This window comes from Neopelma chrysocephalum, unplaced genomic scaffold, assembly GCF_003984885.1.
Source record: "Neopelma chrysocephalum unplaced genomic scaffold, ASM398488v2 Primary Assembly neopelma1_43, whole genome shotgun sequence".
Lineage (NCBI taxonomy): Eukaryota > Metazoa > Chordata > Aves > Passeriformes > Pipridae > Neopelma > Neopelma chrysocephalum.
In genome coordinates, this window is record NW_020897702.1 from 8,933,885 (window position 1) to 9,078,063 (window position 144,179).

The 144,179-nt window shown below is 38.9% G+C and overlaps 1 protein-coding gene and 1 long non-coding RNA gene across 3 annotated transcripts; both read right to left on the reverse strand.

Annotated features, from left to right (window-relative positions):
• Positions 1 to 19,554: 19,554 nt before the first annotated feature.
• LOC113964907 lies at positions 19,555 to 20,161 on the reverse strand. The gene is made up of 3 exons (XR_003533340.1): positions 20,076 to 20,161; positions 19,787 to 19,882; positions 19,555 to 19,656 (listed from the first exon to the last, which is right to left on the reverse strand). It is a non-coding gene; the product is annotated as an uncharacterized LOC113964907 (long non-coding RNA).
• A 4,437-nt stretch (positions 20,162 to 24,598) lies between these two features.
• Positions 24,599 to 117,776, reverse strand: LOC113964700 (probable ATP-dependent RNA helicase DDX10). Of its 2 annotated transcripts, none has more exons than XM_027677266.1 (6): positions 117,751 to 117,776; positions 97,087 to 97,200; positions 94,696 to 94,857; positions 76,452 to 76,508; positions 37,572 to 37,705; positions 24,599 to 25,277 (listed from the first exon to the last, which is right to left on the reverse strand). In XM_027677266.1, the coding sequence occupies exons 2-6, from the start codon at positions 97,180 to 97,182 to the stop codon at positions 25,091 to 25,093; spliced, it is 636 nt and encodes a 211-aa protein (XP_027533067.1). In that variant the 5' UTR covers positions 97,183 to 97,200; positions 117,751 to 117,776; the 3' UTR covers positions 24,599 to 25,090. The 2 variants fall into 2 exon arrangements, with proteins under 2 accessions (XP_027533067.1, XP_027533066.1); XM_027677265.1 differs by lacking the exon at positions 117,751 to 117,776 and adding an exon at positions 100,071 to 100,205.
• Positions 117,777 to 144,179: the final 26,403 nt, after the last annotated feature.

Here is a 144,179-nt window from a genome sequence, read left to right on the forward strand (position 1 = left end):
AAAGAACTTCACTGGGCAAAAAACTCATTAGACAAATTCTAAATTCAGTTCACATAGCATCATTCCAACATTTGCGAGTTTATTTAGGACCTAACTGGGACAAAATGCACTCTTGCATTGACTGTGAATCTCCCAACTTCTTTAAGTTTATTTTTCTGCTAATCCTCTGAGGATCTCTGTTTCTGAGAGATTTCATGCTCTGTTTGTTCGCTTGCATTCAGAGGTGATCTCTGTTTTCTCTTCACCCTGCCTGATCTAGTTTATTCAATTCAGCTACAGTCAAGTGTCTACAGCTGAGTCCACTGCAGGCCTTGCTCAAGAGCTGCAGATGTTCTCTAGATCTTCCTAGAATATGGTGGTTGTACTGCCAGAAAATTCAGTAATGTCAGACTCAAACTGGACGATAGAATTGCCCCTGCCCTGGCACACCAGCCTCTGCCAATCCTGTGCAAAACTCTGCCACGAAGTAGCACTGACTCAACCCTGTTCAAAGAGCACAATATACTAGCACAATAATATAACCCAACACAGTAATATATCCCAGCCAAGCACAACAACATAATGGAACTGGTTGAAAAATTTGTTTGGGATTTTATGGCATTTTTTACTCATTTTATTTGTTCAGCCTGCTAGAAACTATTGGAAGCCTAAAGCAGCTAGAACAAGACGTTTAGAATGCAAGGTATAAGGCAGGAGAATACGAGCAATTCATTCCATATCCAAAACAGGACAAATAACTCCATGTAACATAGAGGAATAATGAGAGACACATTTATAAGGAACCTGGGGATCTCTTTTGAAAAGCACTTTCTGCCTTTGCTTTGCCTGCTACCAGCATATCACCCTTACCGAGGGGCAGCAGGATTTGTACTGCCGGTTTGAGTGCTCAGAGTGTTAAGCATTGTGGCTGACAGTCAGCTGGGGATGATCTCCCTTTATATTCGTATTTGACGTACCAGGCAGCTTCCCTGCAGCACCAGAGGTACAGGGGACGTTCGAGCAGAGTGCTTGGTCCCTGCAGCCACAGCAGAAACAGAGAGCACAGCCTGCAGGAGGCAGGAGAAGGCATGCCTGTATCCTCCCACACCGACTGAGGGCTCTGGTAAAGGTAATCACAGAAGCACATCTGATTTCACCAAAAGGGTGGAGTAGGAGAAATTGGGAGTGAGTTTATCTTGCACCCCCGCCCAGCACTTCAGGATAAGACCCTGAGCTTCACTTCACTCTTATGTCTGACTTAGAGGATTTGCCAACACACAAAACACATCACACCAGACAGGAGATATGCAGCAGGACTTAGAAAGCAGAAAGACTGGGTATAAAAACCAGTTGCTTGGAGGACTAGTCTGTCACTCCAAATTCCTCAACCATTTTAAAGTCTCAGTGCAACACTGGAACACACTCGAGACTCCTCAGGTTACAACTGCCTTCATCCTCTTTCGTAGGATTTCAATTAAATGGAGGTGTATTAAAGTAAAAGACAGTTTGACACAGTCTTCAAAGGGTCCCTAATCTCACAGGTGCTATTGAAATGAAAGGGATATTTTGAGTCATCCCTCCTTGTTTAACTGCCTCATCAGACAGATACTTTCATTGTCTGATTTGTGCCAACATTGAGATTGAACTCAAGATTCACATCTCATAGCTCCTAATTTTATCACATTAGGGCTCAAACAAATTACAGCAGCCCAGACTCTTTCCAAATGGTAGCCTGCAGGACTCCTTTATGAAGTGGGTTAAAAAAGACCTTTGGTACTTTCCTAATAGATAGCCTTCATTATTTACAGATTTTAGAACGATAAAAAGATTCACTGCAGAGCTAAAGCAAGCTGACAGGCTACATTCAAGTTGCACTAATAGATAAGGAGACGTTGCAGTACAATAGACTTTAAATATTTCTGCAGCTCTACTCTTCAACCTGTTTTTTAGTACATGCAGAATTTGCTGCCCTCCTCTGCTGGACTTCTGGTCGTAAGGAGGATATCTTCTGGGGCAATTCCTTTCCTGGAGTTTGTGTGCTCCAGACAGACTGTTTGAGATGTGACTTGGCTTAGTGTTGAGGTGTTCTAAAATAATTGAGAAAGGGAAAAAAGGCATTTTGTGAGAATTTATTTTCTTCTGACAGCTAATAAGGCAAGAACAAAGTGGACTTTGCAGGATTATTTTCTATTGAAACCTAGAGTGTGTCAAGTCCAGTCACAATCCATTGCTCTCTTGATATGATGCAATATGCTATCCAATGCATAGAGTAAGAGCAAATACTGGACCACAGGTTAGAGAAGAATATTTTTGCTACTTCTTTCTTTTTCCATCAGGAGCAAAATAAGCAAGGAAGCCAGTGGCTGATTGTGCACTACCAAGGGTTAACCATTTCTCTGGGCATTAGCTGTAATTAACTGTGTAGTTATGCATTTGCTGTTTTATGCTTCCCAGCAGGCTAACTTCATTTTATCTGGAGCAGAGGGTGCAATGTGGGGGATTTAATTGCTGGGCCTTTTCTCAAACAAGTGTCTTCTCTTCCATGTGCACAGTCTTAGGGATATAGTAAATCCAATTAAATGAACAAGTTTCCTCTCTATAGAAACCAAAGAATAAGAGACACCACTACCACCTCTTTTGGTGCTTATGTAGAAAAATTAGAGTGTGAGTTGATGACCAAAAGTTGAAGAGGGATCCTTACTACCTTAGCACCTGGAAACCTCAGACCAAGAGCATGTGCCTCTGAGCAAGGTCCTCATCAAACAAATAAGTAAAACCCAACATTAATCTTTAAGCATGCACAGCTTAGACAGCCTGGACAGGGAACAGAAGGTAAACTGGGACCAGAGAGAGAACTGCGACTACTCTGTATTTGGCTTATGTTTCCTTCCAACTCTACAAATGGTCCTATTGTATTGATTTCTCACTCATGAGATTTGAAGAATATCACTTTCAAACATATCCCTCTAGCTAAGGCTCTTGAGTCCCATTTACAAAGGTAATTTTTGAGATAGCTGTGGCAGACAGCTATTTGCCCAGGTCACTGAGACACTTCGGACATTTTCATCCAGATGCTTAATTAACCCAACAAGAGGTGCCACACTGACATTGCAGCCTTTCTACATTTCACCCTAGCACTGGCCCTCAGATTGTGCTCAGAGAAGACTAGCCTCAGGGGCACAATTCCACATCTACCACCAGAGAAGTCCAGGTTCATTCAGTGCTAACTACAGAGGGGACCACTCAAACCCAGCCTAGGGCCACAACAGTTGGTGGTAACCCGGGATGTAGAGGTCTACAGGAGAATCAGAAGCAATGCTCAGGCAGTCAGGTACTTGCTGATCTTTCCCTGGCTTGCTGGAGCAGGGCTTTTCTCAACAAGAGGCTCCTACCACCTGAGGAGAATACTGCTCCGACAGTATCTCTTCTGAAATAGTCTTTGACACTATTTTTCTTAAATGCCTGATTACTTCTGTTTAACCACCAACACAGTAAAGAGCTATATTAAGCCCCATTGTCTAAAGTACTTTTTTAGTGCAATATGCTTATAACCTTGCACCCTTCTACTCTCTTAATGCTCAAAGGACAGCAGGGCAGAGCACCAACACAAAACAAAAAGATCCTAGCAGGGCAAACAGAAGCTGACAAGACAAAACTGAACATCCCTGGAGTCTTTTCTCCTGCTTCTATAAGGGAAACCAAGTAAACTCTGCCTCATCCATCTCCTTTGGGCAGCTCATCAGAACAGGTCACATTTACACCATTGCAGTAACGCTCTAAAAACTTGGGCACCACTGTGTCCCAAAAGTGGGGAAAGAAATCTGTTAAGTCCTTGTGCGTAAAGTCAGCTATAGGATGAAATCGTTAAGTAAACTACAGTCATCCCGTCGACCATTTACATTAACCAGGATGTGTATCTGGTCATGGCAGCTCTGCTCTGAAAATGCAGAGTGGTGGTTAATGTCGCAAGCAGATGCAGTGGGAACATGCGGATGAAAGTACATGTAACCTTCAATTCCCTTTGCTCCCAATCCCCAGTTATCCTCAGAGAGTTGCCCTTCACTGTGCTTTGCAGGAATCAAAAAGCCATCTCGTTCTTAACCTACGTGCCACAGTTTGACTGTTGCATACATCACAGTGTTATCTGTCTCCTTGTAAAAGGACAGAGATAACATTCTCCTCCAGCTCATCAGCATCAGTGTGTCCCCAGATAAATTAACTACAGCAGCCACTTTTGGTTTTCTCAGACAAATTAAGATTTTGTTCTTAAATAAGGCTACAAGGAAAACATGTACAATATGGGGACAGAGAGATTATGGGCTTCATTCTCAGGTTGCTTATTGCTTCTCTGCTCCAATGTAATTTCAAAGGATTTACCATCAATTTCCAACAACATGACAATGATCAGAATCTCAATGTGCCCCAGTTCTCCTCCCGGAGAAGGTCAATGAGTTTCTGTCCTAACCTCTGCTACGCAAGAAAGAAGATGATGTTTCACTCCTGTGATAATAAATTGCTCCTACAGAGTCACTCAGGGTTTGATCCCTGGAGTCAGAGCTGGCGTTAATTTCATCAGATACAGAGTATGACCCTCACCCTCAGTTGCGCAAACTTGAGACCTCAATTTAGTAAAGACTACGCAGTGGTTAAATATTTGAAATTCACTTCTAAATAAGGCTGCCTAAAGCTCAAAAATTGCCATAGCTTCTTGTTAGTTCAATAGCATGTGGAAACACTCCTGGATGAAATTGAGTGTTCTGTGTCACTAGGAACAAGATCTGCAAAATATTTATGGTGACTATTATCCTGGAGTGCTGAGGTCACTGCCCAGTGCACCACTGGTCCTGTCCTGTTATTACAAGGTATTTCTCACCTCTCTATATGCATGCTTCTGCCTGCTGCCATTCCTGGAACAGGTTGCCCAGTGAGGCTGTGCAATCTCCATCCTTGGAGATGTTTGAAACTCAACTAGATTGAGCAACCTAATCTAACTGGAACCACTTCAAGAAGGGGATGGGTCTAGATGACCTCCAGAGGCCCCTTTTAACCTAAATTGTTCTGTGATTTTTTCACATGCATATGGAACAAGACTTGCCAGTTCTTTGATTTGTCAACACCTAGCTAATTGATCATTTATTGACCTCAAAGTCATGTGTGTAAGAAGAAAGAAAAGGTAAATCAAGAAGCTCTTTTGGGAAATAGTCGCTGTGTGCACATGAAGCAAACAATATATTTCAGTATTATTGTGCTGAAATTATAAAGAATAAGACTCTTAGAAGAAAGAAAATTATGGACTATAAAAATGGACTCCGTCTGCCAAATCCAATAATTTTCTCTAGCCATAGACACTGTTCCCAGTTTTGCCAGAAGGCAAAACTTTCACCTGAGCCAGAACACTGGGTCAGCACTGTAGAAAGTACCATGGGTATATCAGCAAATGGCAATCTTCCTCCATGTGAATGTTGAACTACAAATCCAAAGCTAAAAGTCCTGCATTATTCTTTGCACCTTTGCAGAGCCATCCTGTGCGTCCTTGACACTCACTCAGACTGATTCAGCTCAGCTAACTTCAGCTATCTAAATTTAGTCACCTGTTTGTCCTTGCTGTACTTGTAGCAAATGGAGAGTGAGACACCTCTAGATTCATATTTTGGACAGGTATCTCAGACTGGCTGAAGTTTCCCATTGGGGGTGCCTATCTCTCATTCTTCACTCTCATTTTTACACTGGGTAGGGAAGGTGTCTGCTTACTTTGCCCATGGTGTTTGCAGTCCTCTGTACTGGTCACTTCTTGTCCAGTTTCTGTCTGGCACACAAAGGAATATTTGTCCTTGGCTAGGGCATCAAGGTACTGTCACTAGACAAAGCAGGCAGAGAGCACTATCATGACCACGAGAAATGACCAAACCCACAGCACTATCAAGCAATGACACATAACCCCAGGAGAGGCATCAAGAGACCCAGCATGGGGAGGAGGCACACACCCAGCACCCTACAGCTGCTGGGTCTGCACCCTTATGCAATAGAAGTGAGAGCTAGCTAAAGTTTCGCCAGGCGAAAGGACTGGTCTAATTCTATTTTATTTTCAATTACCTTGGTTTAAAAAAAAAAAAAAGGAAACAGCTGGAGTAGAAGACATTTTGGTCTTCAATGAGGAATGGTGCTTTATTATAAATTCCCTGCACAGTACCAGAAATGTATGATCTGCACTTTGAATAAATATTTAACACCTAAAATGGAGACTCCAACTTTGATCAGGGACCACACTTGGGAATAAATTGTCATTGCTTTTAAATTGCTGCAGTTAAGCTATAGCAGGTTATATACAGCAGTTATATAAAGCTATATACAAGGAACAGTTTCTATGCCACCACACCAGGAGCAGAGTATGAGTTATACAACACTTAAACTGAGACATTCTGTCCAAGGGAAACCATATTGCTCACTCCAAGATTTCAAATTTGATATTTATACCCTGGGCAAGAAAATGGATGTTCATAGGAATACATATTTATTGTTCTTATTCAAACAGAACATTAAAAATGTGCAAGGTATTTTTAAATCCAAATTATAATTGAATTGCCTTAACTGTTCTCTTTCTCTGAACAAAACCATACCAATGATATTATGGGGTTTAAAATGTTCTAATTAATCAACCACTGTTAATTAAGAATATGCCAGAGTAGTCATGGTGTCTGTTGTCTAAAGAGCACTGGCAACTAGTAATCAATACCAACATCATTATCACTGACTCTGGGTCCTTTCCTGATAGTAAACCCCCCAAAATGCTACTTTCAAATTCAGTTAAATATGTGTAAAAATAATCAGTGTGAGGGAGAAAACAGGAAAAACTATGATGTTGCATCAAAACAACTACGTTCTGCATCACAGAACCATGTAACCATTTCCAAACCTCTGTCAGGAGCAGCAGATCCTTCATTTTTTAGACATTTTGTATTCTCGCAAAATAAAAGTCTTTCCCTCTCCAGAGCCTTAAGTCCCAAAGTGATGTATAGGAAACATTATTAAAAAAAGGAAAAAAAAAGAAAAGGAAAAAAAAAGAAAAGAAAAAAAGATAAATTGTCTGTGGTAGAAATATTTTCAATGGAGAACTAGCACAGTCAGTTGTTGTGTCACCAGGATGGTAGTGAGACTCTCCATGGTCTGGAGGGGAAAAACGCCATGATGTTACCTACTAAAGCAGTAAGTGAACGTTCTACAGCAAGATGATGTTCTCCAGATGTCTCTGAGGCCAGCTAAGTTGAGTTTTCAGGGTTGTATGGTAGCCCTGGTGCACCTGCCTGCATGGACCCCCAGCCCTCAGGCATGCAGCAGATCCGATGCGCTGCAGGTACAGTGACCCCTGGGCATGTCCTGCACAGCACATGGGCACACATGGTGCAGGAATTCCAGCCACAACCTCACAAACCCAGGACAAGGCAGGTCACCAGGTCAGGTGGGGGGCCCTGCAAAAACCGTTCACACTGCCCCGCAGCAGATGTCCTGTGACAGCTTTACATCCTCCTATCCTGGTCGTACTGGTCTGATATGATGTTTGATTTTGCTTTGTTTTCTTTCCACAGGACTGAGAAACTGTTATGTGTCTTGGCAGTTCTACTTACAAACCTGCCCCAGCACCATTTCTCCTGGAAAGCCTCAAGGAGGTAAGAAAGAAATGAGTGAACATGCTTCCCTCTCTCTCCTTACAGAAGATAGGTAGGGGCTCAACATGCCATTTCAAAGGGAAAAAAAATCATTTCCCAATGAAGTGTGTACCTGCAACTGCTCCTCCAAACCCCTTCTACCTCCTCCAACTCACAGCACTGCAGAGACCAAATGGAAAGAGCTTGCGATCCTGTCCATCACTCTCATGCCTTGAGCACAGCTAGTAAATGGAATTATCAAGGGTGATATCTTATCCTAATGAAGATGGCATATCCCAGGCCTTTATCAGATATGAGAAACACTTCCACTCATCCTGGTGAAGGAGGCAGGCCCAGATCCAGAAAGGATTTTAGCTCCTACCTCTCACCAGAACGACAACATGTATGTACCTGCATGCTCCTATGGTCCAGCAAGGCTCACGCTTTCTAAGTCACCTCACTGTAGCTCATTTGCCATTAAACCACAGCCCAGGTGAGGTGGAGAGCAGCACATTGAAACTCCACTGTCATTCACAGAAAGGCAGCTTGCAGATAACAGCTTTACTAAGCACAGTTACTTTATAATCTGTTTTACCTGTTGCAAGGTGAAGAATTTAAGTCTGGCTCTTCTGTGATACTTCTAACAGCCATTTCAGGTTGATGGTATCCCATTACCTAGTGCATGAAGCCAGCCTGGAGAGCATGAAGCAGGCTTGCAATCACATCACCAAACCTGCAGGCGTCACAGGATTTATTCTGGTGTCACCTGTCTGCCCCATCGTTCACTGCAAACAGGGTTTCACAAACATGTTTGCTTTACACCAGGCTCGGTGTATCTGTGGCTCATTGGTAGCCGTAGACATCCGATCCATTAAGCTTTACACTTCTGTGAGCAGATGCACAGCCCCTGGGTACTGCGCCTGGTGATGCCCAGGAGTTCTGGAGATGCAGAAATTCCTCAAGCCATTTCCAGCAAAGGAGATGGAGGCATGATTTTGTCTCACCTGCCCTTCCTCCAGGGCCAGAGCCCCATAGCACCGAAGGATACCTTGCCAGAACTGGCTAGGGGATCCTGTTCATCTCCAGGGCCTCCTCTAGCAGAGGCTTCCTGCAAGTCCTGTTGTCCAAGCAGGATGGAGCCATTTGGGAATGCCACTGGTAACATACTCCAGCTCAGGAACTACAGGTGTAAGAGGAGCCCCAGGTCTCAGAGGACTTTGGAAAGGCACTGAGTGCTGTCACCCCTGTGCTGGGGCTAAGAAGCATGATCATCTCCAGACTGAAAAGGAGGAAAATCCACAGGTTACTCAAACCAGGAACTTATCAAAGCTGGAGGTCACTTGCTATAAGTCTGTGCTCATGATAAAATGGGAAATCACTGGGAAAGGGTTGATAATATTGGCTTCATGAAGATTTATCAAAAGAGAGTATTTAAGGAGAAAACTAATTTAGTTTCACAAACAAATTCCTTACCCAGACTAGCAGAACCAAAATCTTTTCTTGGTGGTTTTTTGCAGTTGGGCAGAAACAGAAAACCTTTCTTTAAATGTTGAGGAAATTCTCTCTTGTCTTGCAGCTGCTCAATTGTCAAGGGTGATGAGATTACATATGAGAGGGAGAAGAGGTTAAGTATTAGCAGAAAGTAAGAAGCAATGTCTTGAGGGGATGCTGGAGCTCCCTGCCAGGCAGGGGACCAATGCCAGTGGTCAGTGATGTCCCCTGCAGGACAATGCTGCTCTTTCAGATTCCCTCTCTAACAGTAGCTCCTGGAGGCACAGCCAAAATTAAGAGGGCTACAGCAGAAACAACACTGAAATGAAGATAAGCTCAACTCCTAAGAAGGTAACCAAGCTTGCAGGAGCCAGCAAGCAATTTCTTTTGTGCCTGCTCGGCACCAGGGAGTGACCTTACCAGAGCAGTAAGAAATAGAGAACCCTGGGGAACTGCAGTTACCTGCTACAAATAAGCTGCAGATAAACTGACTGGAAACTGAGGAACTCATCCTGTCTCAGAGACACTTGCAAACACTTCAATCTGCCCTAAGCACACACATGCCATTTGCCTGCAGCACAGAGGCAAGGCACGATGCCATAAAATGAAATGACAAAATCCCAGCAAACGCCAGTGTGGTTCGCAGCACAAGTGGGTCACATGGGAGCAGAGGAAGCACGGGCAGTGGCCAGGATGCTGCAGGAAGGTGCTGGCATCTGGGCAGAGGCAGCTGATGCACAGGCAGAGCTCCAATGGCTGCAAACATTGATAAAGCACTGCAGAGCACAAAGGCAGGAGGAGAGAAATGAGAACAGGAATCAATTACAGAAAAACAGATAGAGCTCATACCTGACACAAATGAAAGAAAATTGAAAAACAGTCACAGCCTTCAATAGTAATAAAAAGAAAATGGTTTGGTCTGTGGATGAGACACTGAGAGCAGACCTCGCAGAAACACACAAGAAGAAGGCAGGGCTGCTCACCTTTGCTCTTTGCCAGAGAACGGACATGCTGTGGGTAAAGCTTTCCTGCAATTTTCAAAGAAATCTTTTAACCTTGTCATCATGACCACTTCCTCTCTAGAGAAATATAATAAAAACTCAAACATAAGAAACTGAAATACAGGGAATTCTTTGCCAGAGTCATTCAAATCACCAGAGGAAATCTGGAAAGACAATTCTTCATAGCAAATTGAGAGGCAGATATATAAAAGATCAGACAGCACAAAATTAGTGGTGGGATCCATCTGATAATATACAGATGGCTACACCTGAGCTAATCATCCCAGGCACTCTGTGTGCTCATTGGAGAGTTTTTGTGGCAACAGGGTCCCTTTGTCATTCTCTCTTTTTCTCCCCTGTGAGCAGTGCAAAGCATATGCACAGGAGATGGTACATATGAGTTATGGGAAAAAATTGATGTTTTATTTTATAAGGTGAGAAACATGATCATGTCAGAGAAGCTACACTGTAAGATACTATGACTGGAAGAGTTTAAGTTTCCTGATTCACCTGTACTTAGCTGTAGGATTTAATAACCCCTTCTGCAATAAGTTTCTAGACAAGACTGCACATGGCACATGCATGCACGCATGTCTGTGCTGGTTAGAGGGTGACTGACAGTGAATAATTAAAGTGCTGCAATCTTTGTCCAGATATGCCACTGACTGATGGATAGACAGAGATGGGTGTATATGTGACAGAGTACAAAGTGATTATACATATCTAGGTCTTCACTCTTTCTGGTCTCAGCTGCTTGGCAGTTTCCTCAAGTTGTCTATGTCGGTAGTCAAGTTTTAATCACTGTTAAATCACACCATATGACTTGTGCTTTGGAGCACTCTGTCAACATCAAAAATAAATATTATTCCCACAAGGAATCCAGCTGGCCTCTAATTAGCTTTCAGAATATATCAATTAAAGTGTTAATGTGCTGTCCAGTGATGAAAGCCTTCATCCCACCAGGTTCTAGAAGATCAATACAATTGTATGATATGAAATATCCACCAATTTATTTTCCTGGCAAATGAATCAATATGGCAATTTTAATGGGACCAGTCATTAAATAAATGTTATCAGTCCTGAAGAAGTCCCAAAACCAAACAGCACCAGTTGTACACATTCAAGCAACATTTTTCAACAGTTGCAAACTTCTTTCTGGTACTTACTATTGCAGAGAAATGACACTTGTATTAACAGCAGCAAAACCATTAATGTAGATAATCACTGTTCTGAGCTTCAAGCTATGCATTACATGGCAAAGCTGCCTATTTTTCTCAGGAGCTGTCTTCCAGCACTACCTTGGTGCCAAAGAGATCTGTATGCAATACCAGAAAAAAAACCAACAAAATGGCAAAAATTTGCATCTGCCCACAAGCCCTTGGCTATACCATATTTCTGATAAGAGAATGGCTATTAACATTCACTTCTTTAGAATTCCCATGTATTTCATGGCCATCTGAGCAGCATCTGAAACTGCTCGAAGCCAGGTTTGCTGCATTTATACTTCATTTTGAGACTCACTTCGGACTGTTATATAACTAGAAACACCTCAAGTTTTGCTACATGATGCTGGGGACACCTGGGAAGCAGGCATGAGCTCCAGCATAGAAGAGGCTTGCTCTCAGAGTGTTACCACCCAGGACACACAATTACGGATCAGACAAGGGGTTGTTGCTCCATAAAAATACCTACCCCTAAAGGAAAATCCTGGAAAAATCTCTCATCAGCCCTAAAAACGGATCACGAGTCAGCTCAGCTAAACTGACAGAGGTACAAAACACTACAAGAGCGTCTTGGCTGTGTCAGGGCCTGTTATCGCCTGCTACAAAACACTTGTCAAACCAGAAGAAAAGCTGAGACAACAGCAGATTTCTCGTGTTGCTGGTAAGAACACATTTGCATTACTGCTTGCTATAAACAATCATTAGTGTCAAGTGTTCCAACACATGCTGAGGAGCAGCACCAAGTGCACAGGCAGGGCAGTAACACCACAGATCACCAGGAACCAGAGGGCTTTGGAATATGCAAAGCCCAGCATTCACTACAGGGTGGCTTCCCCATCTCCTCCTGCTCCCCAGCAATGCCATTCTGGTTTGATTTCCAGTTCCTTCATTTCCCGCCCTGAAGACTCCAGGTTTTTGCTCATGTTTCAATTAATATATTGATATATTAATGTTCAATTAATATATTAATATATTTCAATTAATACATTGAGCAGAAAAACCCACAGTTGGTCTAAACTGACACAGGTCCATTGCAGTGATGCTGGTAGCCACAGCTATACTTCTGGGCAGAGAAGAAACAACGTAGAAGTCTCTTGGTCCAGGCAAGCAGGGTTTGTTCCCTTATAAATCTTTCCAAATGCTCTTCCTGCCAGGCTACTCCTCAGAGGCTGGAAATACCACTCCAGGGACATAGCCACTGGAAAGGCATGCCCTGTACCTTTCTTCTAGGTGGAGGATGGGCCCAGAAACAGCCTAACTGATCCATGTGTTCTGTTTGGCAGAGCCTCTCTTATGTTTAATAAATAAAACTTAAGACCAACACCGGAGTGGGGATTAGGATGGTTTTTTCACATCTGAGCTCAGGTTTTGCAAATGCAAAATCAATCTCTTGTCTCATTCCAAGAGTTTCTGCATCCTTGTCTTGCCAGGCACCAGCTTCAATGACAAACCTGTTGTTTGCTCCAGGAGAGAAAGCAAAATGAACTTGGAGTGAGCTCCAGGGCTACATTCCATGCTAATGGAGGCTGTTATCACCTACAGTAGCTCCAGAGAAAGGTCCTGTCATTAATATTTTCAGACCATGATCAAATCTGCTTCATAAACATAGGAACTTTCAGTTTTCTCTCCAAAATATAAGTCACCTTCGAATAGTTTCTCATTTTTAGCATTACAGTGTTATAACTCATTTATGACTCCATGTAATTACTTTTGCACTTGAATTGCATATGTGTCAAGTGCAAATTCCTGAAAGAATAACATACAGAAACTGCTCCTAAACAAAAGGTACAGGCTGGTAAACTTAACTAGTTACCTTTGCAGTTGCATTTTGACATGCACAGTTATGGTCAAAGTGTGCCAGAGAACAACCAAGTACTTTTCCCTACTTTAAAAACAATTTTTCCACCAAATTCAGAAAATACCTTTGACAGGTCACCAATAAATGATAAGAAAGCAATCCGTGGTGTCTCTGCTAATTTACAGATGTTTTTGGTTGATTGTTGTATCTTGCTGAATTCTTGCAATGCAATAAGAAACTTCAAAGCACACAGCTTGAGCTGAGCACACTTACCTCCTAATGCATCAATTTACACAGCAAATGGTTCCCTTTCCAATAGCTCTTGTACAGCCTATCACAACTTGGATGTTGCTGCTGCTCAGATCAATAAATTAAACTGAGAAGTGTTATTCAAGCAGAATTTGGTTTCTAAAATAATATTCTTATAATGAAAACTGAAATTCTGCTCTCCCCTCCATCTGTGCCTCCCCACCATTGCTGATACAACTGAAGCACTGCCAAGAAAACAAAAGTAGTTCCCTAAAGCCTCATTGGCTGTTTTTTCACAATGTTTTGGCTAAATATAGGTTTTTGAAGGCAGCTCCAACCACTAAGTGCTGCTCCACATGAGCACGGGTGACAGGTCACAAGCTGGGGGATCATTTCTATGGAGTTGGGGTCAAAAGTGAGGCTTTTTTTTCAGCAACATCAGCCCTGACGCCACCTCCACTCCTAACAAATCAGCAGGAATTTTATTGCTGAACTTGAGGCACAGAAAGTGCCGAATATTTCAAAGTCGACCCAGGGCCTTTCAGATGCTTCAAGTAGTAGTTTAAACACCATTTAAATACATACAGAGGTCCTCCTTCATCCTGCGGTTTTCAAACAAGGGTAATAGGCTGATGCCAGCACTGAGGTGCACAAGAGGGAATTACTAGCAGACTCTCCCAAGGCACACAACAAACCTGATGCCTTCTTTTGGAACAAAAGCCAGAGGTACCTGCAGGATGTGCACCCAAAAGGCCGTTGCATCAAAACCTATGTTCTCTTCCCGGCTCTGTTGCTAGCTTAGCATTCACTTGTGGTCAATAGCCCTGATCGTAGGATCCTTAAAACCCTCAGCAGAGATTGCGCACTTTCACCAGCCACAGCTGAATCCCAGATTGGCAAATAGCGGCTGAAACACCTATTTTTAATTGAAATGAGTCATGATAGACAGATTTTCATCAGTGTTCATATAATAATACCCTTCATAGGGTAATCATCCATTAATCTCTTCATGAACATGGTTTTCTTAATGATGTGGCAACTTGGTGCAATATATTCCATAAAATGAAAAATTTCTTTCTCCAAGTCAATCATTGCTCATTTCCATTCACTGTGATCTTTCTTATGCTGTGCATAACATCAGTCTCTTTAGAATGCATATAATTTTCTTGATGCTTGTCCAGAAGCCTCAGCGTCCATATGGGGCACTACTTGTCCAGAGAGAACCTGTTGCACCAGGGATGCACTCCTGAGTTGCAAAATAAAATCAGGACATTCTCACAGCAGTTCTCACAGTAAACCAGAGGTCACTCAAGGACAGTGGTCTTGCTGGAGGGGACACTGCATGTTAGGGAGCACATCTGCTCCTCTGCTCGTTAGCTGCTGCTTCACTGAATCTTACACACTTTTCAGATGACGTATAATGGGCAACAGTGAGAGCTGGCAGTGAAGAGGTGACATGTTTCTCACTTCAAACACACATGAACCATGATGAATCTGCGAAGTTTTATGTAGTTATAAGTAAACACATAGATAACCAAAGACACTCTTCATGGATAGCCAATTAACACTTTGCAGATCGACCATGAGCTGCTCCCTGGAGACCGATCCTGATGTTGAAGTATGCAGGGACTAAGGTGGGGGAAGCTTTGCCTCTGGTAAAAGGAGAACACAACCCTGACCTGGGAGTCAGCAACCCCACATTTCAGAAAAGGTCATCGTCACATGCGCACACACATACAGGAGCAATGCAGAGGTTTGCAGTGTCATCCTCGGCCCTAAATGGTCCCAGCCATCCTCAGAGGGAATCTCCACTTGGCTTTGAGGGTTGTGCTTGGAGGGGGACATGGTAGTTGCTCAGGGAACAAAACCAAAGAGCCAAGAAGAGTCAGGGCAGTAGTAAGTAGATGCTGGAGAGAGTGGACAGCCTGCCCATTTGGTCTGACTGCCCTGCTAGTCTGTGGAGGTTCTGCTGTAGGGAGGCTGTGGCAGAAGACGAGACATCTCGCAGGAGCAAAATGGTGTTATGGAGACTACTGCCAAATGTGGGGCAGAGCTTCGGCAGTCAGGGACTGATGGGACGACACAAGCTCCCTGTCAGCTCTTGGACCACCGCCAGCCCCTCAGCAGGGAGCACCTTAGGCATTTTGTTGGGCTGCTCCAGAGCAGGTGTTGCCTGTCAAATGGGCAGTAATGCTCAATAACACATAGCAGATTAGAAAACAGGGAGGTAGAGGGCTGAGAACAGGGAAGGGGGGTATTTTAGATAACTTACCATAGGGGATCAAACACTGAGCTTTGTATTTCCCTAATAAAACACTCAGCATGTGATTTTGTGATGTTACTTGTTCCTGCAGAAGCCAGTTAAAGCTGCAGCCACATACATTAGCTGAACACAGAATGAATGCTAACATCTCTGCAGAGCTAAATAGACAAGCTCATATTTCCACTTAGTGGAGAAAAACTGCCCCTCCTAATGCTTTACGACTTGACAGACAGAAAGAAAATTTGAATGTCTGTGCAGGCAGTCAGGAGTAGATGGGGAAAATGATGACTATTTACAATACAGGAGAATATTTAGGTGAGATATTGAATATTACCCAACAGAACTGTGAGTGAATTAGTTGTTAAATGTCTAAGATCTTATATTACCACAGAGAGAGTTCTATTTTGAACATTCAAAATAATTCTGAGTGGCTAATAGAAGCTGAGAGCTTCTATTAAGCTATCTTGCAAAATAGCGTAGTTGGCCAATCACACTTGTCAAATAGCCAGAGAGGATTTCATCATATTTCAGAAAAGACTAAATGACTGGATTGGCATTGGTCACCATGGCAGCCCTGTGGGACAACTCCCCCATGGCTGCACCTACAGCTACAGCCACTCCAGAACAGGCAATCAACTGACAGCCAGGAGAGGAATGTCCACATGGCCAAACCTACCCAAGCCATCTCTGAGGGGCTCAGTCAGGCTTTAGTAGGCAGGAGAAGACAGTGGCCACTTCCCACCCCAATGTCTCACCCCTTCCAGCTTCGATCTCCTTGGTGTTTTCTTACTCCTTGTTCTGCCAAGGGTCTCCCAGAACTTGTTATTTTCCTGTGCCATTTGTCTCTGTGCAGACCCCATACTGCTGCACACACCACTGGTATGACCTGGTGCCCTCCCTTGGCAGGGCAATGCTACTATCAAAGTCCCACCACGGTGGGATCATGGCAGCTGTTCAGCTGTTCAGCCCTGAGGAGAGAGTTTTTGCAGCAGGCTGAAGTTGGTCAAGATCTGCACTCCTGTCCTTTGCTTCCACATGAAATAGAGGACAGAAACTACAACCTCAGATGCTTGGCAAGAAAAAAAGAGTGCTGAATGGAGAATTTTACCCTCCCTTGATTTTATTTAGCAAGTTTATGGAGGAGAGCTGTTCTTTTAGTCAGGGAATTCTGCATCACTAACAGATTGGTATTGTTTATGCTGAAATTAGATGCTGAAGAAGCAAATAAGTTTGCAAAAAAATGTATCAGCATCTACAATGCAACAGAAAGAGTAAATGGGCTTCATTAGTCACTAGACAAGGAATCAGATTAGCGTGTTCTTACATATATTTAAGAAATGCAAGCACTTAATCCTACCCAGTGCACTTTATTTCTTATGCTGGAGAACTCATCTTTACAAAGACAACTATTTGAACAGCTGCATGGATCAAGGACCATCTATCCCAGTAGCCACAGCCACTGAGTAGATGCTGTACAAGAGCTTAGTCTGAGGGAAGGCAGCAGTGAAACTTTTCCCCTGTACACTGGGCTTCCCCTGCGTGTTGGTCCCTTGCAATCCACCTCACTGGGTTTCTGCTAGGCATAAGAATAGGAAAACAAATGTAGAGAGTTAAAAAAAATTGTAAGTGAGAGGCTTGAAAGAAAGTTCCTGGCCCAGCCCCTGACAGCTGACATCCTCACATCACCTCATCACTGCCTTATGCTGCAGCATGCAGGTTTGCCAAGGGACATCATCCCTGTGCTTCTGCCTGGTACTGTTTCTCCTCTGTGATAGGGGAGGGAAGGTTTTGGCAAGAGAGTGCCAAAGACAAGCTTATTAGCTCCCTACAATGTTCTATTGGACATTCTTATTTTCCTGATGTAGGATGGAGAGATTTATAAAGGAAAACTCTAAAAACAGTCAGATAAAGAGAAATATAATTCTTCATCTCTCGGAGGATGCAAAGGGCTCATGTGCAGTACTCTGTGCATTCCAGACAGAGTGAAACGGGATGCTTACAGCTCATCATATCCTCACTGCTTTATTTACTATTCTGTTTCTTAACCATGATCCAGGTCTCCGTCAAGCAACCACCCCCACTGGTCAGGACCACCAAGGCTTTGGGATTTGTGAGCAGGACATCTGGTTTCCCTTCAGGGAATAGCATCCATCTGCAAGCTGACTTGGAGTCATTTGAGTGTGTGGTATCGTGCGGGATGACATCAAACCATTTACATAATTCTAAGCATTTCTCTGCACCCACTAATGACCATTTTACCCAAACCCAATTAAGTTAAGTTTGCACAGACAGTCTGAATTTGTTTAAGAAAAAATACCCTAAATTATTGGGAAACTGGCACAGGGTAACACTCACATGGGGAATCAAATCTCCCAACTGGTTGATCATCTGCTTTCTGGCAGTAGCAAGAGTCTCCATTGCAGGGGTCCTTGTGGCAGCATATTCCCACCCGAGCTGCCGTTTTATAGACAAGTTAGAGCGCCAATTTAAACACGCTGGCAAGTTTCTGAGTGCAATTGGGAGTGTACTGGAACAGACTCACCTCATTGCTAGAGGAAATGATTCATATTAGTATCTGCTTTAACAAGGGAACACAAAGTTCTCTAAAAACCAAATTCCAGTGCTTTCCACAAAGGACCAGTAACATCTCCAAATAAATAAGAACTGTACTCAGGCATAAAAGGCCTGTAACCCGCTGAAGTGTGATTTGTTAAGACATTTGTGGTGACTAGCAAGCTTAAATTAGTTCTTAAGCCATATTCATTAGCTTTCACTGAGCTCACACAATAAAAACAAGTTGCATTTCAGTATTATCAAATGCAGTTGGTGTCACTAAGCAGGCAGATCAGAGGAACTGTTTGCTTCCTTAGGAAGTGCAGCACAATGTATGTATGATAGGCTAGCAAAAAAAATTAGCTAAATTCCATTTCACTTAAGTGTGATAAGCTCAAGCACATCAACACTGGTAACAGCAAGTTCAATTTACAGCCTATATTTACACATGGCTTTTTTGTAACAGTTTAAGTTTAGCATCAGAGGGACAAGCTGTGCATGACAGAGAAGACTTCTGTAGCCCCAGAGAGGCCATAGCTAGGAATATTATCTTCCTCCAGGATCCCATATGTGATTAGGAGAACAATGCTCATTAGTTTCCTCTCAATACAACTGAAATCTCAGCACAGCTACTTCTCAGCTCGAAAGGATTTCAAAAACTGCTCAACAAAACTAATTTAGTTTAATTAAACTTATCTATATTTTATAGACAAAGCACATCTCAGACAATGTGTAAAACTTACAGATAGCACTGACCCAAGAGATTTCACTCCTGGGTAAAGCCGCTAGCTGATAGCCCAGTGTAATTTAAGCAATCATTTTTACATGACTGAATCTGATGAATAGTTTTCTTTGTGAAAAATGGCTTCTGGCCAGACATGGACAAAAATAGGCAATGAACAAGGCATTCTTGGAACATATCAACTTCTCTCTACTGATTTAATCATAGCAATACCTCCTAACAGGCCCGAAAAGAATTTTCTTCTGCATTAGGCTTTCCAATTCCTTGATGTTCTTGACTGACTCATTTGCCCTTGAAATTTGGGGAGCATTTAATTATAAAAATGTTCACTACTTCATAATAAAATGCCCGCATGGTAGCAATTTTTATAATTTACAAAGACAACAGCAATGCATTTCTCTGGCATCTAGTTCCACCTTTTAAATATAAAACTTTCAGATCCTTCTGAGAATAAAACATTAATTTGAAAGGATGAGATTTAAATTAAGAGGATCTGCAAAAAACCAGAGAAGATAACAATATAACAAAGAAATCTAATGAAATGTGGTCTAAAAGTGAAGGTAATAGTCTTATCTTACTAAAACAATTTATTTGAAATTGTATGTCTCTTGGTGTTCAGATGTGTTCTGGATCTTCTAGCTTGAAGCACAGTGGGTGCAAGGTTTGGCTCTGTTCTGCTCAAGGTCCCCATCAAATTAACAACAAAAGTGGCTGCTGCACAAGAAAGTATTACTGTCCTTTAGCTGCCTGCCACCAGCCTTCTACCTGTGATGGACTGAATTGTTGTTAATGTCTTAAACATTGTTTAGAAGGACTTTTTATCAAACTGCAAGGAAGCAACTACCTGCCCGGGACTACTGAAGCACACCTCTTCTTCCTGATTGGACTTTGGACTGTGAGTGGGGACTTGAGATAAGACTATTGTCTAATCATCTCAGGTCTGAGGAGAAGTAAACAAGGCTCAGGGAAGAAGAATGTATCTGTGCTAAGAATCTGCCCTAGCTGTGCTCAGTGGGTGGCAGGGGAGAAGGAGTTTGGGTGTATGATGGCGGAATCTCTCAAAACGAAACCAAAGGAGTAAAACCCCTTCCCTCCCACCCCCCCCTTCCCTCCACTCTGGGAAGATCACATACCCATGGGACATTCACGTGAGACGCAGCTGAGAAGGGCTCATACACCATCAAAGACCCCCAAAGCACCCCTCCAATTCATTCCTGAGGCCTTCCATCACCAGAGGACTGCATAGGATCCAAGTGATGCAACAAATCCAGAGCCTGCCACAAGAGACTGCAAAGCTTCCCTCCCTTCCCCCCCACCCCCCGCAGCGGTGACTGGGCATCTCCTGAACATATATTGATCCATTGGACTCTATGTTTTACAGGATCCTCACCACCAAGAAGACCAGAAGAAGAGGACCAACAGGACGCTGCAGGTTCCACAGTGATGATACATCTTCTATTTTAATCTCTGTCACTCTCTTCCCCCCACCTCCTATTTCCTTCTCTCTCTCTTTCTCTGTCTTGCATTCACCATTAAATAAACCCCATACTATTGACTTTGGCATCTGGTCTCGTTTGCACCTTAATTCAGGCAGAGGCATTTCTAATAATTTTAATAACTGGATTCTAACACTGCCCAATTACCAAAACAGATGGCATAAGGAATCATCTGTTCCAGGACAGAACCAACCAGCTTAATTTAAACCTCAGGTTATTAGCCACAGGAAGGTTACGGCTGGGGGGCAGTTACCTCCTGCATAAAAGCAGCAACATCCTGAGCCACAGTGGCCATTTCTGCAGTAGCTGCAGCCTACCATAGCTCAGCATCCCTGCTGTAAGGCATATTCAATCTCTCACAGGATATAAGCATCAATCAGGTCAAACTAGAGAGCAGCGCAATAAAGAAAAATACCCATTAGCAACCTTTACTAAGAGACGTTTCCTTCTTGTATTTTATATCGGTTTTGTCATATGTATCCAGGATTATAGGAACCCATAGGGTCACTTCAGTATCTTCAGATCTCGTACTATTTTTTATAGCCTGAATTGAATGTTCTCTACCACAGTTCTCTGTTTTTTAATGTTTTGCTTCAGGCATATCTCTCTCTTTATAAGTATGGCCAGACAGCAGACACACTAGTCAATGCTCTAGCTGGACTCAGTCAGTTGCAGGAGAAATAAAAATTATTTTTTATTTATAGCCATATAACATTTAAAGAAAAATACCCATTAAAATGTTGAATGTTAATTTGCAACCCCTTATGTTAGAGCCTAAATTTCTTATACTCTTTACACAATTTAATGTGCTGCATCAGTAAGGTCTTCACAAAGAGAACACTGAACAGAAATTTCCATGATGCTGAGGCAGAACAGTATCTCTGCAATGACACGTTTTATATGCCTCCCGAAAATATTGCAAGTTGGACATCTTCAGTAACTAGCACACTTAGTGTAAGTCTATTTAACTCATCTAAAAAACCCCCAAACTCTTCAATGCTCTCATGACTTTTACCTGACTTCCAGTTTTCATCCAAAGAGGCTTCAAACAAATTGTAATAAATTATCCGGTAAACAAATGTCTCCATTATTTTGTACACAACAAAGAGAAAAACTGATTCTGGATAAAAGCCTGCTAAACTTTACCATTATATAAATGTCTAGTGTATAAATTGAAAATTAGCTAAATGTACTAGATTTACTCTTACCACTACACCTAGATATAAATAAACACACTAGAACTATTCTAGTAGCAGAAGGAAATCAACCACTATTAGTAAACAGTATAAATGCAAATTAATCTGAAAATTCATTATGTAAAACAACATTTCCTGCTTGGCAATTTAAGGATGTCTCCTGGTCAACAGCCTCGGAAAATACTCACTACCATACTCGGATCTTTCTTCCTCTCCTGAAGGAGTCTCCAAAGGGGAGTTTCTGTAGGCTGCAACCTACAGGGGTGAAGAAGCCTGAAACTCATCCCAGCAACACAACACCTGCACAGAAGGAGGTTCAGATGCCAAGTGGGAGGCTGCTCTTGCTAAACCACAAGTGACTTAGAAGTTGTGGATTCAACTACTTAAAGTCATCAATGAAGTCTTTGATTACAGGCAAGCCCAATCATTTCCATGCTCCCATTTCTCCTGTGTAAAGCTAGGACTATAATGCTTATAAAGTACAAACTTGTGAAAGTTTGGGATTTGTTCTGATGCTACAGTGGCACATGCTGTACCTGTGACACAGAGAAAAGGAGACAGGTGATGGATGGTATCCCAAGCTGGTCCTGCTCCACCTGCCTGTTAGCCCTGGACACACATGGCAGGTTGAGAGGTCCCTGGGTGTGAATAGAGACAAGTTCCCTGGAAAACACCCTTCAGTCAAGTCAGCTCTGAGACTGATATTTGTTTGGTGCGTTGGTGTATTTTTTCTTACACCAGAAAAGCACTGCTAGAAGCAGGGCTGGTGAGGAGCCTCTTAAAGCAGATCTACATCTGATGGGAATGATAACCCAGGATCACAGCACATGCAACAGTTGCTTGTTCTTAGATACATTCATGGCATGGAGAATCTGCCTTAAGTTTCATCCCTCTTCTTCTTCACATGGCTCCATTCTTGTGGGAGTCATGCTCTAGATACACACCATACCCTCAAGGGCAGTCACATTTGAACTGTGGGCAAATTTCATAAGGATTTGAGAAACAATTACTCTATATCAGACAACACAAATACATTAGAAACTTCATTATTTCAAAATACAAAAGCAAAAGCACCTGAAAAATTATTTTTATGCAGACAATGAAAATGACAGAAGATTAGAAGTGCAGCACAATCATTCCAATATACATAATTTAATTTTTAGTCTTATTGTTCAGTGGGTAAGAATATTTTTCTCACATCCCAGCATACAAATCTAGTAAGAAATAGGAAATCTTTGGGTTTTCACTTGCTTTCCCCAACAAACTCTGTTCACTCTTCTCAGAGCAAAGTTTTGAGTTGACAGACATGAGGTGATGTACAAGACAACCGACCACCACCAAGTACACCATGAATCTACTAATACCTCTAATATGTACACACGACCATCATCCATATCTAAATCATCTTTGAACAGCTTTCTGCTGGTGGTGCTCCTTGCACTGCAGTTTGCTGCCTTTCTCCATGACTGCAGGAGCAGGACCTCTGCTATCCCAGCACAGAGGCATTTGTTGACATTGCTCATCACATTCACTGCAGTGTTCACATCCTGGAGCACGGGACACGTGCACCAGTCACAATGGCACCACAGCGGATCCTTCTTCATTAACAGATTCATAGTGATGCTATTCCCAGATCACAATATTTTCCAGGCCCGCTGTGGCACTGTAGACTAAACAAACACTGCATCAGCTGCTAAGCAGGTCCAATCTTTCATGTTTAGCTGTTTGTGAAACTCAGTCATTTCTTCTTGTTCCACATTGTCAAGAAGGAGCAGATGGCAGATGTGCTCTGCCTATAATATTGTTTTTATGATACTCTGCCTGCTGGCAGAATGGTGGAAGCAACATTTGGAGACAAGAATTTGCAGTGTATTTTCAGTTTTAGATTTGAGCTAAAAGATAGCATAGGGTAGAGGGAGAGGAGGAAAGAATTCTACCAAGCTGGTTCTGACAGACTTCTTTGAGGTGCGGGGGAAGGAAAAAAAATGATACTAACAAAAAAGGAGCACTTAAAATGTTCATATGGGACCCCAAACAGATACAACTTTGAGACAATGCGTACTTTATGATTTGCTGAAGGGAAGCAAAAGAGCAAAGCCCTAATGCATTTGTACCTACTCAGTGTTTTACTCTCCATTCTCCCCGTGTAAGCTTCATTAAGACACAGGTCTGCTGAAAAGAGACAATCATCACTTTACATGCCTCTTTGCTGCCAAAAACTTATGACAGCAAACACTGGATTTTCCTGCTCTCCTTTGTTTTCTGACACAAGAGCCTTTCCTTTGCTAAGGTTGTTTCAGAGATGTGTAAAACTCTCCGCAGTTTTCAATTGTTCTACATATTGCCTGCAAGGTTTTTCCATCCTTTTTTTTCCTGAGCAATGTGCCAACCTTCTTGAGAGGGTAGTCAAGAATGCAAGCAAGAACACAAGAATTTGGCTCATTTGAGTGCAAGTAGTAGAAAAAAATCTACTTATATAACTAAAAATTTGGTAACATATTAATAATTTTTCTTCAGAGAGAATGCCTGCTTCTTCCCTTCCCCGTGCAGGGACTCCCACTGCATATGTCTTGTTGCTGTCCCTCGAGATGCAGCAGTTATGGGCAAGCATGTACAAAGTCTGCAGCAACCAACCAGAGTTTGACTGGAGAAACTTAAAAATATGCTGAACTATAAATCATTTTTCTTCACTATATTTGGTCATAACAAACAAAAGGTAGCTCACTTCCAGTCATAAGTGTGCCATAAAATCTACTTTGCAACCATTTCATCAGGCAGTGTTATGCTCTACCATTTTGTGGCATCACTGTGTTCTCATTCATACAGGATTCAAATGCAAGACTCAGTTTTAGCTTCTAAAAGTGTTTTTCTGAATTGCCTAACACCAGTGACAGAATCACAACAGAAATGATAACTGAAGGATAAATATACGCTTCATAACAAAGCTGAAAGAGACACTGTAAGTTTACATCAAGGCTCCAGAAATTTTTATTAAAATATTTTTTAAATATGTCCATGATACACTGAAAGAAGTATTTTTAAGTAATATGACTTGAGCTGCCAACAGAATTATTCTTTAATAATATTAGTACACATATATCTTCCAAAATAACAACAAACCTGACACAGTTAAGAAAGGAACATCCTGTTTTCATTTAAAGCAAGATTAAAAGAAAAGAAGATAATTGCTTCAAAACTTGGAGATTTTAAATTATTAATTTGTTACTGCAAAATGACATCTGGGGATTTAGGTTGAAAAGTTCATTTAGAAAGCCTTACAAATCAAACTAAATATTGTCAATAATCTGTGAGTCAATTTAAGGCAATCCCATTGCACGTGGAACTCATTTATCTACATCCACTGGTACCCAGCTGCCCAGATGCCAAATTCATTTTGTGTAAACTACTGACAAAATTGTAGAGATGTCCCAGGGAAGAAAGTGTGCAGAAAAATAATTAGCTGTGATTGTTGAGCAGATGCAGAACAAGCTCTTCATCCTCTGCCAGAGAAAGTCCAGTATCTAATGGCAAATAGGGGTCCTCCTCTTGGCTGAATTTTACCTTCTTTCTTTTCAGTGGCATTTCTTCTGCTGTGGTACTGTTGCTATAGCTTCTCTTCTTTCTTCCACCCTTCTCAAGTTCACTGCAGAAACAAATCAATTAGTCTTTTTAACAACTGTGGTAATCGATATCATCATGTAATCTAACAATTCCTTTTAAATAAGGCAAATTTATGTCAAGATAAGAGCAAACGAAATTATAATTCTGAAGGGTGAAGCAATGGAAGCTGATGAACTCTGAATGTCTAAACTGGAACTGCTCTCAGGACGAGGTGGCGGTGGATGTTTTGCTGTCTTAATTGATTACAGTGTATCAAGATATCACTATCAATGTTATCTAATATTTGCTGCCTAATACAGGAACAGACAACTTGACAAAACTGATTTAGCGATGTGTCAGTGGACCTTGACGTGCATTCAAGATCTTGTCTAAAATAAATACGCGACAAAAATAAAAATATGAGAACTATCACTTCATTGGCAGATCCTACATTTAATACAGTTTTGATTTGGAACCATCTCACTCAACCACTCTTTCCCCTCCTTTCAGAAGTTTTCCTTGGAAGCTATTAACCACTACTCTCTCATGAGAGGAAGAGGAAAAGCCCAAACACAGTAATTTTCCCTGATGAATTCCTATTTCTTCTGCTGCTTTTCTTAAGACTTGAATGAATTGCCTTTTGCAGCCTTTGATCTGGACAAAACAGTTTTAATACCCTGGATTCTACCACATGGCCATGTAACAACAACAGGAGGAAAGACTGAGCTTTCATGTATCTCCATGGGGTTTTTGTCCAAAACATAGGAAAACTGCTATAAATCATCTAAGAGTAAAGTAATCAAATCTAACGAAATCTATTCTAAGGTATAATATCTGTATACCAGGTTATAGAGAGCTGGTTGTCCTATGCTGCAGGGTATTCATACCCAAAAAAAGAAAAAATGCAACCAACTCCTCATACCCCAAACCATTCCCTCCAAACAAGGTAACCAAAACAAAGTGGCGATCTCATTTTTTCACATTTGTATTTTTTCTAATATACCAAATATAATAAATGCAACTTCAAAGACTGAGTTTAGGCTTTTCTAAAATAGTTGGGTAAATTCAGATTTTCAACTAAAATTTGGCAAATTTCTAGCCAGAAAATTTAGTTTACTTGAAAAAAAAAGTTTCAACAAGGATTTTCTTAATGTCCATAACTTTTACAATTGCTTAAGTGTCAATGCAATGCTTTGCTGACTTTGAGCTGTCATTTTCATGGGGGTAGCTTTTCAGGGCTTGCTACCAACATTTTATTCCTTTTCTGGGGAAAGGACTCTCATATTCTCTCTGTAGTGCTTAAGATACTCCATAAACGCTGAAACTATACTCACAGTATATGAAAATACACTAAAGCATTAAGAATTCTCACTTTTCCAAGTGGACAGTATGGATCTGGGCTAGAGTTTCATGGTGTTCACTTTGATCAGGACAGAATATAGGGGTTCACTTTAAAAGCATAAGGAAGGCCTCATTAAATAAGAGCATTTTATCTTGTTTGCAAAAGAGCCAATTACTTTCAGCCTTTGAAGGGACTCAGAAGTCCAGTTTGCATTCATAATTGACCAATGCTTCATCTAGGACATTAGTTCAAAACATCTGAGCAATTAAAACAATGCAGAAACCTCACAAGCTATGAAACAGCAGACTTTAATAACCAAAAATTATAATCACTTTTGGAGTTTCAGAGGCCCATAGGCCTAGACATCTGTAAGGTATAACGTTTAAATATAAAACACATTTAGAAAGAACTTAACTGTGAGTTTTCTCATTTTTTCCACAGACAAAAGCACATCAACACAATTATGACCAATTTTCATCATAAACTTTGTGGGATAATTATGCTGAGTCAAGCCGCTTCTTACTATTACTGAGGGATTGCAGTGCTCGATTTGTAGTACAAACTAAAGATGTATCTACATGTTAGCAGGAGTATTTTCACACTAATTTGACCCCTATTGGGCTGTGAGCTGGAGAGGTGAATAAAGAGGAATATTTAACACAGGAAGCAGCAGCAGTAGAGCCACCAAGCGATGAAGAGGGCTAAAGACTTGTGTTTTCATGATGCTCATAAATTAGAAGCAAAACAGTATTTAATAAAGGCAACTTAGGAAGGTAATGAGAATCACATGAAACATGTGAATAAGATGTTCCTAATTTTGAGACGCAGAGGGAAGACAGACTGTCTGTCCATAGAATGATTTCCATTGAAAGGGACCTCTGAAGATCAGCAAGTCCAACTGCATATCTTGTTCCTGCAGGATGGATTTTTACCAGCAGTGGTCTGAGTGGCATGGAGAGGGGGTGTACTACTCTGGAGGAGCAGTCAGAGATCTAGGTTTTACAAAAGGTGAAAGTGGCAATTTTAAAAGGAAGATGGAAAACGTGTTATTGTGATGCCCAGGGACATCCTGCACTCCATTGGTGTGCTTCTCCTTAGCTGTTTTGACAGAAACTCTTTGAAAGAGATGTAATAGGCGTAACTCTCAGGTCCGCATGTGAAAGGACTGAGTGTACAAAGGCAGCTATACAGGGATGACTTCTGCACTTACTGTCAAATGGATTCTTGCTCAGCCTCCATTAACTGAAGGCCTCTCAGCCCACTCTGCAGAGCCAATCTTTTCATTGTTGGTCACTTCTATGGACATAAATGGCCCCTTGTTCCTCACAAACACACAAACTGATGCACTACCAGCCGTTATCCACAAATAGTCAAAATAAAATAAAGTTATTTTAAGATGAACTATTTTCTAGCAGAACAAAGTTAGAAATCAACCCCACAATTCAGATTCAAACCAAAGCCAGTGGATCTTTTTGTCTTCTACTTATAACACTTTAAAAGTGGTATGTGCAGCTGGTTTACAATTCCTTCCTTTCACCATCTGGTGCAATTTAGCTTTTCAGCCACGTGAACGATCCATCTGAGGCTGCCTGATGGAAAGATTTACTTTCTGTTTACACAGGTGAGGAGGTACCGACAATCGACTTATCAACAGGCACAGTAATTTTCTGTGTGCACAGCTGTAACAACAAAGTAAGATGCTATCATTCAATAGGTAATGTTTATTACTCAAACACTAAAGCATGGTTTATGAATCCTGTCCCTTAAACCAGTGCCAGCATATATGAATGGTTATCTGGGAAACAGGGAATCTAACTACGACCCTGATAGCTATACACCAAGAAAGTCTTAATTTAACTACCAAAAAATAATTTCACAAGTGTGTTTTGAGGTAATACCAGGAAAAGACAGAAAGCTTTTAATTGTTAGTATTTAACTCACTTTTGGGCTTCAAGCTATATCTTGGCAAGCTGCAAAGTTTAGATTTTAAGTGCTTAAGAACCAGCCATTTGAAATGTGCAGCCACAGAGCCAAGTTGCTGTTGTTTAAACAATGGTACTGTGAGATGCCTAGACAGGCTCTGCCTCACTTAACATTTATCGGAGAATGCTTTGGAGCCTAGTTTTACCAGCACTGCTCTGGAAACAAACCGCCCTTGCCACTGAATTACAGGCCATGAGTCAAGTTTCCAGGCTGCAATAAAGCACACAAGCTCTTTCCCAAAGAAATGTGCAGGAATAATGAATGAATCTCGTAATAAAATACAGTTCAGTAAAAGTTAGGAATAATTTATCTCATAAATATTGGCATTTTGCTAATCAAACATGCTGTGCCCAAAACTTTTTCCATGTAATAAATTTTAATTCACACAGCCATGGCAGCAATTCCAATGAAGATTAATTACTGCAGTCCCTTCCATAAAGCCCAGTGCAGCTTCTTTCTTACTTGCTGTCAGAATGCTACAGCCCATAGAAACGGTAATGAAAATGTACTGTGCTGTGTTATTTTCTGGATCTGGACAGCTGGATCAATGGGCTGAGGTCACCTGTATAAGGTTCAACAAGGCCAAGTGTTGGGTCCTGCACTTGGGTCACAACAACCCCAGGCAGTGCTACAGGTGGGGGAAGACAGTCTGGAAAGCTGCCCAGAGGAAAAGGAGCTGGGGGTGCTGGTCAACAGCTGCTGAACATGAGCCAGTAGTGCCCAGGTGGCCAAGAAGGCCTGTATCAGCAATAGTGTGGCAGCAGGACCAGAGCAGTGATCATCCCCCTGTACTTGGCACTGGTGAGACCACACCTCGAATCCTGTGTTCAGTTTTGGGCCCTTCACTACAAGAAAGACATTGAGGAGCTGGAGTGTGTCCAGAGAAGGGCAGCAAAGCTGGTGAAGGGTCTGGAGCACAAGTCCTATGAGGAGCAGCTGAGGGAGCAGGGGTTGTTTCACCGGAAGGAAAGGAGGCTCAGGAGGGACCTTATCACTCTCTACAACTGCCTGAAAGGAGGTTGTAGCCAGGTGGGGGTTGGTCTCTTCTCCCAGGTATGAAGCAACAGGACAAGAGGAAGTGCCCTCAAGTTGCACCAGGGGAGATTTAGATTGAATATCAGGAAACATTTCTTGATTGAAAGGCTTGCTGTCAAGCATCGGAACAGGCTGTCCAGGGAGGTGGTGGAGTCCCCATCCCTAGAGGTGCAGATGTGGCATTCAGGGGCATGGTTTAGTGGTGGACTTGGAAGTGCTGGGTTAACAGTTGGACTCAATGATCTTAAAGGTCTTTTCCAACTTAAATGATTCTATGATTCCCTTACTCGCCATTCCACTGATATAAAGCAAAACACCCCTAAAATTAAATATATAAAGAACCACTGCAGTAAAAGGGGTGAATAATCTACTTGTAATGAAATACCACTGCAATACAACTAAAAGCAAAAGACAAATCTGTCTTGGAGCTGAAGTACTGGAAGAAGAATAACCTGTAAGAGGAAAAAAAAATTAAATGGAAACCAGACCAGCACGAGAGTATGTTTAGTGTTTTGTATTATTCTATGGGAAGTATGCATAAGATTTCATGGCAAAAAGCACTCAGCTCAACCATCAACATCTCACTTCTGTTCTGAGGTCACTTTTACTTTCTAAAGCTCTAGTGATGGTGGACTCAAATCAGATCTCTGAAGCTGTAATAGCACTTTTCTTCTCCGTTTCCATCACAGACATTGCTGGCCATAAAGCAGCAGTACCTGATTCAGTTCTGGAACACAGAAGTTTCTATTCAATGTATTTGGGCTAAGCAATTTTAGCTTATCTTGATACAACAGTGTGAAAATTAAAATCATTCAGGGGTTGATCATAGAATCATAGAATGTTTTGGTTGAAACGGACCTTAAAGATCATCGTGTTCCAACTCCCCTGCCACGGGCAAGAATACCTTCCATTAGACTAGGTTGCTCAAAGCCCCATCCAACCTGCCTTATATGGTTCTCATATGGATCTTGATCATCATATGGATCAAATATCACTGTTTCTGAGTTGAAAGTCTTCCAACTGGGGATGACCGTGGTTTTAATGAAACCACTTTGATTTGCTGTGTGTCTCTGTCAGAGGCTTAACCTTCTCTGAAATGTGCTGCTGCCTTTGGAGGTGCTGCTAACCACCTATCTAACTCTTGCACCTGTTCACTCCTCCTCAGCTTCAACTGAGGAACAGGGCACTGACATTCTTCAAACCTGTTCATCTCCTTTTCTTTTGTGGGACCACTATCATCCTCCAATTGTTGACAGCTAATTTCTGAACTGGAGAGTTTCAGTACTTACTCATTCCATTTCTCCTTCATTCATGTAGACACTTGCTGATGACATACTACATTTTTTAATTTTTTTTAAATTATTTTTTAAAGGTAATTTCTGTACCTGACAAGTTTACAAGAACAAAGGAAGGATACAGTCTGGCCTGCAGAGCACAGATTACCAAATTTCACTAAGAAATTCTACCACTAAGTCCATTTCATATAGTCAGCTAGAGTGTAACTGTGATAAAAACTTTTATAAAGACTTTCAGGGCATAAGAATGTCCCATCTCTATTAAGAGCAATTCAATATCACAATGTCCAATTTTGCAGCTAACCAGAATGATCAAGGCCTTAAACAGAGTCCTTTTATAACGTCTGTCCTATGGTGCTTTTCTGGCCATCACAAGAAGAACCACAACCTGATCTCCTTTTATGATCAGGTGACCCGCCTGGTGGATGAGGGGAAGGCTGTGGATATGTCTACCTGGACTTCAGCAAAGCCTTTGACACCATCTCCCACAGTATACGCCTGGAAAAGCTGGCAGCCCACGGCTTGGACAGGGGCCCTCTGTGCTGGGTTAGGAACTGGCTGGAGGGCCGGGCCCAGAGAGTGGTGGGGAACGGTGCTGCATCCAGTTGGAAGCCGGTCATTAGTGGTGCCCTACAGGGATCAGTGTTAGGCCCAGTTCTGTTTAATATCTTTATTGATGATTTAGATGAGAGGATTGAGTCCACCATCAGCAAATTTGCAAATGACACCGAGTTGGGGGGGAAGTGTCAATCTGCTGGAAGGCAGAAGGGCTCTGCAGAGGGACCTGGACAGGCTGGAGAGTTGGGCTGATTCCAACAGGATGAGGTTCAACAAGACCAAATGCTGGGTCCTCCACTTTGGCCACAACAACCCCATGCAGCGCTACAGGCTGGGGACAGAGTGGCTGGAGAGCAGCCAGTCACAAAAGGACCTGGGAGTCTGGACTGACAGGAAGCTGAACAGGAGCCAGCAGTGTGCCCAGGTGGCAAAGAAGGTCAATGGCATCCTGGCCTGGATCAGGAACAGTGTGGCCAGCAGGACCAGGGAAGTGATTCTTCCCCTGTACTCAGCACTGGTGAGGCCACACCTGGAGTACTGTGTCCACTTCTGGGCCCCTCAGTTCAGGAAGGATATTGAGGTGCTGGAGCAGGTCTAGGGAAGAGCAACAAGGTTGGTGAAGGGACTTGAGCACAAGTCCTATGAGGAGAGACTGAGGGAGCTGGGGTTGTTCAGCCTGGAGAAGAGGAGGCTCAGGGGAGACCTCATCACTCTCTACAACTACCTGAAAGGAGGTTGTAGCCAGGTGGGAGTTGGTCTCTTCTCTCAGGCAACCAGCAATAGGACAAGAGGGTCTTGTCCCTTAAGAGGGTCTTAAGCTGTGCCAGGAGAGGTTTAGGTTGGATATTAGGAAGAAATTCTTTACAGATAAGGTAATCAGGCATGGGAAGGGGTTGCCCAGGGAAGTGGTGGATTCTCTGTCCCTGGAGGTTTTTAAGATGAGACTGGATGTGGCACTTAGTGCCATGGTCTAGTAACCACGGCGGTAGCGGATCAAGGGTTGGACTTGATGACCTCAGAGGTCCCTTCCAACCCAGCTGATTCTATGATTCTATGATGATTCTATGAAGTTCTGACCTTCATAAAGTAACTGCTATGAACTGAATAATCCATGTTAGAAGGAGCACCATATATTTGCAGATGAATCATCTCAAAAAACAATGTAATGGCAAACTCATCAAGAATCATGTAAAACTTAGTAGGTCAACATCAGCATCCTGGTATAAAAAGGCACAAGAAACTGCAGTTTACCATAAATAAAGGCAGGCGCACAACCAAGCAGCACTGAATACTAGCTTGCACACCTGTCAGCTGGTGACTGTCCATAAACTCACAAACAAACCAGTACAAGAACTAAAACATTGTTCCTTTCCCCTCATGCCCAAGATCTTTTCCATGCTGGTCTAAGAGTTAATGTGATCAGTCACACCTATTAAAGATTTAAAGAAGGTAATGATGAGGGTCAGTCAGAACTTTGTTCTTCCTCACCATTTTTATTTAAAGAGGTTGAGGAATTAGAAATACCAGAAACTCAATTCAATTGCAAAATGAATATTTAAAGAATCCAGCTGCTTTTCTTTCACCCTGTTCTATATTCTTAAATTTTTCACCTCATTAATAATTTACACCGATAGCCTTAAACCAAATATGATGAATGTTGCTAGATATACAAAAATTAATCTCATATTACATGCTAGGAGTAATTAATTACTCTGCTCTTAGAGGTATGGCTGGAAGGGAATTTTACTCAAAGGCATATTTAACCCATGATTTGTATAGCTCCCCCAGTCAAAAAAAATGCTGGGGGAGGAGGGAGAAGAGATTAACAATGTCTTTGACTTTTTAAACCATGGACAGACGGTTTATTTTTAAAGACTCTTGTAGGAAGACACTCTAGGTCTCACATACTTGCTCTGAATTATCTCCTTTTTTTTTCTCCTTAAAGCAAGTAACAGCTAGTGTAGCCCAACATATTTCTAATTTTAATCCAACTCTTTGAGCAAAAGCTCTGGATTTTTGAAATATAAAATAGAGTTGTATTTTCTAATATGAAAGCTTAATTTCACCGTCTGCTACTCTTGGTTGAATTAGTTTTGTTAACATCAGTAGGTCAATATTTCCCAGCCTCAAGAGCAACTCATCATACAATTCAATGGCAGCTCTCAGAAAGGTGTACAAGGCATGAATGTTGTTTTAACAAAAATCCCTCCTTCCCACTGGCAGCAAGATTTCTTGCCTGCTCCCTTACTCATTCTTCTTAATCCATTATCCTCCCTCCTCCTTCCCTGCATACATCCCTTCCATCTCGTTCCTTCCCAATACAAAATCAAATAACATTTCTTCATGGCCTTATGCTCACCACCAGTCTCTTCGGCTACCACTTTCCTTTATCTATAAGTTTACTGGTTATTCAAATTCCCTTGGTTTTCTTTATTTCCATCTTTTCTTCCAGACCTAAATTAATCTCCTTCACTGTATCTTCCTCTTCCAGCTGCACCTCTGCTTTCTCAAAAGCCTTCTAAGGGGTGCTCAGAGCGCCTCGCAAGTCTCCAGACATACCTACACTGAGCATCAAAGCTGACTTCAGAGCAAGACCACTACATGCTCTGAAGAAATGTGGCTTCATCAACACCGCCGATTGAAAACAGTTCTTGGCCTTTTCTACCACATCAAAATACACTGAGACATGGCCCAGAAGAGCGTTAATTGGCACCACCCAAAGTCACAGCAGTTGTGGACAATCACATGCCAATAGTTATGCCAGTACCCTGGCCAAATCCATTTAGCCTGTAACAACATGACTGATGTTCCCTGGGCAGGCCATAGCCTGCACAGGATTAAGCTGCACTGCACATCGGAGCCATCAATGGCTCTGAATTCCAACACGCTCCATTCAGGCACTCCTAGAAATGTAATTTGATCCTGGAGCCTGACTTTTTCCAAATCTATCTATCTGCATGTTGTTGTGCACTGTTCCTGCCCTAATGAGCACCCCACAGTTTTTCCTTCTCTTCTTTTGCGTACCTGCCTTGGCTGTTCTCACCACTCACTTCAACTTAATGACTGTTCTTAGCAATGACTGACAAATCCAGTCCCAGCCTGTCCCTGGTTATAATATAATACAACACCAGTGTCTCTGTTTCTGGATATCACTGATAACAAACTCAAAGTTGTTGTCTTTGAAGTTGAAAGTTTATCTGTAGTACTTTTCCCATTGGAACAGTGCTTAAAGTGATGTGGCCTCTTCTAGAAAGTTCTGGATTTCAGGGCAAGCAAGGCTGTTTGCAACTGCTCTTTGGGTCCTTGTTAACTCCTGTTCAGCTTAAATGCTGAAGAACTTGAAGCAATTTTACTCACTTTCTAAATTTCTGTCCTCTTGCCTTCTTTAAAAGGCTAAAAACACCTGTTCTTCATTGCCCCAGTCCTCCAGCAAACACAGATAAAACTGAAAAGCAGGAAAGTATTCAGTCTGAGTGTATAAAGATGGAGAAATTAACAAAACCCTCTAAAACCTCCCTTGGAGGCAGTAAAGGACCTTTCCCATTATTAAAAAGTCAACCATAAGTCAGGGCAAACAACTGAGACCAGTACTGCGTCCTGAAGTTGACAATAGCTGGTTATGAAGCTTCAGGTGATGCCAGTTCTTGAGACATGTTGGCCAAATCTTGACCAAATCAGCCACTGATTAAAAAAAAAATCTGCATTTATTACCACTGCCAAAAATCTGTCCATCTCCGTCAACTTTTTTTCTTAGAGCTTAGCTCATCTTGAGTCTAGCTGATGTTCTGAGGAAGGGATCAATACCGAACATGACGTATGAATGCATACTCCCCCTTGCACCAAGAAGGAGCAATTTACTGCTGCTCAGAAAAACCAATGCATTTCCCCATCCTTGTCATTCTCTTGACCCACACTGGTGGGTCCACTGAATGAGCTCCAGAGGACACGACCACCAGTCCTTAAATCCATGTCCACACCCAGTTCTGCATACTGCCTCCAAAACATTAAGTGACGCATGGATAGGGACAATCTAGCCACTAGGACTTAGCCAATTCAGATGTGAAAAGCAAGAGCTTTATGAACTTAGGCATCTAGAATAGAGCAAAACAAAACTCTACACTCCCATTTAAGTCTCAAGACCACCTTTTTGAATCTCTTACACGATAAGCTGTTTGTCAGAAACACACAAACGGATTTCTTGCAGTATCCCTCCATCTTCCTGCAGTATATGCTTCAGAACTGCAATATGTTGTCATCAATTACAGAACCTCATCCCTACCCTGTGCTTTTCTGTTAAACTACAAGAAAAAAATCTTCTGATTTATATAATTAAAAACAGTTTTAAATTAAGAAGAAAAGTTTAACATTGTTAATTTTATTATATTTTTACTACTAACTCAGATTCCACTTCATGTGAATGCTGAAGAGTCTGAGCAACACTGAATCATAGAATTTATCAAGTTTCACCATGCACAAATTTATTTAATACAGGACAGGTGCAAAGCAGTCATTGAAATCCTCTAATGACTTCAATGTTTTTCCTTTCATACAGAGCCTGTAATGCGACAGTAGAAAAATGCATTTCTGAAACTGTATTGGCTTTGTATGGCAAGGTTTTGGTAGTGGGGGGCTACAGGGTTGGCTTCAGTGAGAAGCTGCCAGAAGCTTCCCCTATGTCCAACACTGTCAATGTCAGCAAGCTCCAGGACAGACATGCCACTGGCCAAGGCCAAACCCACCAGTGATGGAGGTAGTGCTTCTGAGATAACACAGTTAAGAAGGGGAGAAAAAACCTGCACAACAGCAACTGCAGACAGAGAGAGAAGTGAGAAAATGTGAGAGAAAAAGCCCTGCAGACATCAAGATCAGTGAAGAAGGAGGGGAAGGACGTGACCTAGGCACCAGAGCAAATATTCCCCTGCAGCCTGTGGTGAAGACCATTGTGAGGCAGCTGTGCCCCTGCAGCCCATGGAGGTCCACAGTGGGGCAGAGATCCACCTGAAGCCCGAAGTGGAGGACCCCAGGCCAGAGCAGATGGATGCCTGAAAGAGGCTGTGACCCTGTAGGAAGCCTGTGCTGGAGCAGATTCCTGGTAGGACCTCTGGCCTTGTGGAGAGAGAAGCCCACACTGGAGCAGGTTAGCAGGTTTGCTGGCAGGATTTGTGAGCTCACGCTGTAGCAGCCTGTTCCTGAAGGACTGCACCCCAAGGAAGGGACCCATGCTGAAACAGCTTGTAAAGAACTGCAGCCCACAGGGAGGAGCTGAAGAAACTGGTGGAGCCATGTCCCCTGTGGGAGGCATCCCCGCACTGGAGCAGGGGAAGGAGTGGCAGAAACAACATATGATGAACTGACTGTGACCCCCATTCCCCCTCCCCCTGCGCCACTGGAGATGAGGACATATGAGAAAAACAGGAGTAAAGGTAATCCTGGCAAGAAGAAAGGGGTGGGGGGAAGGTGTTTTAAGATTTAGTTTTATTTCTCATTACCCTACTGTGATGTGATTAGTAAAAAATTAAATTCATTTTTCCCCAAGTCAAGTCTGTTTCATCCATGACATTAAACAGTGAGAGATCTCTCCCTGGTGTTATCTCAACCCATGAGCCTTTCATTATACTTTCTCTGTCCTGTCCAGCTGAGGAGGGCAGTGATAGAGCAGTTTAGGTGGACACCAGGTGTCCAGACAGGGTCAACCCACCACAGAAACATACAAAACCTCCAGGGAATTAGTCAAGATTTTTGCAGGTGAAACAGTCTCACTGAGATCCCTTCAACACTGACTCAAAAATCTTTCTCATATAGCTTCATAAAAGAGAATAACACCCTTTGGCTCAGATTTCTGTTCTGCACCGAACACACAAACTAAAACTTAAATACTAAAAGGGAAAAGAGGATGATTCTAAGATGAGTTCATAGAATCACAGGATATTCTGAGTTGGAAGGGACCCATAAGGATCATTGAGTCCAACTCCTAAGCGAATGGTTCATACAGGGATTGAACCCACAACCTTGTTGTTGTTAGTACCACGCTCTAACTAAGCTAATCTCAGGGATCCTAATATCTAAACAAAACAGTGTATAAAAACATGAACATTTCAAAATGATCGTGGAAGACAGTACATACCTATAGCTGTCTTCACTTTCTGAATCTTGCTCTTCATTAGAATCTTTGTATTTATCAGGATCTGGAAGAGTACTTGGATCAAACTCTTCTTCACTTCCACTGTGAGCAAGAAAGGCCACTGTTTCCTCTTCAGCCTGTCAGGTGACAAATAGAAAGTTACAAGACAAGCAATCAAGTCCATGTTCCTTGCCACAACCCCATCAATAAACAGGGAGGGTGTAACAAAAACCATTGGCCTCAACCACAACCAAAGACCACCACTATTATAGGCAGGAAAACAGAATAATTTCTGCCATCATCAGTGCTCTCCTCCAAGGCTTTTTGTTAAAGGTTGAAAAAATATTATTAAAAAAGGAAGGACAAGAATTTACATTCAAATTCTACCCTCTAATATTGTCATGTTAAATCTACCAAATCTAGGAGAGATTTGTGCAGCAACTAATCAACAGCCATCTGAGAGCAAGTGTCGAAGTAATATGCAGCTTTACTGTCTCTCAGAAACACACTGGCAAAGAGATACTCACTTATGGAGACATTAATCACTGCTGTAAGGTGAATTTCATTAAATACTCTGATTTAAAACACATCAGGGTGTCCTTGCAGCTAAAAACCAAAATGCTGCTTAAGCTGAATTAACTGCTCTCAGGGAGTTTCAACCATCCTCCATACAAGATGCATGTTCTTCAGGCTTTCTCCCAGATCCCTCATCCCTCTCCTTGCGGCCCAGCTTCCCTCTGTCCCCAAAGCATGTCTTAGGATGGGTGGCTGGTGTTGGCAAGTTTCCCCAAGGTACGGTACTGCCTCACCAATTCTTTAACAAAGAGAGCACAGAAGATGCTGCTCCATAAAAGTATTGGATAATATAAAAAAAGCTGACTGATTTCGCAGATATAAGTTCTGCTCCACTCAGTTCTGAACTGATGGCACCACTTTTCTAAGTTTTTCCTAATAGGCATGAAAAAAACCAGACAGACTGGAGGGCATATGTAATTGTATATGCACACAGAAATGCAAAACAGAAAGCTCACGGGCATTTCTAAGCAGTGTGAACCCTAGATCCATGCATATTTATGACAAAAAGCACAAACAAAAGCAAAGAAACTATAATTAAAGACATTGCTACCTTTTGTTTATATATCTAATCAACATGCACATAGCTGAGTTTCCAAAACAGCACCCATTTAAATGACCTTTTGTTCTATGAATACCTCCACATCATTACATATTTAAAGTTAATTTTTGTTCTGATCTTTTACCATTTCTGTCAGCTGGTTTTAAAAGAACAGTGTTTATGTGCACCTACCTCCCCACAATAAAAAAATAGAAATAATAATTTTAAATAATCACAAAAAGCCAAAGAGGAACTATACCAATGGTCCCTTTTATATCTGCATATAGAGTGAGTGAAAGGCAATGAGCTGGTGAGAGGTAAGATTAGTCACCTCTGCAAGAGTCTATTCTTGCTTGACCAGTGACACTTCTGCAGTGCACCAAAAGCAAGCAGAAGATATGGCTAAAAGCCATATCTGTAATCAGAAGGTAGAGGAAAAACATACTAAACACACATTTTGTTCTTTATCACTCTGAAATACTAGTAAAAGTAATTATATAGCTGGGTGTATAAAAACACTAAAAGTATCATCAGACTGCAGCACTGTAAGCTTCCTAAGGTAAAACCACCTATCAAAAAGCACGTTGATTATCAGGAACTTCAGGTTCTACTTTACAATAAAGTATTTTTTTTTAAAACAAAAAAATCTCCAAGCTCTTTTACTACAATACTATAGAGCACTACTAACTCCAAGGAGAACTATTCTGAAGGTCACCTTTTTGCTAATTAATTTCCATAACTGAAAAGCATTCTGCATTAAATTATAGCCTATTTCAAGTTCTTTAAACATTAAATATTTGCTCTTTACTTGTCCTTCCCATTGCATCCATTCTTTCAATACAACTGGTGCATACCAATCTTACATTTAAAAAGAATTGAAAAAGAGAAGTAGCATTCAAAGCTGTTGTATGGAATGAAGTATTTTTTAATGTGTATGTGCAACATCATGCAACAGAGTTCTGTAATACTAACATTTATTGGCAGTCATCTTCTAACTGGCAGCCCATCATCTTGGGCTGTTCATTCACATTCTCAGTTATGTCAGTGAAGTGTTGAGACTGCATTGTTCCTTAAGTTTTGTCATTTATATATGCACACATAAAAGACAATTACACACATGCAGATCAAACCTTCACTTCCATTAAATATTCATATTAATTTTTTCCAGAAGAAAATATGCAGAGAAGTGTTAAACATAATGCTTGCTATAGCAAAAGAAGTAATGGCAAAGATGCCTCTTTCATTCATCAGGAATCATGAAGCTGTTTATCTTATAAGTATCACCGGTTACATATTCATTAAAATATTCATAAGACCCTGAAATTGTTAAGAACTTCAACAGGAACATTTATCATCCACAGCTGAACAACAGAAACTCATTATTTTTCCTCTCTTGCTTCAAATTTATATCAGCCAGTCAGGAAGAAGAAATCTTGTGACTTCACATTACTCACCACAAGAGCTGGAGAAAAGAAGTAAAATCATAGTTCAAAATGACACATATAAAACTTCCTCAGATACAAATAGGATGCAATTTACAGACTCAGGATGCGACCCTTCCTAAGGTAATTGCTATCAAAAAAGAGATTAACCGAAGAACAGATTTCAACTGCCTGTACTTCATGTCTAAGGTTAGTGACAATGTAACACAGACTTTGGAGTGTGTATTTATTACCAACTTCAACTGTGGAAGGAAACCTGTTCAGACATCAAATCAGACTGGCCAGCAGAACTGGATTTGCTGGCAATCATCTTGCTATTTTCATTCTGCTCAAGGGTGACAATCTCTTTCTATCTTCAGACGACACCAGCCGACATATTTTGTAATCCAGTTCCACAGAAACTTTGCACAAAGACTTCCAGTTTGAACATGACATAGAGATGAAAACATTTTTGCATTCACGTAGTCTCCCTCTGAGGCATAAAGAGATTCTTCTTATGTAAACTCAACATTTTAGAAAAATTCAGCAAAATTTCTGTGCTAGATGTTTTGGAAACCTCGTTGCTTCAACCTTCCCCATTGTACCAAGTCAACAATGATCATACTCGACCTTACTGTAGTCATTTTGGAAACATACACCCAATGAGGCAAACAGGGCAAGTTCCTCTAGAGCTTTTGCTACATTTCTCAACAGAATACCTCCAACTCTACTTGCATTTGCTACAAGATGTAATGACAACTTTCTGTCCTCCTAAAGAAGACTGAATGGCTGGTGGAGCTCAGGTAAATGTGTTAGGCAGGCTGCAAGATACTGAAAATGAAGAAATTGATGTACCTCAGACACTCAAGGGACTCAAATGTCCCAAAGAACCGAATGATGTCTTATTCTACCAGGCGTTAGGCTCTCAGGTGGCAATTATCTACTATCATCAGAAAAAAAGAGAGAACTAAAATAAACCACCATGAAAACTTGCACGTACATTAAAAAAAAAAAAGTTGTATTTGCCAAGATTTAATTTACAAAATACATATTTATTATGGTATTTAATTTATTATAATTTAATAGGGGGGTTTTCCTCCAATTAATTTGTCTAGGGTTGCAATTTTTATGTTCAATGCTTTAAGCAAATTATCAGTTTCTCCAAACAAGGTTGGGGGAGAAATAAATGCTTAGGCACTATCAGTTCTGTGCATAGTACTTTACAAAGCACACTGGGAGAATATTTCTGATTAGATGAAAACAAAACTTTCAAGGTTTGTTTAGAATTTGATCAGACTTGTGTCCACCAAGAGTTACACTCATAAAATATTCAGTCCTTTTTGAGCTGTGTCACCCTTCAATTTTTGCCAATATGGCCTCTCCCAGTATGTGGTACTTGTGATTATAATGCTAAGAAAAGGTAAGTTTTAAACAGTGCTAGGAGGTTACCCTACCATAAATACACACCTTTTAGAAGTTTAGCCTATTATGGTTCATATAAAAAGATATTTTAAAATATAGTATTTTGTAAGATCCGACAGCAATCCACATTTTCTTAATTTTCTTCTCTTTGACAATTATTTTTTAGATGAAAACAGAAGTTGTTTCTGCATCATGTTTATGATGGAACATATTTATAAACAGAGGGGGTTTGTAGCATTTTCTTTAAAACATCTTACTCTAGATTCCCCTGATCACCTCGCAGGTTTGTGGGTTTTTTTCATAGCCTGTACCCCCAAACCACAACACTGTTCCCAGCTGATGCACATTTGCTCTGATAGCACCTACATTGCCCAAAGGAATACTACTATTCTGGCAGTTCACAAATGAAATGCAACCTTTGATGTTGTTGGGCTGTTTGATCCAACAGTTGCTTTTGAAGATCAACACCAAAGCCTTAGACGATACTGAAAACTGACTGTGAGGCAGTGGAGCAAACCAAGTGCTTATCTGACATACAAGGAGCTGCCCAAGCCATGCAAAAACTGGACAACCACACTCCATTACCATCTACGGTGCATCAGTGTTCCATGGGTGTGGTCAGAAAGGCTGATAGCCAAAAACTGGAGAAACCAAGGTTCCAGGTTAGTCAGACAGATACAGTCTTTGCACTAAGATGATCTCACTAATCTTTGGGCTCTCGAAGGGGTCAGTCATAGTTTCTGGTTTTCACACCACTTGGTTTTCAGTGGAAGAGACAGATAACTTAGCTTCATCTTCAAATAATTCACCCTTCCCAATCACTTGCAGTAACACCAAGGTTCAATTTCATCCAGGCATTCTTTATTTCTTTTCAAGCAATCTGACACCTTAAATAATACAGTAAGCCTAGTTCAGCCAGTAGAACCTTACTTTTACCAGTGGTCTCACATAATGCACATGAGAATACTTAATTTTCTTTCTGGCATTCCTAAATGCCCCACATTTTATGGTCAATGAATGGGTAAGCCTGTGTTCCAAACCAGCAGACATTGATGTATATATTCTGACATTCAAATCTCTGTGTAACTATAGCAAAGCAATTTGTGCTGGAAATGGCTCCTGCCACAAGCTAAGTTCAGCATCATTGAAAACACAAAACTTGTAGAAATTTCCACACATTTGCTTCTGGCTTTTTAATATTAGTAAAGCTTCTGTCATTTTCATAGCTGCAAGAATATACTTTATCTGTAAAATTTGATCTTTATAAAGTACTTAAGAGTCCATACTAGAGTTAATAGCAACACAATGAATCCATGTAGAGAAAGATAATATAATTTGGTAAATTTACAATTACAAACTCATCTACCTCAAAATGAAATGCTGAGAAGTTCTAAATATACTCAAAGCCTTTTTTTTTACAATATATTTGCTCTTACCTGCATTTGAATTATAATGGGTATGTGTCAGAACCAGACCTTGCGCTTCTCTTGTTTTAATTTGTTCCTATAAAACCCATGCAGAATACTTATTGTGAAGACAATCTTCTTTCAGTTGTTACTAGCCACAATTAACACCATGATTTTAACAACAAGGGCAAGCTAATATGAGGATAAAACAACTATCCTATTACCTTACACGCAATTCATGTTACAGTCATAAAAATACAACCTAAAAGAAACTAAGTTACTAGGTGCATAGCACCAGAAGCAAAATACACACTGAAATACAAGAAATTCTGGCAAGCAGAAGGGTTTAACCTACTGCATATAATCTTGACTTTAGAGACTGCTTGCACACAGATTTCATAGGAGTGCTAATAGTTCCAGCATAATGAAACAGGGGCATGAGCACACAGTGGGTTTATTTGCCATAACAGATCCACCTGAGGATCTTTAGTACCATAAACAAAGTCTCTGGCATTTGGGTTAACGTTCATCTCTAGTGAGATACTGTGTGTGTGTGTATACATATAGGTTATACAGTTTATATAGGTTATAGTGTATACGTTTTATATAGTATATATAGGTTATATAGTAAAAAGGTTCCCACACGTGTCATGCTAATAGGTAGACAGAGATGCTACCATGCACACTAGATCCCATCTGAAAGAGAATTGATTTAAAGCATTTAAGAATGCAAAGGCTTCAGATCAGAAAAGTCTACACAGTTTTTATTTTTGAACCTTTCTAATGCTAGATTGTCAGGTATTTTGCTTGCAAGCGAGCCAGTAGTACAGGGAAAAAAAGAGGCTTATTTGCTGTGACTCAGGAAATGAGTAAAAAAGTCTGGTAGAATTAAACCTGCCAACATAATTGTCCAAAATAATAAGGCCATCTCAAAAAGAAAAAGAAAAAAAAAAAAACAAACAACCAAAAAAACACCAGCCAGAAAACCACAGTGCAGAATGCTGTTTTTAAACTTATATTCTCAACACATAGTCCTCGGACTGTCTCTTTACATTCCTCCTTTCTCTCCACTTTTAGGTTCACAGCAGTCATGGCTGTCAGCTCAAACATGGAGAGTAATTCTCCCAAGTAGTCTCTGTGTTCAAACATTACAACATATCAGTCTTCTCCAAGGAACCTCAGCATATGTCCACAGAGACGGTGCCCACACAAGAGAATTTTCTCTGGATCGTTTTCTGGCATTTTTGAACAAGCCTGAGGGAACTCCATTCCCTACCGTGACACAGCAGTGTCCCACCACTACTACTCACAGCAGAGACTGGGACCAGAGATCACTCTTTGCTTAGTGATGTGTATTTTTCAGGAAGGAACAGATCAAAAGTAGCACTGACATGAAATAATCAGGAAGGAAACCTCGTAAGTCACGTAATTCTGTAAACTGCTTAGTTCTGCTCTTTTTTTAGAACAACTGATTTGTATTCAGTACACAACAAAGAGCAACACTGGCATTAAGTGCTTGTCCTATGACAAGATTTCCATGTTTTCACTGTGCTAAGTCACATCCCCTAAATGCTTGTACAAAATATGCATGTAAAATAGCATATTTACAGGGAGAAAAATATGAATCAAACTAATTCCAGGCAGTGAAAGTTATTTTAACTGCTACTGTTGCTTCTACATGAACTGAAGAAAAGACACCCAGAAGAGGCATTGCTGCTCATAGCACTGACTCAATTACTTGCTGTGAGAACAAGACCTTGTCTGCCTTCATACCAGATCTATGTAGCAGCAGCAATAGTTTCATATTTCTTCAAATTTTCAAATAAGCAACCAGAAAGTAAATCAGAAAGTACCTGGCTGATGCTGCACACTTGCAGGGTCATTTATTTTATTTTTTAATTATTGTTGAATTCACATTCTTAAGCCATGAATCCCTTTCTACAAAATGTTGCAGAAGACAACTCCTGGCACAAAAAGCATAAGGGTTAAGTAGAAGACACAAGAGAACAGATGAATCAAGCCTTACAGACAAGGAAGCAGGCTGCCTTGGGAAGATCATGAGCAATGGGAATGACACAGCAGGAGACATGCCTCCTTGTATTTCCACAGGCATTGCTGCAAAGGGGAACCTGAATGAAGAAACTGAAAAGGCTTCTGAGGTAGACTGGCAGCCATCCACTAGCTAACAGAAAATTATAATATCCCCTGATAACAGTCTTATCTACATGAACAAATATGACAGGCATGTCTTAGAAATGACAAGTGGGAAGAACACGAAAGATTTATGAGGCAAGATCTACTAGGCCGACTAAGTGAAAGAAACACACATTTTCAGGTCTGAAGTAAGTAAAGCAACTTAAAAAAAAAGCAAACCAACCAACAAACCAAACCACCAAAATTAAGGATAATTGCTGAGAGTCAGTGTTACAGGAGAGTTCTCTTCAGGAAAGAGAAAGCACATTTGTCATCTGTGGTAAATGAAAGGACAAATGGAGAATTAAGAAGGATTTAGATAAGCACCAGACAGTGCTCATGGCACTACTAAGGTGTAAACTACAGTGAGAGAAAGCGGTGATACCCACACTGACTGTTAAAGACAGTGGCAAAGAAAGTTGAACTTTTTTTCTTGAGAATTGTCTCATCCTTGAAATGTCAGCTAAGATTTTAATTTGGATGGAAAGGTAGAGCTGAAGTAAAGAGACTGAAATAAGACTCATCAGTACAGATATGAATTTCTATTTTTCTCCACAGATAAGAGGAGAAAAAATGCAAAAGGCTGTGCAAAACATTGTCACAGAAGGAGCCTGAAAACTATAAGATTCCTGAAATTATGAAGGAGGACCTAGTAGAGAAGAGAGACATCAGAACAGAGGGTAGTCACATTTGCAAACCCCTGAAAAACTGAGTGGATATGGAAAGGCCAAGTGACCAACCAACAAGTGAGAGGAAGGCTGAATAACGTCAGGGATCCCAGAGAAGAGGAGCTGTCTAAGAGGGAAACCAGAGAGCAGTTGCTAAAGAACATGATGGATGATGTCTATGGAGGAGAACTGAAACACGTCTATGTTGCAAATGAACAGAAGGGCATGAAGAAATGTGGCAGCTGAAAAGTATGAAAGGCCAGTGTGGAAGCAAGAATCAAAGACAAACAGGGAAGAACCATAAGGCAGAAGTAAGAAGGACTCAGAGAGGAAGACTACCAAGAGATCTGATGGAGCTGAGAGTGATGACAAAGGCAACCAGCGAGGAAAGAAGAACTGTCAGCTATTTTAAAAATGGGAAAGAGTAGGAAAGGGGAAGAGTAAGGAGGCATGAGAATGGCACTCAAGCTAATTGTGAAGGACACAGAAAAAAACAGCATAGAGGTAGAACAGTTAGTCATGAGTATGGAGGAATTAAATCAACAGCAAACAGAACTAGGGAACACATGGCAGAACATCTGAAGGCACCTCTTCACATGGCAAGTGGCAAAACCGTGAATGTTTTGCCACAGTCTACATTAGTTTACATGGGCTCAAAAAGTAGGTAGGTAACAGTAATAAAATATTATCAAAGCATGGTAAGTAACAGCAGCGCTGTTCCTGTGCCCCTGACAGTCCCTTAACTCCAGAACTCTTCAGCCAGAGACTGTTTGAAACAGTCACAGTTTGAAAACCATACTGCAAATTTTTCTGCAAACCAACCAAAAGATCTGACAGGGAGAAGGGAAGGTCACCCTCATTTCACAGAAGTAATTTTTTTCCCTCTGCTTTTCTGTTTTCTATTAGTCTTTCAGGTCTTCTCATGAAAACATCACCGTTTATTAAATGAATCTAGTGAAGACAACTATCATCTCATTCTCAGCACAAAACCAAAATATTTGAAACAATGCAGTGAGAGGAAAATTGAAAGCTGAGACAATTTGCCATCAAAAGCCTAAATCTGTGCCTAATTACATCATATGCAATAGCTTGTTGAGGAACCTAAACTGTGCTATCTGAGTCTTTGGGGTTTGTACTGCTGCCAAAATGTTTTACCCTATTTCCAGTGACTGAGTAACAACTTTCAGATTTAGCAACTGAAATACAAGTGGTATACAAATACTCATCTGTAGATGTAATTAGCATATTATTGATTTCCAACTGACTTCTTGCTGCTCCCTGAAAGTCCATACTTGCAGCAAATCAGTCTCAAACACTCTGCAAGCATTGAAGGCATCTTTACAAATTTTAACCTAGAAAATTGCAATTTTCAGCTAATGACATATTATAACTTAATAGTCATTCATTTGCTTGCCTGTTCATTTCAACAATATCTAAAAAATCATAAATACATAAATAATGTATTATATCCATAACAACAGGATACAGTACACTGTATGATTGATTACCTTGGCATTTAGCTCATGTGGGAACAGCTTTTGGAAACATGGCTCTATCAAACTTCCTGAAAATTACATTTTAGTAAAACTGTCTGAATGATCAAACTTGGGTATGGCTAGACATAATGTCATTAACATTACACACGCAGGTACAAACTTGCTCTCTTCATACTGTACCAAAGCAATGCTATTTTACATCTGTTTCTCAAGGAATCAGAGATAGCAACATCAGGGTGGATCAATTTAAATCAGTGATTTGAATCAGTAATTATAAACCCCATTAAAGTCAGGAAACTTTTAATTCTCAGTGTTTTACACAAGAAATCACTGCTACTTTTGTTTTTATTTCAGTATTCTGAGGCACAATTGTTTTACACTGGACTTTACACAAAATGTGGTACTATTTTATGCTAATTATTTTAAGTCCCAGTTTTTCCTTTTCCATTAGCAAATGATAAAAGAGCCGTCATGTAGTTGCCAAGTGTTTGCTAATAATTTTTTTATCATGGTTAGTGTCAAGCCTCACTCTTATTCCATCTTAAATACAGAAGACGCATGGAAGAAAAATTAAGTTACCCAAGCAGGTGCTGTATTGTAAATTTAACATTTATGCATACATTCTGCATTGTTAACAAAATTTACTACTTCTGAGCACCCTATCTTATTTTTAGTATGACTAACAGCTTCCAACCTAATTTATATTCACAGGCTGAAAGAGGATGGTTAGAGTAAACAAAGACAACCAGTTCCTCAAATCCTAATATATTTTTAAACATTTAACTGCACCTTGAATTCAACTTACCAAATATATCAAATTAATAAAGCATTTCAGAACCAGGAAAGGATACAACTTGTTATGAAAAAACAGTTCATTTTCCCTATTAATGATTGTTCTCTAAATCACATCCCTATCTGAAACTTAATCAGTAACTTTATTTCTTGAATCATTTATTTTCAGATTTTTCTACTATTTTTTTCATAGCTCATTCCTTAATACCTTCATTTTATCCACTGTTTTTAAGTCCCCAAAAATAAAAGAAGGTATCTAACAAATTAAAATACGTATTTTAATAACTTTTTTATTATTTTTATTGAGTTGCTGATATATATACCTATCATGTTATTAATAAGTATAAGATGGTTTCCCCCTCTGCTCTCCCATTCCCCAAATACTTGCAACATATATAGAAAATGTGAAAGAAAGGGAGAACAAGAAGGATAAATATTAATCTCATTGATTTAAAAATAAATCATAGCATGCTTAGAAAGCTGTCAGGAAAAGTAATTTTAGCCTAACTTTACTGCTCATTATGAACTCCAGTGCAAACAGTTCAATTGCTCTACTGACTTTCTGGCGTTGTTACACAATCTGCTTGCAATTACCATTTGCTGTACATTATTAAATATTGGAAACAGAAATAGCAAACTGAAAACAGGATCTACTGGCTTCAGTGTAGACATATCAGCACATATTGCCATATCGTGGTGTTTTACCACTGGCAGAAACGTTTAAACATATTTTCTCAACTGCTGAGGGAAAGATGAGGTTTCCTGTGGCCACATTAGTACCTCCTAGAGACCCATCCTCAAGGATGAATTATCAGTCCCTAGTGTTTAGCATTTCAATCTTGACAAAAATCTGAAGGCAGCAACCATACATAAAAATTATATTCAATTGCTACTTTCTCCACTACCTGTCATACAATGATTTAGATTTGCATAATTCTTCGATTCTTGGCCTAATACTTAGAACAACAGATGAAAACCAAGTCTTTTTTTTTTCTTAGAAACCTTTTTCATCTGTTACATTAAACAGACAAAAAAAAAAGAACTGTGACTTTGAAACAATGTTACACATTATTATAATTTCGGAGTCATAGGAGTATTCCTTGTTTGAGAAATGTGGGCCTTAAGTGGCTGGTCCCCTTTGCACAGTCACATATCTTTGCAAGGGGAACATTTTACCTTCACAATCATATTTTTGCTTTCTTCAGGACTACAACTCTTTGCCACTGACAAGTTTAGGATTTCAGCTTTAGAGAGTCACTAAAATTATTTCTGCCTCAGTAGAGCGACCTGATTATAAAATCCAGTTGTGATTTGATTGCATCCACAAAGCTATCTCCTCACGCATATAACTTAAATGACTTATACTTCCTTTTTAAGTTCTTGCAGTTTCACAAAATTTTGAGGATAAAATTTAATGACCTATTGAAAATAAATAAATCATTTGTTATATCACATTCTACTTGGCATACAACATTAGCACAGAGAACATTTGCTAGAGGTACTGTTAAGTGAATATCCTTGTTACATTATGCATGACTTTCCAAAGCACTGAGTGCATAATATCCATCATGAAATTCAGAATATATAACTAAATTTAGAAAGAAGTACATTCAGACCTGTCATCAGCATTCTGACATCTCCAGTTATGAGTTTTAATTAAACTTGCTTTTGTATTAAGTCAATTTTTATTAAATAAGTACAGAATCCTGCTTTATATATCACGCATAAGAAAAAAAAGATGAAAAAGTTATTTGTAGATGCCTTTTTTTAAAGGGACTTCATCCTTCAAGTCACTGTTCCATAATTTCTTTTCACAGTTGTGATGAAAAGGCACAACTGCCGAACATGATCAATGTCTTTGAGAAATTCAGACACCTCACTGGCAATCCATTTCAGCACCCCAAATACTACTTCCAGTGACAATAAGCTGATAAATGAGATCAATAGGTGATACAGGGAATGGATTTTTTTTTTTTAACCAGGAAATAAATTATAACAAAATAAACCCAAAGAGATTCTTGGATACCTCTGATACATCGGACTAACACTTGGATTCTCCAATTCCTGTATTTTGGTACTAAGGATCTCTCACCACTAAGAACATGAGGTCTCACTTTCTCTGTATTTTTCCACATAATACATCTGTGGTGGGTTGACCTTGGCTGGATGCCAGGTGACCACTCAGTCACTCTATCACTCCCCTTACTAGCTGGACAGGGGAGAGAGTAAGATGGAAAACAACTCGTGGGTTGGGATAAGGCAGTTCATTAAAGCAGAAGCAAAGCAGAAGCTTGCGCACACAAAAGCAAAGCTAAAGATAACACAGCTTATTCTCTACTTCCCATGAGCAGTGATAGTTGGCCACCTCCGAGAAGCAGGGCTTCAGCACACGTATCAGTTCCTCAACAGGCAGCCATTGGAGACAGTGAATGCCTGCCTTCCTGCTCCTTGCCTTAGCTTTTATATCTGAGCTGATGTCATGTGGTATGGAATATCCCTTTGGTTAGTTTGGGTCAGCTGGTCTACTTGGGTCCCCTCCCAGAATCTTGCCATCAGCTAAGGCAGGAATGTTACAGTGTTGGTGCTGTGCTCAGCAGTAGCCAAAACACCAGTGTGTTATCAACGCCCTTCTAGCTACCAATGCAAAGCACAGCACTGAGGGCTACTATGGGGACATGAACTCCAGCTCAATACACAATACAACATCACATTTAAAGAATCTTCCTAAGTCCCTATTGTCACAAATAAGAAACACAAAGATGCACCTAGATGAAGCTCAGAAAGTCCTAACTGCCCAAAAGGTCTCCACGCTCTCCCAGAAGCTTTGTTTCCCAAAACAGAGACAGCAGAAGTGCATGGCAGCAGCCCTGTAAGCTATCAATTTGCTGCCTTGTGTATGGATGCCACAAAGCCTTGATTCTGGATTGTGCCATTGGTTGTGGTGTAACCCATAGCTAATTCAGGTTCATCTCAGCCACCACCACTGTGAAGGCAGAAATTGCCAAGCAAAAGGTCACAGGTGTAAGAAACCCTCTTAGGCAGGTTAAGCCCACCCATGTCCCTGGGTCTTCCTCACCACATTTTTTCTGGCAAGCAATTCCCCTTGCCTGCTAAATCCAGAATCTCAGCCTTGTGAGAGTAAAAGACCACTCATTCAACAAAAAACTACTGGGTTTTGCAGTAAATTTATCGAGTGTTGTCCCCTCATAAAATAAACTGCTTCAAGTTAGTCTCAAGCAATAAATGAAAGCAGAATTAACTATCACACCAAATTACCAAAATCAAACAAGGAAAGCCCAGCTTAAAGGATTCAGTATTCTGAGCTTCAGAAAACCTATGAGAATGATGTATTGACACTGTAGCACAGAAGAGGGGTGGTTTTGTGGTTGGTTTGTTGGTTTGGGGGGTTTTATTACCATTTTAATACTTTTCTTCAAAGGTTACTCTTTCTACATTTCCAAGAAATAGTTTTTATTAATAGAGCCTAGTACTCTACCATTCACATTTTGAATAAACACCTTTTCAGAACAGTCCAAACCAAGATTCCTTGGAATCATATTCATATTTACATTCATATTTACAAATTCTACATCACTTCCTCTTTGATATCAAACAAATGCACAAACACAGATTTACTGGCTAACTACTATTAAGTAGAAGCTGAAAGTAACTGTCTCTTGGAAAAACAGCTCTACTGGAAGAGCAGAAAACTATTTTCCTGCTGCAGAGAAACCTACTTAGTTATGCAAGAGAAGAAACTAAGAATTTCAGATTTATCTGAGCAATTTCACTCCATTTCCTGACAATCGGATGGGTAGAATGCAGCATCTGTTAAAATTTCAGTATTAATTCAGCACAAATTGTGCTTTAAACTGTCTTTTATTTCTCTGAAGCAACCTGTACTTGAAGAAAATTCCGATTTTACACATGCTTTTCAACACATGTAAATACTGCTTGCTTTTCAGACCAGTATCTGTATCTCTTATCTGTACCAGTATCATGGGCACGGGCATGTACTGCTACAAGGAAATTCCAAAATCTTTTGTGTGTATTGAGTTATACAAACAAGCCTCTAGAACAGATAACAGTCACAAACAAAATATACAGTATTTATTACAAGTTTCCAAGAAGCCATGATTTTTTGTAGAAAATAACTTGAAAGATGAGTCTTTTCATAGTATTTCTTGACTGTATATTTCCTATGACAAAGAGATTGTGAGCACATCCTGATGAAATGCTGGATATAAATAAACAGCATAAATAAAAGGAGGTAAAATGCTTTAAGGATGTGTACTGATAAATTGAGAACTACCATAAAATAATTAACATAAGAAGAAATGCAAATATTGGAAAGCTATTTTGGTTCTAGTTTGCTGTTTGTGCTTCATTACTAACGTGTTAAATCCATTTCATCACAGACATGCACTGTACTGTATTTTCAAGATCAATTAGTTTTATTTTGTAAATATGAAATAATTAGAATTTCAATCTAGAAATTTCCTGGAGAGAATTTTGGACAAGTAGTTTGTCAAATTTGTAATTTTCCTATTTCTCCTCACCTTTTCCATCTATTCAATGCTTTTGATATGGTTCACATAATGCATGCTGCAGTCACTTTCACTGTGTTAAAGAACACTTATTTGGAATGAAGATGCACCAAATTATATTCCATAGCTTTTGGAAAGAATGAAAAGTGAAAAACAACAAACCCCCTGCATGCTAAATAGAGTCAGTGACTACAAGACATACAAGAACTACTGCACCAAAACGTTCTTGCTGCTGCTCCACCGACACCTCTGAATTTGAACAAATGTGGCTCATTAAGCTGAGGCAGAATAAAGACGCAACTGGAATGGAGGTTTTCCAAAGTGCTCCACATGCAGGTACCTCATTTATGAACTTTATTTTCTTTCCAATATAGGTAGAATGGCAAGCATCAATGTGTTGCATATGCTGTAATAAGTCTGAAGAGGTTTCAGCTGATCAGTCTTAAATCCCTGTTTCTTCAAAGGTATAGAAGAGTTAAATGAATGGCCCAAACAGACTAAGTGCACAGCTGGGTAAAACTGGCATTTTAGAGAATAATATAAGAGTCATCACGGCACACTTGTATAAAATGTAGTTGAAAGCAGCTAATTCTGGAACCCTTCCAAACTGAGAGGATGCTGTTTTTTTTTTTAATCTGAATGGTGATTTGAATACCGCAATAGTGTCATCCTGCGTAAATGTTCAACTCCCTGTACTTTATTGATATTGTGACTCAAATATAAATATATATATATACATATACACATATATATACACAATTCATAGAGAAGAATATTATAGATGCATTTCCATTCTTTCACAATGTGCACTTGTAGCCCAGAAAGCCAGGCTGGATGGGGCTCTGAGCAACCTGATCTAGTGAAAGATGTTCCTGTCCATGGTAGGGGGTTGGAACTGGATTATCTTGAAGGGCTTATCCAAACCAAGCCATCCCATGATTCTATGATATGATTTTTCAGCAGATCATACACTTTTGTGAGACAAAGAATGTTAATTATTTTTCTGACTTTCAAAAACAGAGAATTAAATGTAATTGCTCAATGCAGATATGCACACACAGGCTGGGATTGTTAGAATAATATCATAATTAGATGGAGATGGTCAAGAGAGGTTCATAATGTTTCAAAAATGACAGCCTATTAACAGCATACTAGTCCCTCACAGATGCCATACGAAAGCCTGACATCCCCTCTGCACATTGACCGATTTTCCTGATGTTAATGAAAAAAAACTGGCTAAGAAAAAGTGAGCTGCACATATACTGAGCCCTTTCATGCTTCTGTAGTTTTACGGGTGTTTCACTAAGCTCTCCAAAATCATCATTACGAATTTGTTTGCCCATTTAGCAGAAGTAACAATGTCACATTAAATAACATTTAACATGATTTAACATTGGCATATGACATTTTCAAGATTTCTTTATTGCTTTTAATTCTTTTAAATTCAACTGTTTTCTGTTTAGTCTGTTAATAAGACCAATGAATTACTACACCATATATCAGCTCTTTAGAGAACATTTGCATAGCTACACCAATTCAATGTTTTTCTACAGTCAGGTAGTTATAATACATAATGAAAGCATACAAAAAAAATCCAATAGGTTACACTGGAAGGGCTGAAAGACTTATGTCAATAAACTCATACATAAGAAACAAAACTATGTTTATTATCCATTCTAATTTAAATCAGTGTTCTTATTTCTACAGGAGTACTTTCAACCAGAGATAAACAATTTTCAACAAACAAAATATCTTTTCATAGAAAGTTTTACCCTATGTGAAGCTGCCCAGAACCACAGTAAGATGGGATCCCCTATGGCCCAATGCAGAAGAATATGCAACTGCTTCAGTTATCTTCAGGAACTGGTGAGCTTTCTTGACACTACTGCACAGCCCAGCACTCCTATGGAGATGGTCAGCAGCAATTTTATGTCACAAGATTAGCTCAATATGTACCAACTCATTTTTAATTAAATAACCTGACATCTCTCCATCAGTAATTAACGTTCACAAGATAAGTTATGAGCAGAAAGCAGACCATTTCCAGTTAGGATTGGCCCAGGGGAAACAGGCATATTTGCTTTAATCTGCTCTAAATGAAAGCATAAAACACAGTCATGTGTTCCAAAACGTGACAGTCATGTGCCCACTGTCTTCCTGGATGAAGCTAATCCAGACTGCATCCTAAATCCCAATGCTACTAGCTTGTTACAACAGTAGCTTCTTGCAGAATTTCAGGACGTCAAAGATGTTTTTAAGTGCTAAAATGGGCACATGAACTATTAGATATTACACACAGCCGATCACTTTTACAACCTAAACAACTTCTAAAGTCTAGTCAAGACAAAGCACCTGTATCTGAGGATACAAGGTTACAGCTCACAGAAAAGCTTAGAATTGAATTCCTTTTGCTCTCTGACTGTTCAAGTAGTGTTGGTTTTGCATGTAAAATTAAAAAAATAGTTATCTATAGTGCCCTACCTTTAATCCTGGCTTTGATGAAAGAAGACTAGGCTCAATTGTTCTTAGCCAATTACCTGAATAAGTACAGGCTTTTAAAATAAATCCTAATTATAAATGCTAAATAGCAGAGTGTGCACTTATTCACAGTTACTTAAAAAAGACTAGCAGGCATCTTTAGGATCAAAAAAATTTCTCATGGCTTTGTCACAAGCTGTTTAAGTTTAGTACATTTTTCCTAAACACATAGGCCAGTTGCATAAAATAAAGGTGCCACTTTAATGGAAACAATATTTACATTGACTTGTTGAAAGAAAACAGTTAGCTATATTCCTAGAAATGAATGTACAATCTGACAAATTGTAGGCTACTTGCAAATGTGTTGAATAAGAAAAAAAAAATCACAAGGTCACTTTTTCTTTTAGTGTCCTTGCTGAGAGATAAGAAGAAAACAATAAATTTGAATTACAAAACCCATCTGGAATATCTGAGATAGGCTGTGCTGTCAACCATTCTTTCTTTGAAAGCACCCTATACACAGGAGACTTGCTCCCTTTCATTGTTCAAATGTTTCTGTCTGCATTCTAAGCCATCCCTATTAAATGGCCTATGATTTAAGACTTGAAAAATATATTTGAAAGAGAAGAGTATTTTACTTCATCTTAAGAAATGTTAGTCTTTAGTTAGCCACTACATGACCTAGTTAATTCACTGCTCAGATGGTGGCAGATACAAGCTTCTATGCTAGAAAGTCCACTGAGTCTCACTGAAAAGGAAGCTACAAGAATCAGTTGATGTATCATTTCATTTATAATACTGCAATATTCTAAGAAATATGCTACAGAGGAGAGGTTTTTTATGAACACCCCATTTAAGAAATATAAATTAAAAACTGTTGCTAGCATGCAACTGGTTTAGTGCAGTTATGATTAATGTAGCTGCCACAATGACATATGCAAAAAAAAGTCTAATTTATTAAAAAATATTCAGGGCAACATTTGGATGACTGGAGGCTACACCTTCAACTAAATACATTTGCATCAAGCCACTTGCTTTACAATTACGTTTTTTCTTTTTTCCACAAAGTAGCTACTCTGTAGACCGGATGGTTTTGCATTCTTTTCAACTGGAGATGAATTTAAACCATCAAAGTCACAACAACAGAAGAAACAAATAATTTCAGAGTGCTCAGGTTTTTAACATCAACAAGAAATCACCTACCAATACCCAAAAATTAATCTAGGGATTAACCATCTCACTTTTTTTCTTGTCTGATAATATACATAATGGGAAAAGAGGTTAAAACATCTGCTCTGAGTATGGTTCCAAGTAACTGAGATTAGAGTACAGATGATCTGAGGCAACTGGTTATTATTTTTATTTAAACTCTGATACCACCCAAACAGTGAGTATCACATCCAGAGCACGAATATCTACAAGCACTACTGATGCCTTAAGCCCCTAATGTTTTTTTTTATTTTTCTAATTTTGTAAGCCTTACAAGTTTTATAGGTAATAGAAGTAGATTTTAGAAACAAACCCCTTTCTCCCTCCTCCCTGTAGCACCCCTTAGTTTATACATTCCTTAATCCTCTCACCCTATTCCCATATCCAGTAGAAAATGTTTAGTCTCTTAGTCAAGGCAAGCCTGTCTTGTTTGGAGAACGCTTGTATCTTGGCCTAAACCGCAGGACAGAGTCAAGGAACTAGGTCACTCTGCTCTCTGTACCCTGAAGATGATGAAGAATGATGAAGAGGGGGTCCCAAAAAGCCCCCCGACCCAATTCCAGGAGGCGGGCCAGGGGTTGGACCAGGCCAAAAGTTAGAGGATGGACACACTTGGGATTGGCCAGATATTGTTATAAATGTAACATCCCGGGCACAGCCCGGGGCACGCGCGCCGTGTAACATCTATTTGCCTTGGCATATTTAAACCCTTTCCTTATCTCACCCCAGCTTACGGCTCCTGAATTTTTTCGTAGCACCAGCTGAGCAGGCATCACTACCATGTCAGAAGTGCCACTACATGCCAGCATCTTTATCTTTTACTATGTAGAAACAATTAAATTGTTTGAAAACAAAACCCAGATAGCATCAGAAATTCAACTTAGACAGGAATGGAAGGGGCAGGTAACCACTCCATAAAAACCTTGCTGCCATACATTAAAACACTTGGCAAAACTTTACAAGAGAAACCTGCACAAGTACCAAAAACTACAACTATAAAACACCTCAGGAAGATTTTTCCTAGTTCTCATGAAAGGTAGAAATTTATAGAGGGACATTTTCAGATGCTGTACCTCTAATTACAGAGCAAAACAAAAAGAAACCCTCAACCTTAATAATTCAGAGGGAAAGAAACAAATAAAAAAATCTGGTGACTGGTTGAAATCTGAGCCCAAGAGCAAAATATACCCATGAGGTATCTCTAACAGACTTGAAGTCCTCCTCAGCCATATATTCCAATGTCTGCTTCCAGAGAAAGCTGAAAGTCACAAACAAAATTAGCACTGAAATGTCTCATTACAATATTATTGTATTTGAGTCCTAACTTAATGACCCAATCATGGAAGTCAAACAAATGTATCTCATCATGATTCTTTTAAATGCAATTTACTGATACAGTTTTTTATAGCTTCTCTAACCACTTGACAACATTTTTGTTCAGTGACAGCTGTATGTTAGTATTAAGTTACTCTAAAATATTTTTTTGTTCAAGAAGGTATAATACATAAAGGCTCTATTACGGAAAAAAAGCAGCCTGCTACTGTCCAAACTAGTACTTAGTATTGACTTCTGTAAAACTGAAAGCTGTCATCAGATAGAGAAAAAATGGAAAACTATATTCAAGTTTTTCTTTTAAAAATGCATTTAAAGAGCTTCCATAAAGTCAAGGTCTTAGCTCCAATTATGTGTTAAGACAGAATTTTTCATTTTAAGTAACTTTCAAAGCTATAAGACAGTATAATCAATCTTACAAAATCGATACAGAATGGTCAAAAATAAAAAAATTTCCAGCTGTTCCTCAAACTACTAGATATTGCCTGATTAAAGAATATTCCTACATAAGATGTCCCACTGCCTTTTAAAACCCATTCCTAGAAAAGATAACTCATGAGCATGCTTTGCAAACAATAAGAAAGCACCACAATTTCAAGAAGTATGACTTCCCTGAAGAATCCTCTTCCACAGGAAGAGTTCAGAATGTTTCTGGCAAAACAGTAAAGCAGAAGTTACAGCCCTCTATCCCCTCCTTCATGCGTGCTACGGAAGCTGCTCCTGTGTATCCAGAGCACTGGATATACAGAGCACTGTATCCAGAGTACCTTGAGACTATTTGTTTCAAGCATCGCAGTAACATTTTCTACGTTTGCAATTCAGCTCTCCAAATGAGACTATTATTGAGGTTGAGTACCCTTTTTTTCCTAGGACTGACACTGTGATCCACAAACTTTACTGCCATAATTCAGGGATTAGTGCCATAAAAACACTGGCAATCAATTAATGAAAAGCTATGAAGGCTATACAGTATTATACCTGGAAAGGATTTCACACATTTACAAAAATATTTCTTATTTTCAAGAAGCCACCATAATCCATATCTGCATTTTTAATTGTAATCTACACACTTCTGAAAGTTAGTATGGTTCATTGCAAATAATTGAGAAAGCTGTCGAAATTCTCATCCTCTCTATATAACAACATGGCCTGGAAAACACCTTTGGAAATACCTCTCAAAAGCAAGATGATGTTACCAGCAACAGATCCAGAGAGCAGTGGTAACCTGGCCTGACCTACAGTTACTGGAAGAAATGCTTGTACCACCATCACATCACATATGCATTGCAATTTCTTTTTAATTCCATCTTTAGATTTTTTCTCTTTTTAAAAGCCTTTCAGACATTTGGGGAAACTGGCTCAAATCTCTGCTCCAGCCCAAAGTCAGAAACAAAGTCTAAGGAATTCACTCGGTATGTCCCTCTTCTCTTGCCTGCACATGTCAACAGAACTAAATCCTGATCAGATTGTGGCAATGAAAAACACATTAAAAGATCACACAGCACTCAGTACTACAGTCACAAGGTCTGCAAAATTTAGACAGTCAAAATTTATTAGCTTGTCAAGGTAGCATGCATGGAATAGCCTTTCAGAGGATATTTCCTGCTCCTTCAATGAAAAGTTAGATGGTTGTTGCTACTGCAATACAGTAGTTTATCATCAGCCTTTGACACAATTTTCCAATAGGCAACTTGTTATCTTTGCTTACAAATATCATACTTAAAATGCATGTATCATAACAACAGAAAACCCACAGCCGTCATGGTTGATGGGCAAAGACTTCTGTGCTGACATCTTCAGCATTTTACAGCTGTCTAAAAGCAAAAACTGACTGAAAATGTTTCTACTGAATGACGAGGGTTACAGATGAATAGCTCTAGCAGCTACAGATCTAACTGATGTTTGAAGCTGCCAATAATTAAGAGCCAGCAAGAGAGTAAAATGTTCTGAAAAGATGCTGTCTGATTTTGTTTGATAATGAAACATATTAGGACAAGTAGCTCGTTCTTTTTAATACTGTTTATAACACTATTTCACTCTAGTTTTATGCTTGTGACTCAAATATCTGAAAAAATGCTGAGCTAAAAGTGCCTTTCTAAGGATGGTACTATATAAAGATAACTTCAAAGATGCTAGGAGTCTTACTACCAAAGGTTATTTTAGAGATCAATATGCAGAGGGACAAGGTAAAACTGCTACTCAAAATCACCACAAAGACAGCAGATCAAACAAACAAACAAAGCTAAACTTGAAAATTTCAATTTCTTGCTGCATGTTTGAAACTATTCTCTTGTGCATATTTTGGATATAACACCACACACCTTTCACATTAAAAATGACTGCAGCTTGCTTGGAGGTCTAGATGATATACACTAAAAAAATTATAAAACTGCCAGACAATTTATTTACAACATAAACCTTTCACCATGGCCAAATCCTCTTTGTCCAACAGCAGACATAATTAAAAAATACTCTCCTTTTTTCGTAAAACACCTGTAAAAAATCTGAAAACAATTTCAGGTGACAACTGGGTTTGAAATGCAATGCATTATACAGGGAACGGACTTTCAAATGCCTTTCAGAACAAACAATACAGCAGATTTTCTTTAGCACCTGGAAAACTCATCTCATGGATTTGTAATAATTCATGAAGTATGTCAACTCCTTTTCAAGCAGAGCCAATAAAGAGAATCCATCTTTTAGTTGGTGGATCAGAAGTCACTAATGTTATCTGCATAAATCTCTCACTCTATGTTTAGGTGTTTTCTGAATGTTTTCAATATCACTGTCATGACCAATTATGAGAATGCAGACATTGTAAACAGTACACGGTGAATGACAGCATGAACTTGCAATGATCCCTCACTGACTACCCATAAAGTTCTTTCAACTCAAAGCAGACCACTCTCTGAAGAATGATTATCTAGCCTTTAAAGAACAAACATGTTCGTACAGGGAAGCCAGCATCTTGGAAAGTATGATCTCCAGTTCATTCCTTACCTATGTCCATATGGCAACTCTGTAAAAGGGAAATCAAATACAGAAACCTGTCTTTTTCACCATTCATTAGCAACAGAGGGAACTGGATGGAATTTCTCCACAAAAACATTCACTAGAAAATTTTTTTTTGGTGATGAAATACTATGACATCAAAAGTGCTTTCACCAATTATTCAGTGCCTCATACAGTTGAACATTTCTGATCAGCTTCTAAGTAAATTATCTTCAAAGTTCATAAATAATTTGTCTTCCTGTCTTGAGGCTGTAATAGTGGATCTGGCCATTCTGCCAAGGGACAAATCCAAACATCCTGGCCATATTAACCAATTTTAAAGACATGGCGACTTTTGACAGACTTAAACAAATTTTTAAATGCATGGTTTTCAGTATGACACCTTTTGCTTTTCTATGACCTCTGTCTGACACACAGTCTGACCTAACAAATACAGCAAATAACTGACAGAATTCAGCAAAAATTTGTTGCTTGTAAGATCAGACAGCTTCCCAATCTCTATTTTTACCTCTTCTAATTATAGTTCTTTCTTTGCTTTACATCTGTCAACTGGGACCTTGTACTGGGTTTGTGTGGCAAGGCTTTGATAGCAAGGACAGTTACAGCAGGAGCTTCGGTAAGAACCCACTAGAAGCTTCCCCCCTGTGGGACAGAGTCCATGCCAGCCGGCTCCAAGACAGACCCACCACTGGCCAAGAGTGAGCCCATCAGCACGGGTGGTAGTGCCTTTTGGATAACATAGTTAAGCAGAAGGAAGAAAAACTGTGCAACTGCAGCTGAACAGAGAAGTGACAAAATGTGAGAGAAAAAGCCCTGCAGACATCAAGGTCAGTGAAGAAGGAGGGGAAGGACATGCTCCAGGTGCTGGAGCAGAGATTCCCCTGCAGCCCCCATGGTGCAGACCATGGTGAGGCAGCTGTGCCCCTGCAGTCCATGGAAGTCCACAGGGATGCAGAGATCCACCTGCAGCCCATGAAGGACCCCAGGCCAGAGCAGATGGGTGCCTGAAGGAGGCTGTGACCCCGTGGGAAGCCGACACTTGAGCAGGCTCCTGGTAGGACCTGTGGCCCCTGGAGAGAGGAGTCCATGCTGGGAGAGGGGACCCCATGGGGAACCCACACTGGAGCATTCTGTTCCTGAAAGACGGCACCCTGCAGAAGGGATCCATGTTGGAGCAGTTTGTGTAGAACTGCAGTCTGTGGGAAGGACTCAGTTTGGAGAAGTTCATGGAGGGCTGTCTCCCATGGGAGCGACACCATTCTGGAGCAGAAGAAGAGTGTCAGGAGTCCTTCCACAGAGGAGAAAGGAGCAGCAGAGTCAACATGTGATGAACTGACCACAACCACATTACCTGTCCTCCCCTTGTGCTGCTCAGGGTAGAGAACTCAGGAGTGAAGTTATGCCCAGGAAGAATGAAGGGGCGGGTAGATGTTTTTATTTTCTCCTTATCCTACTCTGATTTGATTGGCAAGGAATTGAATTAATTTTTCCTCAAGTTCAGTCTCTCTCTGTCCTCACCTCAATCCAGGAGCCTTTTATTATTTTTTCTTGCCCCTCTCCATGCTGAGGCTGGGACTGCTAGAGAAGCTTTGGTGGGCACCTGGCATCCAGCTAGGGTCAACCCACCACAGGCATTTATGTAAGTGTAATTTCACTGGGAAAAATGCAATACTTTAAAGCAAGAAAATATTGTATGCAGCAATGTAGTGCTAAGACATGAGTTCTGTAAGAACGAGCACGTGGCACAATCATTTTTTCAGTGCCAGATTTAGCTACTGTCTGCTATCTGCTTACCTCCTACTGACTGAAATCTCCAAGGTCTAACTCTAGAAGTATAAAGATTGGAGGCAGGAACCAAAACTCAGTACATGCTGTTCAGGGAGGAGACGGAAAGGTAGGTACAAAGGTATTTGACGATCTCTAGGCAAGTTGCCCACACAGAGTGGTACTACCACAAACACTAGATCAGTTCAGCTGAGGCTTTGCCTATCTATGCCTTGAAAACCTCCAAGCAGAAAGGTTCAGCCTCTCTGGGTAATTTATTTCACATCAGCATTACCCTTCTTGTAAACAAGTTTGTCCCCAATGTCCACTCTGAAGCTCTGAAGTAAAAAATTTTGGCAAATTTATATCATTTGCCACTAGCAAAAGAACCCCTTGTCTCCACTCTAACTGCTCTTCAAACACTTTTAGATTGTCCCTTGGCTCCTCGTCACCACACAGAACAAATCCAGCTCCTTTACCGTTGCCTTATAGAGTACATGCTCTAAACTTCAGACTGTCTTGGTAAACTTCACGGGACCTCAATCACCCTCTCCACATCCACCCTGAACTAGAGAACCCAGATCCGGAGACAGGATTCTGAACATAGCCCTAGAGGCAGAAAAGCAATACACTAACTTTCCTCATTATGCTAACAATGCGTCTTCCAACACAATGCATTTTGCCTTACTTATACTTGGATCATACTCAACTTCCCATTCACCATAAGCCCTGGTGTGCCACTGTGCCCTCAGCTGGCATGAGCACTTCTCCAGTTGGAATTCATGAGCTTCAACAAATAGACTGCTCTTTCATTCCATACCTCCCCATCTTCCAAATGAGAAATCTGCAGGATGCAGGGCCAAAACCCTTACTTAGTCAAGTAAATTGCATGCACTACTCTCCACACAAACCACTTTGCAGTCACTTCATTTCAGAAGCCAAACAGGTTGTCAAGTATGGTTTGCCCATTGTAAACTCACACTGATTGTTCTATATTACCTTCTTGTCCTTTACATGTTTGGAAGTAAGCAAGCTTCACGATCTTCCAAGGGACTGGATGAATACAGTCAGTCAATATATGCCCAAGTCTTCTCGTCCTTCTTGGGAGGAGTATAACATTAGTCTTTTTACAGTCATCCGTGACCTCTCATGATTAGGCTACACTTCTCTAAGCGCTCTCCAGTCTGTTGTACTCCCATCATTGGCTCCCTCATTCTTTCTCCCAAACCGTACTTGTATGCCCAGAAGTCTGTGAGAATACTTTGCTCCAACACAAAAGAAAAGAGTTGAGTACTTCAGCTTTTCCATATTTTCCATCACTAGGCCAGTCTCCCTATCAGTCATATTTTCCTTGAACTTCCTTTTGCACTAGCATAACTACAGCCTTTTAATCCTTCTGTCCCCCTCTAGTCTCAGCTCCAGATGGGCTTTAGTCCTCCTTTGTCCCTATGCTTTCAAGAACCAAAGCAATAATTACATTCTTTTCCACTTCCCATATGCTACCTTGTTAGTTTTAGACACTGAGATGCTCCTTGTTATGATGCTTGTCTTTGGCATGATGTTTGTGAGCACTATGTTGCTAAGAAGCTCCTAAGTATGGAGTACTACTCATCCTCTTCCTCCTGCCTACCTTGCAAGAACATCCTGTGACCACACTAAAGTTAGGTGCACTGCCTTCCCAGGACTTCATGACTCTGGTCACACCAGAGCCCTGTGACTCAAAATAAGACACAACTAAGACTAACCAGCATCTGCAGATTTGTGTTATTCATGTAATCATTGAATTCACCTATTCAGCTTTCCTTGCTGTTGCACAGGAAACTAAAAACTAAGCTCTAGGAGTATAAAGTATCTTCTGATCAAAGTCTGACAAATTACACTCTAGGAAAGATGCATTCATCTACAGACAATGCTCTGAGAACACCCCATTTCCCAGCACTCACTCTTACCATGTGCTCAGATCTTGATGCCCACCTAATACTTCACTGGCCAAACCAGGGTTTATTATTCCATTCAGGGATTATTATTCCATTTGCACTTCTCATCAAGGTAAACTAGACTTCATTCTAATTAAACTTTCTAGAGGTAAAAACATCACAGAAATGGTGACAAGTCTTAACCAGGCATGCAAAAAATAATATCAGTGAACTTGACAGGTCTTCTAAATTAAATATGACAACAATAGAACATGAACAATTTTAAAAATTAAATCAGAAGAACATAATATTAACCAACATGGGTTAGCTTTGGTATATTTCATAGAATTATGCTGCACAGGTATCTGGGAAACATGAATTTCATAAACTCTATGTATTTCCTATGTTAGTAAATATCTTGAGTAGTTATAATGACCCTTAGTACTAATTCTGTAGATATGTGATCTGTTAGAATATTAGGTGATGGGAAACAAAAAATGTAATAACTTTGGGCACTTTCAACAGTATGAATGAGCAAAGAAAATGGACTGATTGAGGTTGCCATTTATTATGAAACCTAATGATCTTTATGACCTTTCCCCTTAAACAACTGCTCATGTAAATCATGTAAATGTAAGTTGACTGTGACTTTAATGAATCACATTCCCTTGTCCACCCACAATTTTTCTCGTCAAAAATTTTAAAGCCCTGGCAGATTGTCCAACAAGAATGAAGAGTGCGATATACTCGCATACACCAAGTCTAATCCTATCACATGCTGACAACTGCCTTACTGATCAATGCTTAGCTTACCTTTCTACCAGTAGTAACTATTTGCTTTGCAAAACTGCTTACAAGACAATTCTACTTTAAATATTTTCCACAAATCATGAGGAAGATCAGTGTCAATCTACTGTGAAAGTGAAGTAACCCATTTTTGAACATATGAGACTATTTTTTCTCCCCTGTCACAAACAGAAGGGCACTCGGTGACCTTCAATTAGTCTAAATGGTCAGTTGACTATATTTGTTATCTACCATCAGAATGGCTGGAAAGTCCTGGACAAGAGAAACCCAGAAAAGTATAAAACCCTGTAACTACAAGGTCCCCTTCTCAGTTGCTGTTCTAAATGTAAAATAAATTTCTCATCTGCATGGGATGGGGGGGAGAAGAAGAAACTTGGCTCAATCCCTTTGTTGGGCCAAAACCCCATTGTGTCATGAAGTTCAGCATAAGCTTTATTTCAGAATGATCTTACTTAGGGCACTTGTCCCTGTGAAGAATAAAGAGCTGTACTTTCTTACTTCAGCTGGTTAGGAAATGTCTTGGTATCTCCCCTCACTTGTCTTCTTTCTCTATTTACATCATGCTTTTCTGAGCTTTTCCTCATGTTTTCTGACTTCTTTCTACTGCATCCTTTCTAAGCTGAGTGTGACTTGAACAGCACATAGTTCATAAGTACACTGAGGTCCCCTGAATTTACATCTCCCAGAGAAAACTTAAAAAGCAAATAAAAAAGCAACCCCACAGCACAAAACCCCCACAAGAACAAACCAACCAGGCGTCATGTGAGTCCACGCTAGTTCTAGCACAGCTTAAAAGACAGTCTACATATCACAATTTCTAGTTCAGAAAAGAACTTGAGTTTCCTAGATCCCACTCCTATTTGCAGAATAAACACAAGCAAAGAATAAAACTTGAGTATTCTGGGATATATTGTCAAAACACAAAGAAGTTGGTGGGGGGTAGGGGCAAAGTGTGACAGAGGAAATGAAAAAATAAATAAATCAGTAAATGTTATAAATAAGGATGTTAGCAACAGTCCAGCTCCCGGTTATGGTAGCTATTGTTTGTCAAAGGATTTTTTATCCATTTATTTTACAAATGGCACTAACACCAAAGAGTAAGCAAATGAAAACACTGAATAGCTGGGAAATGTACAGTCTCCTTCATTCCTTACTACACAATAAGCAAATGTTGAGTTGTGTACCTGGCTCAGCTCAAAGTGCAGGCAAGCAGACACAGAAAAAGAGAGTAATTTCTCAGCTACCTGCATTGCTGTATTTATACAGCAAGGGACAAGCACTGACAACTTTAATTCTGGTTTTTCTTAGCTTACAAGTAATTAGCTTTGAACCCTTACTGATGTTCTTTTACTAAAAGGTTTCTTGTGAGAAGATAAACGTGTGCAAGGAGTCGAGACTGAAACTCTTTCAGCTCTCCCAGCAATGGAGGAATGGTGTGACTGGAAAAATAAACGTTTATTCAGCAGTACTAGAATGCCCAGCCCAGCAAAATATTACCAATATATATTTATTTGAAGGAATGTCAGAAAAATGAGACCTTACGGAAAGAAGAAAACAAAACAACCAAAAATCCAGACACAAAACTTTTCCCTAAAAATACTAAGCACATTTCCCAAGGCTTTGCTCCTAGATCATGCTATTACCTTTCTTCTTGCTGTTCCCTATTGCTTCTACTCTTAGTTGCCACACAGCAGAAACAGAAGCAGTAGCAGCTTGAATTTAACTCCTTCAGAAGAAACAGAAAAGGGGATAAGGAAACAGCACGAGATAAGAACCTTAGAAATCCATAAAAAGTTTAATAGAAGACCAGAGGAAAAAAAAAACAAGAGTGAAAGGAAACATTAGGCCTTAAGAAAAAGAAATGTTGCAGGAGCCAACACAGAAAAACCCAGGTCCTAATGGACTCCAGACAGAAGGTGGTGCTTCATTTGGGGGGAAGTATGGACTTGCCAGATTTCCCATGCAGTCTGTTGAATAACCACATGTTATTACTAGTTTGGCATTTCCTATTAACAAACTCCTTGGTTTAACAATGCAGTCGATAGTGTGAAAGCACAGAAAACTTATTATCATCTCTGCTTACTGTGGTAAAACAAGGGATACTGCATTACTCCTGATCTAGTATATTTGGCAAAGGAGGACTGACAAAACACTAAATCCTTAAAAACTCTCTAGAAAAAAATATATTTGAGAGAGCCATTAAGAGCTTTTTCATTCTCTTTTAATGCTCATATAAGATTCAGCCACTGGAATCTTGGTGACTGCATGATCCCAGAGCACTCTGATAAAAACAGCCTTTAGAAGAATTTTAAAATGTTGGCAACTTCAGCATTATCAGTCAGAATGCAGATAATGGTTTTCTGATTGCACAGATCAATTTTCATCACTAGTAGCAATTACAGCTGCTGAGAGTAGCTATAGCAGGCTATGCACAATACTGCATGCAACACATCCCAAGAATAAAAACAGGCGGGCATGCTGAGAAAACAGAACTGCTTAATTTAATACTAAATACCGTTACTTGCTGCATAGGGATGTCAGCCATCAAAACACATCTGAAAGATTACCCCTGCTCATCAGCCAATTAACTCATCCTTAAGAAGGTAAGACCTGAGATATGGAGCAAAATAGAGTTCCTGCATCTGAAGTCTATAACCTAAGAAAGTTTCAAACACGTAAGGAAAGCTGTGAAGTGACTCAGAATAATACCAGAACAAACCAAGGTGCAAAATAAACAAGTTTGAACAGTCTGATACAGTTTACTTTTGCAATGGAATCATCTGTATAATATGTATACAAAGTTGAGGCATGTGATTACACCTGCTTTTCACAACAGATCAGAGAAAGATCTATGAATCCACAGAGAATTTCCACTTCCTAAATAAAAGTTTGGTGTGCAAGCTGCTGCAAGTCTTGGATCATTATGTCTGGATTGTTTGGGATTTCCCACTTCTTCAGGATTATGGGCAGAGGCAGAAAAGAGTGTGAAGATCTCCAGAAGGGAATTCTTCTGTACAGTGTTGATTATGGTATCAAAAGACTATGGTGAGGCAAGAAGAAAAATAACACCACACTTACAAAAAACAGCTTGTTGCTCTAAACACGTATGGAACATAGCAAATAAGCTTGCAGTAAGAGCTTTAAATTTTGTCACTTAGAGGGAGAGAAATTTCAAATACTGATTATTAAATAGACACTACTGACTAGTAGCACAGCACAGATAAACAAGTGAAGTATCACTACAATTAACTTTATATAGTGGCCTGTTTGCTAAGATGAAAATGCCTAAAGAAAGGTTTATAACACTTTAGAACAGCTTTTTTATTTTTTTTTTCTTTTATTCATACTGGCGCAAGTGCTGCTTCAACAGTGGCTGTTGCCTCTTATTTCTTGGCCAGATTCAGGCAGGAACAAAGCAACCATTCATGTTTTGCTCACACAGGGACTGTTGAGGGGGTTGTTAAATCAGTGAAGAAACTGAACAAGAAACGTTGGAAGCCAAGAAGAAATGATGCTGCTAATTTACATATACATTTCAAACCAAACTGTAGTGGCTAGTTATGTTTAAACTGTACACCTGCCATATTTACAAAAGACCATATTCAAAAATTAAGTGCTTACATATTGATGGACAGTGATCACAAAGCTAAGTCCCAGTGCTCTCTTCTTCCCCTATTTAAGTTTACAGAACATGGTGATACACAGTTAGAATGAAAACATTCCATCAATGCTGAAATGGAAATATGAAGCTCAGCTGGAAAGGTCTCTGCCCTTGAATATATGCGCTTGCACTTTCCAATGCACAGAGAGTTCTTGTCTAGTTTCTTGCATACCTACTGCTTTTCCAGATACATGTATTGAATCAGAATATGTTGCCTGAATAGATGAAATGTGTATTCAAACAGAATAACCTTATCAACTGGGGCCTAATTGTTAGCCTCAGAAAGGCACCTCTGCAAGACTAATGGAGCATTTGAATTGCTTTCCCTGTGCTCTACTACACTGTCATATGCAGCGAGGAACCTGATGGTAGGATCCTGCTCCTAATATCCACAGAGACAAGCAAAGAGGAAAAATGAAGCAGAGTAATACATACCCCTCTTGTTCAAAGGAGAGACAGAGCTGAAGCAGCAACTGAAGTAGCCTCTCAGTTATTTGCTGAGTCCCGTTCAAGAGCATGGGGGTAATGGTGCCAAAGCACTCCTCAATTCTACAACTATCAAGGGTTATTTGTAACTATACGATACAAAAAAACGATTACAAACCCACAAAATTCAAGAGGAAGAAACCACATAATTCAAGTGAAATGCATACTTATCTCAATTTGCAATCTTTCAATTTTCATAGCCTAAGCTATTAATAAAAAAAACAACTGAGGGCATTTTTTCCCCCTCAAAATGTCAAAATATTATTAATTCTGAAATAAACAAAATTGTGTAGTCTTTAACATGTTCAGCAGTTGAAACCTAAGATGGCTCCAAAGCTTCTGTTCCAATGGTATCAAACTTACAAGGACATTCTAGAAACAAAAAGTTTCCTAAAGAATAACAAATTAAACAGTGTAGTCTTCCGGAGTCTATTGGAGAAATTTCATCCATGTTGCCCTAGAAATTTAAGAAAATCATTTGCAATCAAGTAGGACAATAACCTTTGTGCTCCCTACCCTACCAAAAATACTGTTATTCTATTCTTACAAATCCTTATTATGTCTTGCATCAAAAGCTCCCCTAGAACTGCAACTCACCAAAATAAGAAAAAAACCCAAAAGTTTGAAGAAAAAAGAAATTTCCTCTCTTTACCACAAATGTGAAACCAAACACAAAACAAAGCACAGGATATAGGTATATCAGACACTGTAATGAAGGTGCACTTGTATTGATCCACTGTGCATCCACCTCATTCTAGCAGACTGCTAAGGAAAAAGAGTATGTGCAAGGTCCAGGGCCCACTACTGTGCTTCTGAAAGGCCTATGGAGAAATCACTTCAGTGACTGGTAAAACATCAGTTTTAGGTGTGTAGAGCAGCAAACTGTCATCACATACCACATATGATTAAAATTAACAGTTGTGAATATTACACTCAAAAAATTCAATTGCTAGCAGTGGCCAATTAGTTTAAATGGTCAATCTGATAAATGTATTTAAAATCCTCAGTGTGCTGGTGGCTGCAATGAAAAGGTTCATAAAAGCATGCATAATTGGCAAATCAATCCATCAGAATACTTCTTTGCTACTTGTTTGGAGTCATGACACAGAAATACTGGTTTAATCATATAAATTCTTAATTGCAGAAAAGGCAGGACTTACAACAGCTTTACGTAAAGCAATTTAATTGTTATATTAACTGGAATCATCAACATGATATTTTCAAAAAGCAAAACACAAGTAACATTTCCATACAGGCACATAATACCCATTTTCAAATATTAACTTAAATATTGTAGAATATATTGATTCAAAGTACAAGTAGTTCAGAATCAGCAATTCATTTTCCACTCATTTAACAACTTGACCTTGAAATCATGACTCTGCCTGGAGAAACCTGTTTAAAATTACTAAATTAATAGGTTAAAATGTTGATATCCCAAATCACTCTGTTTATTCACAGAGCTTTTCAAGGAAATTTACAAACACAAACTTGCACTGAATAAATAAAGCTACTCGCAGCTTTTGGATATGCATACAGGACGCAACAGTTAACAGACCAGAACTACTTCTAAACCAAGGTTAGTGAAATTGTTTTAAGCAAGGAATTTGACTTATTTAAAGAGATCAAATCTGCATGGTAATTTCCCACACTAGAGATACTGGAAGATTTTGCAGGTGAACAGAAGTATCATTGCCTCGTTTTTTGCTGTTTGTTATGGCTTTCAGAATCAAGAATAGTCACTAATGAAGAACAATTTTTAGGCCTTTGCAATTATCAAACAGCAGTGACAAGATGTAGCCTGACCCAAGGCTGTATAGGACAACACAACCCTCTCCTCAGGTCTCCTATGAAAAACAGAAACTCCAGAATCTCTACATCCTCCAGACCATCAGAAGGATCTAGCCCCAAAACCCTGCTCCAGCTCCAGAAATCACAGAGAGCTAAAGCAATGGCTCCTCAACACCATCTATGGGAGGGTTATGAGAGTGATCCAGAACCAATGCACCAATACCATTAACCATCACTATTTAGGGCATCCCATGAGACTTTCCCCAAGAACATTTCATGAACCCCGATGAAGGGGATTTGGGAACCTGCATTCACGGGAGGTGCAGATCAAATTCCTCCTTCACTCCTATAAATCTCTTTTCCACACTGAAATTACTGTTCACATCCACACTGAATCTAGCATCTCCAGCCTAAACACCAGGCCGAGGGCTAGATCTCAAGAAAAAGGAAATTCAAGGGAGAAGGGGAGCTGTCAGGTAATACAGATCCAGTAACTACAGGAATGATACACAGTGGATGCAGAGTTTTCATCATATTTTAAAGTGTGTATTTCTCCCAGTGGATTATTAGCCACAGCTACCAAGGTATCTGACTGTCCCTTTCTTCTTCAAATTTTCCCACACAGTGTAAAGGTTTCTTGAGTTACATTTGGCATGGGTATCTCAAATCCATTGGAGGATGCAAGAGATTAAAATAAAATAGTGGTTTAATGGTGGTTACAATCTCAACAGAGAGTTGGCACTAAGTGCAGAAAACAGAATGCTATAGTGATGTGATAAAGGCAGATTATCAAAGCCTGAATCTGCCATATCTTTAAGTATATGCCTGCTGCTCACCCACGTGTATTTTGTAGGCATGGTCACATAAATCCTTTCATAACAGTAGAAAGATTCCTAACTTCATTATGACTCTGAAAATCTTAAATTATGTATATATAAACTATATATTTTGTAAAATCTCATACACAAGTACTAATTCCTGTGGGAATAGAAAAATACATTAGGGAGAGAACAGAAGAGAAAGGGAGGACATGAGAGAAGCTAAAGCATATTTATTATCCTGCTGTTGCTGTTGATCTTTTAATGCTCTACAATTATTCAGCATTTCCCATGAAAAAGTACCCCTGACAACTGAGCACTTGGATTTCTTCCAGAAGTCAGTTTTTCAGATTGATAAAAATCCCCATCCTCAACTTTGTCCAATGAAAACAGAAAAAACCCTCTCAGTAAGGCATATCTGTTCAAGCTGGATTTCCCTAAGTTTTCAGCAGGTTACATTTTTCTTATGGACTTTGGATAAATGGTCTCTGCTCTGCTAGTCAGCCCCTTTTCAGGTTTTTCTGTTTTGCTTTGGACAGCAGTGTAGTATAACTGCTACAGGATTGCCAGTGCCTGAATCAATGCACCAAACTGTCATGACTGGGCAAGTTTTACCTCCAGGCACTGTTTACAGATGGCATACAAACTATTTCTAGCAGATACCAATGCCTTCTTTTAGAGGCTAGTTATCATTTCTTGCATGATGCTGGGAGCTGATAGTTGAGGATTACAAAGCATGTCAGTGCTGGGGCAGGGAACAGCATCTTCTCCTGACTCCTACTCTGCTTCCCTACCTTGAACACTGTATAGCTGCTCCTGGAAAATTCCTTTCCTACAGAAACATTTATCTTCAAAAGAAACCAAAACCTTCCTTACTTCATACTTCTTAACATACCAGTAGTGCTCTAGGGCATCAGGATACCAAAACACTAAACTCACCAAAGGAGAAATACAGCCCTGTTCAGCTTCATTCCAGCCAACAGCTGCTTGCAGGACAAAGACCTTTAAATGCTGGTTGAAACCTAGAAGTCCTTTATGTAGACTAAGAAACTAGTACGTCATAGATTATAGAAGAAGAAAGGCAAAGCCAGGAGCACAGCACTGCACGATGCAGGAATGTCCTGCCTGGGGCCAGGGGCTGGCTTCACCGAGTAACACCCAGCTCCTTCCTCAGAGCAGCTGTCCACGTTGCTGCTGCTTCTGCTCAATGCTTTATTTCTTCGCCAAAAGACAACACAGTTGCCTAATTTTCAAGTAAACAGCATCAAAATTTGTTTGAGGGCCTGAGGACTGAAATTTTATTACTACTGAGTGAAGACAAAATATGTTCTTATTTCATCTTAAAATACTGCAATTATAAGTATCTCATCAAATTCTCCTAAAATGGGAGACAATTAAATATCTTAGAATAAAAAAAATCCCAACCACCCTATATTTCCAGTTTTTCTTCAATAGGAATTACTAAGAAAAAACTTCTTTTATTTGTTTTCACAGCCTTTTGCACTAAAATGTAATTAATGGTCATAAATTCCAAGAAATACTTTCTCCAAAGCATCCTTTAAGAGCCTTCACTTCTTACCCAGTTTATTTATTGCATGGAGATTTATCCAAGGTGGAGTCAATAACACTGCAGCTACCTACTCATCTAATCTCCAGCTCAAGCACATTCAGCAGAGCATGCCACAATTTGGTTATTCAATTCCAGTTGCAGCAAGCCTGCCCCGTCCCAGCACAGCAAAGGTTGAGCAAAACCTTCTCCGCAAATACTCCTGCAGCACCAGAAGAAAATGCAGAAGGTCCCTTTCCCCTATGATTTTTTTCTTTTTTGTTGGTACACAGCTCATAAATTAAAGAATTACAGGAAGAGTAAATGAAAAATGTCAAGAAGTCAACATTCCTGGCACAGGAAATACATTAACGTGTACAGCACAGAGAAATCCTAAAACTAAAAGTATCACAATCCAAGAATCTAAGATTAAATTAAGACTAAGATTAAATCCCACAAATGTATGGTTTAAATGGTGAAAATAAACAAACTGTAAACCATAAAATTTTAGTTTCAAATAAATTCCCTTTTCATTTTGGAAAAAAAAACAGCATACACTCAGAATAACGTACCAGGCCTGTCCAGTCAGCGACAGGGCACAACCAAAAACAGGACAACAAGGACTATACTAAAGCAGAGATGCAGAAGTTGTAACTAAAGAATTATTATTGAATATTAAGAATCGAAAAATAAATTGCTAGTTTGGTCATGTCAGACCCAGTGGTCTGTGTACTAGTGAAAGATAGTAAGTAATACTTTGTAACCCCAAAGAGTTTGTAACCAGAGACAGACAGTTAATAAAATGAACAAGGGGAATAAAACAGATAGATGTGGAACAATAAGTTATGACCACAGCTGCTTTGAAGTGATGGGCTGCACATAATTGTTGATCCAGCCTTTTTTTCCAGCTGCTGAACTGCATTAATAGGGCTAAAAATACCTTTTCTGCTTTTTTTGGTTCTCCTTATTGCCAAAGGAGTTGTGTATGGCAGAGTAAGTGGGTCACAAGCCATATTATGAAAGAACTAGTGAAAATCTTAACAATTTTGAACTCCTGATTTCGGGAGCATATATTTTCTAAGCTAGTTTCAGCTCCAATAGTTCGTTCCTGTGTTTTACTGTTTCCTTCTTTTTTTTTTCTTCCCTGAGCATCTCATAGGAGTTGCTTGAGTCATATCACACACAGACTATAGAGAGTTTCAGCTACTATGGCTTCATCTCTAAGATTCTGTGAAGCAGGGAGTGTTCTTAATTAATTCCTCAGACACCCAGCAGACAGAAACTAGCACCTTTATCTACTGTCTACTGCTCCCTTCCACTTCCAGGCGTGAAAGGCCCTGGGTCCGAGCTGGCAGCTTTTCCCTGCAGAAGCATTTTCCCTGAAATGAGCCCCACTGAAAATGGCAAGACTCGGCAGCACACAATTCTGGCAAAAATAGCTTCTAAACAAGAGAAAAAGCCCAACAGTTTTTAATCAAGGAGATGTGTCAGGTCCTGAGGCTTGCACCTTCTTGCAGAGAGTGAGCTAAGCACTTCAACAGTAAAATGAAGTCAAAGCAATAGCAGGTTTGCACAGCTGGTACCCTCACAGAAAGCATATGCCAATCTCATAGTAGACCAGGACTCGTAAATCAGCTTTTCAAGTGCAAGTATTGCACAGAAGAGATGCAAAGGTGCATAAAATTGTGGGTTTATCTTATGTACCTTTGGGGCTGAGGTTCCACATTTAACTCATACTGTACCCATGGACACACAGTCCCCCACAAAGACAGACCATTCCTTAATAGGGATCAACTTCATTCACCTTCTGATAGGACAGAGAGATTAATTTGCTTGGCCAAGAACAGGATAGGAGATGTACATCAGCAAGCAGATCCTTTTGAAAGAAATGTGTTTCTTTTTCCAGCTGCTGAATAACATGACATTGGGGTTTTTTTATTCCTTAAAAAGAGGCAAAATTAACAAGCAGCATTTACGAATGTGACACAGCCTGATTTGATCAATGTTTTCTCCCTTTATTAAGATGTTTGTTAATTATTCATTCCATAATTTTCCTAAAATGCTTGCTCAATGCATTAAAAAGTATGTATCTCTATATATTCAATTACAGGCAGAAAATTTCTATTGCTTGACTGGGGAGTCATGATGCCAACAGCACTCATAGCTTGCCATCTTTGAAGACAGAATCATACTTCGAACTTAGTATAACTAGGTGTTTCATCTTAAACTGTAATTACTTTCTGCCTCAGAGCTACACAATGAAACATCTTCCTATACTTAAGCATCCCAGAGCACAGCCAGCGTGCAAAAATCGGACAAAGAACACTATCGATTTTCTCAAGGGAGTAAGATATTTGGTAACTGCCAAGAACAAACTGTAAGTATTCATGTGTAGTAAGAGGAGATGCATGTGAGAAATTACACGTCACTCTGCCCACATTCCAGAAAATCACTGCAGCTGAACGAAATCTCAGTTTATTGCAAACCAAGCAATATGAAATACTAGAACAGCCTCTAGCAATTTAGCAGCACACGTATGAAGAAAAGGATAGAAAAGGTTTTATTTGTGGTAACAAAAGGAAGGAACAAACTTCAATGTAAATATTTGCTGTTTAAATATAGGTTCAGCAGAAAAAGGTTTAAGAAAGATTTGACACACAATAAAAATAATGTCACTGCCTGCAAGTTATAAACATGACCCAAATATTCAGAGAAAATAATGGCATCAGCACTACAGCTGAAATTGCAACTCACCCGATACACAGAATAAAGAGGCTAAAATTCCAAAAGGTTTCCATACAAAACATACACATCCATGCTTTCTTAGTATCCCTCCACAGCAAGTTATTGCAACCACATCAGAGCAAGGGGGTAAAAAAAGACGAGCAATGACTTTAAAGAGTCCTTAATCACAACACTGCTTATTACAGAAAGGAATTAAATAATTTAAAAATCATTTCAAACCCACAACCAGTAGCTTGATCAAAACAACAAAAATCCTTACCTGTGTGTTCTTATTCCTGGCTTCTCTCCTTGCTGCTTTTTCTTTTAGCCTCTTCTCCTAAAACAAACAAGGTGCACAGTTTTAAAGCAAACTCCTGTGTTGTTTTTTTTCTTTTAATCTTTTAAGATTAAAGTTGAGCCATCTAGATATTTTTAATGCCTACATGTTAAACTGGTGGTATTCACCTACATGTTACTGATGAAAAACAATAAATAAAAGATCTGATTGAGATATTATTCATTCTTCTTGCTCTCAAAGGAAATAATTAAACAACAAGAATGACTCAAACTCATATTTTATCTTTACCAAGACTTGTTACTCTGAAAGGAATAATGCAGATAAGTTAATTTAATAAAGTTAGTATTTGTCTGTAAAATAAGGTAGTTAAACTGGCACCACAAGAGTCAACTTTTCTTACTTCTCAGTGGCATAATATGAAATCAAATCCATGTAACAAAGAAAACAAAAAAAATTTCTAACTTCAGAATGGCTAAAGCAACTGAGGAGTAAAAGCTAAAACACCTCCATTACTAACAAACACTCTACAAAAGCATTTGCTTAGTAATTGCATCGATTCAGAAACCATACCAAAGTTCCCTCCACCAAAGAGATTCTGCTATGGGAAAATGAGCTAAACACAATGATAAAACTCATTCAAAGCTGCCTGCCAGATCTGTGACATACAGAAGCGGCTAAGATATTTAATTCAAATTACATTTCTTGCGGCTTCTTTTGTTTATCTTTAAAGTAACTGAAGTATTATCTCTAATTTAGACTGTCAGGTCCTTCCAGTTGAACATCCTTTAAATTGTTTATTTCACAAGAAAAGCACAGAGATTCAGAGGAGAGCACATGTCTTCTGGAAAAGCACATTGCTCCCTCTTTTTTTTTTTTGTCTTAGTGATGCTGATGACATGGGTATTGAAACTTTTTGATGCTAGGACAAAAATGTTTCTGGAATACAACTAAGTTTCTTTGAGCAATATAAGCCATTCCTAGCATCAGCACATTTAGAGTCGAGTCCATATAATAGAACACATTAATATCAGTCCAGGGGCAACATCTCAGCACAGAGAAGGCTGAAGACCAGTCACATTTCAGCTCATTCATGGGAGTAATAAGAAAGCTACAACTTCAGCAGTCCTAGTGCCATTTCATCACAGTGATGCTGCCAAAACACATTGGTAGGTACCCCATGAAGCTGTTTGGAAAAGCAGTGCCTGAGTGCAGACCTGGGAAAAGGAGAACAGCCACCAAGATTTTCTAAATTGCTGTCCAAAATTCAGGGGGTTTTGAGACATTTATTGGGTACATGCCATTTTCTATTCTCCCAGTTGCTCAAACTACATAAGTGTTAGCTTATTTTCAAAGTCCCTTTCTAAGTAAGTCAACCTCTTCTCTCCAAATCAAAACAAACAGTCCCCCAATGCTGGTGCAAAGCTACCTGGTACAAATATCTCAATACACTCACAGTTACCTGGCAGGGTCTTTAATGCATGCTATGAAACAAAACAAAAACCCTGCCACTGTAGACAGATACAAACACAGCTATCTTATTACTTCAGATTTGCTGAAGTATGAAAAAGCAATAAAAAATAATAATTACATTTAAGGCCACAAGGGCATCATATGGGGCAAGTACTGTCTGGTCCACAGGAAGTTTCTCAAACATGCATCATGGTCATAAGATGGTCATCCATTTTATGATTCCTGCTCTTCCAAGTCAAATTTGGATTAATTTCTGATCATTTTTACTCATGCTTTTCTAATTTTTTACTTAAGTTTTCCACTTAAAATGTTTTAGTTGCACATTCTCCACTTTTTGGGGTCACTATCAGGGTTTTCTCATTTTTCTGCTAAAACCATAACCACTGAAAAACTGAAGGAGAACAGAGCTAGAAATTAACACAGCAGCTGTTACAAAGCAGGATAAACCAGCTTTTGACTTGGACAGTCCAGAAAATTTTGAATAGAAAATTCTATGGTGTACAAAAAGTCATGTCTTAACCACAGCTACATGCTTAAGCAAATATAGCAGTAGTCAAAGTTCCTGCTCAAGGGATTTATAACACAGTAGTGAGAAGACAGCTATGAAAGCAGAAGATTGACATAAGGACACAGGAAAGTATGCCAGACAGCATAATATACTTTAGTCTCTAAAGAATAGTAAAGACATGAAAAGATTCTAAAGTTAATAGGTGCAGAAACTGAAATCAGGAGCACAAGAGAAAAACAAGACAGGAAGGCAATCAGCAGGAGATGCTGTCAAGATCTTTTTTCTCTTTTTTTTTTCCCCCAAAGAGGGAAAGAGAGGATTTCGTTCCTTGTCAATGAAAAAGAAAAGCAGATTTTGCAGAGGGTGCCTGTATGTTGGCACTGAGTTGGAGTTAGGAGTGTATTTCAGAATGTCCTAATCAGGCCTGCTTCTGCTGTTTCGCACTAATATACTCCAAACAACGCTGGGCATTCACAGGGTCACAGGATCATTCTGACTAGGAAGAACATCAGGGGGTCTCTGGTCCAGCCTCCTGCTCACAGCAGGGTCAGCTCTGAGGTGAGGTCAGGCTGCACAGGGTCTCTCATCCAGCCACATCAAAATCCCAAGGATGGAGCCTGCATATCACCTCTGGTCAGCCTGTGCCACAACCTGACTGTCCTCACACAGAAAAAGTTCCCCTTACATCCATGCTGAATCTCATTTTCACTTACAGTCATTGCCTCTTGCCCTCTTGTTCTGCACTGCTATGAACAGACCTGCTCCATCTGTGTATTCTCATGACCTCTCCACAGGCATTGGGGGGTGCTGTCAGGTCACCCCAAAGCCATCTCTGCTCTAGACTGAACAAGCCCAGCTCCTCCAGCCTCTCCTCACAGAACCATCCTCTCGGTGACCTCAGATAGTCTCACTTCAGTTTGTCAACACCCTCCTGTACTGAGGGTAGTGGTGGTGTGCAGGATGCCATAAATACCAAGGAATGACTTCCCTCAAAGTGATTTAGTGCAAAGCATCAGATGTGAGCTGATACAGTGCAACCCCACCACCACCACACAGCATGCAACCTGGTTCTTAACACCAGCTATCTTTCTCTGCAGTCCTGCTCTTACTGGGCTACTTCACTTGCAAGTGTAGGAATAGCCATCAGGCTTTAACTTGGGCTTCAATTCAGGAAAACAATCCCATTAAGGCACCTCTTAAATTTATGCACAGCTTCAAGCACACAGGTAAGTACACACAGTGTGCTGAGCAAACGCCTAAATATTTTTCCCCAGTCAGGATCTTATTTCTTGTTACCCAGAGGACAACTGTATATTCTACTGTGCCAAGGTAATACCCCCAAATAATAAAGACACCCTTTTATATGACTACATAAAACCCATAAATTAACTGCCTTGCTTTAGGTTACAAAGAATTGCTAGAGCACAGCCAGAAATACAGATCTCCAAAGACTCAGGTGAGTATTTTGACTACAATGACCTTCATTCTCATACTGCTACTGCCAGGAAGAAACATGAGAACATGCAGAACACATGTGGGCAACATACGGTAAGACAGCTCTAAAAAACAATCAAATGAGGCAAAGTTGAACCAGTCAAATGATTGATATTGATTTATTTCAAATGAACAGGATCTGTTCATCTATGCATAACTATATGTAATTAATAAACTGTCCAATATTAGTTTTCACACATGGGAAAAATAACAGAAAAGTCTGGATTTTCTTGGACTATCTTAAGTGTAACAAAATTAAGTGTCAGATTTTATCACTATTCTATCAAGCTATAAATCATTACTTGCAAAATAGCCCATAATTAAAGATGAAATAGATTTTTCATTTATTTCAATTTATTAGGGCAGGAAAACCAAAGACTATGTTTCAAGATATGGATACTTAATTATGAATGCTACTGACTGACACACTGTTATAGCATAACTTCATAACCAGGATGATGAGGCTGCCAGCTAGAGCTCTAAAACACAATCTGATTAAACAGTTTTTATCTACAGTAGTGAAGTCAAGCATGAATTTTTGCATTTGTACTGAGTAGTTCTCCTTTGCACCTTCTTCACAGCTGAAAGATCTAGTTGTATCCTTTAGAGGCTATCAATACCGAGGACGAGAAAGAAGTTTAACTAAAAATCAGTGCAATAATTTGTTGTAGCTTAACTCCTAAGAAAATGCTTCCAGCCCCTTTAGACAAAAAACAAGTGATCTCACCTTAAAGGCAGTAGCCAGAACATTCATTTATCATATTAGGTCAGCAACATGCTGTATGTAAGTTTTGAACAGCGGCTAAATGCATATTATCTAGATGTCATTAAAGGAACAGTTTGGATAGAACCACAGGTTCATGATTTTATGAAACAGGAGAGGTGATAGGATCAATGTGCCTGAGTAGCACAACATATGCTATAGGACTGAATAACTGAATCAATCTACTACAGTGGTCATATCCTGTTTTAGAAGAGCATTATGTTTAGATTTTAAAACATTTCACTGAAGAACACTGCACCATAATCTTTCCATATGTGCTGCTGTTAGTAGTCTGAGCCTACTTATCTTTGACTTTTAGACCATATCCAAACTGTTTAACTGGTCTCTCGACCAGTTTAAAGGAACCCCCTGCTATCAAAGTTTAGGTTCTTATGTAGATATATGCTCATCATGCCTTTCTCTTTCACAAGGTGAAGAAAATCAACTCCAGAAGTCTCTCAGCATATAGGTCTGTTTTTCTAAATATTTCAGGAACAGACATATCCAAGATCTCACCAACCCCCCAACCCTACCTGTCACTTCTGTTTGTATATTCAATAATTCTGTCAGCCCCTTCAGTCCTGTCAGAAAAATCCCACTGCAATAATTCATGTTGACTTGATCAACTATCACATCACCCAAATATTTTTCAAGGCTATATCTCTAAGGATAGAGCTCTCAGCCCTAAAATTCTATTCTAAATTTCTTCTTCCAAGAAATTTGCATTTCTGCCTATCTTACAACACAGCTTTTTTTGTTTGAGCCTAACTTAACATGAAAGCTTTCTTCAAAAAAATCTTGAAATAATACACTTCCCAATGGGCCCAAAAGAAACATCTCCTTAATCAGAAGCCACTAGCTTGGGATGTTCCAGTTACTGAGGTTTTGGTCCATTTAATTTGTGCCATGTTAATTTATTAATCAAAACACTTAAGTGAAAAGCCTTGTAGAAATTTCAATGTATTCCACAGCTGTATTTCCAAGTCAGATTCTGCTCTGATAAAAATACATAAACAAACACAATTCACTATATAACTAATTTCCACAAACCTATACTGGTTAGTATTATATTCCTGTCATGTAGTTTTTCAAGAAGCTCAGAGATCTTCTTGATCAGCTTTTAAAATTTACTGCAAATTATCTTTTTTCTCCTGCCTTATACACCTACTTAACAAGGATGGTTATAACCTCAGTAACCAAAGGGATGAAAATTTTTAGTCATCATTATGTAACGTGGCTAAATCATTTGGCTTTAAAAAGTTACAGTTATTGAAACCTTGTACCTTGCCTTCACTAGAACTGACAACAGAACTAGCTCTGCCTAACAGGAGTCAAAACCATGAATAAAGCAGTGTTTAATATATGGAAAAACTACTTGCTGTTCTTAACTGTGAAGTTAAGAAGCGTGCCACTGGCTTCTTTTCACGCTCAATTTCTCCTCCTTTCACTGTTGGGTTTTAAAGCAAAAACTCATACCCCTTTTACTTCTTCTTAGGACTCCAAAGACTCCAACACACTTAATCTAACATTTACATTCCATGTTCTCAACTTGAGACAAAAAAATAGTGAGTAGTAGCATGCCAGCTCTCTGTAGCTGGTAGAGCTCACGTACTGTGAGCTCTATATGAATATGTGAAAGAAGCATAAATAGACAGTTTAAAAGCCAAGTTTTTAGTTATGAAAAATAAAGTAAAGCAATTTTGAAAGGTGAAAGTTCTTTCCTCCCAAAGGAAATACCCTCTTCCTTTAACTCTCTTCTTTCTACAGTTGATTAAGAGTTCATTTTACTTTGTTCAGAGGGTAAAAAATTTAGAGCTTATTTCTATGTATTATGAACACCTTTGTTTCATATAGTAATTTTTCTTTTAGCTTTTTAATTTGTAAATAATTTATACAATTAAAGTCTGTTTCTTTTAATTAATTTGTGCACAGGTCATAACTGTCCAGATTTTACATTAAATAAATTTTTTACTTGGTGACATGCTCCTGTTTTTCCACATTAAAATTTCACTGACCTCTTCTATTTGTTTACCTAAAGGCAAATAATAGTTTCACTCAACACAACTAATGCATCTTATAGCATATTTAGCCCCAAGAGCATTAAAAAAGCCTGTGGCAAATCTATTGCCTGTACTTTCTGTATTTCATTCTCATCTGAGTCTTCTGAACGCTTTTTATTTAAATACTCAAAAACTCCTGCAGATTTGGATCAAACTAGGTTTTTAATAACTGTTCCTTTACATACTGATGACATAATTTGGAGCTATCAACTGTGGAAAATATTGTAGAAACATGGTTATTAGAAAGAGGACATGACAAAGATTCTATAACTCTGGTCTCACGCTAAAGCAGGAAAACTATCAGAAGGTCACTGTTCACTGTATTTGTGAAACTACATTGTCTAAGAAACTGTGAAGCTGCATTGTCTGATGTGAAGCTGTATTGTCTAAGAAACTGCATACGTGATAGAAAGAATAAAACAACAGGATGGGAAAAGTAGTGAAAGTAGCTAAATAGCAAATATGTAACTATAGCCATGAGAAAGAAACAGCATTTGCATAAATATGCCTTAGGTAATTAGAAGCCAATGATGAGCTTATGTTTGTAATATGTATGAGGCTAATTATTAACCTTTATAAGCACGAAGCTTACAGCAATAAAGTTGGATTAGTCATGATCAATACTGTGATCATGTGATACTTTTCCCGTCGTCTACAACAATCAACCTTTTCCATTTAACAGCTGAGGTAATGGTCTACCACACAACAGATCTTTACTGGTGGTTAAGGTCTGGAACAAATTGTTCTATTTCCTGGAAAATCTGGCTGACACTTGCAAACACATCTTGGTTGATATCCGTACCTGATACCATTTCTGGTATTCCACTCTCTCTTGTTCTTTTACACAGACATAGTTAAGGTCAGTCAGTTGTGCTGCAGAAAATACACACAGAGCTGTTCAAAAGCTCATACCAGCTCTCGTATATTGGCATCGCCGTAGCCAAGAGCTGGTTTACACCCAAATTTTAGAGCACAAATGTGCTCTGAAAATTGACCTAATAGATATCACTGTGGTTTCTTACTTTTGTCTTCTCTCAGATTTCAAACCAAGTTTGTGTTGTTTACATGCTCATGACTATTACTACATTTATATTGCTATAGAGTTTAATGTTTCTCTTGTTACATAGCTTACCAAGCCACCTACATGCAAGCATTGCTCCAACCACCAAAATTTACCAACATTCCCAACCAAAAGATAAAATTGAATCAACTTATTAGTGTTTCTTTGAATATTATTTTAAAAAAATCTAGAAAGTAAGTACAAAATTAGTTACTATTAAATAAACAAATCTTAATACCTTCAGGGAAAAAAGGCAAAGCTTTTTGATTATTTTGTGTTTGTTTTGTTGTGTGTTTTTTTTAAATCTCTTAACATTTGGTTTTAGAAATATAAAAAATAATAATGGCCAGTCTTCGCGAACGAAGATTTGGGGAAAGGTCTTTTACCTTTCCAGCCTGCGCAATGGATTTTTTAGGTGAGACTCAGCCTGCGCTGAACTGAGCCCACCCTTTAATCCTAAGGTTCATCTGCCGGGGCCAAGCAAGCTTGGACAATTGGCAGTGAGGTCCTCAGGACGTAGGTTTGTTTAGAGTGACCTTCTCATAGATGGATGGCCTCACAGGGCTAACGAGCTACCATCTGCCCGGGGGACTTGGGATTCGAACCCGTGGTCGCAGCAGTGAGAGTCCTGCATGCTAACCACTAGGCCACCAGGGGTCCCCGGTTGGGGGCTGCAGGGACTCGGAACAGTGTCAGACTGGACTGAGTGCCTGCAGTTAGGAGCTGGGGGAGTTTCTTCCCTGTAAATAGAAGTAGGAGACGCTGGGAGCAGCGACGGAGCAGCAGCAGAACAGCAGTGTCCGAAGAGCAGTGGCAAAGAGCCAACTGATAAGAACCTAGAGAAGCAGCAGATGCCGGTATGCTGCATGGAAGACACAGAGATGTCTGGGGGAAGGAATATATTACAAAGACTATACAAATAAATAAATACTATAATACACTGCATACAATCTTAACTCTATATCTATCTCTACCATGACAGTAATATTTACAATGGGCCAAATCTCTTCTCCCTCCAAATAAAAGTCCAGGAGAGAAGAAGAAGAAAAGACCCCTTCCAGTCTGTCAGCAGCAGGCTCTCTCTAGGCAGCAGGCTCTCTTCTTCTCTTCCAAGGCAGCAGTAGTAGTTGCTGGCTTTCTGCCAGCACACACGAGGGGGTCTCCAAGCCCCTCGGCCCTCCGTCCTCAAACGGGGGTCTTTCCATGGGTCCTGAGGACCTCACTGCCATTGTCCAAGCTTGCTTGGCCCCGGCAGATGAACCTTAGGATTAAAGGGTGGGCTCAGTTCAGCGCAGGCTGTCTCTCACCTAAAAAATCCATTGCGCAGGCTGGAAAGGTAAAAGACCTTTCCCCAGATCTTCGTTCGCGAAGACTGGCCATTATTATAAAAAATAATCTCTTCAAGCAACAAACTATATTGATGTTTACTTAATAGGCAGAGAAACTGAAACACACGGGTCTAGTAATGACCTATTTAAGACAACAGAGGAAGAGTGTCATCAAAAGAATGTGATAAACAGCACAGGGACAATCTTGAACATTAAACAAGCACTGGAAAAAGTCTTAAAGGCAGCTGGAAAAGAAAGTAATTCTCATTTAAATGAGGAAAACAGAAGCTAGCAGCAACTGACCCTTAAAAGAACATAGTTAAAACAAAACCAACACAGGAAACCAGTGGACAAAACTGGTAATTATTCCTTTCTCATTTAGATGTGAACACACTGACTATGCTTTAAGGATATAATTATGTTTTTTAAAGTTGATAAGTAGTCCATTTGATTTAAACAATATATATGTGGACGAGAGGCTATACGTGAGCCAGCAGTGTGTGCTCGCAGCCTAGAAAGTCAATTGTATCCTGGGCTGCATCAAAAGCGGCACGCCCAGCAGGTTGAGGGAGGGGATTCTGACCCTCTACTCTGCCCTTATGAGACCCCACCTTAAGTGTTGTGTCCAGATCTGGGGCCCCCATGACAGGAAGGATGAGGATCTGTTGGAATGCGTCCAGAGGAGGCCACTACGATGATTAGAGGGATGGACCATCTCTCCTATGGAGATGGGCTGAGAGAGTTGGGGTTGTTCAGTCTGGAGAACAGAAGGCTCCAGAGAGATCTAACTGCGGCCTTTCAGTAATAGAGCTGGAAAAGAACTTTTTACAAGTGGCAGGACAAGGGGGAATGGTTTTAAACTGAAAGTTTAGATTTAGATTACATATTATGAAGAAATTCTTTACTGTGAGAGTGGTGAGATTGAACCTAGAGAAATTTAAGGGATTCTTTCAAAAGAATTCACAGACCCTTCCATTCCACCCTATATACACGTACAGAAACACATACAGTGAGAAGGTAACACTAATTCAACTCAAAATACAGTATCAACAGAACTATATCATGTTACTTAGTTAATTCTGTTTAAAAGTAAAATTTAAAGCTGTGAAGTAAAATCTTAATGACAAAATCAGTGGAACTTGCACTGCAAAACACGCTAATATTTTCTAGACAAAAGTAGAGGAACAAGGTCAGTGAAGATGCACTCCATCTGATTTTGTGGCTGCTTTTGGTTTCAAAGGGATGATACCATTTAACAGTGGAAAATTCATTACCTAGGTCCTGAGCTGTCTTTATGCAGCCACCAGTAAGGAAACACTCAGCTCTCATACTACAGGTCTGAAAGCAGGCAGCCAAACCCTGCACCTATCTCTGTGCCTGCTCATGCAGATACAGGTACCCAGCAGCACCCAGGTCCTCAGCAAGCAAACCAAGATTGCCTCTAAGAGCCCTGACATGTAGAGGTCAGCATTTTGGACAGTTGTTCCATTACGTCCTCCACCAGGACAATCAGCCTGGTATGGAAGCTCCCTTACAGCACCAAGGCTGGTAAAAGCTTACTTTAAGGTTAAGTCTGCACTACTTCAGTCTCCACTCACAGCTGCATTTTCCTGGTGTTCATCTGATTAGGCTGTACACAAACAACATACTCAGAGTTATCTCATTTTCTTATTTTTCACATCAACAAGATCAGGTCAAGAACTCTGATTTCACTTTAAAACTCTTACCAAACATTCAAGGGTACTTCAAATTATAAGTGTAGCTCATCCAGCTGTTGAGTTAAAGATAGCAAACAACAAGCAAACCCTTGCCTCCACCAGCAGCACAGCGAGACCAGATGGATGTTGCTCCTAAGGCTGAAATGGAATGCCTGTCAATGCACTTTTCAGTGTCCATCCCCCATATCTTAACAGCTCTGCATTTGGAGCATAACAACAGCATTGCCTGCACACAAAAGCTATGAAAGGGCTCAGATAGGCTTTCTAACAAAGTAACTAATACTCTCTTGATTTATTTTACGCATCTCACCATCTGTACTTTTCTTTGCCATTCAGCTAAACGCTCCTCTCAGCAGCAACCTCCTTCCCTTTATATTTTGCTCCTACACTGGCATACTCTTTATGTGAGAGAATTTTATCGTCCTCACTTAGCACTACATTAAGCCAACTGTACAATTACCCTGAAATCTGACAAATTCCACCTCAAAGTGCAGGACTATTCAAGTGCTTTATTTAATAAAGAGCATAATATAGCACTGGATTTTTTCCCCCTTCAGATTATTTCCTTTGAAATATGATGCAACTTCTGTTCAGAATTAATCTAATGATTGATTTCAAACTACAAACACTGTTTTGCATTGGAGCATTTATCTTCCAGCATACTGAATGGTTTGTATTATAAAGCATTTATTTTTCTTTTTATTACTTTGGTTTTGGGGTGGTTTTTTTTAAATCACAAGTAATGATTTTATAAAATAAAGAAAACCCCTGGGGTCTTTTCTGTTTCTTGAACATGGTATATGGTATTCAATGATTTATTAAAACACATTACAAGTACTTTTGGTATGACTTTATGAAACTATAAACCAAACATGTTTAAATCATAACTACCCTGTCATCAACAGAAATCACTTGCAAAAGCAGGATTGGGAGTGAGGCAGAGCCTAGAGCTCCAGTAGGAATGGGGCTGCCAGGAAGGCATAAGTCACAGGCTGCTCTCCCCCGAGAGCTTTCCCATCTGGGCCATGGCTCAGCCAACCACGGGGTTGCTCAGTCAAGGCATAGGGTGAGGACTGTGGTAGGAGCCAGAGGTCAGACAGAGATAAAGGCTACAGCATTACATCAGGAAGTAAACCCCTGGTTTATGCAGTGTGGCACGAGATACATAAAGGAAAAATAATCCACTATAAATATCAGATGACATCTTTACTGATTTGGTCACAGTGTTCTTCTCCTGCTAGTTAAAATTACCAGCATTACTGCTTTTAAAAGTCAAGTTTGACTACAACCTTTGGCCAACTGCAGGTTGCAAAGGAAAAGAAGTCTTCCTTGATAAGTAAACTTATGTAACTTTTTTCAAATGCCTACATCAAGTGCACCTTTCCTTGAAATGATAGAATTCATACAGCTCTTATGTCATCATGAGGTAACCAGAATTCTCCAAGTACCCTCTTCAAGAATGCCTGATATCTTGTATACCTGTATAGTACCTCTTTTCCTTAATGCCCCCAGATCGTCATGCTTTTTAAATATCAGCTCTAAACTTTGTACTGAGGCTGTTATGTCATCCCTAGTATTGTAACTTCATCATTCTTTCCTGAAGGATCTTTTCCAGATTCTAAAGAACTGTATGTGAACTAATATATAATAAAGTTATAATCTCTCTCCTACTCTACTCCCTACATACTGATGTAAAAATGATCAGAAAATGCTTCTTTTGAACTCCATGTTTAATTCTGCAAGGGTGGTAGGGATACTTTGAATGTAAAAATGTGGTTTGTAATGATATCCTGTTAAGAGCGAGAAAAAGACAAGAAGGAAAAAAAGTAATAAAATGAATACAAAATCCCCAACCCTAATGAGCAGTAAGGCAGACAGTAACAAGACATGTGAACTCATAAGTCACTGACAGATGAACACTAAAGGAACCACATAAGCACAACCTTGAGAAGGTCCAAACAGAACTCTGTAATTGATAAGAAAAAGAGAAATCAGGTTATCTGTGTTTATCAGCCTCACGGAAAAATGCAAACTTAAAATGGAATATTTGAAAGACACTAGAAGACCATGCAGAAAGAGCAGCACATGGAAAAACCCAAAGTCAAGGTCAGTGACTGTGTAACAGTCCTATTATGTGAGCATGAAATGAGACATATTTAGGGCCCACTCCACTATTTAAGGAATTAGTGAGTGTGGTTATCAAAGGAGTGAGGATCTTGATAGTTTTGCCAGTTAACATGAGCCCTGATCAGCCAACAAGAAGAACTAAGCTTGTGCTGCCTGCACTGTTCATGTTTATGTGAGTGCTGCCTGTGTTTCTCTTTTCTGCCTCTCCTGACTCTGTGGGTACCCACGTGTGTATTGTGAGTCCCATCCGTGCAATACACGCACAGCCTTGCAAGACTCAGTCTGCAACCTGGAACAGCAGCACGCTTCATTAAACAGGCCTGTGGAAGAAACCTCCTGAGTTCAAAGTGAAGGGATTTGGTTTCCCTTACCAGTCTGCAATCTTCCATTTTCAAGAATGAATTTTAATCAGAAAGTTATTGAATAAATTCAATGGGGTAAGCACACTCTTCCTGAAACTGAAAATTACTTATTTTATAATAGTCTTTACATAAAGTCTGGTATCAAGAATTTCCTCTTCTGGCCTTGGAAACAGTTAAGTAATAATATTTGGGAGAGCAAAACACAAAGGGTGAAGCCTCACAGTGTATCCTCCTCATTAAAACCATCCACTCTGCCGCTAACAAATGCATTCAGGGCACAGGAGACAACCCAAACAGAAGTATTCTGTTTCAACAGAGTTTCTAAAATAGTTCTTTATTTTCTACTGAATTAAGAACAGCACAAGCAAAACCACAAGAGCATATAACTGCAAACTTCAGGCAGTACAAATTAGGACCATTACACAAGGGGCCACGAAATATGTCCAGGTTCCACCCCCCAACATCAATATCACTGCAAGATTCTGCAAGGAGTCTCAAAAATGCAAAGTATGTATTACAGTTAAAATACAGACTTCTGGTACAATGCTTACAGTGCAGGATCTTCTGAATAGCCCCTCCTGTCATCTAAAGTCTGAGTCATACCTCTATAAACACACTTGTTTAATGTCTCCCAGGAAGGTACAGAACTAGTGCATCTTGCAGTATCAGGCCCATGAAGACAGTCTCAGCTTGTTTGCTACTAATACCACCCAAATAAAACAAAATTTAAACAAAACCACTTCTAGCCATCTTATCATATTGACTATCCAACATTCACAGCATATCTTACTTGTGGGAAAGAGAGGTAAGAAATAAGACTCCTATTCATTTTTCCTTCAGCACCAATGGGCATGTGCCTGAACTTGAGTTAGTATAGAGAAAGACATTATTAAGAAGTGAGATGAATCCCTCTCTGCCACTGTTTTCCTCTTAACAACAGTGCATTTTCAGTTGAAAACTTGAAAAATGGAGTGCAAAAACATTTTTGGAATATAGTTTGTTCACTTTTCCCTTTATTGTTGTTTATAACATTTTTCACATTTCAAAGGATCTTAAATCTGTACCTCTCGCTGGCTGTCATTAAATAACCATTAATGCAGAATTCTTTTCACACCATCTTGATCAGTGACACTGTCCTTTCCTTGTGCTCAACTACCAAAATTTACTTTGTTTCCAAAAATTCAATAGGCATTAATTACACCACAATTATACCTCAGATTTTTATTTATTTTTATCCATCTGATTTTCAATTTGCAGAGAAAGGAGAGGGAAACAAAATGTGAGACTCATGAAGGAAACCCAATTATAGTGTAGATGCTTTGCAAGTTGCCACAAGCCCTAAAGCACTGCAACACACAACTCATCCAAGCATCTCACGAATGCACCAAAACATTTTTCTGATCATATGGAAAACTGTGATCATTTAAATGACATTCACAAATGGATTTAAAAGCAATGGCCTGTGCATACTTTCTGAATAGTTTTGTTCTTCATCAGAAACCATTTCACAAGGAAAGTTCATAATGAGCTTACAGGCCATGTTCACCAAAACAAAAAAGCTATTTTGTGCAAGTTTCAATTTTAAGAAGTTCCCTTTTTCCCCCAGAGATTTCTAATCTTCAAGATTATACTGAAGAAACCATAAGAGAGAGATTCTAAATTGAAAATTACCTGTAAAATTACAAGCTTTATAAAAACACTGTTTTTTCTACATCCAATCACAATCTAAATTACAATCTGAACCCATTTGCAAGACATAAAGAAGCTGGATGACATAACATCTGCTTTTATAGCCTTCTGTAAACTATTTTGTTATTCTAAGTCACCACTATTCTAAGTCTAAGTTATTAAAGCCAAGGTAGAGTCTTCGGGTATTTGCGCACACTTCCAGGTTCAGGGGACTTTTCGATTCCTGATGTACCTAACCATGTACCAGACTTCTACATTTGGTTTACACAGAACAAAAACACATTTCTCTCTAGTGGTCTCCTAATCTATTTATGTAATAACTTTAATAAATTTACCATGTTTCAAAAATTGATTTAAAGAAAAAAACCAACTGCCAAATATACGCACCAGGAAACTACACCAACATCAGCTGCAGTAGGAAGACAAGGAATTAAGAGGAAGAAATATTAATTAAGATACATTTGAAACTTGATGGAAGTGAAGGAATAGAAGAAAGTTAAATAGATGAAAATGTTAAACAAAGATCTTGAACAAATCTGAAGGAAAAGCAGAGCGGAAAAATTTAGCCATGGCTTTTTCAAAAAGCTAGGAAGAAGAGTTGTAGGAGAATTCAGTAACCGAGGTGGAAAACCAAGTAACAGAGAGTTGTCACACCTGCTCTTAGAACATAATGCTGTAGATCTTTGTCCATTTGACATCTGCTTGCAGGAAGGAAATTTAAAGGAAGATGGGAATGAAATAATTAACATTAGTGCAGAAAGGACAGGTCAGACAACACAGTCTGTGTTATGCCATGATGTATTTTGGCTCATGGTGTAGCATGGAGGATTTTAAAAGAAGCAGTGACAGTCCCAAGTGATGGATTTAAGACTTCATATAACAGGTACTGCTGAATGCCAGTGAGGGGGATGCATAAGATGTTTGTGACTTTGAAAAGCTCCTCTTTCAATCACACAAGAAGGGCACTAAGACATCTGCACTTACAGAAAATCTGAAGTCATGAAAATAAAGTCTCCTAGTATTTTTGTTGCTCTCATATCCTTGGTTGGTAATACACTTGAATATTTGTCTTCTACATTTCACCCTCTCCCTCCAATTGAAGGTAAGAGATAATTTACACTACTTGCCTCTCAGGCTTACTTATACAATCAAACTTTTACTAGCAAATTCAGACAATGATCAGGCATCTGATCAGGCTTCTGCAGTACAGTCATAATACACAGACTGTGGTAGTTCTTCACATCACTGAGATCAAGTCAAAGATTCAAACTCAACTAGTATCTGCTGCTGAGTGATTCTTATCTTTTGGGAAGGGAAGCCTTATGAGGTGGGAGAATTTTTAAATACCACTGGGAAGTCACTATGAAAGTGGCCACAGACTCCCTTTTGCCCTGAGGCAGTTCAAATTTTCCCCCGGAATTCTTTTGTTAATGAAGGACTGATGACTTGTCCCATTAATAATTCAATAAATTCCAAAAACGTATTAGTGAAAAAACAGTGGCTGAAATGGCAAAAAAATTTCTATGACTTCTATATTATGCCACAGAACTTCTCCCTATAGCGTGAATTTTACTAATTACACATTTTCTTTTAAGAAAAAAATAGAATAGTATCTGTTCCACCTAGTAGCAATGTAACTTCTTCATGGATCACTGGAAGAAGGGATCTAATCACTGAACCAGCTTAACATGACCCAGAAGAAAGGAGGTAGTACTTGTCTCTGCACGCATGAGACAAAAGAGCAGGGCTCAGCATTATTTTCCCAATAATTACTATTACAGCTATTTCCTAAGCAGCAACAGCTGACTGTCAAGAATCCCAGACATAATGGATGACTACCATATGAAGTATTCCTCACCTCAAATCGTAAAGCCTCAAATAAGAAATCTGACTGTGCATGCAATAACTGACTGGCAGCCCTAAATATTAAACAATCATTTCAAAGGACCTCAATCAGAAGTCTTTTTAATTTTAATATTTCCTTCTTTTTTTACATACTACCATTCCTTTCTTTTATTTAATTTCATAAAGGATAATAATTAGGTATAATGTGAAAAACACTCTTGCAGTAAGGTAGGCTACAAGAAACTTGATACACAACACTTTCCATAATTACAAAAAAACCCCGTGACATTGGTGTGGCCAGTCCTGTTCATTTTGCCTCACTTTTGAAAAGAGGCATTCTCTTTTTATACTATCTCCACAGATGAAATATTTTTTTGGATGCAAGTAAATATCTGATTAACGTCATTTGTTCTCCTTGGCATTGTCACAACGAAGGTGTCTTAACAGACCAAGTGATGAAGTATTTTATCATTGAAATCTGATGTCAAACATACAGTGTCACTCAAAGTTTATGAATTTGCTAGTGAATAACAGGTTGGTTGCAAAGTCATAGAATCACTCTCTCCTTCCTTGCTTATTAAGCCACATTCTTGAAATCTGATAGCATTGCTTTCTGTAAACTTGACTATGATTTCACTTCTAGGACAGAAAACATGATTTCTTTGCACCTACTTTCAAATGCAACACGTTGCTAAAGAAGAGGTGAGATTTTTTTCTGTTTGTCAAAGGAGTGAAACAGGACTACAGGAGTAGACTTTCAAATTAAATGCGTTAAGTATGCTTTGACTTTAGCTGGAATATGTGCCAAAAGGCAACTTGAAGCCTTCACAAATCCCTTCCAAATTATTTTCTTCAAATACAAACCTTTACAAACACTAGGAGATGTATCAATAACTACTAGTAATCAGTGGAAAAATTCAAACTGGATAAAATCAGCATTTGCAGAGCAGGGCAATAAACCAATGCTTTTCAATGCTTTGAAAATTCGAAGCTTTAAGCATAAATCAGGCCTTTAACTATGTGGCAGAAAATATAGTCCTGGGATCTCACATTTGTCTGTTATCTGGAGAATTCCATATCCATCTCACAAGGACTAAGGGAACGATCCCTGAACTCAAAGACATGCAGCTGTATTCCACATGACAGTTACACAGCAAGGTCAGAAAACTCTGCTTTGGTCCATAACAAATAATACAGAAGCAATTTTGAAAACTTATGGTCTGCAACTTAAAGGTTTTTAAATGCCAGAGAGAAGTCAGACTGCAGATAATTATGCTTTCAAGTTACAGCTAAAATTATATGACATTATTTGAGTAATTCACTAAATAAATTCTGACAGCCCTAATAAAACCAATAAAAAAAAGTTAGCATTTTTGCCTAGCTGAAATGTTATACTGAATGTTGAGCAAATGGTAGTCTGAAGACATCTCAGAGACACTCTTTCACTTTCAGCGTTGTTAGAGCACATATCCCAAACAATACTTTCTTTCTGTGAAACAAACCCTTTCACTGAACACTGCTTAAAAAAAAAAAAGACACTCCCACTAAACTTTTAACAGATTTTAAAGTTTTAAATAAAACTCCACTGCAGCCAACAACTAGTATTGAGTAAGGCTTTGTGCTATCCAGTTACTTACATCAAAACAGTCTTCCTATATGCAATGTAGTCCTGAAAAAACCTGATGAATTTAAATGAACTTGTACTGCACTTATTTTACAATGTATTTAAGTATTTTTCCACAGTGAGCAATCCACAGCACAGTATTTCCGCACTTCAGTAACTGAGGTAGAAATCAACTTACCCTATGTTTTTCCTTTATTTTCTTCCTGTATTCTTCTTTGTCAAATTTGTCTTCTTCACGCAGTATTTCTTTCGCTTTATCTAAGTTGATACCAGTGGCATCGTCTTCCTCATCTGCTTTCGCCAAACTGGATTTTTGCACAGGTGGCCACTGCTGCACTAGCTGAATTAGACGTGTCAACAAGAAAAATAATGGTTAAAATCATTTTTTCCACATCACACTTTTGACGCCCTAAATATTCCAATACATTTTTTTCTAGACTAAATAAAAAGGCCATTTGCAAAAGAAACAGATTAACAAAACTTTTGGACAATAGAAATTCAGATACCTTATTTAACATCACATTCAGTCCAAAATTAGTATCTGAAAATAGTGTCTCCACTGTATCACGTTACTGTTTAAGGCATTCAGTTTAACTTCATCCCCTAATTTTCTCTCTTTGCTGAATGGAACAAATAATTTCTAATCCTCCTAGTTGTTTTGGGAGAAGAAATGTATTTTCTTTCAAGAAACGATTCTCCAAAATACATCAACAGAAAAGAACAGGATTAAATCTAAACAGTACCTTTCATGTAAACAACCAATATTCCAACATATTAACTGAGACAAAAATGAAGTAAGCCTTTATCACAGTACACAAAAAAAAACAGGTTTATGTTTTGCAGGTTTATGTTTTGCGTAAAGCAAGGAGAACAGGCATGGAGGGTTTTTTTGATTTTTGTATGAAAACTATATTGGAAATGTTTGATGATTCATGCTGATGAAATGTTTGATGGATGACATACTGAACACATTCAGCTTCCCTTAAATATCTGAAACTCTGAAGTTAAGACAAAGACTCACATTCAGCAAAATACCCCCATCTATCTTGTGACCTAATAGCTTATACCTTGAGCACACATTTTCAAGGGACAGTCCTTGCAAAATCATTCTTGCTTATGGATTGGTAGGGTAATAACTCTTAAAAAGAAACTATGTGGCAGAAAATATAGTATGCCTTTCAGTACAAATGCAAAATCAAACACATTTAGGACTCCCTAATGCACACAGAGAGTTATTCACCAGGTAGTGACCAACCCAACACACTGTTTCCACTTCCTTTCACAAAATTGAGTTTGTGTAATTATATTTTCTAGAAAGATACATTTCTTAAAGCACTTTTATTTTATGGAAGAGAAGTATGTGGAATAGAACAGTAAAATTTCAAAGCACAGCTCAGAAAAAAAACCCAGCTAGAACAACATCCATAGATGCCCACCTTTTGTCTCCTTAAATAAGTCATCCCTTTTATATTGTGCTGATTTTCAAACTATAATCTTTGTGATAATTTTTCTTCCTCCATCCCTACTCCTTTTTGCTTTGTTGCATAGATACATAAAACATTGCATATGAATTTTCAGATGAGACAACAGATTCTGAATATCTAAAAATATCTGAAATTATAATTTCCAGTCAACGGGACAACCTCTAAAAGCTTTTAAATTCTATCTAATGTCAGTAATTATGTATATGGCTACACTCCCTTCACCTGCAATATAAAATGTTTTATTTTATTTAATCACAAAAGCAAATTATTTACTTGTGAAGATGACCTCTCTTTCAGGTTATGTCTTACTGAAATTATTCTGAAGTAGAATAAAAAAAAAGAGAACTTATTTTTTATCTTAATGTTGGAAATGGAAAAACAACATACACAGCATCTGAAGCTGTGAAATCAAATGTTAGAAAAGTTTATGGAGCGTGGATACTTGCTAGTGAGGTTATTGACACAGGGAAACCTAGAGGGAGTAGCATCTACAATAGTTCCTTTCAGTATAAAATCAATACATTTTTCCAGGGTCTATTAAAAGATCCAATTAAATAACTGGCAAATTTCCAGGTACTGCTACATCAGCACTAGTAGGCCAAATTTGGTACTTCCTCAGCCTTCCTAACAAAACTTTTAATCTAGAAATACTGAATGCTGGAAAAAAAACCAGAGACTTCTTTTAATTCCAGTACATTAAATCAAGACCTGGGGGTGTTTTAGCAAATAGCTACAGGAAAATTGTTTTACATTTCTGTAAGGAAAAAAACAGCTCTTGGTTCCACCTGAAATTGAAGATAATAGGCAGAAAAGAGATACGGTTCTCTACCACCACTTACAGCTCTCATACAAGTATCTTACACATACAAAGAGGAAAAGAGGTCAGTGCTCAACATTCCTTTTTTTCCCAAAGAAACTGAATTCTAAATGGAAGCTGAAAACTTCCGCAAAATTTAAGCCAATTACAAAAAACATATATTTTTTAAAAGCTTATCTTTTTATACAGATACAAAGTATATTTTTGACTTTCTAGAAACTACAAATTCAGTTCCCACCAAAATACAGTTATTTTTAATTGATCTTACCTCTCCATCTTCAGTAAAGACTATTTTTGTGTTAACTTTAAATTTCTTCTTCAAAATTTTTTTGGCTTCTTGGGTTTTAGTTGTTTTCTTCTTCATCTTTGATTTTGATGCAGTCTGTATAAAAGAAAATGAGATTTCTTACAGGTTTTTTCCTAGTCACAGGGTATATGCTTCAAACTTCCTTAAAAGTAATTAGATGTATTAAAATGTAATTCCTAAAACACATCAATAAGATTAATATCCAGTAAAAATTAGCTTGCAGACCTTTTCATAAAAGTGTTTTAAGCAGGCCATATCATCAGAAACTCATTTACTCTGATAAAAATTCAGCATAACTTAAATTCTGCCAGCACCAGGACACCTGACTCATTCAAATCTCACTAATCTTTTTGGGACAAGGACACTAGATTCACCAGCTTATGCTACTAGCAAGCCTCATCAGACAAGAAATACCTTATAATTGACTTGATGCCATTTGCTACAACAGATCAGATACCACTTTCATCTCACTTGTCATCATGTTCTCCCCAGGCACCGCAGTACACCAGCTTTAGTTATTTCTGTGTCAATGAAGGCCACAGGCGGCAATGCAAGAACATTCCTATTTCATAACTTTCGTCCCTTACAGACCCATCAGGTTGCAGAACATCAGTGCCAAGAGATGTTTGCCAAATTTAGCATTAAATAACATTTTAAAGTCACAAAAGTTATAAGCAGCACAGAAAAAAGTTGTAGTGAAACAAAGTGGTCAAGACACCAGAGAAATTAATGAGGAAGTCCACAAAGATGTGGAATTCACATAGAGCCAACATAGGTTTCACTGAGGCAATCACCTGGTGGCAACATCGTGGAACTAAGAATGTGGAGATTCCCAACCCCCAGCTCTTCTTCAGAGAACTCTCCTTTCAAGAACAAAGGTCGTATGTGTTCAGGACACAATACACATAGAGGATGTTTTAAGCAATAACTGCCATTGCAGAAAGTTCTTTATAGCAAAAGGTAGTCCACATGAACATGTGGAGACTCCCTAGAAGACCCACAACTCATTCATCATCCCATAAATGCTGCAATCTCTCCACTACTCAGAAAAAAGTGCCTGAAAAACAGTCACTAAGCTGTCTAAACTTCTAATAAATAACAGAAAGCAGTCAAAGCAACCAGAGAGAAAAAGGAAAAACTGAACTTTTTCTCACTTTCATTTTTTTATTTTGGTCATTTTAATCACTTTCATGTTCTATACCAAATCTACTATAAAAGAAAGCAAAAAAATTAACTCAGTCACTGTCACCATGGTCAGCACACTAATGCACTGAAATACAAACTATAAAAGAGAAAAATTACAGTCCTCCTAACAGGAAAAATGGCTTGTGACAGCTACTGTGCTGTGTGATCAAGTAATGACCATATCTATTATAGAAAATAGTAACTGCAGCAGCACTTATGTCCTCAGTACTGTCAAATGATTTTTGTTACACTGTGCAGCTACTAGTTAGGTACATTTATAACAGCTCAGAAAGCTGCGCTACTCCTTAATGACTACTGCTTATCCTACAAACACAAATTGTTTGAGAATCTGCATAAGCTTAAAATCCTCACCTCAAAATATGGACTACTTAGTAGAACAACAGGAATTGTCCAAAGGAAGTATTTAAAGAGAGGTGTACTTCAAGGTGGTGGTAAAATACTATTCACTACCACAGCATGTTCTTCCACCAGTTGATTTTGCTTTTTGGTTTTTTAACAATCTTTAATTTCTGCACTGCCAGTGTTATTGGTACCAGCATAACATGATAATGTAAAAAAAAAAAGACTTTAAGTTTCAAATTAATACATCCGTATTTTGCAAAATTATATTTAACTGTGAATTTCAGCTGTTTATATTTCTTGTTTTAAAGAAGGTTTTCCTAGCTAAGGAGCTCAAATACCCAATGAGCTGTCTTGGCATGCACACACAGGCAACATTTCCAGTTGTACCTTGTTTCCTCTCCCTCCTCTGAATTTGATGCTGCAAAGTTGCATGGGAAAAATGGGATAGGACAAAGAAGAGAAAGAAGAGGAGGAGAAGAAACAAATGGGAAACTAAACTCCCTCACTATACACCTAAAAAGCAGTGTGAGATCAGTATGTGAATTTGGCAGATTTATAATATGCAGCATTAAAGAAGGGTAAGGAATTAGAATTTTAAAAAAACTACAGAAAAGAGCATGAATATAAAACATTACACACTCCCTAGATAATTAAACTGTGTTTTTTATTAGGACACTTTCATTGCTTTACTAAACTGAGCACACTTCAAAGACAACTTTCAAGGCTCCTTCAGTTTCAGATACTGTCTCTTGACTGACTGCCACAGATGGGCTCATATATCTAAACATTTTCATCACAGGTGTAGGCACAACTTGTCCAAACTACATGGCTTCAGTGTTCAGCGGCAGAAGTGGTGCAGCCCAGAAGGGACCTTCAGTATGTTAGGGCAGTGGTTCCTGACATGGTTTCCCTGTCCCAAGAGGGAGGCTACACTGTCTAGGATAGGAGTTGGGCAGGTCAGCCACGGAGTGTACAGGGTCCTGGGGCTACCACAGGGTCTCATAAATGCTGATTTGGTTCTCTCCTGGGGACCTCTCTCACATTTTTCCAGTATCCCTATATAATCCTAACGTCTCTCTCTTCTGTCACCTCTCTCCCTCCATATGTCCTCCATTATCAATGGCACCCCTGTGACCCCCTCACCCAAACACCTAATGTCCTCACCCAAATTTCTAACACCACTGCCCGTCTTTGCTTTGACCCCACACTTTAACAGCTACATTGAAAAATCAATTTCCCATCTACCAGGAGTCTGATTCATCTATTTTAAGAAGTGCAACACCACTGGATATCAGACCTCAGGCTTCCCTAATCTTCAGTGCCAATCCCTGGTTCCCTGTGTTTTCAAGCCATTCTGCTTACTCGTTTCCATTTTCATCTTTTGTAATAGGAGATACATGACAATTGACAAGCAGGAGGTTGACATTCTCCACAGCTTTATCTCTTTTCTTCACAATGAGTTCACCATAGCAGCAGGCATCACCAGCTGCTGGAGGCTGCCAAAAGATCCCCTCCATCTGTTTACCTCAAGTACTTCAAAGAATACAACTGTGGCAGGAGCAGTGACTCCTCTCTGCTGAGTAAACAGCTGGAATCTGGGGTCACAGGCTTTGCAGGTCAAAGTACTACGACATAAGCAGCTACAAGTCAATGGAGCATTTCTGCTGAGAGCCAGACCTTCCCCCTAATGCCAGAGCAAGCCACGGGCCTGGGCATTTTAAAGTGAGGTGAGAGGGCACAGCAGCTATCCACATTGAGTGGCTCATTCCAAATCCTGCTCAACTACTATGTACCACAGTAAATCCATTTCTAAAGATGAATTATTCCATCAAATAAGCCATCAATCCAAATAAAATAGCATGCATGATCTAGGCACAGGTTTTCATGTTGCTGTAAAAATATTAAAGGGATTCTGCATTTGAACTCCAGTTGATAACACCAGTTCAAGCACCAATTGGTGCACACACACCTCCCTGTCAGTTACCTGCTGCTCACCAGTGCGTCCATTTTGCCCAATACAACAGGCCCTCACAACTCATCTTTTCTTCTATACAGACGTGGCAATAGTTAAACTGATCAAACAAGATGAGAGCAATAATCAAACTCTTTAAAATAGTATACAACAGTTAAGCGTTGGAAGTTTAGAGTCACTAAAGTTTATAAAAATTGCATAAAACATAGGCTCAGCTGCAGGGTTTGGGGATTTTCTACTGTTACTAATCAAAAGCCTAAATTTCTTTTTCCTTTTGTACGTGCCAGATGGCTTGATGGATTATTTAATGAGTAACAATAAAAACTAGCTCTTAGAAGCAAAGAAAATTCAGACATTTTGATATAGAATGGGTAAGAATACAGCTAATATGCAAGCTCTTTTCTATTTTTCTCAAGAAGAGGCAGGCTTTTGTTTTCTGGCTTAAAACATCTGAGATTCTTAAGCTGAATCAATGACAAAGGTTTTCTAAATGAAGATACCGACAAGTTTAAGACATAAGATTTACTATTTTTCAATTATAATATTTTTCTGAAAAGACAGCACTAGAAACATGAACGTCAGTAAATTTTGCTATTCTAATATGGAATAATTTTCTTATTAATATATTTTTAAAGTCAATGGATAGACTTGAATATGTAATCCTCAATAACTGAGGACCAAAGCACTTAACTGTCTTTTACCACAATCAAGATAAAACACATTTCATTTGACCTTTGGAGCTTACAAATCATCAATCTAAAGTTACTTTGTTTCTGATTGTAATTTGCTTTTTAATTTCAACTCAACACACCCTTGAAAGCAAGCACAGTATATTCACTACAAAAGTTGCCTGAAGACAGCGCTACATTATTGAGGCAGGATACAATATCAGTAGAAAAAAAGTTAGAATCAATTTTCCAGTCCTGTTAGCTAAAACAAGCATTACTGTATTTCTAGCAGTTTTGTGGGCTTGTTTTGTCCCTCCTGCTTATATCCTGCAATTCCTAGGAAGAATGGTGCTGTACCTGGATGTATTTTCCAGTCTCTCCCAATGTTATTACATTACTTTACCAAGAATTCAACAGAAACTGCCTCCGAGAAACAAAAATTGATGTGGGACTCAATTTCGCAAACTTGTTTTGTATTTCCTCAAGAAACTGCCCACAACAGAAGCAGGTATTATCAGATTTGCACCACCACCAAGCACGTTTATCCCCTGTCAAGCTACAGAGTTCAGACTCAGATGTCATTCCCCACAGAAGACGTAGGCTCGCAGATTGAAGCTACCAAACCTTAGACAAGGAGAAGGGCTGTCTTCCTCTTCATGCCACAGAAAGCATACAGACAGAGATGGTTTTCATCTGGAAGGCACCTTTCAGAATAAAGGTCGTAGGAACTTTCAGAATACTAAGGATCTTCCAACCATTAATCTTAAGCAGCCTACCCATAAAGCATTACCTCTCAACCCCATAGACTTCCCAAACTCAGACTACAACACTTTGATTACCTACCACAGAGATATATTTAGAGGAGAGAGAAGTTTCACTCTTCCTGACATATATCTAACCAGAGAAGAAGCACTGAGTCACAAACTTCACCCCTTACACATAATGATTAAAGACAAGGCTGAAAGCATCAGGAGAAGCAAAACAGCCAGACTTTGAAGTCCTGTCCATATTACTTCAAGCACCTCCACAACTCTAAACACCAACAAGCTTCCTCTTGATAATACAATTTGACTCCAGTAGCCATCTGTATTCCTGTTGAGTATAAAAGGAACAGAGAGGTAAAAATCCTAGGATGAGGCATGACCACAAGGAGATGCATGGATGCTGCTTTTCTTTATGATCTGTGATAACTAGGTGGTCTCTATTTTAACTTCCAGTCTGTTTCTCTGCAATGGCAGCTATTTCTGTTCTTCCTCATTTCTGCTGATTGCTCATGAGTCATGGGCTGCTTTGCACTGTCGTGAACATCAGAACAAGCTAAAACCACGGAGCAGCAGCAGGGCAAAGCTGCTTTCACTAAAGAACTCCCCTGAGCTTTCAGAGGAAAACAAGCTTCTTTTCTTATCGTGTGATGTTGTTTTACTTTTCACGTAATACAAGTGGGGCTAATTTTACTTTGGTGAAGTATTCTAAGTTTTTACTTTTTAATTAAATGTTAAGAATTAGGAAGCTTAAATTCATAGACGCTATCCCATCAACTTGCATAGCATCTGTATACCTCACTGAGGACAGCTTTTACCATGACAGTTGTGACAATACAGAAATAGGCAGGTTGGTACTCAAAAGACAAAACCAACACTCCCTATATGTTTGTTGTTCTGTTTGTTTCTCTATGAACTTCTAAAGCACATTAGTCAATTATCAAGATAATATGATCTTCAATTTTTCAAGCAGTGGCTTAAACTAAAAGGGTGTATTGATGGCGGGGGGGATGTTCTTGTTTTGCTGTGTTTTTTTCTTCAGGGTGTGGGTGTTTGTGTTATCTTGATTTTTTTCAACTAGTAATGTGCAAGATTTCAAGCAAGATACCGAAAATCCATGAAGTTGAAATGATTGGTTGGTGATTCTTTACACAATATTGCCGTTTGAACAGGGAAATTCTAGACAGCTAAATTACTTACTACATCTATTATTTCCTTTCTAAACCTATGGAAATAACGTTGATTTTAAAGGAGACCATTTTCTAGGGTAGAACAACCCACAGAGAGAACTGAATATGGCTTTTACAGTAATAGTTGTGAAGAGAAGGAAAAAGAATAGCATAGATATGAATCCTTTCAAAATCACAGCAACAGGAGAAAAAAAGTAAAGAATAAAACCTTCTAATAACCACTATTCAATATTGCTGATCATATGTTGTGATTTAAGCCCAGCCAGCAACCCCAGCTGCTCACTCACTCCATCCATGTCAGGATGGTGGAGAGAATCAAGAAGCATAAAAGTGAGAAAACTTGTGGATTGAAATAAAGACAGTTTAATAGCTAAAGCAAAAGCTGTGCATGCAAGAAAAGCAAACCAAGGAATTCATTCCCCACCTCCCGTGGGAAGACAGGTATTCAGCCTTCTCCAGGAAAGTCAGACTCCACCACATGTAACAATGACATGGGGAGGCAAACGCCTCCCTTTGTCAAACACTTTGATCATCTTCGCCCATCTTTATATGCTGAGCATGACACTTTATGGTCTGGAATGTACCTTGGGTCAGTTAGGGTCAGCTGTCCTGGCTGTGTCACCTCCCAACACCTTGTGCACCCCCAGTCTCCTTGCTGGTGGAGTGGGGTGAGAGGCAGAAAAGGCCTTGGCTCTGTGTAAGCCCTGCTCAGCAGGGACTCCCTGTGTTATCAACAGTTCCCAGCACAAATCTGAAATATAGCCCCATACTCAGTACTATGGAGAACATTAAATCCATCCCAGCCAAAACCAGCATTATTCCATGTTTTGGACAAAGATCACAAGACCAGCAGCTCACCACACTATCATTCCAATTTAAATTGCCTTTCAGATCAAAGAAAGAGCCATGGATACAAGAAACAATAGCCAAGACAGACTTGCACTATGGCAACGACATGCTTAGATGATGGTTTTGATTACTATTAGAACAGAAGATTATATCTGAATCTGAGTTTCATTAGAGTTTTGTGTTTGGGTGCAAGAGTTTGGTTAGAGGAGATGTCTTAATAAACATTACACTATTATTTTCCATAAGGCAGATTAAATTAAGCCATGAAAGTTGAAAAGAACACAATTTAAGATTAAAATTTCAGTACTTAACACAAAATGTAGAAGGTAGGATCAAAAAAACTTGCCAAATTGCTAAAACAGCAGGAATTTTCTGCAATATATTTACATTATGAACTTGGCTCTGTGTTTAGACAGGAATTTGCTACACATCCTTGTATTTTAAAACATGTATTTATTCAGATCATTTTTACCTGTATATAGAGTATGATAGCAGATTAAAAAAAGGAGAGTCACCAGTAGATGCGCCCTGTTCAGTATTTATCTCTAACTACAGACAAAACCCAAGCTTACATACAGAAACCTTTATTAAACAGTTCTTCAGTGATAAATGTTACTCCCATTTCTAACTGATGCCGCACAGCAGTACTTCTCTAGAATACATCTAAAACACTGAAAACAACTGAAATAATTTTCTACTGAGTTATTATGCTTTTTCTATGAATGAATGCATGTTCCATGTGATACCTGACTGTTCGTTTCAGTAGCTGATACCAAGACTTAAAAACAGGAGTTTTGGCAAAGGGTAAAAAGAGATAGATGAAGTTCCTCTAGCAAATCAGCAAAAAAAAAACAAAACAAAAAAAAGGCAAATATTAAGAAAAATATGTTGATAGAGCAACATTTACTGTAAATTACTGAACTTATTCTGTCAATTACAACTTAAAAATCATAACCATTTAAACAATGGTACAGACACCAGCATTTTCAACACAAACTATCTTTGCAGGACATTGGGGATTCCATCAGTAGCTCTGCACTTCCAGTTATGAATTTAGGTGAGAGAAAGGATTTCTTTTATTCCACATACCCCCATACCTCCCCATTCATTTTAAGATGTTTATTTCTGCTTTAACTATTTCCTCTTGTTTCTTTACAGGCACTTTAGAAATGCTTGGGTACTGTTCCTACTCCTGAAATACTGTTTTTGTATCCTCACAACAGCATTTAATAGCTACAAATTTAAACCCAACCCTGAAAATACTTTTTTTAAAATGTCTTCTTATTCATACATCCATGAGAAAACTTTCATGCTTTCATTTTCTTTATTGAATAAAGGAATGTTAATGTTTTATCCTGATATAAAATCCCAGAACATGAGAAGGAACCATGAATGACAGCACTGCACAATCAATTTTTCATGCCTTTTTACTTCTCTATCTTTTCCTCTCCCTCTGCTTTCCTTTTTTTTTTTTAATTTTTATATTATATATTTCCTACTCCTTCACAGAACAGGAAGATTTTAAATAATGCTTTGGTGAAGGGCTGAGCTCCCCCAGCCCACAAAACAAACATTTGATTCACAGACTATAAATTACCTAATTGTACAGACAACTCTATTTGTATACACCAACAAACGGGTTTTGTCATTCATCTGCAAAACCACTGCAGCTCATTTTGCAAATCTTTAAGTATAAGAATATAAGAAATAAGACCAAAAAACAAACAAACAAACAAACAAGACTAAACAAACCACACCAAAAAACCCAAACCCTACATTTATTATTATAAGATCTAATATGAAGAAACCAACTATTTAAGAAATTTGTGAGTTATAATAATTAGACAATATCTCACTGTGAAAGATACCTCTATTTAATGCACTGGAATACAGAACTTTTCAGTACAGCTATTGCATTAGCCTGAAAATCTTCATTATCTGTGAGCATAAGCAGCAAAGACATCCCTTTCTAAAGCATTAGGCCTTAGGCAACACAAGACCATGACTTCTCATGCAGTTTATTTAAATGAAAGGTGTAGTAGAGAACAGTGAAATATTCATATATTTCTAGGATAAAAGCAAAATTAAGTTATAATCGAGTATGCCTGACTAAATGAAAATAAAAACATTCCAGAATACTGTAATTCAAAACCAAACAGATTAACATAGCTTTTGTTTATTCTTGGGGCCAGGGTTGCTAGAAAAACATTTTCCAAAAGAAACATGTACAAGCCAATATATCCTAAAAACTCAGACTGCCTCAGACTGTAAATATAAAAGTAGACGATGATTAACAGCACTAGTAACTGCAGAGCCAGATCAAGACATGAGATGCTTTCATTCCACTCCTGCCTGCCATTACAAGGTATGTACTATTACAGCACAATCTTCCTTTGATAAAATCCAACAGAAACGCACAGTAACCAACAAATTCCCTACAGCCAAGAGAATTAGATGAACTGCTTGTTGTTATCCTAAGTTGAGGATTACATCCTAGTAAATGAACACGTGTTCTTCATACAACACCAATTAACAAGCAAACACCATGATTTTGTTGACTGCTATTTATCCCCCCTATTCCAGAGCTTCCATTTTTGTGAGAACGAAAAGGCTACTATGAAGATGCTATTTCCAGCAAAACTTGGCAAATTAGAAGATCATGAACACATCTTTGATATTACTTAAAACACAGCCACCTTTTGTTTGTTACTTCCAAAAAAAACCCCAAAATCAAACCAAACCCAAACCCCATAACACGTCAAGGTGTGGTTGAGGAGCTAGGAAAACTTGCACCTGCTTTGCACCTTTTCTTCTATTATGGATCTCCAACAATGACAATGTTGAGATCTTTTCTTTCTTTTTAACAGGTGAAAGATTCTGCTTATTCATCCCCCACTAATATTTCACATGAAACAAGGCCCACACTCACAATGGGAGTGAGGGGAGACAGGTAGGAAGTGGAGGGGAAGGAAGGGCTGCCCTTCCCTTAAAGATGAAAGGAACCCTTAAGTCCTTCAGGTGTGCTGAGAACATGCTGTGTTCCAGACCTTATAATTTTTCAGTTTCCAGAACCACCAGAATTGCTCCTCCGCTCACAGGCTGCACTTAATATATTACTGTGAGACAGTTAAACTGAAATATTCAGAGAAACGTTAATCACTGGATTATACAGTCAATGCTGAGCTGACATTTAATGAACTGATTAATTTGGCCTTTTTTAGTCAAATAAAGATCATTGTGTTTAATGTGACTATATTTTCTAAGAGTTAGGACACAGTTACTCTAAGGGAAAAAAAAGAATTTTCTGCATAATTATTAAGGCAGCCAAAGCTTAAATGAATGTCATAACATTGTTAAAATTATGGTTTAAAAATACTCTGCAGAAGAATCTTAGATCAAAAGGTGAGATGACAAGACCAAACTTCCATGCTGTTTTTCTTTAAGGTTTAATATATTTTACCATGTGTGAGCAGTGTGACCTTCCCTTTCTCCTTCAAAAGCCAGAGGCCTGGCCCCAGAAACACAACGGCAGCCAAGGCTGAAGCATCTCAAAACGTTTTGTTCTCTATTTGCTCCTGATCTGCCATCAGAAAGTAACAAAACCATTACTTTGCAAAGAGAAATATACCTCAACTCTCTCTCCCCTTCCTTTTGCACAAGGTAAAATCACAACCTATGCCCATTTAATTACCACCCCACATTAATATTCTCCACAGGCTGTGACCAGAAATAGCAAAAACTGCAGATGATTTTTGTTCATTTGAGCAGTGTACATTTTTCAGCAGTAGATTAGTGTGATAGCCATCACTGTCTCTCAGAGAGTTTTATCTCCTCTTCAAATTAACACAGATGGCACATTCTTCTCTCTTCCCCCTTCAGAGGCCTCTGAAAGTGAAGTTCCTCTCCATGCACAGGAACCAACACAAGTGAAGCTATTCATCTGCCTCTGCCTGGGCACAGCACTACTTCAGAGAGAAATAGGAGGTAACACTAGTTGGCAGTCTGAGAGGCTTTATCTTCAAGATGAGGCTCGCTTGAATTTAGCTCCCATACTAAACTAGCTCCCACCTGCACCAGGGTCTTCTCCACCATCCCACACACCCAAAAAATGGGAGGCCCAGCTGGGGTAAAGGCAGCAGCACCACACATGTGAGTAAAACACATCCCGGAACAGGAGGAAGAAAGGGGAGGTCAACTGAGGGAGTTGCTCATGACTGGCAAGAGACCCAAGAAAACCATAGCCAGTTTCTCCCAAGCAAATGTCCATCGAGGATAATCTGGAAAGACAGGAGTTCTTCACAACTAAAGGCTGATGCAGAAGCCACAATAATATCAACCATAAAAAATATTTCATGCCTATTTTTCTTCTTCTTTAAAAAAAGTCGAGTATTTTGATTGCTTTCTCCATGTATTCAATACAGACTAAAAGCTGCTGCTTTGAGGATTTAAAACTGGCAGAAAGCTTGCACTAAGACTAGACAGGTAAAGGCAACTCAGCTTCCAGTCAACAGGACATGAAAACTGTCCAATCACTTGGAAGAAAAAAAAAAAATTAGTTTCCCCTCCTCCCCTCCAATTCAGACATTAAACGATCACATAATCCCCATCAAGGAATTCTGAAAATATTAACACATAAAATCGTCTATCGGTTGTGTGATTTTACTTTTTTTTTTCCTAATAAATCTTTCTTACTGGAAGTAACAGATGATTTAGAAGTGAATACAGCAATATTTACAAAAAACAGTGAAGGGCAAGGAAATATGACCCAGGCTACTCTAGACCATGACAGGCCCTCAGACTGAACTCCACAGGATGCAAAGCAGAAAAGCAACTTGTAGAGGAATGACGAAGTACAAAAATGGAATGGAAATTGGAATAAGAAATACCTTATAGCACAAGAATGCCAACAGCACACTTGCAATAAAAAAGTTTTCTTTACTCTTTAGACAAAGCCAATAAAACAGGACTAATTAATTTAAATTTCAGTGGAGCATTTAACGTAATGCACACTAAAAAGTATTAGCTGAAGTCAAAAAAAAGGTCAAGGAGAGTTAAGAGAGGTCAAGGACTAGAACAGCTACAAATGGTGACTACAATGATCTGTGTTGACAGACAAATTACTGGGGCACTACTGATTCTCCTCCGTCAGGTCCATGGTCCCTGCTCTGACAGAAATGTTCCAATAGCACAAAGATGGGAGCTGTCCCCAACTTAAGAGAATGAGCAAAGGATTACTCAAAAGAATGAGACTGCCTTGAAAACAAGACACATTAAATTAAGATGAAATTGAAGAGCAGAAAGTGCAAGAGCTATTCAGAATTTAAAATTTAAAACAACAGCTCAAACTGAAGCAAAAACAAGGAAAGGAACTGGGCACTTTCTGTCACAGGATAACTGTGAACCCCACTGCTCACGCTGCCATAGAAGACACAAATACACACCCTAAGACCTCTTTGGAAAGCTATTGCCAGTGAAAGTCATCAAGCATTAATGCAACTAAAGAAGGCAGTGGTGTGATCTTGCACGGTACCCTGGTGCACCCCTAGTTTTTCAGGTCAAGTCAAGGTGAGTTTATTTATGACTGTTGTTTTGAAAGTGGAACAAACACCTCTCATTCACAATACATGATGTCTTAAAGTTTATGGCAGGCACTTCAACACTGATCTCCTCCTGAGCTGCATTTACAACTTTGATACCAACTTTTTGGAAAACTTTTGTTCTGGTTATCATATCTAAGCCACAATACTCATACTTTAAAGATGATGCTTGGAAGAAAGTCAAGCTGAAATCAAATTAGTAATTATTTGTAGAGAAACACACTGGATTTAGAGATATTAAGAAATTAACATAATCTACTTGTTATAGTTATTTCATCATCATAAAGTAACTTTGTATAACATTATACACTCTTCTACTCCCTTTAAATTTAACTGTACTAGTTTTGAATAAATGTGGATTTTGTATTCTGCACAGACGGAAAAGTAAGTCTAGATAACATGTGAACAAATGTCTTGTTAGCTGTTCACCAAAATATACATCTTAGACCTGGATCTCTCTTGTGCTTACTGAAAATCCTTAAAAATTTAATAATGAACTTTCACAAACCAGAGCTGAAGGGAATGCATCACTGATTTTAGCAAAGAATGCTCTGAATCCACTAAAGGGAAGACATGTGGCACTGATTAGTCATCCCCATCTCTGCCCCATCATAACACCAAGGCCAACATTGGAGCCAAGTCGCATGAAGGCACAAGCAAGGAGATGAGCGGCATTATGCTTTGAGCTCTAAGTGTCAGACCATTCGCAAGAAAAAGTTCGACAACTGGTGATGGAAGATACTTCGCCACCCAAAGAGATGTCTCTAATCTTCCCACTGGGAGCGCAGTGAATTGTAGGGAAATCTGTCATAGGACACACCACTTACATAGGTCAATAGCTGGACCAATCCAATTTAAGTAATACAAACTAAACAATACATTCCCATTCCTGAAGCGTTTTTATGAGCACTGACAAATAAGCTGCAAGTTGCTCATTTTCAGGCTCATTCTCATCCTCGTAATTCACAGGACACGGTCTCACGAGAAATTTCCCTACATTAAGAAATCCTCTGTTGACAGACACCTCTTGGCTGGACTTCTCTACCACCAAAGAATTATTCCATTTGAGCCTTGCTAAGCTCCTGGGCACACACATAAATTGCTACATTGCCTTAAGGGAAGAAGAAAGCTGGAGCCACTAGGCACACCAAAAAAACCAGCATGAAGCTGGTAATACAGTGTGCACAGCAACTTATGCTAGCACAACTGGGCCACTGCAATACAATCACCCCAATCTGTCCCATGCTCATTCTCACTCCAGCAAGATGGAAAAACACACCTTGCTCAGCTGGAGCAACTTCACACACACTACTTCAAGCAAACTGGTACAGCGAAGAATCAAGAGTTTAAAAAGTAAATTGAAATGGATGAGAGAAAGGAAGAAAAAAATAGGTTTAGGACTATGAATCTGTCATCACTACTTAAAAAAAGGGGGGGGGGTTGCTGACAGGTCTCCATTAAAAATAAACCTAGATAGGTAGCTTAAGAAATAAGGGAAACACTCATCTCTTTCAAAAAACAATAGTTTCTGAAGCGGTTTCAGAGAATGCATGGGTCATGTATGGCAGATGACATTTGTTCAGTTAAGAATAATGTCTCTGAAAGTCAAGATTTCTAGGATGGTGAGAAATATTTCCCATTTAGATTGAGAGTGTTTTCACATTGTGCCATTGATCACAGCTGGAAGACACCCAAATACCACTTCTCTTACCCAAAAAGTACACGATTCCAGAATGCCAAGGCAGCTGGAGAGAGTTTTAACAGCATAGCAAAAGTTAGGAAAAGCAAGAAAATCAAGGACAATAGCAGATCAACTGCCAATGTGGAAACTGGATTTTAAACATGTGCATCCACATCGACACATCTTATTCTAGACTGAACAAAAACCTCTTCTTAAAACTTTTCAGCAGCAAAAAAGATTCTACATAACAAACTCTCCTGAGTAGGAAGACACCCATGTTCTCTGCATTGCTAGTGATCTTCTTCTATTCAAAACAGTAATCCAACATGGAACCAAATAAAGAAATAAAAGTAATTTAGATCCCTCTTCTCCAGAGTAAGTATTTTGGCAGGTTCTGTAACTGTGATAATGCAATAGAATATGGTTGTTGCAAACAGACTTGTTTGTAAAAACAGGCAAATATACCTTCTGCACAAGCCACACAATTTAAAACCAAAAAGCGTATTACTTTGAGATCATGCTTACAGCATTCATGCATAGATTTATTTCCAAGATGATGAAAGTTCATATATAATTGGAAGAAAACTCATTGAAGTAATTTTTCCTACTGGATCTACAGAAACTGAGGTTATCCCATTGTATTGCTGCATAGGTATTGCTTTGATTTTTCCCAGAAGAGAGAAGATACTATGACTTACTTATAATCTGGTAGAGGAAAAAAGTCTGAAATGCTTTCATAAGCATTTTTTACAGTGCTTCCATGCTTGAACAATACAGCTTTTTATGGTGCAGTAACTTTTTATCATGCATTCAATAGATTTTATTCCTGTAGCTATTTACAGAAATGTGGGTAAGATTCTTTTTATCTCTCATTTTCAACTGCTCTGAGGAAAAAACATTAAAAAGGCATATCCAAATTTGGGCTAACACAGACAGGCAGAGTTTAAGAGATCTTATGGATAAAATGTCTTCCATTTCAGTATAGTGCAGAACTCTCTCTTACACTTTGTCTAACATGAAACTTTCCTCAAAAGTAAGGATATATGACTGATTTGTTTATAAATGAAAAAAGCTGCTCAGGGTATTCAGTAGTCAATAATCAGGAAAAGACAAGAAGCATGATAAGAAGTTCACGCTACATTGAACCAGCCAGCATCTTCCAAGGACATAACCATAATACTTTTTCTATCCTTTTAGCAGTTGGCAGAAGATAACTTCCATAATTTATTATCTTATTTATCTACTTTGCTGCTTAGAACATCAGTAGGTTCCAGTATTTAGTACGGCTATGGGAAAACTAATGAGTCAGCTATGGGCCATCAGTGCAAACAGATCGATATTTTAGCTAGGATAAAACTGGAATGTTCAGTAATCAAAACTACAGATTACACAGAGCCAGTCCAACAGCAAGTATTTTCTCTTAATAAATTTTATAGCTACATTTAATACAAGCTTATGAAAAACAGATTATTAACATTAGAATCCGTCTGCTCACTTATTTACACTGCTTTAATAAAGTTTGTCTTTTGATAAGTTCCACTCTCGCCGCTTAAAATAAAATATATGTGATGAAAAAGTCTTTTTTTTTTTTTTTTAAATCACCCAGTCGACCAAATTTAAATAAAGAAAGGGAAGTAGTTCTCTTCCTCTAGGGAAAAAAAATAATTAAAGTGGCAGCAGGTATTTCCCATTAAAAAAATCTTGACTTCGAATATTCAAATTGAAAATACAAGCACACTTCCCACAGCACAAAAAAATTCCTTTTCCATGAACATTTGCTTAGTCAGATTTTCTTGTTCATAGTTTTATGGATTGCTCACTTGCAAGGACTGTGGTTCAGATAGACTAAATTTTTTTATCTTTTTGAAATTTGGGGCTATTAAGTCCTTCACTTGCAAAACTGTAACATTTGGTTTTTCAGAGGAGACACCATGAGTTTGTTTGTGTGATTTACAAAAGTCATCATAAGGATGTCAAAATTCTGGAAAGTTAGCATGCTTCTCAACTGCTTGGATGGTTTGAGAAATAATTTTAAAGGGAATCAGATATGAGACTCCTTTTGAACCTTCCAAAAATCTTATCTGGAAAACTACTACATTTCTAGAAAGATAGGAAATAGAGGGAAATAAAATGAATGTAAAAATTCTATTTTTCTTTCAAAAGGTTTACTTGAAAAAAAAAAACCTTCTTAGAATTTTAACATACCCAACACAAAACAATTTTCATCATTACTACATTCCAGCTTCAGGGCACACTGCACCTCCAGCCATTCCTACTGACGTAACCCAAGACCATAGTGGTAAGAAGCTTACTGACCCACAGGTACCCACACAACAGTTGCGAATTCTGCCATCTGGATTATTATGAAGTCATATCAGTCCAAAACACTACCATGAGTTTTCAGATCAGATCCCATAAAAAACTGCAATCATGTCACTTCCACATCCAAAGGGACAATGACTCACCAATCATTTTTGCTAAAGCTTTTCTGTAGCAGAGGTTTAACAACTACGCAGCAAACTGCTTCGTTAGTTTGGCCCATTCACTCTAAATAACCCAGCAGGCAGTCACTGTTCCATGTTTTCAACTGCAAAGGACCCATTTTTACTTAGAAGATTCAGGCACAACTTGTAACACAGTACAAATATCAACTGTGCAGTGGGTAAATAAATCATACAGATTTATTTTTTCCTTCCAAACATTCTATGGAGCAAGTAGCAGGAATTCTGCAGAGAGCAGGACTGTATTTTATATTTAGCACTTTTCTTACCTGAAGTGCAGAATATGAGAAACTGTCAAACAAAGCAGGCACAAAGCAAACAGGAAGAGCAGTGAAGCACACAAGGAAGCAAAGGAAAACTATTCTCTCCTTACTACCTCTGCAAATAAAGAGGTGATTTTGAGCAGGGGGTAAAATATCAGGGGCTTTGAATCAACTCCTGAAATCACAGAATCCTAGAATAGTTTGGGTTGGAAGGGACCTTAAAAGGCCACCTGCAATGAGCAGGGACACTTTCCACTACATGAGGTTGCTCAGAGCCCCATCCAACCTGACCTTGAAAGCTTCCAAGAATGGTTCATCTACCACCTCTCTGGTGGTTACATTCACTGTAACCCTCTTCTTTATATCTAATCTAAAGCATTACCTCTCTTCTCCACTACAGGAGTAAACTTGAATGACTGGCCTACTCAAGAGAAATTTGAGATGATCCTTACAGTCAGTCATACCCACCCTTCAAGATGTGCTCTTTCAACTTCTGAACTCCCCCAAAATGCACCAGGCTCCTCTCTATTCCCTAGAAACCTTCATACTCTTTACATGCCCTCTGCTAGTGCATCCCCACCACAAAAAGGTGTTGTGGTACTGTACGACAATACCAGTTGTATTTCAAATGGCACAACTTACCAGCATCAGTCTTTCCACACAAGTATCTTAAATCCTTGCTATTTTTCCACCTTTCAGACTCTCCCCACACTAAGCTTGCCCTCATAAGGAGATGTACCTCATTAATGTACTTCCATTCAATTCTTGATGAGAAACTTTGTTTCAGCTTAAAGTTTCCCACATAAAACATTCATATGATATTTTGACCTAAGAAATCTCAGAAGACAAAAGTTAGACTAAGCTGCAAGAAACCAACACCAGTATTTATTATCTACCCTATCTAACTTTCTACATTACAGGTGCAGATGACAGATAAGCTAGTGGGGACTGGAGGTATTTATACATGTAATATTATGAATTATTTATCCAGTGTTGTCTCTGCTATGCAACCACCAGATTATCCAGGACAGGACACTAGTCAGAAGCCCCGGCAGTGCTCCAGACATGGTAAAACTTTTACATTAAACCCTGTTAAAGCCTCTCAGATGTGAATCCTACAACTACAAGGTCCAAAAAAGTTAAGGAAATCACTAGGTAAAAAAAATTCACTAGCCTTTCCAAATTACATGTTAACAGTGGTTCCTTCACCCATCTTTCTCTTTAAAATCCATTTTCAGCATCCCGCTATATATCCAGTTGCATTAGTCACCACAGTTCAGCTTGACCCTAAATATAATATGAAACTGGTCAGCATGTTTCCAAATTTGAAGGGAAAAGATTTTTTAGGAAACAGTGATATAACAGTCCCATTATTTAACTTTCTTGGACTCTCTGAGGCTGGGGAATTAAACGTTTTCCTTATGTGAATTAAGTTCAGTTGGCCTATCAGGACTTAAAGGATGATTTGGGCAAAGAAAACCAAACATAGGACAGATTTAAAACAAATTCATGTGAATACCCCAACTAAGGCAAAACTTGGGAACGCCACATATAAGACAGAAGTGGTTTCATTTATGTGCCTAGTACTTTTGCTCTGTATGAAATACTGCCAGCTTAGTAGTCAGAGTGAAAAGAACCTAAAAACTATGAGTCTAAACAGTAATGCAGAAAGAATAGATTTCATTGCAAGACTGGATCAAATATTACTGGATTATTATTATTATTAAAGATCAACATTGACTGATATCCCCTCACCAACTGTAATTCCAGTAAAGTCCCAGGCACTCACAAATATGGGTGCAGAACACAGATGAGAGCTGAGGAACAATTCTCTGTCACCATAATAAACTTTACCAACCAACAATGCTCAAGTATTTAATTATATACAGACATGCACTGCTACATCCTTAAGGCAGAGTGAGAAAATAGTGCAATACAATAGAAAATTATATTACAAAACTTCTCTCTGTACCTGGACAGATGGTAAACAGCAACTGCAGCTTATTACAACACTCATAATTGTCTCCATCACCTTTTGTTTCCCCATCTGTCTTTTGTGTCCACCTGTTTTCTCACCTTAAACTGGAAGATCTGCTACAACATATATGTAGTATTTTAAGAGCAATGAAGTCACAGCCTTTACTTATAGATTTTATAATCTACGCTAAACAAAATATAAATCACATTTAATCAGGACTGTACGTAGACCATTTTAAAATGTGTGTTTTTAACATCCACAAATCATGTTATGTTTTCTTGATTTAGTTATTAAAGGAAATAGATTTTTAGTGCCCCCTTGCCTTCAAATGCAAGACTTTCACATCACATTGAAGAAGAAGAACTGCTAATATAAAGAATTCAAGGTGGACACTCTATCCTTTTCATTATCTTGCCTCTCCACTTCCTCCAACACTACTTAGTCTTTAGTTTGCCTCATTCCATAAACCTCAAGGATTAGTGTTAGTCCACAGAACAAAACTCAGGAACCAGCAACTTAAATGTATTTTGGAGCTGAAATGCTTCACTAGATTCTACTGGACTCAGCCCAAAGTATGTGCGGACAGAAGATTCCCATTGCTCATGACACTAAAATCTCCACTGCTAGAGTGAAATATGAGGTGTTTATTTTTATCCTGTTGCTTCCTAGTTGTCATTGTTGCAATTACAGTAAGTGCTCATCGCCTACAGTTTCTCTGGTGTTACTTGGCAGCAGCTGCAGTCTGCAAAGAAAATACTCATTTACTGTGCCACTGGGTGAGCACCGCTGTGAAGCAGCACATCTCCTTTGTGTCCCAACCTTCTATACAGTTCACAAGTCCTCATTAGTTGTGTCCTGGGTGCTGTGCTATGTAAGAAAACAGAACATCAAATGCACAACCTTTATTTCCAGATCAGACACCACCTTATTGCCGAGACATTACCAAATCACTCTGCTAAAATATCACTCTACATTAGTGAAATACATGGCTAAGACAGATGAAAGCAAGCCATAGATCTCACAGAAAACATTTTATCAGTTGTTTTAATAAACAGTTAAAAAGGAAACTGCATGTATTAAGCCTTTATATCAGTCTGTTTTTTCAAATGCAAACTGCTAACCTCTAACCGAGGCAAGCTTTATGCTTAAAAATCCATTACTGTCCTTGCCTGTGAATCATTTAATGAAGGTTGTGATAGTGCAGCTATTTACTTTAATATCTTAGATTCCTTTCAAATTATATCTGTAAAGCAACTTTTATTCCGACTGTAAATTTAAAATCCTATTATTCCACTTCTCTACAAATATTTGTTAAAGAAATAAATACTTCAGAAATGCCAAAGCTTAAAAACTGTAGGGTTTTGTTTCTTTCAGAGCCTCCAGCAATTTATTTCCCAAATAAATAGGAATTTTAATAAAGCTTTTCATTGACCCAAAATGTTTCCGAAAAATAATATATTCATGAAGGCAGAAATGCAAATATCAGCAAATGGGGGTTACATAACACAGTAAATAAAAAGCTCAGCAGACAAATAGCAAACTCTGAGAATAAAAGGCATCTAAAAAAAAACCCAAACAAAAAGCATTAATCCAAACAGGCATCTTCTGAAAAAACACCTTTTTTCAAAAGCAACACAGTAGTACAGAGCTAAACTGTAAAGAAGTCTTTACTGAAAGACTTCCCTGTTTTATACACAGGAAGGTTATAAAAAAATGCTAGGTTGGAGGCAAACAAATGAGTAAACAAATGAGCAAACAAATGTGAGAGGCACACAAAAGGTTAAAGGCACATCAGTTGAGACAGGAATACATGGAGTATAAGGAGACACACCAGCAGAGATAAACAGAAAGTTAAAAATTTCTACATTCATTTGCAACACAGAGATTCATGATCTGTTAAAAGCAGATTTCAATGTTTGTGTGTACAGCCAATGACAAAGATGTTTGCTTGTTTATAGCAACTACAATGATCACTTTCTTGTGGATTTATTTGGATGGTCTGAGAAAAGCTCCCAATTTTGGACCATTTTAATATAACTATCATTGTCACTCAGATGTAATACAAAAACAATTAACAAAAGAAGGTTAAAAAAAATAAAAGGGGATTATTTAGTATAATTTTTAACAAAACATAGTGGGCCACTATCAAACTACTGAAAAAAAAAACCACCCAATTTTCAGGAGAGCAAAGTAAAATTCAAGGGCAGCAAACTGGGGTATGACATTGAATAAACTTTTCAATAAGTAAGTAATAAACAGCCCAAAATTCCTACAGAGTTTGTGATTAAGTATATTAAGCTATTTGGTGCCTATGTGAAATAAAGGTTTACTCCTTTATTATGAAAACTAACAGATTGTAACTTTCCTACTGAATGTTTTCTCATGGTTTGGGGTTTTTTTTATTGCCATCCTTGGTCATTAATGGTCAATAATGTCTGATCTGAAACACACAGGAAGAAATTTCATTTTCTAATTTCATTAGTCTGAGGTCCCTGAAGATGGCATTTCATTTTCTCCAGGAACGTGTCCTTCTGGACCTACACTTCCCAGATGTGGAGTACTAGTGCCATAAGCTCTGGCATCTACTGTCTTGGATGCTCTGAGCATGAAAAATTAAAGCCCCGAAAGGGCAGGCTGAGAAAGTAAGCAACTGGAGACCAGCTGGAGGACAGATCACCTTCATTAGAAAAGATCATTTACCAACAAATGTGAAATTCTTAAGAATATATATCTAAGCAAAACCAAACCTGTAGGATATAGGGTTTCCTGAATAAACAATCATTAGAAGGCAACTTACTGGGAACTCTACAAGGAACTGAAACAGGGACCCAAGTGAGAAAAAGTCATGATACAAGTTGGCTAATGAGACTAAAATCAAACTGATTCCTAGGACTGCATATAAACAATAGTAGTGGAGTTGTTACGCAGGAAGAATAAAGGATTACAGAATATCTAAATGTGCTTTCAGAACAATACAGCATAGTAACAAATCGAGCCCAAGGAAAATAGAGCAACTACCACCAGGTGACTCAGTGGGATGGAAATGATCTGGAACAACATTTGGTGTAAACAGTAACAAAGGACATAAAAATATAAAACAGGACAAGATTCAGCAGGGGTTGACCAAAGATGCCAGGCCAAACCTATTTTTGAAGTCATCAAAGAAATTGTTTTAAGAACAGAAGTGCAGAAAAACCTGTTGTTCAATAAAGCTTTCGATACAATGCCACATGGAAATTCACTACTTCAGTTGAAGAAGAGGCACTAGTGTAATTTGGCTACCAGTCATCTAGCTGTACTGAACATAGCATGGAGGTGTTACTGCAAGCTTAAGAGCAGGACTGCTGAGGAGGTTACACATCCCTTAAGCACAGCCTAAAAAGGCCTGTAGGCAGCACAAGCAACCAATAGCATAAGTGGCCTATGAATGAACCTCCCGAAATAACACCTGCAGCTGCCACTGCGCAATTTGAGACTCCCTAAGCATAACGGAAGAGAGAAAAGAAAAAGCCAAAAATCGTCCATGGAAAGGTATGGTAATCTGAACAGTTGGAGGGAGAAGGAACTGCTGACATACTGAAGTCCTATCAGCTTCTTTGTAGCAGAAAAGAGCAAAAAAGTGAAAATTGTTCAAGGTGAGGAGAGGAACTGCAAACACACCTAAAGAAGTTAAACCTGCCCGGCTGGTTGCCACACATCTCCAGGCCCTCAGCTGCTCTCAGGATTATCTGCCTTCAGCTATGATTATTTGCCTCCAGTCCTGCTCAGCGAACTCCTGCCAAGAGGTTCAGTCCAGCCCAGCTCTTACTGGCACAGCCACGCATCCCTCCTGCAGCTGCTTCCCTAAGAGGAGTCGGAGTCTGCATCCCACTGGCTTGCTTCTCAGCTGCCCACTACCCACATTTATCATTCTGGCAACTGAAATATCAGTCTTGGCACTGCTGTTTTCAGAATTCAAATTACTTGCCTTTGCACAAAGGCTAGGTTATAATTATATTTGATGAGGAAAAATATCAGGGAGGAAGCCACAGCCTGGAAAGACCTGGAAAAAACAAAAAGGGATGAAAAACTGCAGGATAAGAGGGCAGACCCCCTTACACGTTGATAATTTATGTAAGAGTGAAGGCCATTTGTCACAAAATGGGAAGGCTGTTAACAGAAACTTCCAAGAATTTCAGCTATGATTTATACCACTCCACACATTCCCAAGAAATTTTGAAACAAGGGTAAATAAGGGAGGTTAGAAAAATCTGTCAACAACAAACTTACTGAGAAGAATCACAGTGATACTGAACAACTAGATAACAGAATGATGTACTGAGTTACAGAAAACACAAAATAATGCAGAAAAATGATTATACAGCACTATCCACACACTCATGAATTTTACACTACCTATATCAACCACTTATAGACCTCAAATTACTGTGCATAATTTTTCAAACATGAGCTAATCATTTAAGTGCAATAAAAAAGGAAATAAATCAAGAACAAAACAGAAAACTAAACAATATCTTTATTCATGATACCCTGATTCTGATAGCTATATCTGTTCTGATCATCTTGCCTCAGGGACACGGACACTTCACAAGAGATACAGAACAAAGCAAGACAGATAATCAGGAGCATGGAGCAACTTCAGTACAGAGCAATCACAAACAAATCCCACATGTTAAATATACCACAGGGATGAGGGTGTGTAATATAATAAACCCTCTAAAAAACTCTTCTTCACATGACATAGAATCAAACAATATGTCCCTAAAATATCAAGAGTAAATCAGATATTTAAGTTATTTAGATTTTAAAATGAAGCCTGCAGAAGAACAGGTAGATATAAATTAAATATCAAATAAAAATCAGTAAGTTGTAAAGCACAAGACATTTTTAATCATTAGAGAAATAAAAGTATGACTTCCCAAAAAATAATTCAGGCAAGAAACCTAAGCCTGTCCCAAGATGAAACTGTGAGAAAAAGAGGGGGGTGGGGGGAAGGAGAGAAAAAAAACAGAAAAAGAAAAAAAGAGATAATGTTGCTTCTACATGCAATAACAGAAATCTGAATGTACTCCTAAAAAAAGTTTCCATGATAAAACTCTTAGATTTCAACAGTTCATAACAAATATGCTGCAAATCCTTGAACTTCAACCAAATACAGGAAGGATTTAAAAGAAGAGAGATGAAGGAAAAACTTTGAAGGACTGTATAGTGACAAATATCCTGGTTGCATAGAAGATTCAGCGTGACCTTGCAGAGTAGAAATAATAGTTACATTCAGGAAGAGAGATAAGGATAAGAAGACTTGACAAATCCAATATTGTTTCAACACAGATCTGATACTAGAATCTTCTTGCCTTCTAGTTGTATTCTAGAAACATACCTTTTTGTACAATAAATTTAATTTGTAGAACTATTCAATTCAAACTATGCTATTTTCTAAACTGCATCAGATAGCTAATAACATTTAAAATTTTGTGTCACTGTCCAGAACTAGAGACTTAATTTCGCCCTTGCCTCCAGTGATGTACCTATATTTCAAGGACTAGGTAAGTGACATCATCTGCTCTATCTCCCCTGTAAAACCTGTGGCAGATTTTAGTGGTAAAAGAGACCTTAAGGAAGTCTCCGAATTCTTATTACTGCAATTCCTGTGCCATCTGGAGATATCGGCTGCAGAAACTTTCCCTGTTTTTTTCCCTATCACCAGCACTGACAAACATTCCTGAGTAAAAGATCAAATGTTTGACCTGATTTGATAGTTTTACTTGATCCTAACAAATCCTCAAGGAAAATACTGAAATCCAACTGCTTAGCTCCAGAATCCCATTACTTGTCAACTTCGCAGATGATCCCCATTTGGCTGATACCACCAGGCAGTGTCATCTTCAGTCTTGGAAAGTCACACAGGCAGCTGGAGAAGTAGCATGGTTTTATATTGCTATGGATGCCTAAATTCCATGAAATACACTGGTGTGTACTGTTCAAGGTTAACTGTACTTTGTAAGCCCCACTTCTGGATGCACTGATTGGTGCCGAGCATGCTGTGAAACCATTCTTCATTTTGATCCCAGTCTTTTGTTTTAAGAGCTTTGAAGAAGAGAATTTCAACTGAATATCTAACAGGAGCTTTGGGTATTCAAATTTTACATTTGAAGATTTGTAAGTAAATTAGAGCAAACAATTATAAATCTTTGTCTCCTTTAAAGTAGAAGTCACATTACAGTAACATCTCAATATCAAAAATGAGACCTGCATTACTAACTGCATAAACATGCAGTGAAAAGACATCAATCTTGTAAGAGAGAACAGTACATTTAGAAGACACTATATTCCACTGTTTGAAGTAATCTCATAAGGCAAGGAATAATGAGAGTAGTAAGCCATGAAGAGATTCCCCCAAAAGCCTGTCTAAGCACAATGCACTCCTCCTTGTTTGCAGGGAAACGAAGAGAACCTGGTCCTGAAGAATGCAGCATCAAGCTGAAGAAGACAACAGTCACAGCCCGTTTCAGTGCAAGAAAGACATTACCAAGCATATGCTGTTAATCATTAATACTGGGACATCCCTCCATCCTGGATGCCTTCCTTAATCACTATCAGGGCTCTACTGGGTCAGATGAAACCAACTGTAACAAACTATTGACATACAGACTGTTCACCATAAGTATGTGCATACACATTTGTGGGTATGCATATATGCATACTTATCAAATTTATAATCTACTAAGAATGAAACTAAATTGATACGGTAGATCACAGGCTTTTGTGCTGAATAAACATCAGTGTTAATCAGTAATAAGCAGAAAGGAAAGTTACTCAACAAAAAATACGTGCTATAAAGGTATCATTTAAACTAAGCCACAAAATAGACCATCAGCATTACAGAGTGTATCTGATCATTCCTATCTATCATGTTTTGGTGGGCACACCAGAGCAATCTCAGAGCACACAAAATGGATTCCTATTGGATGAAACAAGACTTTCAGATGCCATAGAAGTGCACCTTACATGATTTGACTGCCTATGGGCAGTTGGTCCACCATAATAGACAGGATCAGCCCAATGTCAAACCCTACACCTGTGTAGCGTAGACATGGTCTCTACAGATCCACTCTTACTGCATTACACTACTTCCCTCTGCAGCCACAGCCAGAGATTATTCTGTTCTTTCACTCTATCAGGAAGAAAGGAGACAACAGATTTCACAGATTTTGAGTGTCTTGCCAGTTCTTATGTCCCCACTTGTCCCCTCACAGTGCCAGCTTGGTATACAGCATTTTGCAGAACACAGCCTACCTACATGCTGTCACATATGGGAGAAAGTGTTAACATAGTGATCTATATTTTAGTGGAAACAATCATTTAAGGGCTCGAGACCACTGACAGCATCACGCAGTATTTGCTAGCCAAATTCATGCACATATCAAAAAAAGCCTTGCAACCTGCTGACAAAGATTATTCTTCCAACTGCAACATTAGTTCCCATGAAACTAATCCATAATCACTTGTCTCATCACAAATTTCACCCTTATGTACATGAATTAGGTCTGATGAAGTATCCAACAGTAGACACTAAATAAAATAGGATCTAAGGATTTTGAAGAAACAAAGGCAATACACTAGAGATGGAATTTATTCATACATGAATGAGACACATCTGTGTTACCAAGGTGCCCTGCCAGAAAGGTTGATGGTGATATATCTGGAATTAAGCAAACTATGTTAGAACACGCCCTTATTAGATCTCAATTAAGCAGAATCCTGACATGGTAGATAATTCCCAAGAAAACAAAGCAATCCTGGAATAGGCTGAGAGTCAGTATGAATGCTTAAAAATGTTCTTAAGGACTGGAAGCTTAAAGCTGTCATTTTTCCTAATGCAAAGAGAGAAGAGCATTTCAGATTACTAAAACTCTTGGTGTGTTTTCTATGGGCAGAGTGTGCTTTGTCAGATTTCTACTCTTCCATTTATATTTTGTCTATATAAAACATTTCATATAGTCAGAAAAAAATAATTCAAATTGCATATTTTGAAGCTTAATCTGATTACACATGAGCATCCTGTAATGGTAAACAGTCAGGCAAGCACTGGCCTTTAGAATCTACTTATACAATCAACATCTCTCTATCCTATACAATAAACATACTTCAAGTCATATATTCATGAAACACATGACAGTACTTTACAACCTTGCTATGCCCCTATCAGTGAAAATGCTTGTCCCTATTTCAAACAGAAAGCACTAGTTCAGACCTCTCAGCAGACTTCTTTCCCAACAAACAAGGCCAACAAAAATATACAACTGATGCTTCCTGCACAAGGGACACCTAAGAGGCCAGAGCACTTGATGAGAGGGCTGAGCTGGCTCCCCACCAGCTCCCACAGCGCAGTGGGGTCACACCACATTCTCTCTCCCCTGTCCCACACCATCTCAAGGGACTTGGCTTGCACACATGATGGGGGGACCTATGAAGCGCACAGTGGTCCCCTTGCAGAAGACACACAAACTTTAACTGCAGAGAAATGTGAGATGGAAATGAGCCAGGTTAAGTCTCATTCCACATGCAGGACATGGGCAACTTTGACACCTCAATACTGAAGCCAAAGCTCGCTTACCTTTTTAAACTGAGAGGACAATCACCAAATGATCAATGTAAGGATTCAGAATAAGAATGGCAGATTTTCTGCTGTTACTTCTAAGAAAGCAAAACACAAACTATGCAGCCAATCTGCAAATTGAATAAAACACTTGAGCTACACATGAGGTCTTGAACAACAAAAAGATCCCTTAGCTTTTATAATGTGTATATATATATTTATTTCAGTACAAATCATCTCCTCTTGACAAAATTAACACCAAGAACAAGATAAAGAACCTATTTTTCTATTAAACTCATTAAAAGCTCCAGGATGAAGAGGGAAAACCAAGAATCTATACCAGAAGATCCACAGTTTTTCTTTCATCTTATAATCTTCTTAAATATCAATAACTTCTATCAAAAACAATTTTCTCATAATGGAATCACGTTTTCATCTAATTAAGAAAACATCATACCTAGTTTTCAGGGTTTTTTTATACAGTTAAACTTCCATTTAATTTAATATCACCTATATTTTCAATATTTATGAGTGGAAAAGGTCCCAAATTAAACATGTATTATGCCATGCAGGCAGCAACTTGCTTGCAATGACACAGGTTTAAGGGATGCAAACTAGTATTTGCTTTCATTTACACAAAAGGTTATTCTGCTGCTTCCTAAATAGATAGAGCTAAAGGCAATTTAAATAAACAGTCTAATTCATGTCTCTAAGTTCATTACTGAGGATAGGAGAAAGTTTAAAAATGAGAATAGCGTTTTAAGACTAGTTCTTGGCCACAATGAACTTGAGGGTCAGGGAATTTCTCTAAGGACCCACCCTGGCTCTATCATTTAATTTCTATTAAAATAAAGGCATTGTTTAAAGGAATAGAGACTTCACTAAATGCTCTGAAAATACAATCAAACCTGTGCGGTTCTATGTAGTACCTCTAAGTGCCCCTTTAAAACACTGAAGTACCACTTGAAAAACCCCTCAGAACAAGTGCAGCAGCACTTATAAAGCATAATTTGCCTTCAAAGGTAAGCACAGTATAAGGCTCTTGACTTGGTTCTTAGTTTGTTGACTCAACACAGCGACAGCTAAGTCTTCTACTGAATCAGCACACCATGACTGAGGAAAATTTGTTCTAATTGTTCTATGGAACAAACAAAATTGCAGCAGTTACACTGTTTAAGACCAACAAAGGGAAGATTCACCACATCTCATCTGTCCCATGTTTTAATGACACATCATTCCTTCAAAGGAAATGAGTCAGTAAAATTAACTTCACAGATTTGATCATCAGTACTTCAGGTTTTCCCAAACACCCTTCTACAGAGTCATGTGTGTATGTGCTGTAATGAACACGGAAATCATTCCATCTTGGTGCTGAAATACATACAATCTCAGGAAATCCAAAGAAAATCCCTTTTGTTTTAAACTCATTTGCGCACAAATATTTCAAAGCATTATATTCAAAAAGAATGAAGCATGTACAGGGATGAAGACTCTCTTTTTAAAAGCGATAAGTTACCTTAAAGATCCTTTTATTTAACCAGCTTAACAACAATTTTAAAATTTAACTATTCCTGTAATTCCTTAACCTCTTTGAAAGAAAAGAAATAAGTTCTTTTGCTGCTTTCATAATAAAAAGCATTAAAAAAATAAAACATTTTCTACTTTAGAGACAGTCCAGTAATTTTGAAGGTTTTTGCAAGATTTTTTTTTTCCTTTTTAAATATGCTCACCACCATCCCCAATCTCCTGAAGACAGCACAGTATCAAGCCATATAGGAAAAATGACAACCTGAAGAAGCAAAACTCTGTTCCCTTTTACTTAACTTTTAAGTCTACAATCTCAATTCAATCATTTGCATCTGCATCTAAACCAATATGCACAGTTGTCTGCATCAGTTTCAATTTCTACTTGAAGCTGGACACAAAGTCAAGAAAAAAAAGAGCAACTCAGGAATCCTGAAATCCCTCCCAGAATTCTTCTGAAATCAGCAGTAATATTTGCTTTTTGCCTGCATCACTGCAATAGAGGAGATGAAGGATTAACCAACTCTGGAGCAAGCCCATGTGTCAGGCTTACTCACTTTTTCTTATCAGACCCCTAATGACTGGGGACAGCGGTGTCTCAGCTTAGGACAATTTGAGGTTGGTTGTGTTGCCCGTCATGTTCATGACACATTAATGTATAAAGCTGTTCAATCATCAGCTCTAGAATTTTTGCAGAGTACAACCATAAGGTTTTTGTCTTATCAAAGTGTACTGCTTCATCCTGAAGTGCCACACCAGAAATCAGGAGCTGACTGCTGAACATGTGAGGCATCCAGCAGTGGTGGCTGTGCTGCAAGGTGAAGTCACTGCACTGAATAGCTGATGCCTGGGAGCTCTGACTATGCTTTCAGATGCTCCTGATACTCCTTAGTGTACATACCTGTCCATCAGGTGTATTACCAATCTGCCACATAACCATATCAAAATAGAATCAGGAAGGACTGCAAAACACCATCTGATCCAACTTCTCACAGGAAAGGGAGTCGACATGAGATTATCTAGCATGCTGTCCAGACACCTCTCGAAAACATTCAGCAGCGGGGAACATTGCTCCAGTGATTGATTGTTCGCCAAATTGATTGTTCTCAAAGTACTCACTTTTAAAAATATTTTACCTTGATACTGTGCAAGTCTGAGAATTCCAGTAGAAATCAAGCAAGTGCTTAAATGAGTGACAGCCTTTATCCTAACAATCCTGCCATTTAAGACACAGAACAGCAGGCAAACCTCAGCTAGCCTGGCACACTGGCAGAGCCTAGAGCTCCTCCTGCTGCAAGAATTTCCATGCTGAAACCAAGACATTCTCAAATGACAAACTACAATCCTGTTGACTGCACTGCAACACTCAATCAAAGCTGCCAATTTCATTGGCACAGAACTGAAAACTGCTGCAACAATAACCTGACATTAATTCTGGGCATAAAAGCACCACATTTTCAAATCAGAAAGTATTCAACAAATATACATTGTACTTGCTAAAATATTTCTGTGACCTCTATACAAATATTTCACAATGGGTGAAAATACAAGAGATAATTATAGTTTGAATCATTACCACAAAGTCAATATCTACTACTAGCTCTTCCACAGCATCTTTTGACAAAGCTTTCATTAATTTAAGTTTTAACAAATGGCCAAAAGTCTAAGAAGTCATGCACACTTGCAGGCTGAATAAGCATGCAAAATATATCATGGATTATATCAATAAAACTATTCCCAAATGCCAAGTCCTAATTTTCCATTTGTCATTTTAATTACACAGCATTAATAAAATAATAATTTCAAACCCTAGGAACACAATCCAATGTTGACTTTGAATATTATTTTTACTATTCTGCAAATTAAAATATGCTTTTTAAGCTATGACAAATATTATTTTTTAGAATAATGAAGGGGTTTAATACAGTACAAATCTTTTCTCTTTGTGTCTCTAGACCTCATTTTTCTACACCAGTCAACATTTTTAAAAACTACCGAAAACCCTTTTACACATGTGTGTTAAAAGACAACAAAGACCAAACATTTGCTTCTGAGACATCCTAAACAAGTGTTAAAGCTGTACTTGGAGCACATATCAGCATCACCATGATCCAGGCCACACTAATTTTCCATCTCAGAATAAAAAAGGAGGATTTTGATATACGTATTTCATAACTGTGGTTATTAACGAATTATTTTTATTTTTGGGAGACACAGTCACACACAAACTCTGGCCTACCTTACCACTGTGTCACCCTCTTGAATGGTAAGGTAACACAATGTGAGGCCTTGTATAGGAAACACCTAAATGAGAAACCAAAACCAATGCTATAAAGATTTAAAGGAAAGTTTACTTTTGCCTTTTCATAGACCTTTACCAAGCTAAGTTACTCTATGACTCCCTTTTTAAATAGACAGAATATAGAAGCTTTCTATTTTACAAGGATGATGTACTGAACTTTTTCAATCTGCCACTCAAAGAGACACCATAAAGCATAAAAGCATTTCTTCTCCATAAAATTTGAGTTGTTCATGTTGGTTGTGAAACAGATTTTAAACAAGCCAGTGCAAATAACATATGTTCAATTTCATTGTGATTAATTTGGGCTTGTTTTATGCAGAAAAACAAGTATCTGTATACACTCAAGTTAAAACAGATATTCACATGTAATTTATACTCTACTCATTAATCTCTTTTCATCTGTATTGAAATATTTGAAATGACCTTACTCTTCAAACAACAGTACTGGTATAGCTTGTTTTTCCATTCACTCCACCAATATATGAGACTGGGTACTCACTGCTCACAGGAGGACTCACACTTTCTGCATTTTCCTGACACTCCTGTGCCATAGCCACAAGCGACTCTACCATGTCCTTTCACTGGAACACTTTCCAATATCTAATTTGTAAATGGATCAACTGTCAGCACTGAAAATGGCATTGGAAATTATTGATATTCCCCTTGAGAATACCACTTAATAGGTTTATGCAAATTATGTACCTTTTATTTACTGCCCTAACCAAATCTAAAGGGAACAGGTTGTCAGTAACAGCTTAGTTCCCCAGTCACATGCTCAGCTCACTCATTAGGGTGGTTGAGCACAGCACTTAGATTGTCATTCAAGAAATAATAAAGAATCTCTTGGGACATATTGCCAAGGCAAGTATACTCATGGAGTCTTCATAAAGTACAAAATTACAAACTCAATTATTTGCTAAAAATCTGGACAAGCAAAGTGCTTTAAAACTTTAGGGTTATTTAAAGTACATCTTCACACCCAAGCGAATGCAAGGAAATGCACCAACAGGTACTGCAAGCTGGCTGCTGTCATGGCCATTGAAAAGCACTTCTGAGATGAGAATCATCACACGTTTGGTTATACAAATGTATTTTATATATTACCTTTAAACTTTCCTATTTCAGATGCAAGTATCAACTCTATTTCAAAAGCATGGGGCACAGGTCAGATAAGCTGGATGAGATTAAGATGCAAATCCATGCAAAAAGAATAAACACTTTCTGAGTTCTGTTTTTGGGGGAGCTGATGCGGTTTAGAGAGAGGAGCTCTCAGATTTCCAAACTACCCCACACATGAGCATACCTTGCTTGAGTACTAGGGATGCTAGCAAAAGTCAGTGCACATAACAGCAGTCTGTCAGCCTCACCACTTAAGCATACATGCAAGGTCAGATTTGTTTTCCAATTCATGAATATTCTAGTTGCCAAGATCAAGGTATTATCTTCATTTGCCAAGTTGCAATACTACAGCCTGTGTCACTGAGCTGATTTATAGAACCACAGAACCATAAAATCATTTAGGTTGGAAAAGAAAGACCTTTAAGATCACTAAGTCCAACCACTAACCCAGTACTTCTAGGTTCACTAAACCATGTCCCTGAGTGCCACATCTACATATCTTTTAAATACCTCCAGGGATAGTGACTCCACCACTTCCCTGGGCAGCCTACTTCAGTGTTTGACAACCCTTTCTGGGACGAAATTTTTCCTAACATCCAATCTAAACCTCCCCTGGTGCAACTTTAGGTTGTTTCCTCTTGTCTCATCACTTGTTACCTGGAAGAGACCAACTCCCACCTGGCTACAAACTCCTTTCAGGCAGTTGTAGAAGAACAGTAGAGAATGATAAGGTCCCCTCTCAGGCTCCTTTCCTCCAGGCTAAACAATCCCAGCTTCCTCAGCGGCTCCTCATCAGACTCACACTCCAGACCCTTCACCAGCTTCACTGCCCTTCTCTGGACATGCTCCCACCTCAATGTCTTCCTTGCACTGAGAGGCCCAAAACTGAACACAGGATTTGAGGTGTGGCCTCACCAGTGCCAAGTACAGGGGGGATGGTCACTGTCTTGGTCCTGCTGGCTACACTATTGCTGATACAGGCCAGGATGCCTTCTGTACTACTATACATTTTACATATTTAATTCCAGACTTCTAGTACCTAATTTCTAACCATAATACTATTCTGCAAGTCAAGCACGAGGTTTTCACTGAATCACAGAATGACTTGGGTTGGAAGGGACCTTTAAGATCATCTAGCTCCAATCCCCCTGCCATGGGCAGGGACATGTTTCACTAGACCAGGCTGCTCAGAGCCCCATATAACCAGGCCTTAAATACTTCCAGGATGGGGCATCCACACCTTCTCTGGGCAACTTCCAGTGCCACACCAACCTTACAGTAAAAATTCTTTTTCCTAATATCTAATCTAAACCCACTTTCTTTTAGTTTTAATCCATTCCCCTTGTCCTATCACTACATGCTCTTATAAATAGTCCCTCTCCATCTTTCCTGTAGGCTCCTTTCAGGCACTGGAAGGCCAGAATTAGGCAACTAAGAAGTCTTCTCTTTTCCAGGCTAAACAACTCCAGCTCTTCCTTTTAGGAGAGGTGCTCCATCCCTCTAATCATCTGTGAATGTACTTAGAGGAATAACCTTTTAAGCATCATCATGTATATTAAGTGCTTTGCAAAGGGTCAGAAGGATTTGCTAACCTGCCCCAGGCCATGCAGAAAGGTCTCTGACACTTCCTAAAGCAAACATTCCTTCTGAAGCAGTTACCTTTTTTCACCTCTGAGTCTACCCAAAAGGTTTCATCCACCTTAACCCACGTATCTGAATGCCTTGAAGACACTGAAAAAAAAATATCCCTCTTTTATATCTTCAAGAACTGAACAGTTCATCTCTCAAAAAATCACACTTATTCAATGCAGCATTTTGATGCACTCAGTTTGGAAAAAGCCTGCGTGGAGAATACGGGATACTGCTGCTGTCTCAGTGTTTCTGTGCTGAGCAACCATTACAAAAAATAATATTTTATGCACCTTCCCTTCCCTCCTGCCCCAGACAGCATCAAAAAATTGTCTCTGCGGTTGTCTACCACTCATCACTTTGCCTATACTAGTCAGCTGTCAAATCCAGGTCTGGGACAGCAGGCACATTACTCTGACTACACAGCTGGGTTTAGCAATACTTCTCAATGAAGCTCAAGAGGGAGTTCTTGGGTAGGGTTTTTAGTTGTTGTTTGTTTGTTTGAAGATTCTTTCAACTAAAGCTTTAAGTGCTTTCATCAACAACCCATATATCAGAATAACCTAATTAGCCTAGACTCAATATTTGGAAGTGCTCTCTGTTATGTATGCAACTAGCCACTGAAGCTTTCCAATACAAGCACAGCCCATTTAGATCTTAGAATTCATTTATTCATTAACAGTTTGGGGGGTTGCCAACTCAATATTAAAAGTGACAGATGTTCACAAAATAATGTCTAACAACTGCAGCAGCTTTCTGATGAAAGAGAAAGTAGATTTCACTGGCTTAACTGCCATTAGCATTTCCAACACAAAGTAAGAATACAATAAAAAGGTGAAGTATTAACAATCAACACATTTTAAATTAGCTCATGTCTCAGAAGAACTAAAGAATTCTAATTGCCACAGAAACTCCCACTTCTGTTTGCATATCAGTGTGGTTTTACCTTCCCTCCTTAAATCTACTATTTCTATATACTTTTTCAATATTATGACTATATATGCCTTTTTGTTGAGCCATACCTTCTCTGAAATTTGCCTAGAAGAAAACAAAACCAAAAAGCTCAAATCCCTTCCCTCCCAGTGAGTAATTAGAGCTAATGCTAAACAATAGTTAGGTGACTTCTGCTGCTCCTGGATCACAGTGGGCATCTTCATAAGTTCCACCTATTAACCATAGCGACATACACAGAAGGAAATCATGTTCGTTGCATAACCCAAAAGGGATGACTCAGTTTTCCTCAAATCTAGCTACTCATTATCATATACAGCCATAACATAAACCCTATCCTCAACCATCTCAATCTACACCTGAAGGTAAGCAGCATTGTTTACGTTACAATAATCCTTGAAGGGGGGGGGGGTTCAGAAACACCTACCACTGTTCCCCGGAATTAACAGGAAATCTTTGCATCCAGCCTTAATTATATATAAAAATGAGTTCAATATGATATCAACTCATTCTCTTTCCTGAAAATCGGATGACCAGCATTTTAGATTAAATACAAGACTGGCAGCAAATTTATCTTTCTGTACAAAGAAAACCGACTAGTTAGCAATTCTCTCTCCCAAGTCAGCTAACTCCCGTATTTGTGACAGAGTCAGCACTAACAAAAAGAAAAACAACACAAAGGAAGTAAGAGAGAAGGGAACACAACATGAGGCACACCTCTTGTAAAAAATAAGTTTATCCTATAACCATCATATGAAATATCTTCAATAACAAAACTGCCTGAGAGAGGGGTATACCCTGCTTCCCTGTGGCTTTTGCCAATTGCCTTCCAAAACAGGGTGTCTTCCAGGCAATCACAAAATATGGAAAAATTCCTGTTAAAGAGTCGGTACTCCTAGCTGAGACTGTAAAAAATACCAGAAAAATTAAAATCTTCATCATCAGACTCTTGCCACTTACAACAGCAAAATTAACCCCATATAAAATGTTGAGTTCAGGGATTCAACAGTAAGATTTCTTAGGAAAGATGCTAAAGGCAGATATATTTGGGTAGCATCTTTTTCATATATATAGACACATACACATGAATTGCATATATATGAAACAAAACTTACATAAATTTTTATTGTATAGAATATAATGTACTTTTATACATTATATACATATACACTTTGTATATATGAAACATATGAGGGTTAAACATTTTATGTACATAAGGTACATACCTTTTTTTAAAGAAAAGTTTAAGACAACCCCAGCCTGTCACACAACTTAATCATACACTGAATCCTGAGTGGTTGGTAGCTTAGCAAATCAGTAAATTTACTCAAGTGAAAAGAAAACGGTCAATTCCAATTCATCTCTGATCTACTTGCTGACCTTATCCTTATGACAACTATAAAATTCAACTATATTATCTTTGAGATCCTATTAAAATAGGAGAAGAATGCAATTTCATCAGACAGAGTTTGACATTCAGATGCCCCAGGTATCACTGCACAAACACTGACTTTCTATTTTGTACCAAGTCCTTTTAGATAGTAGCTATACATTTCAGCTGGATCCTATGAAGGACAGATGGAAAAGGCACATGATAGATAGTCCTAAACTGCTCGTTGATAGATTTCAGCCCCTCTTCTGAACATAAGAGAACAGCAGAAGTCTGTCTCAAGACAGTGAAACTCAGTTATAATTCACTGATGTAGGCAGGATAGAACATCCCCTTTCAGAGAACTCCAAAGATAACAGCTAGAGTTTTTCCTTTTCAAGATATACAAAAAAATAAAAAAGGAAAGTTTAAAAAGCCTGAATGCACTGTTCAAATTCACATTGTAGTTTATCATGAGACCTAAACTTTCACCTTCAACAGTTCTCCATCATTTTGCAAATGCAAAAACCCAGCTCACAAACATTGAAGTACACAGAACTGCTCAATGAATTTTAAGTAACTTATGTGTAAACAAAAGAAGATGATTTTTACATAGCATTAAAATTGAGCTCATAGCATTTGCTCAGAGTAAACAAACCAAATTGAGGAAAACAAACAAGTAACAGGTACATAGTTTGAAATAACCCAGTTTTCTCCCATCATCTTAAATTTCCTCATGACTGAAGAACCTGAGTCACCATATATTAATGTCATCATGCTCAAACACAGTTATACTTGTGAAAAACTTCATGTCACCCATATATAAACAACTGGTTTGTTATTAAGTTAAGCCACCTCATTAAACATTCCCAAGGTAAACCCTGATCACTGACATCTGTAAAGACAGTACTGAGCTTTTAGAGCTTAGCACCTCTTTGCAAATATATTTATGGCTTTAACCAACATATGGCACTTTTCCTGTGAATCACAAATGCCCACATTTCAAGCAGGATGAAATTCTACAGGAATTGATGAAAAGTGCCAAAGAGAATTAAGAATATAAAGTTTGGGTTCACTCCTGAAACAAATTTAGTAGTTGGGGTATTTTGAAATTAAATACTCACTATTTCACTGATTTTGTGGCAACAGTATTAGCCTAGTGTTCTGGTTTTGACAAGGGTAGTATTAATTTTATCCCTTGTAGCTAGTATGGGGTTATTTTTTGGATTTGTGCCGGAAACAGTGTTGATAACACAGGGATGGTTTTGCTACTGCTAAGCAGGGCTTACACAGAGCCAAGGCCTTTTCTGCCTGTCACCTCACCCTACCAGCCAGTGGGCTGGGTTGTACAAGGTGTTAGGGAAGGGACACAGCCAAGACAGCTGACCCAAAATGACCCAAGGGACATTCCAGACCATATGGCATCATGCTCAGTATATAAAGCTGAGGGGAGAAGAAGGAAGGGGGGGATGTTTGGAGTGATGGTGTTAGTCTTCCCAACTCACTGTTATGCATTATGGAAAACTCGGCTTTCCCAGGGAGGGCTGAACACCCGCCTGTCCATGTGAAGTGGTTAACGAATTCCTTGGTTTGCTTTGCTTGCGTGTGCAACTTTTGCTTTACCTATTAAACTGTCTTCAACTCAAATCAGGAGTTTTTCCACTTTTACTCTTCTGATTCTCTCCCCTGTCCCACTGGAGTCGAGTGAGCAAGCAGGTACATGGTGCTTAGTTACCAGTTGGGGTTAAACCATGAAAATCAACAATCCAGAATTAAAATCAACAACCCAGAATTAAAAGTTTGAATATTTAATATAAACATTAACCTCCTGAATATGTACAGAACTGCCATATTAATTTATATTTAATCTTCCTCTGATAAAAATAATGTCGATTTGAGCCTTCCTGCAGCAAAAATGAGAACAAATTTAGTTTGAAATATGTCTTTTAGTAGCACTGCATTGTTCAGATGAATAACTGAGAAGAGCAGCTAATAATTCTTTAGTTGTAAAATCTTTAGACACAGATATGTGCATAAAAATTGCTTTTGCTAATTATTTCACCTACCTTCCCCATTACCTTCAGACTTGAGAGACAGAATGCAGCAGTAGAAATACGTATTCCTCCAATTCAAATGCTAAACTCCTTGCCATTAATGCCCCTTTATCTAACTGGGTAGTACCTTCAGAGTTACCATATAACCCATCAGGAATCATGCAGTGAAGTCACTCCTTTGAGAGAGGAGGAATGCTGTAGCATTCTGGTCCTGAAAAAAGCTAAAGCAGCAGAAAGAGGTGAGACACAAGGAAGCACAGACATCTACTGTCAAGGTAGCTCAACCCCTTTCGTGGCAGAGATCAAGTGCCAGTTTGAGCCCTTACACGCCAGGCCCTGAGGAAGCAGCTGTGACTTGCTGGACAAAGCCCCCCGCCCTGCCTGCAGGAGCTCTCACTGCAGCAGTCGCCTGTAGCCATAACAGCACAGCCCATCCACTCACGGGGACACAGCCACAGCCTCATCCAGGAAAAGACAAAGAAACTGGAAAAAACTGATTTCCTGCCTGTCATCTGACTCACCCCAGCAAACTCAAGCATCCTGAAGAGCTTTCTCCCTCAGTCCCTTCTCCCTATGAGGGGATAGCATCTTCTTACAGATTCTTCATATCTCACTGATGTATCAGTTGCTCTACCAACTTGGTAGCCAACATCTCACACCAGCAGAGAACGTACCCTTCTCTAGATTCCCTTCTAAGGCTCAGACAGGAGAAAAATCATGATGTAAAATGAGATCTGCTCCAGTTTACTCCACATCTTTTTTTCAGGAAAATATCTAAAGAATTGTCTGGCTCTGCAGATATTACAATCCAGAAGTTCCAGTACTACAAATCAGAAATGCCTGTACCAACACATAGGCAAGAAATTCATCTAGCTTAAGACCCACAGAAGCATGACAAGCAAGATCAGTTTTCAACTACATCAATTACCACCTACCCCAACACTAGCAAAGTGTGGATGCCTGGACAGCTCTACCAATTTCAGAGACCACAGTATTTACGCTACATTCAGGTGGGTATGTAACAACAGCATCATTTGAAATTCCTTTTAACTATTATTCCAGTAACTAAAGAAAAAATTGAAAACAACATGTCAATGGCTATCTTTCAATAAGATGCTCACACTTGATAAAAGACTCAATCTAAAATTACATTTCAATTCTCCAATGTTTTTCCACTGGAAGAACTTAATGTTTCTCATAACACTATTTACTGGTTAGTCTCTTTTCGACTTACCCAGTAAATATTCCATTATAACTGTCTTTGTTTTAATCACTAGCAGCTGTTCTACATTACATCATGAAACGTTTTAGAAGACTCTTATTGCTCTTAAGTGCTTAAAAAGTGTCCAAAGGAAAAATAAAATATGAATGTTATTTTTCCAAGCATAAAAGAAGATTAGCAGTAACCGAGAAATTTCAAGATTATCTCCAATGACTCACTGAAAAATTCATCTGTACTAAAAAGAATAAAATACTTCTTGAAAACGTAGAGAAGTTATTTATGTATTAAATTTCCCATGTTAAAAAGGACTGCGAAAGTAGAGCCACAAGAACAAAACTGGCTTTCGAAAACATAGCATCTCCTTGGCTTACAGTAAATGCTGATCTTGCAACCAAAGAGAGAAAAACTACCTGCAGGTGTGGTATAAAGAACTTTTCTCTTTCTTTTAAGTCTTGCCTCATTAAGATAATTATAACACTTGAACCAGCAAGGTGCAGAAATTTGACTCAAGTTCACTTAGTCAAAATATACAACCTTCAACTCCCACACCATCCTTTCCATACCTAAGGAACTATGGGATGCCTTCCAAATTACTTCCAATTCTTGCTAACATTAAGTTACAAACTGTCCATAAGCTAGAAGCTGCCTTAATTTGCATTTGCACATTGCATTTTCAATTTATATCATGTCATTCACTTCCTCCGTAACAGTATCACATTTTCTTCTCACATTCTTCTGTGTGCTAAAATAAGTCCCTCTGGCGGACCAAAGGAATATCTGCTGGAGTATCTTTATTCTCTGCTGCTGTCCTCTTCTTATGTCCCCCGTTGTCTTTATTCTTCAATCCCATACCCATCTCTTCAATACAACATGAACAAATTAGCAAATTTGCAGATGACACCAAGCTGCAGGGGAGTGTTGATCAGCTGGAAGGCAGGAGGGCTCTGCAGAGGGACCTGGACAGGCTGGAGAGATGGTCTGATTTCAACAGGATGAGGTTCAAAAGGTCAAGTGCCGGGTCCTCCACTTTGGCCACAACAACCCCATGCAGCGCTACAGGCTGGGGACAGAGTGGCTGGAGAGCAGCTAGGAAGAAAGGGTCCTGAGAGTTTGGATTGACAGGAAGCTGAACAGGAGCCAGCAGTGTGCCCAGGCGGCCGAGAAGGCCAATGGCATCCTGGCCTGGATCAGGAACAGTGTGACCAGCAGGACCAGGGAAGTGATTCTTCCCCTGTACTCAGCGCTGGTGAGGTCACACCTGGAGTACTGTGTCCACTTCTGGGCCCCTCAGTTCAGGAAGGATATTGAGGTGCTGGAGCAGGTCCAGAGAAGAGCAACAAGGTTGGTGAAGGAACTTGAGCACAAGTCCTATGAGGAGAGACTGAGGGAGCTGGGGTTGTTCAGCCTGGAGAAGAGGAGGCTCAGGGGAGACCTCATCACTCTCTACAACTACCTGAAAGGAGGTTGTAGCCAGGTGCGAGTCGGTCTCTTCTCTCAGGTAACCAGCAGTAGGACAAGAGGGAATGGTCTTAAGCTGTGCCAGGAGAGGTTTAGGTTGGATATTAGGAAGAAATTCTTTACAGAGAGGGTAATCAGGCATTGGTATGGGCTGCCCAGGGAAGTGGTGGATTCTCTGTCCCTGGAGGTTTTTAAGATGAGACTGGATGTGGCACTTAGTGCCATGGTCTAGTAACCACGGTGGTAGTGGATCAAGGGTTGGACTTGATGATCTCAGAGGTCCCTTCCAACCCAGCTGATTTTATGATTCTATGATGATTCTATGAAATGAGTTAAATCACTGGAAAAAGTAATTGGTAGTGGTGGATTTTGAATCTCTTCATCTCTCCAGATCCAGAAAGGATGCCTTTTGAAAGATGCAATTATGCAAAATTCAGTTTCTGCAGTCAATACAGGAGTGACAGAGTAAAATAACTGGGTTATAATATCCAAGGAAGTCAGACCAGATTACCACTTCCCTTTACATCTACAAAATGCAACTACTGTAGCCTTAAAGAGCTGTAGGAAAGGAAACCACATATTATTTGAGTAGTCAATAATCAAAAATGTGGTAGTGAGCAACACACTAACACATATTCAAAAATAAATGCAGAAGAGATGGTATAAGTTTTCATGAAACATGATGTTAAGACAGATAGGAACTTGCAGACAGTATCCTGTTGGCTCCCCAAGGATCAGGTTCTAAAGATGCCTCATGGATTTGTCACACCCATACAAAACTACCACCTATCAGCTCTAGTATCTCACCGTATTCTCCTTTCTCCCTTCAATCCTCTCTTGACATCAGACCAAATAGTTTGTGTCACAGCTACTTACAAAGCTTTACTTTACAATGTGCCCCCTCTTCGAACACTGCTTTGAAACTGGTTTAAGAGCTACATGTACTAGAAACTCCCATTTAAAATTTGTGTCCCAAAGCTGGAGATAAAATGAATATTTGTTTTCAGTCACTGATCAAAATATACTTTGTATCAACAATCACTGACCTACCAGATTTTCTCATTGATATCATCTCGTGATTTCTGCTACTGATCATTATTTTCTTGCTACCACATCATTCCAGCATATAGCATACCCATAAATATATTCCAGATGGTATACTTATTTTTAAAAAGCTTCCTCTTTTTGTGACCACCATAAAAATGAATTGACAAACAAGAACTTACTTATACTTCTCAGACAACATTGTTCGGTTAACTACTGGCACAAGAGCTAGAGAAAGTAACAAACTACTATAACCCACAGCTGTTAAATAAAAAATAAAAACACCTAGTATTTTATCTGAAACTGTAACACTGTTCCACAAATGCCAAGTAAAACACCATGAAAGCAAAGACTCACAATTTCAAATTTATTCTGCAAATATACTTTCCATCTACAATTCAAGTGAATCTCAAATTTCAACCTGAAGGGAAAACCTTAAGAAACAGAACATAAGAAAACACAGTGAAAACGTGTCTTGCAAATACCGTACCCATCCATGAGCCAGGACACAAATTTTCACAGAACTCTTTCGAAGTTGTCCTCTTCCCATGCTCAATCTCACACTAACTAGACATAACTGGAAATAATAGCAACAGTTCAGAGACTTATTCTTTAGCAGAGATTATGTAATTCTAGGTCAGCATGCTATTCTCAAAACATACAAGTAAACTGAGGATTTACTCATCTCTGCAAACCCACATCAGTGAGTTCCAGTGGTTCTAATACAATAGAATCCAGTGGAACATGTGCCTCCTGCATTATAAACCTGTAAACAGTGATAGCTGAAGTACATTTGGGTAGGTGTATTTTAATGCAAACAAGCCTCAGATGGTAAGGCTCAATGCAACTGTTACTTTGCATTTTAGTATTATCAGCTTGCTCTTCTATTTTCTTCCATTAAAAAAAAAACAAAACAAACCCACAACTTGGGACTAACATTGGGATTTGTGACCTCACCAAAGGGACTTAATGCTCTGCATCAATGAGATCTAAAGTAGCCAAACGCAAGAATATTACCTGTAAGTAAGCACCAACAGAACTCGGACTAGAACTGTATGTACATACAGGGGAAGAGTGGTGACTGAAAAATAGTATTTCCCCAAAACTAAGAGGGATATGCATTACAAAAGATTTACGAAGACAGAAATACATGCTGTCATTTTATGCTCTGCAAGACCGGGTCTCTCTGTTGTGAACCTGGTGGAAAGCTGCCACTGCAGAGCTGGTGTTTTGCCACTCTACCACTGACTCAGAGATAATGCAAACAAAACATCAACTAATATTCATTTTGCTCAATGTGGAGATTATGGAAACAAGAAAGGTACTTTCAGCAACTCCAGTTTAAAATGAACAGTGTCAGTACTTGCTGTTATTTCAGATAGATATTGGTTTGTGTTCCCTTTCCAGAATACTCATAGCAAAATCTGCATTGCACAAGTACCTCAGACACACTCCTCTTCCACTCTGCTAGCAGATAAAACTAATTTTAAAAACCACAGTAATAATGACGTTGGCTTTTCTTCTCCAGCTGCCTACCCATGCAGTCTCTCTGCAAGAAGCACAGTCACTACTACCACAGAAAAATAACATGAAAGACAGTTTTAAAGAATGCTTTGTGGTCTTGATCACATAGGGGACAAATCTGAGAAAAAATATACTGTCATTTAGCTCCTCAAAAAGCTACCTGTGTCATTTCGTTTTCCCACTCAAGGACACCCATCTGTATGCTTTCCTGAGTGATTTACTAATGCACCCCATTTTCTTCAGGCATGTTTGCCAGACATCTCACTTCTCAAGCACAACCATATTGCTTCACAGAGATTCACACAGAACATATGGGCCAGAAGGAGCAGGCAAAGCAGTGTATCTTGATCTGATGAGCATCAGCTAGTTGAACATTTCTTGCAAGAGGAACAAACACACACGTAGCTCAGGCAAAGGAGAAAAACCACCCCACACTGAAATAAGTGGAAAGCTACCACAGGAACAGGGTGGTAAAGGATGAGAACACCGCGAAGACTTCCCAGCCAGGCTGGCCCAAAGACATTTATTCTTTATTTATTTTTTACTGAAATAAAGCTAGAGGTTGTAGTCTTAGTTGGTTTAATTTCCTTTCACTCATTCAAAGCAAAGCTTCTTTCAGATATTTCTATCCTTAGAGGCAACAGCTGTTGCTTTCTCCAAGATGGAGAGCAGAGAGACCAGCCTGCACAAGGTAAGAGACTTCATCCCAGCTGGCCCTGCCAACACTACAATTCTTCATAGCTGGGGACAAACCAAAGTCTCATGGAAACAAGGAGCATCAGCTCCATGTAACCAAGCAGACTTCCTGTGATCAGTTGCCTAGCTCCTGGTCAGTCAGCAGGCTGATATTCAGAAACACCATACTAAACACATTTTTCCTTTTTAAAATAGTCACTAAATTACAATCTGTAGCTTGTTAGTGATACTGCAATGAATTACCCAGGGACTCACTTTGGCTAATAGCTGATGAATCATTACCAAATCCACAAATTTTATTTCCATAATTATCAAACTATTCCAGCCAAAAATTACACAGCTCTGACACAAATTTAGAAATCTGCCCCAAAATATTGTTTAAAATGTGCAGAGGTAGTTTGTTAAGCAATGCTTACAGTAGCAGATGTCTGTATCACAGAAGACATTCACTATACAGCAAAGAATAACTCTCATAATTTTAACTATATACTGTGCTGACAGGTAATTGGAAAACTCCAGATATGTATTTGCTAGTTGGTCTGCATTACTATTTCAGGAAGCAGCACTTCCTTTAAAAATTAGCGTTGTATAATTTCTAGTAGCACTTCACAATTTTAGCACTCAACTTCTAGAACACCACTTATGCAAAACTATGTCATAATTATACATACTTCCAATGCCTTCACTCAGCAAGCACTCAGACACTAATGATTTTAAAGGAAACGGTGGCATTTTAGAATTTACAAATCCTATGGATTCAGAGAATATTGATTACAACTAGGCAGATTTAATGCTCAATATTTGGTTCATTCACCCTCATCTATGAAACTGGTGCAATATATTAAATAAGGTTATAAATCAGTGATTAAGAACGATTAAAACCGAGGGTGTTAGTTCAGGCTTGAGTAACCTACTGGAAGAATTTAATGAATAGGATTTTAGTGAATCATTTTAAATCATACAGCACTCTAATATTTCTTGAGATGCAAGACCACACATCTCTCTCAGTCATTTCAGGTCTATTTAATTGCAAGACAAAGCACACACCTCACTGCAACCTAAATTTGCACCAGACACTGAAACCTGAGCATGTAAGTCATAGTCGAGCCTGCTCACAGCACTCTGCACAGCACGAACCATCAATCCCCTAGAAAGATCTCCACTAATGAACAGGTTCAAAACTTTTAGACTGTTTAAAACAAGTTTCAAAGTACTTCAGTGAAGTTAGCCACAGAAACACTACAAAATAGCTTCCTCTCATTAGGACAGTAAATGATGTGGTACATAAGCAGATTCAGCAGAGTGAAGACAACCTGTGAGGTGCTTCAGATGGCACATGGAATTAAGGATTTTTTTAACCCACAGCTTCAATAACTAAAAAAGAAAGTATTGACTTTTATTTAACTTAAAAATAAATAACTTCTCTATTTTCTCTACCAGAATGTCAGCTTTGCAACATGTCTCCAAGGAAAAATGCTCTCTTTAGAGCTAGCAGGCTGCCCAGAGCAGCTTTCTTCTCTTGGACACAAAACACTGCTACAGCAGGAGCAAAGAAGGCTACTCCTAAGGGAAACGCTGTTACCAGAGCCAGCCAGCTTGCTCCCTTGCTGCTTCTGCCCTCCTTTGGGTATTTTCTATCCTGCTATCCCCTAGGGGATTATGTCCTCACTTTGGTGCATATTAAATTAGGTTTCCTTGATCCATTTACTGTGCAAAGTCCACATAAAAAAGAGCTATCACTCTCTGCTTCTTGGTATAGACTCACCCCTCATCTCTAGTTAGGGAGATTTACCTTTGTTTCTTCTTTCCTCCTTTTATAAACATGTACATATCCAGGTCATAATATGTCATTTTGCAGTGTTTATGTGTTTGAGAAGTGTAATATTATGTATGTAATATTATTGGATTGCAGGGCAAGCCAGGTAGCTGAGACAGAATCATGGCACATGAAATAATTTCCCACCATAGTATTCAAACAGCAGGCTCCTCAAGAGTCCAGATTAAGTCTAAGGAATCTGAGAGTGCTACTTAAGGCAGTCCCCTGTACGCTTTTGCTTGTTACAGTGTTCCACGCAGTCAGCAAACACACCTGAAAAGTTTTAGGGGTCCATAAAACAAGGAATGGAGGCACAGAGAGAAAGTCAGAGCAATCTTAAGAACTTAGTAATTTAGTATTTTTTCAGGCTGAAACAGAGAATTCAAGAGCAGAAGACAAGTCTGACAGTATGTGATATGTTTGACAAGTTGACTCAAAGTATAAACGAAACCAAGAAAAAATATTATAGGCTTAATCTTAGTTCTCAAAATAAATAATACTTAAAATTTAACAAGTATAGCCCTTGAATTGCCAAATGCAACAACTAATTTCGTACAATTAGCATTGGAAACAAAGTTTGTAACCAGGGAGTACTTACAGCCTTTGCAACATCAATACTGCTAACAGCGTTAAATGCACTTTAAAAGAATAATTTCCATAATGTTAACACAACAGCTAAATACTGCCTATCTGCTAATGGCTCTATGCATATAGCTGACCTTCTTTTTATGCATAAGAG

Coding starts and splice junctions, on each gene's coding strand:
- LOC113964700 (XM_027677265.1), bottom strand. CDS start 100,190: ATGGAGGGGATCTTTTGGCAGCCTCCAGCAGCTGGTGATGCCTGCTGC. Junction 94,858..97,086: donor TCTTTACTGAAGATGGAGAG/GTAAGATCAATT, acceptor CGTCTAATTCAG/CTAGTGCAGCAGTGGCCACC. Junction 37,706..76,451: donor CCAGGAATAAGAACACACAG/GTAAGGATTTTT, acceptor GTCACCTGACAG/GCTGAAGAGGAAACAGTGGC.